At 41.8% G+C, this 144,179-nt stretch overlaps 1 protein-coding gene across 1 annotated transcript; it reads right to left on the bottom strand.

Annotated features, from left to right (window-relative positions):
• Positions 1 to 46,582: 46,582 nt before the first annotated feature.
• STARD3NL (STARD3 N-terminal like) lies at positions 46,583 to 138,591 on the bottom strand. Its single transcript, XM_089687074.1, has 10 exons — positions 138,446 to 138,591; positions 91,726 to 91,898; positions 83,235 to 83,520; positions 79,801 to 79,878; positions 75,896 to 75,973; positions 72,769 to 72,822; positions 72,570 to 72,687; positions 60,259 to 60,357; positions 55,587 to 55,649; positions 46,583 to 54,054 (listed from the first exon to the last, which is right to left on the bottom strand). Exons 3-9 carry the CDS (start codon positions 83,457 to 83,459, stop codon positions 55,597 to 55,599), a joined length of 705 nt encoding a protein of 234 aa, XP_089543200.1. The 5' UTR covers positions 83,460 to 83,520; positions 91,726 to 91,898; positions 138,446 to 138,591; the 3' UTR covers positions 46,583 to 54,054; positions 55,587 to 55,596.
• Positions 138,592 to 144,179: the final 5,588 nt, after the last annotated feature.

The raw sequence follows: 144,179 nt of genomic DNA, 5'->3' as shown, positions 1-144,179 counted from the left end.
TTCTATTACGTTTTTCTTGTAAAAAACTGCATAAATTTAAAAAAGCAACTAATGCGGTGTTACATAGTCAGGCTGGAAAAAGACACAAGTCCATCTTGTTCATTAAATAGAAAAACAATATAGTAATCCTCCATTTGTACAATCCAATACCCACAGTTGATCTAGAAGCCCCAATAAAGCATGATCTATTTGCTCCAGTGGAAAAAATCCTTCCTGATCCTCCAGGAGGCAATCATATATTCCCTGGATGAACAATCACTGGTGTTATCACCTACAAATGTTAGTATCCAGTAAATTTTGTGCATTTAGGAATGCTTCCAGCTTTCTTTTAATAATCTACTGAGCTGGTCAGAACTAGTTCTTCAGGAATTCTTTTCCACATTTTAGCAGCTCCTACTGTGAAGAAGCCTTTTCGTATTTGAAGGTTAAATCTCTTTTCCTCCAAAAGTAAAGACTGTCCCCTTGTCCTCTGTAATGACCTGAAAGTGAGTAACTCTACACCAAGTTCACTATATTTGCCACTTATGCATTTAAAAATGGTGATCATATCCCCTATTAATTTTTCCCAACATAACATTTACATACCTTGTGAACCCCCATATTCACCCCAAAATATAATCTACAAAGTCAGAAACTAAAATTAGATCACGTTATTGTGACTTTGCTGTAATTTGGGGGAATGGTAAAGCTCAAATTAAAGTATGCGTTTCAGTTCAGAAATTTATTCCACTTTCGATGCTACATTTTGATGAATGCAGCCAGGTAAAAAAATTGTATGCATAAATTGTTAGCGTAACATTGACATATGTGTCTGAGTCTGAGATTGCAAAAAATTTGAATGACATTGCATTCACTACAGATCCCAGCCACTTGTTAGTACTCCACCCAAATTACCAAACAATGCAAATACAAAATAAACAAAACAATATATAAATACAGTGTTAAATAAATGGGAATAGGCTGCTTCCTTTTTAAATATAAAACAACACATCAAATCCTCTCACATAAAGAAGCACACACAAACAATCTAATGGACACTAGGGGGTCGATTTGCCAAAACTGAAAAGTACAAAATCTGATGCCACTGTGCATGGTAGCCAATCCGCTTCTAACTTCAATTTGTTCAATTAAGCTTTGATTGAAAAAAAAAAAAACAACCCTGGAAGCTGATTGGTTTCTATGCAGAGCGGCACCAGTTTATTCACTGTCCAGTTTTAGCAAATCAACCCCCTGGAGTTTTTCCTCAACAAAATCAGTAACCATGCACTGTAGGAATAATTTTTCTTATAAGCTGCAAGCACATCATGAGATATTCTTCACAGCCAAACACTATATGAAAATTAAGTGCTGTGCTATAATTACACCACAAAGTAAATAAATATATAAAAGTGTCCAAATTAAAGTCCTTTTTAAAGTTGCAAAGAAGGAATTCAGTCTTCTATGTGAACACCACTCCGTATGGCCGCCACCAAGAAGAGAAGACTTATCTGCTTACCAAATGAATATGGCTCTCTAGTTTAAAGAGTCATAAAGTGCTTTAGAATTACATACAGATTCACACTTCCAGCCTCCAAGTGTCTCCCTCAATAAAAGTGGTTCTCCTTCTGGGGGGATATCATCACGAGTCTCACCTCCCGGTCAAGGATCTATGTGTGCAGGTACGTAGCAATTTTTCATCTTTGGGATCTAGGTGTTTGCATGAACTTTGTTTGGACCCTGATTTATGGATTTTCACTATTTATGTGGGCATAGGTTTATTTGAGATGGTTTATTGCATTCAATCTTCTGTTTCTACACTTTATCCAAAAAATAACATTGGTTCCACTTTGAGTAATACTTGGTGTTTATTAACCTCTCACTTATTGTCCATTTCTAGATCAACCAGTGAAAGAACCAAAAGTGGTCATCTTTAAATCTAGCATTGAAGATGTTATTAGAGAAGGGTTTGCAATTTATATATGTAGCCTGCAGAATTTCTTCCCTGGTGTGATCAGAGTGGTCTGGAATAAAGGTGGCAGCGAGAAAGAGGTGGAATCAGAACAAGATGTAATTGAACACAACACCGATAGCAACACATACTCAGTGAACAGCTGGATAAAAGTGATGGACTCTGACCAGGGTAAGATGTTTACATGCAAGTACAAACATGAAAAAAATGGAGATCACTGGAAAACAACATGTTTATCAGGACACGAGTACATTCAAGGTACGTATGTCAACCTATTATATATGTGAATCCCCAAAGTGCAAGTGTTGGTTTTACAATATGGTAACACTTGTCAATGTGGATCTTGTAAAATCCTAGTTCTCTGTCTGTCTCTGATGTAAATACTTTGAGTAGCTGATCAAGAAAAAGCATGCAAGTGAAGTTTAGGAAACTAACATTTTCAGGAGACTTCAGCAATGGCAGTTGACATACTGTATGCAGCCAATGCTAACCTCTCCTCCTAAAAACAATGGCTTCTGCCCACATGGCTGCATCATTCATTCATGGACTTCTGGGAATGAATGAACTGCAAGTCCCGACAGCCGTAGCGTCTGTGGGCTTGTAGTTTTCTATGAACTACTACTGTGGAGCACCGTGGTAGTTAATTGGAGCTTCCTGTCAAAATATCTGCTTGACTGTACATTCCATATGGCAAGCAGATATTATGACAGGTCTGCAGGAGACCTGCATGGCATTAACAATCTACTGATTGCTGGTGCAATGCTTTCCAGTCTCCTTTGGACAAAAATAATGAATGTATATTTTTTTTTCCTGCAAAAAAGTGTGCATTTATTATTTTTGTCCAAACGGCGAACTTATCCTTTAAAGAGTAGTAAATAATAATAGTAAATAAGAAGTTGCATTCAACCTAATCAACCAAAATATTTTTTTTTTACATTTTTCTCTCCATATTATATGGGTTTTTTAAAATGAACACAGGTTCACAATATTTACTGTCATTCAAAGTGAACATACACTTTTAAAGAGAAAATAAAAAATGTGCTAAGTGAACAGCCTCTACTCCTTCAGAAAAATCAACCGCACATCTTCCATGTACTGGAAGCAGTTACCTAAATGACTTACTGTAGCATCAAGCCACATAGGAGTATAAAAAGGCCAGCATTAAGCAGCTATGTAGATGATGGACTGCTTTATGCCAAAATTCAGCAAATGATTAAAATGTTACAAAACAGTTGGTTTCCAGTGCTGTAGGCATTTGGCAGCATGACTTTATAAAATAGAACTGATATCTGCAGTATCTCAGCTGGCTTATCTCCCCTAATAGTCTACAATTTTCACTTTACTGTGTTGTCAACTGGCTAAACACTGCTTTAAAGTGTCACTAAACCCACACCATAAAAAGCTATCAATAAATGCTGTATGAAATGGTGTTCATACTCACTCAGTCACTGAGATTCATTTTCTGTATTCTGCAAAAAACTTGGTTGATCCTGCTGCTCTCTATCTCCACCTTCTGTTCATGTCCCCAATTCAGCTAGGGATTTTTCAACTGTAGAGGCAACTCTGCACATGCTCAGTTTTCAGAGAGTTTCTATGCTGAGCATTTCCTATCACATTCAAGCAGCCCATGTGACTATAGAGTCACACATGTGGGAGTTTACACAGTAGCAAATGACAGTCTATTCTATTCTCTTCCTCCTCCTCCATGCCCACTAATCAGCTAAACACAATGGGGGTGATATATTACATGTAGGCTGATGGAGGCTTTGCCTCCATGTTATTCTAAGACACATATTCTAAGACACATGCTGGAGGGGTGTGGCACAGCCTGTGACTGGCAGGAATCCACCCACACCATGTTATTGTCACAAAATAATAAAGATTTATAAAGGAGCTCCTCCTGCTTATGTTTCCCTGCAGACAGGCTGGGAAAGAGCTGGATCATGTGATACTTTTATCAATTAGAAAAAAAAGCAATTTTTTTTAAATAAAATAATTACAGTGTCATCGTCCATATACATAAAGAAAGAATGTAAATTAAACAGTGTGTTTACTGTCACTTTAACATAATTGCTAGAGTGATAGAACAATATGTTGCTGGGTTAGTCATGAAGAAAGTACATTGTAACTTTTTAGCATAAGTTGAGTTATAATGACTCTGCTGCTGGATAAACACTGCTCAGGAAAGAATCCCCCAGCTATAATGATTTTCTGAGATCACATAAAACCTCGGTAGGCACTCGTTATGTTTTAATATGTTTTTTCTTTATTCTTCCAGGTATCGCACAATTAAAACGTATGAGATATCGAGCAGCACAAATTACCTATGCTATGTTACTCCTGAAGAGCTTTATGCATTGTCCTCTTCTGATTTTTATTATGTCCAAAGCCAAACCATGACTGTTCAAAAAAGCAAGCATCAACTACTCAACAATGGAAAAATGTTAATAAATTTTGATTCAAAGTAACACCTTGCCTTTAGAATTTACTTTTCTGAAATGGATACCAAAAAAACTGTTACCATTTAAATACCATTTTAAAAAAAACGCTAAAAGCTACTTAAAATATTTTGGCTTAGCCAACCTTATATTCATGATAGATTTAAAAAATATTAAGATCTAATGTAAAACCTGTGTCTGAAAAACAATAGGCAGATAAAGAAAATAGAAAATTGATTGCAAAATCATAACTTATCTACATAGCTGGAAGAATGGCAACTTTCAATATATTTTTACATTTAAAAATGCAGTTGGAAAAAAAAATAAAAGAACTTAGCACTAGTGTTAACAATTTGCTAAGCAGAAGTACTCATTGTCAAGCATGGGCTGCAAAAGCAAAGAATACCTTTTTGAACATATAAAAAGGAAAAACAACTGATGTAAGTCTAAAATTGCAATGTACAAAATTATTTTTCGCATATTAATTTGGGCAGCTGATTATAAAAAGGATTGTTTTTTAAGAGGCGTAAAGATAAACAACTAAGCTGGTAATAGCCCTCTTCTTTAGGTAATACTTAAATGGGGAATAGAGAGAAACAATAGTTTTTATTTTATTTAGGGTATAAGACAACTTAGAGTTGAGTGTGTATAAAAATATTCATATAAAGCTTAGGGCTAAAGCAGTTAGTGTGATTTATTTTCTTTTAGGGTCAAACTGCTTTGTAACTTAAAGTAAATGCAACCTTGTATGTTTTTTCCTATTTACTATATGAATTTTGTTTTCTCATGTTTACCGGCTGACTTTGCTGCAGTAAAACTGTTCTTTATTTCAATGTGTGTAATGGTTTTTTTTTGCCTTTGTTACTTTTTTGTTATTAACAATTATACATTTGAAAGATTATGAAAAAGTCCTTGCTCAATTATAGTAATTATAGTTTCTTTTTATTTATTTTTACAGTGATATTTTTCCCACTATTATACAGAGAACATAAAACCATTCGTATCTGTTCCTACTCCCAGAAAATTTTCAGCTTGCACATAACTGGATAATTAAATTCAGAACAACTTCACCTTATTCAGTGAGCTAAGTGAATTTTCATTTGGCAAAGTGAAATTCTGTTGGAATGGGACATCACGGCCATTTAACAAGGGCATCACATCCTTGTTGGCAACTTGAAAAAAATCTAAAAATGAAATAGACTTTTAAGGTGCCTAAAGAATACACATATATACACTTATAATGTAGGGGGATTTAATCCACAAAGTTTATTCATCCAAAAAATATACAACTTTATCAGAGGTACACATATGATTAAAAACTAACTGCATAGATGTGTCCCCTAAAAAGGTGTATACATTTTACACATAACAGACTGATATCCTGCTACAATATAAATTGTCCCTTATACCAGGAACTTGATAATTCATAATTCTTAATGGTTTGATAAATGTCTATGTGTGTTTCTCATAGTCCACCAACTATTTCTTCAGGAAAGAGAAGGGAGAAAGCACTATGCAGCACACACCTGTTCACAAAAAAAAAGTACCTACCTACAGGGTTCTGGATCATAATTTTAAAGCCTTGTACAACACGGGCCGAAAATTGACAGAAATCAGTTGGTTCGGCTGGAATCAGATGACTTTAGGCCCATGTGTACAACCATCTGTTCCACAGAAGCCAGTCTCACAACCAGCTTCTGTTGAATGGGCATGATGGAAAACCAGCATCCAACCCGAATCCGATCATCACTGGCAGCCTATGGCTGCCAGCCCTGATCAGTGTATTCTGGTGGGGGGAGTCCTCCTGTCAAAATAAAATAGCACAGCAGGGGAGATTGCCGCACTAACATTGCTTGTGTTAGTACAGTGATCTCTCAGTTTTTTTTTCCTTCAGTCCGCTGGGTTGAATGAAAAGAAACTTTCAATGTGTTTCCAGCTTTAGAATGTTACAACATGCAAAAAGTGCATTTATACATATAGACTAATATTAGATATGTCCATATGGGGCACATATCCGGACTGGTCTGCAGGCCAAATTAAGCACTGCACCAAACTGCCACTAAAACATTTTGCAAACTGAATCTTCACCTAGCTTAGAGAATAAGGTGAGGCTATGCTTACTTACAGGGTGAAAATCCTTTTTTAATTTTTTTTTCTTTGCATAAAATTGGGAATTCATCTACAAAAATGTTACCTTTGTAAATCAACCCCACCATCTGAGTATGTCAGATCCATGTGTATGTCCAGCCAAAACTCTTCACTCTAAGGTGTCCATTTATGACACAGAGAATAGCTGCAATTCAGGGGATCACAGTTATTCTCTGGTCATTCACAGTTTATGACACTCAGGAGATCAGTGGAGAACTGATCAGCTCTTCACATGAGATCTGTGTTCTCCCTCCAGATTCTCCAGCCCAGAGCTGGAGAATCGGAGGGACCGCAAACTAAGCAGAGATAATTTACCTCTGCTTAGTAAACTGATCTTTTACTGTAATCTCACGAGATTATAGTAAAATGAGCCATTTTCCAGCGTTTGGAGACCGTTCTCCCTTTGTTTGGAGAACTGCTTCATAAAAGGCATTCACAGGAGAACTGTGTTCTCCGAGAATGCCGGAGAACTGAGCAGCGAGCTATTACTGCTGGTTCATAAACGGACACCTAATTTTGGCCAGAGTGCAGAAGTTTTACAACCCAGTCAGGTGTGCACTGCTATCCCAGATTTTATTTTACACAGGAATTGAAAGAAAATCTCCAACAGCAACACGGGCAGAAATACAAATTTTATTTGAATAAAGTAGGGGATATATAGAATGCCTGTTGACTTTTTCTTGCTGCCTGTGTTACCTCAATATCTGATGGAATCATTGTCATTGTAACCTGTCTAACGGAGCCTCAAATAACAGTAAAAAACTGGCAGGGGTTCTAATCCTTCCCCACTTCATCCAACACAAGTGAAACGTTTTGGCTGGACATAGGTTTTAAATCATGTTGTGTATGCTTCATGGTGCACAACTACTAATGTGCAAAATATTGGTGATATAAAGAAAATCTCATGTGTCACATGTAAGTATGGTACTGGAAAACAGTTAAAGTGTTACTAAACCCAGGATCCTGCCTTCACTATATCTGGTCTCCCACAGTACACAGAACATGGAAGTGCAATTATTTTAGTAAATATAAACTGCTAAATACCTTTTCTCATCAGCAATTAGACTAGTCTTGTGACTTCTGACTATCAGTGTCTAGCCCAGCACATGTTAAAGCTTGTAGAAGGAGTTTTCATTTTGATCTAGGAGAATGCAGAACCCCTGACCTCTGTCTGGACAGTGCTGATTGGCCCTGTGCTGATCACATACACTCTCCCAAGAAAAAAAAACTCTCTACCAATACACACCAAACGTGCACAGTGTCTCCACACGATATGTCTTATCAGGAGATAAGAGGGGGACACTGGAAGAGAATCAGAGAAATCAGGATCAAACATCCTTTTTACACAATGCAGAGGATTATCCTCTTAGGTTCCACAGTGAGTATATCAAGCATGCTTTACTGCATATACAGACTGATTTCACTGTTGTGGGTTTAGTAACACTTTAAATAGGATTCCTGCATCAGGTTAAATTGGGCAGGTACTTGGGCACTGGCTTAAGACGGGTCCTGTGTCTCACTACAACCACTCAGTTGCATGTTGTTGGGAACATGCAACTTAATAAGAACCAAACTGGTTGGTTATAATTAGAGATGAGCGAAGAAATGAAAAATTCGATTCGGCTGATTCGGCGAATTCCAGTGTGAAATTCGATTCGATGCGAATTTCTCCGCTACGAAGATGACTTATTTAAAGGGTTTCTAGGCTTCAGAGAGCCTTTAAATTAGTGCAGAACACTGTACCTTTAATTTAAATGCCCTTGGAGATGAGGAAGGAGAAGGAGAAGGAGAAGGATGAGAAGAAGGAGAAGGAGAAGGATGAGAAGAAGGAGAAGGAGAAGGGTGAGAAGAAGGAGAAGGATGAGAAGAAGGAGAAGGATGAGAAGAAGGAGAAGGAGAAGGATGAGAAGAAGGAGAAGGAGAAGGATGAGAAGAAGGAGAAGGAGAAGGATGAGAAGAAGGAGAAGGATGAGAAGAAGGAGAAGGATGAGAAGAAGGAGAATGATGAGAAGAAGGAGAAGGATGATAAGAAGAAGGCTGAGAATAAGGAGAAGGATGAGAAGAAGGAGAAGGAGAAGGATGAGAAGAAGGAGAAGGATGAGAAGAAGGAGAAGGAGAAGGATGAGAAGAAAGAGAAGGATGAGAAGGAGAAGGATGAGAAGAAGAAGGATGAGAAGAAGAAGGATGAGAAGAAGGAAAAGGATGAGAAGAAGAAGGATGAGAAGAAGGAGAAGGATGAGAAGAAGGAGAATGATGAGAAGAAGGAGAAGGATGATAAGAAGGACAAGGAAGAGAAGAAGGAGAAGGAGAAGGATGAGAAGAAGGAGAAGGATGAGAAGAAGGAGAAGGATGAGAAGAAGGAGAAGGATGAGAAGAAGGAGAAGGATGAGAAGAAGGAGAAGGAGAAGGATGAGAAGAAGGAGAAGGATGAGAAGAAGAAGGATGAGAAGAAGGATGAGAAGAAGGAGGAGAAGGATGAGAAGAAGAAGGATGAGAAGAAGGAGAAGGATGAGAAGAAGGAGAAGGAAGAGAAGAAGGAGAAGGAGAAGGATGAGAAGGAGAAGGATGAGAAGAAGGAGAAGGATGAGAAGAAGGAGAAGGAGAAGGATGAGAAGAAGGAGAAGGATGAGAAGAAGAAGGATGAGAAGAAGGATGAGAAGGATGAGAAGAAGGAGAAGGATGAGAAGAAGGAGAATGATGAGAAGAAGGAGAAGAAGGAGAAGGATGAGAAGAAGGAGAAGGATGAGAAGAAGGAGAAGGATGAGAAGAAGGAGAAGGATGAGAAGAAGGAGAAGGAGAAGGATGAGAAGAAAAAGGATGAGGAGAAGGAGAAGGATGAGAAGAAGGAGAAGGAGAAGGATGAGAAGAAGGAGAAGGATGAGAAGAAGGAGAAGGATGAGAAGAAGGAGAAGGAGAAGGATGAGAAGAAGGAGAAGGAGAAGGATGAGAAGAAGGAGAAGGAGAAGGATGAGAAGAAGGAGAAGGATGAGAAGAAGGAGAAGGATGAGAAGGAGAAGGATGAGAAGGAGAAGGATGAGAAGAAGAAGGCTGAGAATAAGGAGAAGGATGAGAAGAAGGAGAAGGATGAGAAGAAGGAGAAGGATGAGAAGAAGGAGAAGGAGAAGGATGAGAAGAAAGAGAAGGATGAGAAGGAGAAGGATGAGAAGAAGAAGGATGAGAAGAAGAAGGATGAGAAGAAGGAAAAGGATGAGAAGAAGAAGGATGAGAAGAAGAAGAAGGATGAGAAGAAGGAGAATGATGAGAAGAAGGAGAAGGATGATAAGAAGGAGAAGGAAGAGAAGAAGGAGAAGGAGAAGGATGAGAAGAAGGAGAAGGATGAGAAGAAGGAGAAGGATGAGAAGAAGGAGAAGGATGAGAAGAAGGAGAAGGATGAGAAGAAGGAGAAGGAGAAGGATGAGAAGAAAAAGGATGAGGAGAAGGAGAAGGATGAGAAGAAGGAGAAGGAGAAGGATGAGAAGAAGGAGAAGGATGAGAAGAAGGAGAAGGATGAGAAGAAGGAGAAGGAGAAGGATGAGAAGAAGGAGAAGGAGAAGGATGAGAAGAAGGAGAAGGAGAAGGATGAGAAGAAGGAGAAGGATGAGAAGAAGGAGAAGGATGAGAAGGAGAAGGATGAGAAGGAGAAGGATGAGAAGAAGAAGGCTGAGAATAAGGAGAAGGATGAGAAGAAGGAGAAGGAGAAGGATGAGAAGAAGGAGAAGGATGAGAAGAAGGAGAAGGAGAAGGATGAGAAGAAAGAGAAGGATGAGAAGGAGAAGGATGAGAAGAAGAAGGATGAGAAGAAGAAGGATGAGAAGAAGGAAAAGGATGAGAAGAAGAAGGATGAGAAGAAGGAGAAGGATGAGAAGAAGGAGAATGATGAGAAGAAGGAGAAGGATGATAAGAAGGAGAAGGAAGAGAAGAAGGAGAAGGAGAAGGATGAGAAGAAGGAGAAGGATGAGAAGAAGGAGAAGGATGAGAAGAAGGAGAAGGATGAGAAGAAGGAGAAGGATGAGAAGAAGGAGAAGGAGAAGGATGAGAAGAAGGAGAAGGATGAGAAGAAGAAGGATGAGAAGAAGGATGAGAAGAAGGAGGAGAAGGATGAGAAGAAGAAGGATGAGAAGAAGGAGAAGGATGAGAAGAAGGAGAAGGAAGAGAAGAAGGAGAAGGAGAAGGATGAGAAGGAGAAGGATGAGAAGAAGGAGAAGGATGAGAAGAAGGAGAAGGATGAGAAGAAGGAGAAGGAGAAGGATGAGAAGAAGGAGAAGGATGAGAAGAAGAAGGATGAGAAGAAGGATGAGAAGGATGAGAAGAAGGAGAAGGATGAGAAGAAGGAGAATGATGAGAAGAAGGAGAAGAAGGAGAAGGATGAGAAGAAGGAGAAGGATGAGAAGAAGGAGAAGGATGAGAAGAAGGAGAAGGATGAGAAGAAGGAGAAGGAGAAGGATGAGAAGAAAAAGGATGAGGAGAAGGAGAAGGATGAGAAGGAGAAGGAGAAGGATGAGAAGGAGAAGGAGAAGGATGAGAAGAAGGAGAAGGAGAAGGATGAGAAGAAGGAGAAGGATGAGAAGAAGGAGAAGGTTGAGAAGGAGAAGGAGAAGGATGAGAAGGAGAAGGATGAGAAGAAGGAGAAGGAGAAGGATGAGAAGAAGGAGAAGGAGAAGGATGAGAAGAAGGAGAAGGATGAGAAGAAGGATGAGCAGAAGGAGAAGGATGAGAAGAAGGAGAAGGATGAGAAGAAGGAGAAGGATGAGAAGAAGGATGAGAAGAAGGATGAGAAGAAGGAGAAGGATGAGAAGAAGGACAGTTCTGTGACAGTTTCTGTCTATTTCTGACAGTTCTGGGACATTCACTCCATACAGCGGTTTCAACCGCTGTATGGAGGGAATGTCATGGAACTGTCAGAAATAGACTATTAATGACAGTTCTGGGACTGTCCTTCCATGCAGCGGTTGAAACATTGTATGTATTTGTTTCCATAAATGGATCCATTTATGGAAACAAATACATACAATGTTTCAACCGCTGCATGGAAGGACAGTCCCAGAACTGTCATTAATAGTCTATTTCTGACAGTTCCATGACATTCCCTCCATACAGCGGTTAAAACAGCTGTATGCAGTGAATGTCCCAGAACTGTCATAAATAGTCTATTTCTGATAGATCTGGGACATTCACTCCATACAGCTGTTTTAACCGCTGTATGGAGGGAATGTCATGGAACTGTCAGAAATAGACTATTAATGACAGTTCTGGGACTGTCCTTCCATGCAGCGGTTGAAACATTGTATGTATTTGTTTCCATAAATGGATCCATTTATGGAAACAAATACATACAATGTTTCAACCGCTGCATTGAAGGACAGTCCCAGAACTGTCATTAATAGTCTATTTCTGACAGTTCCATGACATTCCCTCCATACAGCGGTTAAAACAGCTGTATGCAGTGAATGTCCCAGAACTGTCATAAATAGTCTATTTCTGATAGATCTGGGACATTCACTGCATACAGCTGTTTTAACCGCTGTATGGAGGGAATGTCATGGAACTGTCAGAAATAGACTATTAATGACAGTTCTGGGACTGTCCTTCCATGCAGCGGTTGAAACATTGTATGTATTTGTTTCCATAAATGGATCCATTTATGGAAACAAATACATACAATGTTTCAACCGCTGCATGGAAGGACAGTCCCAGAACTGTCATTAATAGTCTATTTCTGACAGTTCCATGACATTCCCTCCATACAGCGGTTAAAACAGCTGTATGCAGTGAATGTCCCAGAACTGTCATAAATAGTCTATTTCTGATAGATCTGGGACATTCACTGCATACAGCTGTTTTAACCGCTGTATGGAGGGAATGTCATGGAACTGTCAGAAATAGACTATTAATGACAGTTCCGGGACTGTCCTTCCATGCAGCGGTTGAAACATTGTATGTATTTGTTTCCATAAATGGATCCATTTATGGAAACAAATACATACAATGTTTCAACCGCTGCATGGAAGGACAGTCCCAGAACTGTCATTAATAGTCTATTTCTGACAGTTCCATGACATTCCCTCCATACAGCGGTTAAAACAGCTGTATGCAGTGAATGTCCCAGAACTGTCATAAATAGTCTATTTCTGATAGATCTGGGACATTCACTGCATACAGCTGTTTTAACCGCTGTATGGAGGGAATGTCATGGAACTGTCAGAAATAGACTATTAATGACAGTTCCGGGACTGTCCTTCCATGCAGCGGTTGAAACATTGTATGTATTTGTTTCCATAAATGGATCCATTTATGGAAACAAATACATACAATGTTTCAACCGCTGCATGGAAGGACAGTCCCAGAACTGTCATTAATAGTCTATTTCTGACAGTTCCATGACATTCCCTCCATACAGCGGTTAAAACAGCTGTATGCAGTGAATGTCCCAGAACTGTCATAAATAGTCTATTTCTGATAGATCTGGGACATTCACTCCATACAGCTGTTTTAACCGCTGTATGGAGGGAATGTCATGGAACTGTCAGAAATAGACTATTAATGACAGTTCTGGGACTGTCCTTCCATGCAGCGGTTGAAACATTGTATGTATTTGTTTCCATAAATGGATCCATTTATGGAAACAAATACATACAATGTTTCAACCGCTGCATTGAAGGACAGTCCCAGAACTGTCATTAATAGTCTATTTCTGACAGTTCCATGACATTCCCTCCATACAGCGGTTAAAACAGCTGTATGCAGTGAATGTCCCAGAACTGTCATAAATAGTCTATTTCTGATAGATCTGGGACATTCACTGCATACAGCTGTTTTAACCGCTGTATGGAGGGAATGTCATGGAACTGTCAGAAATAGACTATTAATGACAGTTCTGGGACTGTCCTTCCATGCAGCGGTTGAAACATTGTATGTATTTGTTTCCATAAATGGATCCATTTATGGAAACAAATACATACAATGTTTCAACCGCTGCATTGAAGGACAGTCCCAGAACTGTCATTAATAGTCTATTTCTGACAGTTCCATGACATTCCCTCCATACAGCGGTTAAAACAGCTGTATGCAGTGAATGTCCCAGAACTGTCATAAATAGTCTATTTCTGATAGATCTGGGACATTCACTCCATACAGCTGTTTTAACCGCTGTATGGAGGGAATGTCATGGAACTGTCAGAAATAGACTATTAATGACAGTTGTGGGACTGTCCTTCCATACAGCGGTTGAAACATTGTATGTATTTGTTTCCATAAATGGATCCATTTATGGAAACAAATACATACAATGTTTCAACCGCTGCATGGAAGGACAGTCCCAGAACTGTCATTAATAGTCTATTTCTGACAGTTCCATGACATTCCCTCCATACAGCGGTTAAAACAGCTGTATGGAGTGAATGTCCCAGATCTATCAGAAATAGACTATTTATGACAGTTCTGGGACATTCACTGCATACAGCTGTTTTAACCGCTGTATGGAGGGAATGTCATGGAACTGTCAGAAATAGACTATTAATGACAGTTCTGGGACTGTCCTTCCATGCAGCGGTTGAAACATTGTATGTATTTGTTTCCATAAATGGATCCATTTATGGAAACAAATACATACAATGTTTCAACCGCTGCATTGAAGGACAGTCCCAGAACTGTCATTAATAGTCTATTTCTGACAGTTCCATGACATTCCCTCCATACAGCGGTTAAAACAGCTGTATGCAGTGAATGTCCCAGAACTGTCATAAATAGTCTATTTCTGACAGTTCTGGGACATTCACTCCATACAGCGGTTTCCGGCAAAAAGTGTATGTGCAGAGTTCCTCTATTCTGCAGATACACTTAGAGGAGCTCTGCAGATACACTTAGAGGAGCTCTGCACATACACTTTTTTCCGGTTTGGAATTATTCTTATTTTCATCCTACTTCTTCTTCTTCTTCTTCATCCTCATCCTCATCCTCTTCTTCTTCTGAGGATGAGGATGAAGAAGAAGAAGAAGAAGAAGAAGAAGTAGGATGAAAATAAGATTAATTCCAAGCCGGCAAAAAGTGTATGTGCAGAGCTCCTCTAAGTGTATCTGCAGAGCTCCTCTAAGTGTATCTGCAGAATAGAGGAACTCTGCACATACACTTTTTGCCGGCTTGGAATTATTCTTCTTTTCATCCTACTTCTTCTTCTTCTTCTTCTTCATCCTCATCCTCAGAAGAAGAGGATGAGGATGAGGATGAGGATGAGGAAGAAGAAGAAGAATGAAAAGAAGAATAATTCCAAGCCGGCAAAAAGTGTATGTGCAGAGTTCCTCTATTTCTGACAGTTCTCTCACAGCTTCTTCACATGTACAGCGGTTGAAATATCTGTATCCTAAATGGAAACTAATAGATACAAATTGTATCTATTAGTTTCCATTTAGGATACAGATGTTTCAACCGCTGTACATGTGAAGAAGCTGTGAGAGAACTGTCAGAAATAGAGGAACTCTGCACATACACTTTTTGCCGGCTTGGAATTATTCTTCTTTTCATCCTACTTCTTCTTCTTCTTCTTCTTCTTCTTCTTCTTCTTCATCCTCATCCTCATCCTCTTCTTCTGAGGATGAAGAAGAAGAAGAAGTAGGATGAAAAGAAGAATAATTCCAAGCCGGCAAAAAGTGTATGTGCAGAGTTCCTCTATTTCTGACAGTTCTCTCACAACTTCTTCACATGTACAGTGGTTGAAACATCTGTATCCTAAATGTAAACTAATAGATACAATGTTTCAACCGCTAAACATGTGTTCCTTCTGTCAGAGAACTGTCAGAAATAGCGGAGCTCACTGCAGGGACACTTTTGCCGGCTGATCGGGAAATGTTCGATTCGCGCACCCGAAGTAGGCAAAATTTCGGTTTCGACACGAATCGAATATTTCCTGAAATTCGACTCGAATTCCGGTTCGCCTAGTTCGATTCGCTCATCTCTAGTTATAATAATTAAAAAAATCAATAATTTAAAGCTGAAGCTTAATCAGCTTATATTTGCCTTCCTTGGTTCGTTCTTTCCTCTCACATTCTAATAAAACTTGTAAATAAAATGTTTAATTTTTCCTTACATAAATTATTTTACACGTAGAGATGTCATCACTGGATCTCTGTGCTTCTCTATGTAATGCAGACAGCCAGGGGCGGACTGACAACTCATGGGGCCCCCGGGCAATGGGGGATCATGGGACCCCTGTGTCCTTGCCCAAACTCAAAATAGCCTATGAAAAAGGTACCAGGGGCATCTCCCACCTCCCAAGGGCCCTCAGTCCTAATGCAAGCTGTGCCCTGGCTCAAAGTTGCCTTGATGGATAGATGTCAAGCTAGAGGAGTTGGCATTCCCAAGCAGGCTGCCATTGCATGCAGATAACCCTAGGCAGTGCCCATATGTGATGCTGAGCCTCCACGATTGAAAATCCTGAAATCCAATGAATGAAAGGGGTGGGCCAGCAACAGTAAAACTGGGGATGAAAGTCTAAAATTGCAATGTACAAAATTATTTTTTGCATATTAATTTGGGCAGCTGATTATAAAAAGGATTGTTTTTTAAGAGGCGTAAAGATAAACAACTAAGCTGGTAATAGCCCTCTTCTTTAGGTAATACTTAAATGGGGAATAGAGAGAAACAATAGTTTTTATTTTATTTAGGGTATAAGACAACTTAGAGTTGAGTGTGTATAAAAATATTCATATAAAGCTTAGGGCTAAAGCAGTTATTGTGATTTATTTTATTTTATGGTCAAACTGCTTTGTAACTTAAATAAAGTAAATGCAACCTTGTATATTTTTTCCTATTTACTATATGAATTTTGTTTTCTCATGTTTACCTGCTGACTTTTCTGCAGTAAAACTGTTCTTTATTTCAATATGTGTAATGTTTTTTTTTTTTTTGCCTTTGTTACTTTTTTTGTTATTAACAATTATACATTTGAAAGATTATGAAAAAGTCCTTGCTGAATTATAGTAATTATAGGTTGTTTTATTTATTTTTACAGTGATATTTTTCCCACTATTTTACAGAGAACATAAAACCATTTGTATCTGTTCCTACCCCCAGAAAATTTTCAGCTTGCACATAACCGGATAATTGAATTCAGAACAACTTCACCTTATTCAGTGAGCTAAGTGAATTTTCATTTGGCAAAGTGAAATTCTGTTGGAATGGGACATCATGGCCATTTAACAAGGGCATCACATCCTTGTTGGCAACTTGAAAAAAAAATGAAATATATGGACTTTTAAGGTGCCTAAGAAATACACATACATACATTTAAATTGTAGGGGGATTTAATCCACAAAGTTTATTCATCCAAAAAATATAAAACTTTATCAGAGGTACACATATGATTAAAAACTAACTGCATAGATGTGTCCCCTAAAAAGGTGTATACATTTTACACATAACAGACTGATATCCTGCTACAATATAAATTGTCCCTTATACCAGTAACTTGATAATTCATAATTCTTAATAAGTATGGTTTGATAAATGTCTCTGTGTGTTTCTCATCGTCCACCAACTACTTCTTCAGGAAAGAGAAGGGAGAAAGCACTATGCAGCACACACCTGTTCACAAAAAAAAAGTACCTACCTACAGGGTTCTGGATCATAATTTTAAAGCCTTGTACAACACGGGCCGAAAATTGACAGAAATCAGTTGGAAATCGCTAGATCTTATTGGGCGCCCTCCAGCCATAAAATGAGGCGTTTTATCTGACTTACTGCAGCTTCTAATGCACATTGTGAGAAGCTCACAGTGTGCACTAAAGTCAAAATAAGTGATTTCAGTACAACTGTACAGGACTGAAAGTAAAGCTGGAGCTCAGCTTTAAAAAAGTGTTACTTATATCTGTTCCTTAGAATAATTATTTGAAGATATTACATTAAACTAGTGTTTTTCCTTGGTTATATTTAGATATAGACACACAAAGAGCAATATAAAACATTGATTACAAAACAGGTCAAATTAAAAAAAAAGTAATATTACAATAATTTGGAATTGTACATATCTTATCTCAAATGTTTTTAATAGAAATGTGAATAAAAAAAACAGTTAGACCACAAAATGCTGGCAATGCTTATTCTTCAACCATCTTTTTAAAGGTGATAATAAAATTCTAATTGATTTATATCAGAAACAGGATGCAGCAATATGTTGGTAAGATGCGTTCATCAATCTACTGTAACCACAAACAGCAGTTTTCCAGAAGATGTAAAACATTCCAGTACAATAAGCACAGAATACCTTTGTATGTATAAACCACAGGCTCTCAACTGTCTACCCAGAGAACCTGCATTTCCAAAAAGCAGGCTGGTTTCCAGAAAATAATATCTGCCATTTCTCTCTAGCTGTAGCCTCTACATATCCCACACAGCTCACAGAAAGAGATCCCACCTAACTTCTTTCAAATTTAAAAAAATGTATATCTACTCCACTGCTAACGCTTCATTTACGTAAAGTGAACATGACCTGGCAAAAAGGTTTCTAAGAGAGCAATAATACTGCAACACCCTGTGGTGTCTACAGATACCTGTGTCTTCTTGAAATGCCCTGTCTTCAGAAAATAAAAATGGTGTACATGTCTATAGTAGTGTTCAGAATGCAAGTGTACAATCCAAAGGCACCTGCCTGATGAAGGACTCCTGCGAGACTCCAAAACGTTGCCTTGCTGTAACTAGGTGATCGTTCATTAAAACTTTTGGACCCATATTAGTGATCCTCCGTGTGCTGGTGACATTCTTTCTTATAGTAGTGTTCAGGGTTCTCAGTGTACATAGAAGTAGTGTGACATGAAGAGCAATGACCCCGTCCTGGAAAGAATTAGTGTTCTAGATAATTGCCCACAAATCTAACCCGCAAAGCCAAAAACACTGCAGGATGCGCATGGAATAATGCACACCTAACTACTATAAAGCAGTAATGACATACACTGGAAGTCATGTTCATAGACAGCTGGTTCATAATATTACAGGTGAGTAGGTATATGGCCTACCAGCCTTATGGTACAGGGTATGAATGGGACTTACACTGGTCTGTGGTGTGCTTAACCTTCATCAGAGAGGTTTCACCTTTTGTCGAAATTCGGGTACTTCATTATATCAGTACAAGACTGCTTGCCATTGGCACAGAGCAGGACGCGGTGAAAAAATACAGGGGTTATTCCTAACTTTAGTTTTTTTTTAACTTTTGGATAGAATAAGGATACAGATACAATTAGGTTATGAGGTAGGTAGGGTTAAGTGATATGTAATCAGGGTTCTTTTTAGGCGTTTGGACCTAAGGGGGGGGGGACTAAGTGTCAAAGTGTATGTAAAACCTTGCAATGAATTTGGTCCCATTTTTCTTTGCATTACAGAACAACAAGGACCATTGGCTGGGGGAATATGAGGCATAGCAACCAAAAGACGGATGACATATTCAGTAAAGATAGGAAATCAGAAACAAGGGCATGTAAAGAATTTTTTTCCTGGAGTTCTGCTTTGACATTGTAGACAAGTCAGTGAGTATCACAGGTGGTGTCCTTAAGCACATATAACCATATGTGCTCAAGGACGTCACCCAGGTTGTCAGGCGCTGTGCTGATATTCTAGCAGCGGCAAAGAACTGATATTTGTGATGGGAGTAGTGGTAGGAGAGGATTGTCGTGGCAAGGGTTGTCCTGTTGTTGGGTCATTGAGATCAATGTTGCATCTATATCATTAGACAAAATGACTGGCACTGGATTCACATCATGTGGCACTGTTTATTTATTTGTATTAATGGAGTTTTTATACATTCTCTACGTTTTTTTTATTATTTAACTGTTTTGTAGATGAGTAACAAAAAGTACTAGGTACTCCTTTTTCATTTAGATAGAGGTTGAGCTAGATATCTAGGGGCCCCCATTATTTTAAAGGAGACTTTAAGTTTGACTAAACTCTGATAGGCCTCCCCTGCAGATCCCCATATCCACTGGGACAGTCCTTGTCCCCATCAACATGGAGATGATATGCCTTACAGAGGGGAGGGTTTGCACCTCCCCCCATAAGGTACCCTCCCAATCTTGAGGTCATGTGGTCTGCTATGGTTCAAGAGGCACAATCAGAATGAAGCTGGCTGGGAATTTTCATTTACAACCAATAGCACTTTTTCACTAAATGTCACTTTTGAAGGAGTATATTTTGCTGGTGGGCATCTTCACATGCAGTATGAAGGCTGCTTGTATGAACGGTTTCTATGGAGACAGAATCAAAAATGTATACTGTACTTTGTATGTAAGAGAGGAGAGGCACATACTTACTGTACAGGTGAAACTTGAAAAATTAGAATATCGTGCAAAAGTTCATTTATTTCAGTAATGCAACTTAAAAGGTGAAACTGATATATGAGATAGACTCATTACATGCAAAGCAAGATAGTTCAAGCCGTGATTTGTCATAATTGTGATGATTATGGCTTACAGCTCATGAAAACCCCAAATCCACAATCTCAGAAAATTAGGCATTTGAGGGCTTGAAAGACCAATTGAGAGCTGTCAAAAGCACACTGGCAACTGTAACAGGCCTTGCATATACACCGTGTTCCAAATTATTATGCAAATTCTATTCAAGTGTCACAAAGATGAAATATTTTGTTTTTCAGTGTAACTCATGGATGGCATTGTGTGTCAGGGCTCTTTTGATCACTGAAAACAATCTCAGACACCTGTGATAATTAGATTGGCCGGTGAGCCCAATTTACGGAAAAACTACTAAAGGAGGGTGTTCCACATTATTAAGCAAAGCACCATTTTCAAGCAATATGGGGAAGAAAAAGGATCTCTCTGCGGCCGAAAAGAGTGAAATAGTTCAATGCCTTAGGCGAGGTATGAAAACATTAGATATTTCACGAAAACTTAAGCGTGATCATCGCACTATTAAGAGATTTGTGGCTGATTCAGTGCACAGACAGGTTGGTGCAGATAAAGGCACATTGAGGAAGATTTCTGCCAGATCCATGCATCGGATCAAAAGAGCAGCTGCTAAAATACCATTACATAGCAGCAAACAGATATTTGAAACTGCTGGTGGCTCTGGAGTCCCACGGACATCAAAGTGTAGAGTCCTCCAGAGTCTTCCTACTGTGCATAAACCTCCTACTCGGCCACCAATAACCAGTGCTCACAAGCAGAAATGGCTGCACTGGGCAGAAAAATACATGAAGACTAATTTTCATACAGTCCTGTTCACTGATGAGTGCCGTGCAACCATGGATGGTCCCGATGGATGGAGTAGTGGATGGTTGGTGGACGGCCACCCTGTTCCAACAAAGCTGCGACGTCAGCAAGGCGGTGGTGGAGTCATGTTTTGGGCCAGAATCATGGGAACAGAGCTGGTCGGCTCCTTTAGTGTCCCTGAAGGTGTAAAAATGACCTCTGCAAAGTATGTGGAGTTTATGACTGACCACTTTCTTCCCTGGTACAGAAAGAAGAACTATGCTTTCCTTAACAAAATCATCTTCATGCATGACAATGCACCATCTCATGCTGCAAAGAATACCTCTGCATCAATGGCTGCTATGGGGATAAAAGGAGAAAGAGTCATGATGTGGCCTCCATCCTCCCCTGACCTCAATCCTATTGAAAACCTTTGGAGCATCATCAAGCAAAAGATCTATGAGGGTGGGAGGCAGTTTACATCCAAACAGCAGCTCTGGGAGGCTATTCTGACATCTTGTAAACAAATTCAAGCAGAAACTGTCCAAAAACTCACAATTTCAATGGATGCAAGACTTGTGAAGCTGCTATCAAATAAGGGGTCCTATGTTACAATGTAACGTGACCTGTTAAAATGTTTAAAAAGTTAAAATTTTGCTAAAAGTTTGATTGAAATAGCTTTTGATTTCAGTAAATATGCTGCAAACACAACAAATGACAATTTTCAGTTCTTTACAACCTATAAAGAGTTTTGAAACTTACTGTGCGTAATAATTTGGAACGGTGCATTGTAAGTTTTGTACGTTTAAAAAAACTCCTGTTATCATTAGGAGGTTTGTTCAATAAAATGTGAATTGTACTCTTAATAGTTGATAACATGAGAATTATGCTGACTGTTATTTACATCAATTATTTAGGTAAAAGAGAAAAATATAATTTGCATAATAATTTGGAACACGGTGTAGAATATAAAGCACATGCACTAGTAGACAGAATGAAAATAAAAACACTGCAGAAAACAATATTCATTTCATTACGGATTTAAAAGTAAAATGTACATTACTATTTATTGAACATTTCTAACTTGAGCTATCTTTTGAGAAACAGTCAAGTCAATGTGTTTAGTTATACCTTCTTAGACATACCTGTACAAAGTTTTATACATACTGCAGTTTGGTCTGTGTTTGTTTGTTGTATTTTTTTTCCCCTTAACCTGATTTGCTGAAATCTCTGGATCTGACTGCTTGCTTGTTCTGGCCCTGCTAGGACTCTGCCTGTCCTGATGTTGGTTTCTTCTTTATTCCTTTACATTCTTTTGTTTTGACCCTTGGCTCTGGTCATCTTCCTCAATGACCTCAGGCAATTCTTCTTAACTACTCATCCACACCTTTTGCACAGACTTTTCCCACCCTGATAAGACTTTGACTCAACAGACTACCTCACATTTCCTAGCCTGCCCTTAGTGAAGAATAAACTCCACCAGAGCTGGCATTGCTGACTTCCCATTCTGCATGTGGTAGTTGCCTGGCCTTAACCAGTTAGAGCCAGTTAACATACATGTACGTGATCAGGTATTTCCAGGTAGGGGATGCATGCGCCCACCACCCCAGCTGTGCTGTCATTCGCTACAGCACAAGCTGATCAGCGGGTCCCCACCAATGATTTATGGCCAGGCCCACTGACCAGCCAAGCAAATGACAGAAGAGAGGCCTGAGTTGATTAACAACATAGGGTTCTCTATGAGTGTAGGGAGTGTAGCCTGAGCTTCTACCTCACTGATAACAACCTTCTTGACCCTTTACAGTCTGGCTTTTGCTCACTCCACTCCACTGAAACTGCCCTAATAAAACTCACTAATGATCTACTAACTGCTAAAACCAATGGCCACTACTCCATACTCTTACTACTTGACTTCTATGCGGCTTTTGATACTGTTGACCATCCCCTCCTCAAAAAAAAACTCCACTCTCTTGGCCTTTGAGGCTCTGCTCTCTCCTGGTTCTCCTCCTACCTATTGCAGCGCTCCTTCAGCATTACCTATAACTCTGGCTCCTCCTCTCCACTCCCTATTTCTGTATTGGTCCCTCAAGGTTCTGTCCTTGGACCCCTACTCTTCTCCATCTACACCTCCTCCTTTGGTCAGTTGATAAACTCCAATGGCTTTAAGTACAATCTCTATGCTGGTGACACACAAATCTATCTTTCTACCCCTCACCCCTTCAGTCTCCTCTTGCATTACTAACCTACTAAGTGACATATCAGCATGGATGTCACTCCACTTCCTCAACCTCAGTCTTTCCAAAACTGAGCTTTTAGCATTCCCTCCAGCCCGTGCCCCCTCCCCTGACTTCTCCATCAAGATCAATAACACAACCATCAGTCCCTTCCCTCATGCCAGGGTGCTAGGTGTAATCCTAGACTCCCATCTGTCCTTTCAGCACCAAATCCAATTGCTGTCCAAATTTTGTAGACTGTACCTCTGCAACATCTCCAAGATACGCCCGTTCCTAACCTCGGAAACCACTAAGCAACTTATTCACTCCCTTGTTATCTCTTGCCTTGACTATTGGAACTTCCTCCTCATTGGCCTACCTATCTCTACAGGGAAGCCTATCCTGCCCTCAGCTAATAATGGAATCTTCTACTCCTCCTACCAGTCCATCCCCCACAGTTACTACCTTTTGTACCACTAGCCACTCCCTCTTAGATTGTAAGCTCCAAGGAGCAGGGCCCTCCTAACCCTCTTGTATTGAACTATATTGTTGCTGTATTGTCTCCCGTTATATTGTAAAGTGCTGAGCAAACTGTTAATAATAATGTGGCTGTTTTTTTTCTCTCTGTAAAGCAGGGTAAAAAAACAGTCAAATTGCTTATTAAAAGCAGCACACAGTACACACTTTCCATTTGGTAGGCACACAGTTAACCCTTTGATTTCCCCTAGATGTTAACCCCTTCCCAGCCAGTGTCAGGTCCACCATCGGGGGGGACCCCCAGTATTCTATAGGGGGCCCAGGCACACAGGGGAGCAGGAGGATCAGTGAAGTGAGGAAGGCAATAGCAGAAGGATGCCTTGTGTGTGCCTGCAGCAGCTGAAAGCCACTTTTTCCCCTTCTCCCTCCTGCTAGCTTTCAGCTGCTGGAGGGAGAGACACAGACATGGGCAGATGGAAGGGGTGCTGGAGTGGGCTGTGCCCACCCATACTTCAGTTCTGTCCCCCTCCAGGCCAACCCTTCCTTGGATGTTGTGTCCGTTGAGTGGCCGTTGAGCTCCTTCCCTCACCCCCACCCACACTCAGATCCAGGACAAGGGGACGGCAGCCTGGAGGCTGGAGCAGTGAGAGGAGAAGTGGCAGAGAGGAAAGATACAGGAGGAGGTATGCTGTGTTGTGCTCTCTGGGCTCCCCCAACCTGTCAGAACAGCATTGGTACAGCACCAGATCGCTCTTAGATTGCATTGGACTGTACACAAAATTTGATTAGTGCCTCTTATCTCCTCCTATTTGGGAAAGGGCAGTAATCAAATTGTGTGTGTGTGTGTACAGTCCAATATGATCTAAGGGCGGTCCTGTCTCATGTGCTGTACCAGTGCTGCTCTAACAGGAGGTGAGAGCCCAGAAAGCACAACACAGCACACCTCCTCCTGGCTTTGTACTGGTTTCCTCCTGTAAATTGAGGGGGGAGGTAAGGTTTCGAGCTTACTGCTTACGGGCAAATTGTACATAGAGGGGGGAATAATAGTTTGTGCTTGGGATGTTTGTGGAGGAGGGCTGATGGGTAGCTATCTGTGCTTGGAAAAGTAGTGGGAATTTGGTGGGGTGGAGAGATAAGAGGAATGGGGGGGGGGGGTATGTGCTAGAAGGAGGGTTTGGGGTATTTTAGCTGGGAGGAAGGATTGGGGGGGACTTGAGCCAGGAGGAGGGATTGGGGGGGAATTGTGCTGGAAGGGGGGGGTGTGTGCTGGGAGGGGGGATTGAGAAAAGAAGATTTGTGCTAGGATGGAAACTTTGAGGAACAAGAAGATGTGTGCTGGGGGGCAATTTTTTGGGGAGGCTGAGGGGGATTTCTGCTAGGAGGGGGAATTGGGGTGGGATTTAGGCCTGGAGGTGGGAATGGGGGCCAAAGATTTGTGCAGGGAGGGGGGATTTGAACTGGGAGGAGGAAGAATATTTGCATTTTTTTGGCTTGCAGATGGAATTTATGCTTACTGGGTGAGTGTGCTGATTAGTGTTTTTATTTTTTAGGGTGAGCCATTTATGCTGAGCCAGGATGCTCACACATGGATGACGAGTGATCTTCACCCTGGAAGCATTTTATTGAAAATATTGTTTTGATATTCTCACGGAGAAGGGGGGCTGTCAGATAGGCTGTATGGGGAATACAATTATTTTTTAAATGTCTGAAGTAAAATTGTAACATGCCCAATTCCTTTAAATAACATACCTGGGGGTCGGGGGTATCCCCCTTTCCTCTTTCCTGCCTATGAAGGGTGCATCTCTGTGTGCATCTAAAGAAAGTGTGATGACTATTTATTAAGAAAAATGATATTATCCCAAATAGGGAATTCTAAGCTGACTGTGATGGGTTAATATCCTTGGTTGATTTCAGGTGACCTTCTAGGAAGCTACCATAAACAATGAGTGGAAGAGACATGTTTAAAATACAATATGGTTAAACCACTATTTGAATTTTTCAAACACAGTACCGTAATTGACAATCCTGGGACTAAAACCTTATTGACTCTAGTTCTCTCAAAACCTTGGAAATGTGTGATCCCCAAACAAAACCTCTGAGCTATCACAATCAGCTATTGAATTCTCGAGGTTAAAATCCAGTCCAGTAAATAACAACTCTCAGGGATGCTTAAAATTTCTGTTTACCCTAATTACCCAACAATGGATAGAAGCTTCCTATGTCATATATCCTTGAACTGTGCGCTCAGCTCATGAGAAAAAAAAAACGTGGTTCATTTAAGATTACAAAAAAAAAAAGTGTGGCAACTGAAATATTATCAAAGGTATATACCCACACACCAAAATCTATTCAACAAAGTTGGCTACTGCATACCACTCAACTGAAGATCATGAAGTTATAAAATATAAGATGGTTTGTGAGCTGGGTAATTTATATATTTCCAAAGGAAATCAGCCATCCCAATACAGCTCATATCAGAAAAATGAGACACCACATATATTCACATATTTCTATGGTCCTTATCCAAGAGTTAGTGGAGAAATCATTTATACCTGAATAGGACCCATATATTTTATCCATAAAGACATACTGTTTATATCAGAGTCATCATTAAGATCACCAGTTCATTTGTGATACCTGACTGTCCCCGGTGGACAGGTATGGAACTTTTATAGGTACGCAAATTTCTTAACTGTCCAATCAACAAGCCCGTTGGGAGGTCCTTCGGAACAAAGGACTTGTATGGTATAAAATGACACACACCTCAAATTGAAAAAAACTTCTATGAACTACAACTTCTAAGAACTACTTCTTCTTAAATAACTACTTCTGGAGTACTTCACTAAATCACTTTTAAAAATCACTTCTTGATCACTTCTGAGCTACTTCTGAAACAACTTCTTAACTACTCTACTACTACTATATACTGCACTATACTCACTTGTTTCCCGCTACCTGCGGCCATCTTGCTGAGAACTTCCAGCTGCCATTTTGTTTTTGAAGGCCATTTTGAAGGAAAAGATTTTTGCCAGAGACACTGATGCTCATTTAAATTCTGGTGCCTGACTGACCAGAAACATTTTCTTTTTCCAACTGCATCCCACTGGGAGGCCTCAAAAATCGAGATTCTGGGAGTGGTGAGGCTGTGCCAAAATACTGAAATTTTCTTTTATATTTAAACTTAAGATTTATAACATTTTATTGTGTGGTTAGGAGTGTACTAAGGTTATCTGTATAATTATTACTATAACTTTTTGGGTATTGGTACTGAGATCATATACTGCATACTAACTGATTTGTAGTGTTTTTGTGGTGCTAATTATCAGAGATACTTTCTTATTTCCCTACGGCCGTGGGAAATTGGAAATAATATCTGAAGCACCATAGGTTGCAACTAACCACTCAAAATTTTGTTTTAAGTCATTTGATAACCATATCTTGTATGGTACTATAGAGATAAGCATACTATATCTTTGATTGAATATATTTGAATATATTCATTACCAGTATTTTGCATTTGTATTAATATATATATAAATATTTGTACATAAATAAATGTATTTATTTATTTATCAAAAAGGCAAAATTTTTGTATATGGTAATGAAATCATATTGGTGAAAAGAACTCAAGGAATATTATTAAGTGGTGATCAAATTATTAGGGTGTCCAAATTATTGGTTTATTTGCCGTATTTTAATGGCTGGAGGCACTGCAATATTTTGTTCAAGGGAGTTGACACCGTCCTGTTTATTTAGAATAAATTTTATCATAAACCACCACAAAAGTGCTGCAGCAACACTGACATTTAGACAGAAAAAGGTTAAACATTGGTGGCAAATGACGTCATCGACAGCTTCTTTTATAAAATAAACAGCACACACAATCCACCAATGGTCTATGTCTTTTGGGGCTCATTTGGTGGAGGGGTCCGTTTGCTTTTTTTTTCTCTTTAAAGAAGCTGGCAATGATTCTCATTTGCACTGTAAACAGTATCCATTTTTCTTTATAAGTCGCCCACACACATACCAGATCCTTTGAGTCTAGCATGGATTTTAAGGGAATACTCTACCTAAAAAAAAAACATTTGGAAACTCAAGCACTGCTCGAGGGCCCAGGGTCAGCAGGGGGCCCCATGAGATGCCCCTGGTACCTTTTTCATAGGCTTTTTTCAGTTTGGGCAAGGACACAGGGGCCCCATGATCCCCTATTGCCCGGGGACCCCCTGAGTTGTCAGTTCGCCCCTGCTCCACACACACACAAAAGTGTGCGGTCCCATTAATAATCCATACCATAATCCGAGCATGCACCCTGGCCAGCCTTGGGTATGGACTAGCATACACCTCCACCCTTCCCTCCTGAACTATACCAAGCTACGTGCCCTTGACATGGAGAGAAGTGCCTTGCTCAGGGGACTCTCCAGGAAAAGCACTTTGTCCCCATGACATACCCACAACCCTGGCCCAGTGGTTTTGGGGGTCTAAAAGCAGGGGGGACAGCCCACACATATGTAAGAGGCTCAGGCATCCCGAGTGGCCTTGATATTCTGAGCAGGGGTGGACTGTGCTGGGGACAGGGGGCAATAAGGCAACAAAGCTCCACAGTAACTGCACAGGCCTGCTCCCTCACTTTCTTCCCTCTCATCTCTTTGTCTGAGAATTGGGTCACATGATGGACAGCCCCACCCACTAATTGCTGGACTCAGGAGCAGAGAAGGAAATACCTGCTGTCAGCCTGAGGTACCTGGAAGGGGGCTAGAGGTTCCATGTGACCAGGGGTAAGGGTGCAGTCATTGTGGAGTAGACAGAGTTTGGGGAAAGTTTTTTTATAAACTTTAGAAGTTGATGGAAGCTCTGTGTTTACATGGAGGAACTACACCCTGGAATACACAGAGGAAGAACAACGGCTGAGAGGGGTTATAGACTGGGGTGGGGGGAATACAAGGGTAAAGGAGGGTAGATTGGGGGAGTGTAAAGGTAAAGGTGGTATAGATGGGGGGTAAAATTAATGGGGAGATAGATTGGGGGGATGCAAGGGTAAATAGGGATACACTGGGGAGGGGTAAGAGAAAAAGGGGATAGATTTGGGGGGGATGTAAGGGTAAGGGGGATAGATTAGGGGTATGTAATGGCAAAGGGGGGTTGTAAGAGTAACATGGTATGGCGGAAATGAGACTAGTAGGAAAGAACTACATGCTGTAGCGGATGTATGGCAGGTATTTGGGAGATTTTAACCATCTCCTGCATCATGTCTGCAGCCTCTAAACATCTCCTTTATCATGTGTGCAGTTTGCAACCATCTCTTGTATCCAGCGGCGGACTGACCATTTGGAAACTTGGGCACTGCCCGAGGGCCCGGGGTCAGTAGGGGGCCCCATGAGATGCCCCTGGTACCTTTTTCATAGGCTTTTTTGAGTTTGGGCAAGGACACAGGGGCCCCATGATCCCCTTTTGCCCGGGGGCCCCATGAGTTGTCAGTCCGCCCCTGCTTGTATCATGTCCACAGTCTCCAACCATCTCCAGTATCATGTCTACAATCGCTAACCATCTCCGATATCATGTCCGCAGCCACTAACTATCTCCAGAATCATGTCCTCAGTCTCTAACCATCTCTTACTGTATATCATGTACGCAACCTCTGACCATCTTTTATATCATGCCCACAGTCTCTGACCATCTCTTATATTATGTTCACAGTCTGACCATCTCTTGTATCATGTCCACAATCTCTGATTATCTCATGTCTGCAGTCTATGAGGGGGAGCTTGGAGAGGAGTCAAGAGCACTGCCAGGATGAGGGTCATGGAAGGAATCAGATGTGTATGGACTGTTGAGAGGAGATTAGAGGATGAAACTAGAGCTGCCAATCTGGAGCCCAGAGAGGACCATCTGAGGGGAGAAGGTCAGTGACAGTGCCACAAAGCTAGTTTGAGGGAGGGTCACTGATGTAAGGAGTGAAAACAGTTTATTAGTTTTTTTGTGTTGGTTTTAGGAATCAATTAGTTTTTCTCTGCAGCTTGGTCTCTTAATGTGGTTTAGTACTTACATTTTTAGTACTTGCTCCAGTAGCCAAATATTTTTTCTTCAGCATCCTGAATTTCCTGTACTTTTTGCATATTTTCTTTTTGATGCAATTGATAAATGTTTACTTTATATATCAGTTTTCTTTGCTGGATATTTTACTATTATTTGTATATTTTAACATTCTTTAATTCAATCAAGATTACTGAAGTTCACGTGACAAGCTTGTAGTTATTATGTATGCGATGTTCTAGATTTTGTGTTATGTATTCAGATTGCACATCTAGACCTAATTTTTTAACATTGTGACCTTGTTTTTTTATCGTGCTCCTGTAGTCCTGAAGAAGGGGGAGTGGTGTTGCTCCTGAAATACATTGAATGTTATGACTTTTATACCAACAATTAAAATGATCTTGGTCTCTTTTACCTGGTTATGGGCTGGTGCTCCTGTCTGTATTTCTATGGTTTAAGCTAGGGGTGAAAATTATTATTATTATACAGGATTTATATAGCACCAACAGTTTGCACAGTGCTTTACAAAATGAAGGTAGACATTACAGTTACAATACAAGGAAACAGAGGAAACAGAGGGCCCTGCTCGTTAGAGTTTACAATCTAGGAGATTGGATCAATTCACTTTGTGCTTAGTAGTCTGATAAATGCTATTTTTTAATATTTTAAATAAATATTCGCCCAGGGAAGGGAATAATGGACTCCACTCTTGCCAATCACTGGTACAGTGGATTTTCCGTAAATTATCCATATCTAGTTAGACCTTTGGGTTTCACACCTCATATATACTGTATATCTTTATTTGGGATTTCCTGAACTAGAAGACCACACATAGGAAGTGGTTTTAATACATTTCAAAGAACAAACTGTTGAATTTCAGTTGTAGTACAAAGAGAAACCTTTCCAAACACCATGCTGCACCTTTACCTTTTGATCCTGATTCCATTTACAGCATGTATGTATTTATAGAACACAGACATATCTATTTTCATATACGCCATATTCCTACATTTTATACCTATTTCTTTTTATCCTTTCTTGCTAGATGGAAACAATGATATTAAGCAAATCCATCTATCTCATACTAAGGCTGGAGGGAAGTTTTTAAAAGTTCGAATTGAATGCAGTGCGCAGGAAGGTTCCAATCTTTTTTGGTATTCCCAGAAACCAAATGAAGCCTTGAAGAGGATTATCTCTGTTGTTGGTGAGAAGAATGTCTTTGATGAAGGGCTTTTACTTGAAAAGTTTTCGGCTCATGTAATGCAAATGAAAGGCAAAAATGTGAAATATCAACTTGATATAAATAATATCACATATGACGATGCAGCCAATTACTTCTGCGCAAAAGGAGCCTCGTTTAGAATTTCTCATCAGGTGTTCAGCTCTGGTGCCAAACTCATTGTAACAAGTAAGTACTCCTTATCCTTCCTTTCCAACAGACTAAGGGCTCTATCACACAGGCGTTGAATTCTGTAGCAACCTATAGCATCTACAGCATTAATGAGCATTTTGGTTGCATTGCACAGGCGTTCATGTTGCACCAGGCAACGCTCCTCAAACATCCTGTGAGATGTTTTTTTTTTTATTTTCTACAAGGCTAAAATGGGAAATTATCACTTTCGATGCTTTGCAATAGCCACCATCTGCTACCTATTTTAACAATTTTCAGTGGCATTGATAGGTAGTCAGGAAGCAGTAAAAATGCAACCCAACCACCTATTTTCAATGTCTGTGTGATAGAGCCCTTTCGCTTTTTAAGTACCAACATCTTGTAGCAATATGGTATCCAGGCCATTAGAATTCCCACAGTTTCCACTGTACAATAATGAAATACTCAGAGTCCAGTTACAATCAGGGGCGGACTGACAACTCATGGGGCCACTGGGCAACAGGGGATCATGGGGCCCCTGTGTCCTTGCCCAAACTCAAAAAAGCCTATGAAAAAGGTACCAGGGGCATCTCATGGGGTCCCCTACTGACCCCAGGCCCTCGGGCAGTGCCCGAGTTTCCAAATGATCAGTCTGCCCCTGGTTACAACTCAGCAGTTGGTGTGTGGCACTGTCTGGCAGGATCAGCACAGTTGATGTGCCCAACTCAGTGCATCGCATTGTTCATTTAAAAAAAAACAAAAAAAAACACTTTATTAAGTTTGATCGTTTTTTGTGGTATGTAAAACTTGTATGTTGGTTTTCCAATCCCTGGATCAGAAACAATATGCACAAAAAGTGTAACTATTGTTGTTTTAGAGCAGTATCCCTTCCCTGGGGAAGAATCTGCACTAAAGTATTTGAAACGCATTGGATGTAGGCTGAATGCACTTGTAGTCCCTCAAATGAGGTTGCAAGATGAATATCAGCTTCAAGAGATATTGCTAATTTTGCTATGCAATAATTATTAATATTGTCAAGCAAGTATGCTTTCAAGACTTGTTATATTCTATAGGGGAAATATGTACTGATGTGTTAAATAAAATGTCAAATCTTCTTTTAAAAAATTGTCTGACATATATTTTAAGGTTGCCTTAAAAATCCTACCAAATATAAGGTATAAATCTCTCCGTTAGAAAAATAGGGATGATGGCAACTACACCCTAGGTTACACCGGATAACTCTTTTATCTAGGTTTATTTTACCTTGTCATGCGGTGGAACTATGCTGGAATAGCCACCCAACAAAATTTCACCGCATCTGGTGTGAATATACCCATTGAATAATTATTGAATCACGATTGTAATAGACTTGTGTTTTCCATATATAAAAGTATGTTGCTATGGATTTTAGGCTCACATTCACAACATCTGAGTTTTGGAATTTTTTGCTGCATTCCATAATATATTATTATTAGTATATTTAAGCAGGTCATAGACCAGTCAACAAACGAATGATATTTGTGAAAAGTTTGTTTTTGGCATCAGCAGTGTGCTAGCTGTGACACGCTATTTTTGTGCCACAAGCGAAGGAGCCTGATCTAACATGCTGCGTTTATTTTAGAAAATTGAAACAATTGATGGCACAATTGTATGAGCTATTTTCGTTTTTCGATTGACAGTAACTTTTGTTTTTCAACTCATTTATGGCCTGCTTTAGAGTTAGTTCACCTAAAACCGATAATTTAGAGTTCTGTTAATAGGAAAATTAATCATTTAAATAAAACTGAACCTTTTTTTTATTGTGAGATTGCAGGAACTGAGATTATATGATGGTGAAAGGACATTCATTTGATCTGCATTTAAAAGAACTGATCAATATATACACTCACTGACCACTTTATTAGGAACAACTTGCTAGTACCAGGTTGGACCCCCCTTTTGGTCCATATTGGCATGATAGCTTCACACAGTTGCTGCAGATTTGTCTGCTGCACATCCATAAAGGAAATCTCCCGTTTCACCACATCCCAAAGGTGCTGATTGAGATCAGGTGACTGTGGAGGCCATTGGGGTACAGTGAACTCATTGTCATGTTCTTTGAAACCAGTTTGAGATGATTGAGCTTTGTGACATGGTGCATTATCCCGCTGGAAGTAGACATCAGAAGATGGAAACACTGTAGTCGTAAAGGGATGGACATGGTCAGCAACAATACTCAGGTAGGCCATGGCATTTAAACAAAGCTAAATTGGTACTAAGGGCCCAAAGTGTACCAGAAAATATCCCCCACACCATTACACCACCACCACAATCTTGAACCATTGATGCAAGGCAGGATGGATCCATGTTTTCATATTGTTTGCGCTAAATTCTGACCCTATCATCTGAATGTCACAGGTGAAATCAAGACTCATCAGACCATGCAACGTTTTTCCATTCTTCTATTGTTGTTGTTCTATTGTTGTTTCCATTATTCAATTCCATTTTTAGTGAGCCTGTGAGAATTGTAGCCTTTGTTTCCTGTTCTCAGCTGACAGGAGTAGCACCCAGTGTGGTCTTCTGCTGCTGTAGCCCATCTGCTTCAAGGTTTGGCATGCTATGCATTCAGAGATGGTATTCTGCATACCTTAGTTGTAACAGGTGGTTATTTGAGTTAATGTTGCCCTTCTACTATCTCAAATCAGTCTGCCTATTCTCCTCTGACCTCTGACATCAACAAGTAATTTGTTTTTGACTATTCTCTGTAAACCCTAGAGATGGTTGTGCATGAAAATCCTAGTAGACTAGCAGTTTTCGAAATACTCAGACAGCCCGTCTGGCACCAACAACCATGCCACGTTCAAAGTTACTTAAATCCCCTTTCTTCCCCATTCTGATCCTCGGATTCAATATAAGCAAGTCATCATCACAACATCTAAATGCCTAGATGCACTGAGTTGCTGCCATGTGATTGGTTGATAAGCAATTTGTGTTAGCAAGCAATTGAACAGGTGTACCTAATAAAGTGTCCGGTGAGTGTATTGTAGCAATATTATTATAGGCTTCATTTATATAGGATCCACTGTAAAGCACAGTGTAGGCAGAAGCCCTGGGTGTCCCAATTTAGCCAAAGAGTTATGGGTGAATTTTTTAGGAGTAATTCTCATGCCTATTTAGCTGAATGACCCCTTACTAAAATGATATTAAAGGCAACTAAAAAAAAATAAATACCAAACATGTCATACTTACCTGCTTTGTGCAGTGGTTTTGCACAGAGAAGCCGCAACCCTCCTCTTCTCGGGTCTCTTGCTATAGGGGCACCCAAGCAGGCTTGCTCCCAGACCGCTGCTCTGCGTGTCCATTCAAACACAGAGCCATGGCTTGGCCATGCCCCTCTCGCTCCTCATTGACTCACTGGCTGTGATTGACAGCAGCGCGATCCAATGGCCACTCTGCTGTCCCAGCCAATGAAGAGGGAGAGTCCTCGGAGAGCTGAGGCTCTTGTGCACTTCACTGTATCATGATGGGGCTCAGGTAAGTATTGGCGGGGATGCTACACACAGAAGGCATGAAGTTTAAGGGCTGTCATCCCAATCCTTTTTCACAAACAGGTGATTCACTGGCCTGAAAAACAGCATGTTCATATTAGAAGTCATTCATGTTCCAGGCTACTGATTCACTGAATAAAAGGGGTGACAGACCTCAAGCTTGAATGTTATAAAAGAATGGCACCTCACTTATTTCTATTCTAATAAATTGCCTTTGAGATATAAAGTACAATTACAGCCACATAGAAAGCATTGCTAATCAGACTGATAACACAGGTCTGCAAAAAAATTTTTTTCAAGATCTGTTTTGGTTATTCCACATAATCTTTATGTTTTTTGGTGCACTGAATCCGAAAATGACCTCCATTTTGTCATAGGACATCACGTTTCCTGACAATTTAGGTAACTATGTTAAATAAGGCAATACCTCAAAATAAATGGAAATAGACTTATAAAATTAAAGTTTTATTACAATTTTTTCATGAAAATCCTTTTTTGAACTGAAATGAGCTCACCTACACACTAAACTCGATTATTCTTCCCTGTGAGGCTCCTATTGGTGCATTTACGCTTGTGAGTAGCATCTGGAATGTCTCTCTGAAGCATTCAACAGTAGTCTACCATCATTGTAATGCTCCATTTTCCCTGGTATCTCCTTTCCATCTCTTTAATGTCTTGGTGGAATCGTTCACCTTGTTCCTCACTCACAGCTCCCACATTTTCAGGAAAGTAGTCAAGGTGGGACTGGAGGAAATGCACTTTCAAACTCATCAGGCAACCTAAAGCTTGAAATGCTTTCAGCATTCATCCGACAATCTTTTTGTAGTGAGGATCTTTGTTATTGCCTAAACATTTCTGTACAACTTCTTTAAATGCAATCCACCCTTCTTTTTGAGGATATGTCATGGTATTGACAAACTCTTGATCAACTATAAGCCATGTAATGTCTGGTCCGACGAAAACACCTTCCTTCAATTTTGCCTCCGACAGGCCTGGAAACGTGGTGACCAAGTATTTGAAGCCTTCTCCATCTCTTGGAAGTGATTTTACGAATTGCTTCATCAATCCCAATTTTATGTGGAGAGGTGGTAGAAGAACTTTATGGGAAGGTACCAAAGTTTCTCCGAGGACATTTTTTTCACCAACTGTTAGCATCCTCGGCTGCCAACTCTTCTAGGTCCAGTGATTTTGTCAGTCTTGACTGTCCCATAGACACAGAAAACAAGGGTATTTGGTATACCCAGCTTGTTGCCCGAGCAGCATGCACAAGACCTTCAAGTCCCCACACACTTGCCAACCATGGTCTTCATATTTAAGTTTACGAAGCACCAATTCCAAGTTTTCATAGGTTTCCTTCAAGTGTACGGAGTGACCTACAGGTATGGAAGCGTAAAAACCACCGTTGTGGAGTAAAACTGCTTTGAGACTTCTTTTTGAAGAATCTATAAAAAGACGCCATTGCTCTGAATCATATTGTATTTTAAACTGACCCATCAGACCTTCGACATCGATGCAATATACCAACTTGTCTTCCTGGGCGAAGTAAGGAACGAACTCCTTTTCACGATGTCTGAACCATGTAGATGACACTCCTGGCAACAATAAATTCCTGCTTTTCAGCCTTGATCCGAGTAACTCAGCAGCATCTTTGGAAAAATCAAGTCTCTTACCAAATCATTCATCTCCTCCTGAGAAAACAATTTTGGTCTTGTATCATCTTCAAAGTCAGAACTTGATTCGTCATCTGGTTCAGGTATGACTTCACCATCATCGGAGCTAGGTATCTCTTCCAAGGTAGCAGGGGGCTTGGGTACTGATATATCTGTGCCATGGGGGATGGGACGAATTGCTGAGTGAAGACTGGGGTATGAAATGGAATGCTTCCATTTGGAATTAAACCCTTTCACATTGCATGAACAAAAGTAACAGTCGTCACTATGGTTCTTTTGCTCTCGCCATACCATAGGAATCCCATAATGGAAACATTTTTTCTTACCCTTGAACCAGTTTCGGAGGTCCTCAGCACACCGTTTGCACACTTTATGAGGCGCCCAAACGTTATCTTGATCTCCAATTTTTAGTCCAAAGTATGCAAAGTATACTTTTTTCACAAAGTATGTAATATTCTGTTGTTGCTTCAACACTGTATATTCACCACAGATGAAACAGAAACTGTCTGGCGAATTAATACACTTTCGTGGAGCCATAACATAACGGTTGAAGAATGACGAGCTAACATGAACTGCGATGAAAAAGTGTGAACAGCCTAGAACCAAGAACCTGATGATGACTCGTGCACAAGTGGGGATGCAGGAGAGAGCAGCTCTGTGTCTGTACACGAGATGTCACAGTGCTGGCCACGCCCCCCTGCACTGACCAGAGCTGCTGCTATCTGCCCTGTGTCTCCCCCTCACTGGATTCTTCAGGAAAGATTAACCCCTTCTACCATTAGAAGCACAGACTCAGGGCTGAGGCTTACACATACAGCATGCTGCTGAGTATCCCAGTAGTCAGACATGTCACTCAGAGCAGCACTTGTATTCACCCCCTTTGCCGGGGGGGAGAGGTAGAGATTGTTTACCTGCAAATAACAACAAAGGGCCAGAAGAGAACGAGGGAAATGAGGAAATAGAATTTTTTTTCCCTAAAACTTGCTTAGCTTATGTATATATTGCTGACCATCAGATTTACACTGCTATATTTCTTTTTACATAACTCGGACAACCCCTTTAAGTTTTTTTGGGCATTTTATATCTTAAATGCACTTATGTGAATTAATTAATAGTAATTTGGACTTTAAATTTGGTTAAAAGCCCATAATATAAAAAAAATACCAAACATTTTAAACATTTGATAAATTTGAAGACAGTTTTGCATTTTGTGGCAAATCATGACGTCTAGGAGTTTTTTCAATATTTTATTTGTTTTCAGCAAACCAAAATACATGGAAATTAGATGAAAATAATCAAACAGCTTTTTAGTCACAGACCTGTGTAATTGATAACGGGTCAGGGTATTGGAAGAATGGGCCATTCTAGACCTTTTTTGACTAATATTGGTTCAATGGCACCTCCAGGGCTTCAATAAAGATGGGGAGATATCATGTTAGACTTCCTTAAAAATATTAAAATGGATGTAAAGTCCACTTTTTAACTTTTACCTACAGGTAAGCCTATACCAAGGCTTACCTGTAGGTACAGTGAATATCTTCTAAACTTGCACTGTTTAGGAAATATTCACACAGCATGCAGCTGGAGATGTAATTGGCGCATGTACTCTGTACGTATCTTCTGAGCACCGTGTCATGGCTCCTGCCCAAATGTGTGGGAGCACCATCATCGTGGCCCCGGCCATCCATACAGCTGGAGTCTACAAACCCGGAAGGAAGATTGGGTGAAGATGGATACACCTGGAAGCCATGACAGCACTGTGCCGGGGGGCTCCGTGTCCAGATAAGTCTGTCATAATGTGCTAGTATGGGATGCATACTAGTACATTATGGGTTAAACCTGCAGGGGCCAGATTTCTTTTTATTATTATGTTTGTGGTGGTTTACTACCGATTTAATAATCATGAATCTTATACTTCAGATCTGTTTAAAACTCATGTTATAAATGTTGGAACTTGCTAAAAGAGGTTTGCTTGTAACTGAAAATGTTCTAAAAATCATTTCTATTCAGATGATTCACAGTCAGTGAAGCCTCCCACTGTAACCATCTTGAAGCTTTCCAAAGAAGATGTGGCCAGAACAGGAGAAGAGATATATGTGTGTTCCCTGCAGAACTTCTTCCCTGATGTGATCACAGTGACCTGGAATGAAGAAGGAAGTGAAGAAGAACTGGAGGCAGAGCAGGGGGATGCTATATTTGATGCTACCACTCAAACATATTCTGTGAACAGCTGGATTGCAGTAAAAAAAACTAATCTAAAGAAGACTTTTATATGCAATTACAAGCATGAAGGCATAAACTCTTCTCAATCATGGGCCAAAGCATCCACAAATTATTTCGGTGAGCATAACTCATCAGGATGACATAAAGCTGGATTTATAATATAAAACATTTCCACAATGATTACTTTAAATACTTAGCTACCCAGCATAGAACACAATTTATAATAGATATATAATATAGAGTGTATTTGAAAAAATGTTGCTATAAATTCATAATTATTTCTGATATGTAACCCCCTAGACTAGGGGCCACTTCATTTTTAACATAGTAAAGTTAGTTCACGTGTCTTCTATTAAAGTCTTCTGTTGCAACTGCTGCAGCCAGTTTTTCTGGCACATTTCTTTCTGGCAGAATATTCAGGTTTTGATTTTTTTTCTCCCCTACAGTTACAGAGATACTCCATGCTCAAGGACTGCCTCAGTCTTTGACAGTATAGTGAATGAAGAGCAACAAAAAAGAGGAGAGAAACTCTTTCTGCTTCTACCAGCAAACTCCCTGCTAATAGGGACTGATGTTAAATTTGCAGAAAATATCCAGGATTCAAATTAGCCTTAAAGTGATTCTAAAGGTTCTTTTTTTAATAATAAACATGTTATACTAACCTGCTCTGTGCAATGGTTTTGCACACAGCAGCTTCAAACCTCCTCTTCTAGGGTCCCCCACCAGCTCTACTGGCTCCTTCCCCTTGATCAGTGCCAATAGCAAGCCACTTACTATAGGGGCACTGGTGCTTGCTCGCTACCGAGCCCCGCTCTGTGAATCCATAAGAAACATAGAGCTGCAGCTCAGCCCCGCCCTGCTCTCTCTCCTCATTGCCTCACTGGCTGTGATTGACATCAATGGGAGCCAGTGGCTCCTGCTGCTGTGTCTCAGCCAGTGAGAAAGAGAGACCTGGGACAGCCAAGGCTCCTGTGCACATAGAATGCATGAAGGCAAAAACATCTTCAGACTTTACAACCACTTGAAGAGTCTTAAATGAATTAGCAGTGGGTGAATTTTGGCTTTCACACTTAAAACAGAACTAAACCTACTGATTTAATTAATTCCCAAAATAATGTTTACGGTAGAAACAATCAAATATTAAAACCTTAATCAAACATACCAATACTGTTGGGCATCTCCAGGTTATTATTTACAGTACATTCTGCCTACTAGTACATGTGCCATGCATGCTACATTCAAGGCATGCCTCCAGTGATAACAGCCACCGTTGCCAGCGTGCTTATGTCATCTCTCAACCAATCTTTCAGAACCTCAAATGATTGGTTTCATAATTGATATAAAGAAACAGCCAGCACTCCTTACACTAGATGTTAAAAGCAGAGGTCGTAGAAGCATATATTTTTCTTCCATTGCCTTCAACCACTAACTCACTCCCTGCCCAGGAGATCACCAATCACTTTCAAAAGATATTGATACAATTTGTAAAGAGATCTCCAATGTACAAATTCCTCCCCTACTTACCTCTCCATGTCCTCAGGTACAATCATTATTTCCCTCATTAAACCCTGCTACTAGAGACGAGGTTGCTAAACGTATCTCTAAAGTCCACCTAACCACCTACCCCTGGAACCTGTTCTTTCGCAATTGCTACAGTCATCCTCTAGCTCTGTCCTACACTCTCTAACTCACATCTTCAATCTCTCCCTCTCTTCTGGTATCTTCTCCAACTCTTTAAAACATGCACTAGTTACCCCCCATACCTAAATAGCCCTCATTGGACCCCTACCAATCTTAACAACCTAGGCCCCATCTCCTTGCTCCCCTTTTCTTTCAAATTCCATGGACATCTGCTCTATAACCAACTGAGTGACCATCTTACTGAAAATATCCCCTTGATCCCCTTCAGTCTGGATTTCACGCTCAACATTCCACAAAAATTGCTCTCCTAAAACTCTCAAATGATTTATTAACGGTTAAAACCAATGGATACTATTCTGTACTCCTACTCTTGGACCTCTCTGCTACCTCTGACACAGTGGACTACTCCACTTCTTTGGTCTCAGTGATTGTACTGTTCGCTGGCTCTCATCCTAACCATCCCACTGCATCTCCAGCATCACTTACAATTTTGCTTCTCTCCACTTCCTTTCTCTGTCAGGGTCCCCCAAGATTCTGTTCTTGGAACTCTCCTATTCTTGATCCACACCTCCTCCCTGGGTCAGTTGATAGCCTCACACGGCTTCCAATACCATTTCTACGCTGAAATCTATCTCTCTACTCCTCAGATCACTCCATCAGTCTGCAAAAGCATCACTAATTTACTAACAGACATATCAGTCTAGATGTCACGCCACTTCCTCAAACTCAGTCTATCCAAAACCGATCTCAGAATATTTCCTCCCCCATGTACCTCTTCCCCTGACTTTTCTGTTAAGCTCAATGGCACAATTATCAACCGGTCTCCACATGCCAGGTGTTATCCACCTTACCAACCATTTAGTGTCTGCTACTCCTCTCTGCCAATCTCTCGACTGACTTCTTCCACTCACCCAATGAATTAAATTCAAAATACTAACAACTTCTTACAAAGCCATCCACAACTCAGCACCCAGCTACATCAGTAACCTATCCTCAAAATACTAACAATATCATTCTCTTTGTTCCTTCCAAGACCTCCTGTTCTCTAGATCGCTTGTCATCTCCTGTCATGCTCACCCCCAGGAATTCTCTCGAGCCTTCCCCATCCTATGGAACTCTCTACCCCAATCTGCCCAACTATCTTCTACTCTGTCCACTTTTCGCTGAATCCCTAAAAAGCATTCTTTTCAGAGAAGCCTATCCTGTCCGCACCTATCAACTGTACAACTGTACATGGAACGCATTAAGGTAAAAAACCTTCTGCCTTTAATATACTTTAATATACTGTATTTGTTAGAAAGATACCTTCATGTGGCTTTGCACTGTGTATTTAGGTATGTTGCAGCTGCTATTTCCACTGGTCAAAATAGGCCTATTATTGCTTGAGGTAAAACAAATGTGTCTTTGCTGAAATTAACTCTTTTAACTGATATGAATCACATAATAGTAGATTGGGGTGCTGCTGCTATCTGTAAGCAAAGTTATTTGTAGAATAACCTGAGGCCCCTTTATAAGCCACATACAGCTTTAACAATTTCACTGAAGGACCCTGTTCATCACTTTTAATCTCAGGTGGCTGGACCTATTCTGCTATTTTTAATATAAATAAAATGTTATAAATTTTTATCATGATATACGATTTTTTTCTTAAAGTTTTGAGAGTTTGCAAAATATCCCCAAACTGTATTTTCTGAAAAGACAGGACTGGTTGAATAAATAGATAGTGCTGGCTGCGTGTAATGCATTGGTGTACGTTGCAAAAAAATTATAGTGCTGCTTGATGAAAACACACATGACGCTGCTAAAATTGCTGATTTTTTTTTTCAAATGAAATCCAATAAAAGCAGACTGTGATAAACTAAAAGCAGAGGTGATATCAAAAATACACTGCTAAAGTCTGCCATCCCAGAAAATCAAGCTGATTCTGTAACACCGTGTAGAGCTTTACAGTATCCCTTCCCCCTCACCTCTGTACATACAGAGCAAGCAGAGTGATGCTCTTATCGGTGTGCTGAGGACCCTCCACTGTCCATTGGGGGAGGAGGGCTATTTTTGACATAGCTGTGCTGGGGCTGCAGTACAGGTCCACCAGGCCATGCTGCCTAGCAGGAGTGCTTGGATCACAAAACTGACACACAAAAAAGATTTGCAAATCTTCTGGCAGGTAAAGCAGCAGCAATGTTTAGTTCAACTGTGTATTTTTCAGCTAGCTTAACCACTTCCCACCCGGCCCATGTACATAAACGGCCGGACGAGAGCAGTGCCGGAGCAGGTTGCCATTTATAAACGGCCCCCGCATTAACTGCCTGTGTGACCTCCCTGGGAGCGCGTGGCACCGCGATGTGTCTGGAGGACACAGCGGAACACCGATCACTGTACAAGACCTCTGTGTGAGGTCCCAATTCATGTGATCACTGATTGGCCAATCAGTGATCACATGAATAGTAGTAAGCAAGACGTCACTTCCTGACATCATTGCTTACTACTAGTGAAATCTTTGAATGATCACAGAGGTCACATGGTACAAGTCTATTCACAACAGCCTTGTACCATGTGACAAGCTGTGACCAATCACAGCTCTCACAGTATTTCTCAATGCAGCCAGAGAGGAGAAATGATTGTTTTTACAGCCTTTATGAGTGTAAAAGTAATCAGTGTAAAAAAACAAAAAAAAATCTTCATCAACCCCACAAGTAGTACAGTGTCACTATCAGGGGTGGACTGACAACTCATGGGGTCCCTGGGCAATAGGGGATCATGGGGCCCCTGTGTCCTTGCCAACACTCAACCTCCCCCTAAAAAGCCCCTGGGCCCTTGGGCAGTTCCCGCGTTTCTGAATGGTCAGTCCGCTCCTGGTCACTATGGTGACACTGTACTGCTGGGGTGACGGTGTGCTAAAAAAATAAATAAATAAAAGTAAAAAAAATAAATAAAAATGTCAAACAAGTTTTAAAAAATTATCATTTTTGGTTATAAACTAATTTGGATTATTTTTTTTAACTAAAAAGATAGATGAATACATTTTGCCCAAGATTTATGAAGAAATATTATTTATTTGCAAAATTGTATAAGAAAAACACTTTTTTTCAAAATGTTTGGACTTTTTCATTTATATAGCAAAACAATAAAAATCCCAATGGTGAATAAATACCACCAAAAAAAAGTTTTATCTCTCTCAAAATATATGCTAAAAAAATTCATATGGGTACAGTGTTGCAATTGGCATTCAAAGTGTGATAGCACTGAAAGCTGAAAATTGGCCTGGACAGGAAGGAAGTGAAAGTGTCCGGACTGGAAGTGGTTAAAGATAATCTAAAATCTTATCCTTGACTGTAGAGATACTGGTAGCAAAAATCTAGTAAAGTAAAGCTTCAACAAAAATGTCCTAAAATAATATTCTTGAACCTTTTAATCTTATACTCCCTAAGACATACTGTAATACATTTCCACAGATTACCCTGAAGAAAATAATGGGTACAGAAGATGTTTTTACAAGCACAAGTCTACAGGTAATATCTTTTTTGCACATTGTTTTATTCAGCTCTCATTCTTTTACATTTTTGATGTGTTTCTTTCCCAAATACTAATCATTTGTAAGCTATCAAGGCATAGAAGTAATTCTATTGAACATAAGTATTGGGGGTGTAGTGCTGAGTGGTAAATAGGTTTATTGTCATGCTTGCTGAAAAAAAAAAAAGTTCTCTGCACAGCATCAATATACATTGCACATGTGAACTCCCTTCAGTTTCTGCTTGCAATGTGCTAAGTAGAAGGTTCTGTCTGCTATAGTCATATGATCAGTACCATGGTCATGTCGCTTTAGCAATTGTGTCATTCATCAGCACCAGGATCACTAAGAGGGTAAAGGAAGGCCCGAAGTAAGAAAAAAGAAGACCTGAACGAAGGGCCGGCATGACAGGGGTTAAAGGGGTTTGGGAGAGGCAGAGTCCCATTAGCATAAGGGGGAGTCAGGATAGTTAAAGAAGGAGTGGGCGGAGCTACGAGGGGTGGTCTTACAGGGTGTTTCAGTCTGGAGAAAGTTTTCACAGGGCAAACTTCCCACCCGCCCGTTGTTTTATAGTTTGTATGGGTGGTGGTTGTGCCATATTGGTGCTAAGGGATGTTTGGCGGGGTGCAAGGTCCTCGTTGGTTAAGGTGGGCACAAGAAAAGGCACTTTGTAGGAACCCGTCTGAGGTACGGCTTCCAGTTGTGCTGGTGGGGGTATCTGCAGTGGTTCTCCGAGTCGGTGATGTTGCGGCTGGAGGCCTAGTTAAGCAGGATGCAGGTATACATTTTTCTTGATGCCTATTGGGACCTTGCAGGAATGTATGTCTATACTGTGTGTTTCTGTTATTTAACCACCTCCCATCCAGCAGTTGTATATAAACGGCCGGACGGTGGCAGTGCAGGGTTGGGTGGCTGTTTATAAACGGCCTCCCCACCCCCTGCTTATGCATGCTCCCTGGAAGAGCACAGCACCGCGTTCTGGTGCCCGCTGTGTCCTCTGGACACAGTGGAACACCGATCATTGTACGGGACCTCTGTGCGAGGTCCCAATCATGTGATCACTGATTGGATGGTCATGCAACGCTGCACCCAAATTAAATTTCTGTCCTTTTTTTCCCCACAAATAGAGCTTTCTTTCAGTGGTATTTGATTGTCCATGCGTTTTTTCTTTGCGCTTGAAAAAAAAAAAAAGACCGACAATTTTGAGGAAAAAAACAATATTACTTTTTGCTATTAAACATGTCCAGTAAAAAAAAAATCTAATTTCATCATAAATTTAGGTCAAAATGTATTCTGCTACATGTCTTTGCTAAAAAAAAATCCTAATACATGTAAATTAATTGGTTTACGTGTAAGTTATAGCCTTTACAAATGGCGATATATACAGTATACTGGGATTTTTTTTTTTTTACTAGTAATGGCGGTGATCAGCGACTTATAGCGGGACTGCGGTGGGAATTTTGACACTGGGGGGAAGTGACTTGGTGTGACTGACATCCCCAGTGACATCAATACAATGATCACTGCTAATAAAAAGCACTGACACTGTACTAATGGCACTGGGCAGGAAGAGGTTAAAACGTGGGACGATCAAAGGGTTAACTGTGTGCTCGGTGTGTTTTACTGTGGGGCTGTGTGTGTGCGCTTCACTGTAAGCACACTGCTTTGCATGGCTGTGCTATGCACAGCCATGCAAAGCAGTGTGCAGGAGCTGACAGGGGAGAGAACTGTTTTGTTTACAATCAGTTCTCTACAGTTCTCCCCCCCCTCTGTTGGAGATGCTCAGTAATCACCAGGCGCCGGCGAGTAATTACCGGCTGGGACCCGGTGATTGACAGCCATGGCCACGAATGACAGCACAGGTAGGGTTTACAGGTAGAAGTCCAATATAACATGCTTTGCTGCTCATGCACCAGAATCCTTTTTGGCTTCCAAACATTGTGCAATTGTGAATACAATTTCAATTTGTTTTGAACAGGTAGTGGTTTGTTTACAATTATTTCACAAGTTAACAGTTCCTTTTTGAATTATAATTTTTTCAGGTGTTGTACTCATCAGTCCTTTGAGCTACCGAGCAGCATATCTCTCCTACTGTATATTACTTGTGAAGATCATCTTATTTTGGTCTGCCATGTTCTTCTTCAAGTACAAGATAAGGCCGTAAATACACAATGCATTAGTGTACATTCAGCATAAAGTATATGTTATCTGTTGCTTCTGTTCCATATATTTGTGGTTATGTCTGTATGTATTCAGTTATTCAAAGTACCTATAAAGCCAAATCTTTTTTTCATTTTGGATAGCATAAGGAATGATTAAAACCCCCAGTTCTTTTTGTGATCATGTGAGTCCTATTGGGGAGATTTCATTCAGCTTTCTGTTCTGCAAGTAGAAGAAGTGAGAAGAAATCTACTCAAAGTAACAAAAGCTCCTTATTAGACAGATGTCACCAGAACAAGGTGGTTCGAATCCCAACCATGTAACCACCTGCCTGAACTATGCATGCTCTCCCTGTGCCTGCATGGGTTTCCTCCCGGTACTCCAATTTCTTCCTGCACTCCAAAGACATGCTGGTAGGTTAATTGGCCCTAGTATGTGTATGTATGAAGGTAAGTTAGGGACCTTAGATTGTACGCCCTTGAGGGTTAGGGACTGATGTGAATGTACAATAGATAGTAAAGCGCTGCATAAATTGGTGCTAAATAATTACCTGTAATAAATACATAAACAAGAGTACCAGTTGGAATATTTTTCCCTCTATTTCTATTCTAGCAGCAACCCACAATTTTATTTTTTACCTCCCTTCTGTATGTTTTTGACCTCATTCCTAATTAAAACTGTCCTGCCAGTAAGAAAAGCTGGATAAAATCTATGGAGAAAGGGATATGTGTAAAGGCTACACATTTGCTGTAAATATACTAACCCATGTGTAGCTTTATGAATTATCCAGTCTAGACTCCTTTCCCAAAGTTCATATAAGTGCTTTATTTTTCCCAGATGATATTTACCAGACTGGCATCAGTGCAATCTCTTTTGTACCTAGTGATTATGAATCTGACCTTTCTAGCCCATCTTTTCAAGATATGCTACATGTAGAAAACAACTGCATAACTAATACGAGCAATCATTTGAATAGTATATGAACCTTTTCTTTCCATAAATATGAAGCATTAGAATTTAAAAATAAGGACTTGTAAAGACTTGTCAGTAAATTAAAAGCATTTTTATTAAGCAATAATTGGTGCTCTCTGATCTGTATATATACAAATATTTACAAAAGTACCCATAATTACAGATTACCAGTTATCTCATGTGGCATGAACATATACAGTATACGGTAAAAAAAAAAAAAGGGACTACAAACAGGGCTTATTCACACTAGTGTGCGGACCATTGGTTGTTCGAGCATAAGAGATGTACTACTTTTAAAATTCCACAGGGAGCAAGGCACTGAGAAAAATATAAAGACTTGTTTACAGTGCTGACATAGATGGCGTCATTGGCCCGAATCTGTTGGGAATTTAGTGCCTATTGGTATACTGCACTGGTGTCAAAGAACCCCTAAAGCAAAGTAGTGCCTTAGAAATGTAGGTTAAAGCAACATATTCACTTAAATACCCCTCTTCTCAGAACAACTTACCTTTCCTTCAGTCTGTTCAGCTGCTAGAACAGAAAAAAATTCCCAGTAATACTAGATGTACAAGAGTATTTGATTCACTCCCCTTCCTTTCATGTGACAACCCCGATGCTTGGTGATTGGCCCAGTGCTGTCACATGAGGATGGGGAGAGAGTCCTCAACTTTGTGTAAGCTCCACATAGAAACTCCAGTCTTAAGTTGGACTCCCTTACCTAACTTCTAGCAGATAAACATACTGACAGGGGAGTAAAATAAAAAGTAGTATGTGCAGTTGTGAAGGATGTATTAAAATTACACTGAAATAAATTGATGCTCAAACCAATAATAATGAAAAACATCAACTGTCAGGTAAATGCGGACTGCAATGCACTTGCAGGAAGGGTAAGAAATGCAGGGCAAGTACTGTACAGATACAGCAAGAAAAATTAGAAAAAATCCCTGTATAGTAATTATATTAAATAGCATTTGTTAACACACGTTCACAGTTAAACAAAAGTCCTCCCTTTAGAGGTCATTAAAAATCACCCGACCTAACAATAAATGTCAGTTGACACACACACATGCAAAACATATCTTCGTTCTTGTGGAGATCTACTGTAAAGGTCTTTCTTAGTAACTGTCTTGCAGACTAATTTTGTTTCAAACAATGTTGGAATTCCTCACAAATCCATGAATTCCTAACTAATATACAGTAAAAAGAAAGAATTCTTGATTGCCAGAGACTGAAAAGCAAAGCAATGAATGGATAGCAATTTGATATCTTTTCTGCAATTACAGTGGGGAAAATAATTATTTGATCCCCTGCAAATTTTGTAAGTTTGCCCACTTACAAAGAAATGAAAGGTCTATAATTGTTATCATGGGTATATTTGAAAGGATAGAGACAGAATTTCAACCAAAAATCGAGAAAAAAACACATGATACAAGTGTTATAAATTGATATCTCTTCTGCAATTACAGTGAGTAAAATAAGTATTTGATCCCCTACCAACCAACAATAATTCTGGCTCCCAGATTGGTTATGTGCTCATGTGGTACACAGATTAGTTCTGTCAATTTAAGAAGGTGCTCCTAACAACAACTAGTTATGTGTATAAAAGACACCTGTCCACAGAATCTCTTTCTTCCATTCAAACCTCACCACCATGGGCAAATGACCAAAGAGCTGTCAAAGGACGTCAGGGACAAGATTGTAGACCTACACAAGGCTGGAATGGGCTACAAGAAAATCAGCAAGAAGCTTGGTGAGAAGCAGACAACTGTTGGCATGATTATTCGCAAATGGGAAAATATACAAAATAACCATCAATCACCCTCGGTCTGGAAATCCATGCAAGATTTCGCCACATGGGGTAAGGATGATCATGAGAAAAGTGATGGATCAGCCTAGAACTGCATGGGAAGAGCTTGTGAATGACGTCAAGGCAGTTCGGACCACAGTCACCAAACAAACCATTGATAGCACAATATGCTGCCATGGATTGAAATCCTGCAGCGCCTGCAAGGTCCCCCTCCTCAAGAACGCACATGTATAGGCCCGTCTGAAGTTTGCCAACGAACATCTAAATGATTCAGAGAAAGATTGGGAGAAAGTGCTGTGGTCAGATGAGACCAAAATTTAGATTTTTGGCATTAACTTGCAGTTTTTGGAAGAAGAAAAATGCTGACTATGACCCTAAGAACATCATCCCTACAGTCAAGCACAGATGTGGAAACATTATGCTTTGAGGTAGTTTCCCTGCTAAAGGTACAGACCAACTTTGCCGCACTGAAGGGCCAATGCACGGGGCCATGTATTGTAAAATATTGGATGAGAACATTCTTCTCTCAGCCAGAACACTGAAGATGGGATGTGGATGGGCCTTCCAGCATGACAATGACCCAAAACTTTCCACCAAGGTAAAGGAGTGGCTCAAGAAGAAGCACATTAAGGTCATGGAGTAGCCTAGCCAGTCTCCAGACCTTAATCCTATAGAAAATTTATGGAGAGAACTGAGGCTTCGAGTTGCCAAGCGACAGCCAAGAAACCTTAAGGATTTAGAGAAGATCTGTAGAAAAGTGGACCAAAATCCCTCCTGAGATGCGTGCAAACCTGGTAACCAACTATTAGAAATGTCTTACCTCTGTGCTTGCCAACAATGGTTTCACCACAAATGAACTGCAATTCCATTTATAACATTTGTATCGTGTTTTTTCTGGATTTTTTTGTTGATATTCTGTCTCTATCATTTAAAATACATCTGTGATAAAAATTATAAACCCTTCATTTCTTTGCAAGTGGACAAACTTACAAACCCTGCAGGGATTAAATAATTCTTTTTCCCACTGTATTAGCAAACGTTAGTTTCATTATTATTTATTTAACGTGAAAATTAAACCTTGAGGGTCTATTTTGCAAACAAGGCATCCGCCTTATGGAGAAACTGTATGTGAGATTCATTATATAAGCTTGTATGAAACAGCTAAACCCCTGGGAAAATTGTCAACATGGTGGGATGACATTCTATATATGACTAATCTCAACACATCATTACCATGGTACTATGACCATGTCTAAATACCGGTATACAAGTATTAGCTGTCAAGCTGCAGATATACATTGGGAGTGGGAAGTCACAGAACGAAGACTTCATAAGTCAAGCCTCCAAGGTAAAACATCTGCAGGGTGATTATATATTACACTTAGACATTCTTCATAGACCTTTATATTAAAACTATAAACAGATCTATCTCTGATTGCTAAAATATATAACTGTATATACAGAATTAAGACATTGAATAAATATACATCTTAAATAGGAACTATTTTATGTTTTGTCTTTGAGACCTACATTTTCAGAGAATTAAGAGGAACTTCCAAAACTGAAAGGACACTGTATATAGTAGGGCACATATGTATTCTGGAATACACACATAAATGTACAAAGAGAGGTGCAGCAAGCCATACCAAAACACATTCTGAAATTTTGATTGCATTGCATTTTACAAACTATAAAAAACTGCACAACTTAATTTATATGCTTTAGCAAGCATATTCACCAAACAGCTCTAGTATATGGTGTAGATGTAATTGGTACATTTAAATAGCTAGTCTACCTATAACACTTGTTTTACCAGGCAGAATTATAAGCCCCCCCCAGTTTCTATCCCCGGTTCCAGGCTTTTGTTGCAGCTATTACATAAAATGTAACAAGGATAATATAGCTAACTACAGACCTAAGACAGGGCTTCCAGACTTGGCATATAAGGAGTTTTGTACTAAATATTGTTCCAGACACTAATGATTTTTTGCTACTAAGAAGTTCTAATCTTGCAAAAAAAACAAACACATGGGACAATGTGATAAATGTTGCTTCCAGGTTCTGGAAACGCCTCGTGGGTGTGTATTGTGTGCAATTGTGTATCTTACATATACATTCAAAGGATGGAGAATAGGTAAAAAATCCAGGTCCTTGGACGGCTTTTTATAACAGCAGTCTCTCGCTGGGATTAAATAATTAAATGGGACCTGTCCTTGAAAAAAATATGTAGGCTGCTATCACTGAACTTCTTCAGAAAATGCAAGTTGCCTGGTGGTCGCCTGTGGCCTGGCTCTTGAGAACTCCTGATATGTATATTTGTTTTGGGTCAGTGATACAGAAAATATTTCAGCCAGATGGTCAATAAATGAGAGTCAAGCAATTAGCATTTGTAGAAGGCAATGGCAGCCTCCCTATTTCTCTCACAACAGGTTTTGAATAAAGAAAATATTTTTTTTAAGATGAAGAAAGGAGTGCTAGCTTATATTTAACTCCTCCAGCAACAAGAGCGGAGAGGAGCAAGCTCGAGATACTGAGACTCAAGCCATTATTGCCGATCCATTACCAAAATATCAGCTTTGGGTAACTTAACTCCTGAAATGGTAACTGTACTTTTGGTCACAAATGCAAGGCTGTGGAAGACATCTGATATGCTGTCGAACAATAAATATAAATGGGCACATTTTAAAAAGAAAGTGTTTTTTTCAACGGCTTGCCTGTGTGCCACAGCAGTGCTTACCTCCTTCAACGTTGCTTATGGTAACAGAAGTGACGGGCAGCAAACTTTGAAAGGAAAAGGATAGGGATTGGTCTGTGGCTACATTGTCCATATGTTGCCATCTATAGACAGTGTTGTAGACACTGGACACTCACAAGAAGGCTTTTATTGTGAAAACGTGCCCACTTACAGTTACAGTTGGCAGCATGCAGGCTTTCTTTTGCAGCCCTGCTGCTTTCATTGCCTAAGTCAAAAATTGAAAATGAAACTGAAAACAAACATAATGCAAAACAAAGCTTACACTGATTATAAGCATTTTGTGAATATCGACCTAAGGTTTTAAAGATTTCCTGTTCTTCAGAGCACTGATAATTTTTGGTATAGGCCAACCACTTTTGCTACAGGAATTTTTATTTGGTTCTATTCATAAGGTCACATTTGCAGACAATGAATCATAACACATAGAGATTAGGAAAATACAAAATTGACAGCGACTTTGAGGGGAAGGCGGGGCAGATCTGAGCCGCAACAATCAGGGTAAGCATAGGCACCTGAAGATGTCTAGAACTTTGAGTTGACAAGGTTACATTAAAGCAGGCATGGACACATCTCACCCAGAACTATAAGCCAGCTTTGAAAACCTAGGAGCCAGCCCTACACAACCTGCATATAACTACTGTATACAAGAAACTTAAACATCAGATAAAAGGAAAAGGTTTGTACAGTTCATTTTGGCTAAAATGCCAGGGCTATTATCCAGTGAAGCCAGCTCTGCGTGAGAATATAGCAGCTAATGTGACTGTATTGATACTGCATGAGAAAAACTGAGCCTTCGTCACACTTCCTTTTTTTCGTACACATTGGCATGATTTAGCTCAGTCTAACTCAAGCAACACTGGTTATCAATACAATCACATTAGCTGCTACATTCTCATGCAGTGCTGACTTACCAATAGTCCTGGCAATTCAGTACCCACCTCCCCACCAGCATTGCTCTCAATGATCCAGTGAGGGCCACCGTTGGAAACCATGGGACCCAGTAAAGCCTACCAAACAGGTTCCTATCTGCCCAAAGGCAGGCCCTGCTGGGACCCTCCATTATGGAGCCCGGGTCTGATAGAGTACTTCCTGCACCCACCTATCCGGGCCCTGGCTGAGGTCATACCTTCCCAAGAACCAGCAGGCTACAGACTAGGCCATCTATTAGCTGGGGCATTTTCTTTCCAATTTGGGTTCCTAGAGGATCATCTTGCACTGTAGCACTTGCTTGGTTTGCAAAGAGGTCTCTGGCCATAAATGGTCAGCAGCAGGTAGTTCCGTAGACGGGTGGGTATTATGTGATGTGGGCTGGCACTGTGTAGAGCTAGTGGCTTTGGGGAGCCCTAAAAACACATTTGCTGGGGAAGGGTTGATGCTCTGCAGCCATTTGGGGTGATGGGCTCTGCACACTGTTAGTAGTGGGCCCCCCAACAGAGTATCACTGCTCATTGCCAAATATTGCTGATGCAAAGGAACAAGAAGTCCTAAGAGTGAGCAGTCATCTGAGTCTGATTTCAAAGCAGTGTCCAGGACACATGTCCCCTGGGCCCAGTATCAGTCCTGTCTGGAGGAGATGTGCCTCTTACGGAATTCTGCCTTTATACAGCCGAAGTAACAGGAACCCCACCCACATGCAGCCCCTGCTGGTCCCAAGCCTCCCTGCTGACCTGTTGAGAACAAAGCCTGCTACAGGAGTATTCCCTGTGCCCCTTAATCTATGGCCCTGGACTCGGTCAACAGAGTTTTTTCTGTTTTCATGGTGATTGGCGATTACCCAGTCCTGCTTTAAAAGCACATAAAGCACATGAAATTAAGTGAAACCCATGTTTGGACATGCTCCCTTGTTGTATGCATGTCACCCAAAACCTCTTAGCTGTCCAGGCAGGTAATAAAATTACTTTAAATCACTGACCTAATCAGATCAGTTAAGATCAGCTATTGCATGTGCTAAAATGATACGATGTTAATGAGTATACTTTAAACCTTGAGTGTTGGCAGCTCAACTGCACTTAATTCCAGATAATTGTTAAATGTTTTCCAGGACAGTAAAAGATCTATAGGACTTCTACGCTGTGTCAGTTAGCTTTATACTCCCTAACCTGCCTAGTTATTGCAGTTTAAACAGTTTGCACCTCCAGAAGAAATTGAGTAGTGTATGGCCAGGGATAGAAATCAGAGTAAACCATGCTTGCACAAACCTTGGTAGTGTGTTTAAGCATGAATTCAATAAATAAAAAATGGTTTTGAAAAAAATCAGATGAAATTAGAATATTTTAAAATAGGTTTGAGAGAATACATAAAGAAATGTATCATAAATACAGCAGCTATGTAAATGGAGGTTTACTAAAAGGAAATAGTGATGCAAACCAGTCTTGAATCTTGGTTAGTGGGAAAGCCCTTGTGGACACTGCACCATCTATAAAAAATCTGCGAAACACAAGTGATAATAACTGCCAAGCGCAGCAGACACTATAGCTACCAAATATTCACATTATGCCAATCTCAACTGAGCTCACAAGCAGTAAACATGTAGACAAAGTAGTATAAAAATCTCCATTCCATAGCTGCATGTCACAAAACAATCTGTTTTTATGGACGGCATGGGAGCCAGCATTATAATAAACACAAAGGCACAGGAATATCAGACAGTAGATACCAGCAGAGAATTCGATCTTCCGTTCCACTGAACTATTTCCTTCCGGAAAACAGTGACAGCACAAAACGGCTAGTGTCATTACAGTGCCAACAGTCAAAGTATGCAGCAGAGTTGTCTTTGATGAAGATGGCTAATTGCAGCCCATGCCTACTTCAGTGTTAAAGGTGGCCACTTTAGCAGCCATTTTGGCTTTCAGAACAGCAGCATCTGTGATGTGTAATCAGCTGGATGACTACATCTCATTTTTCCATCTGCAAATAGTGCTCTGCTAGATGGGCTGATGAGGATTGCAGTTGCCCCGATTTCATTCATGCCATAAAAACATATCCCTGAGAGAAAAGAAAGAGAACTTAATTCATACATGTTTTACATAACACACCAAACAATCACTTAACAATATATCAAAAATCAGATTTTCTTATTTCTCAGCTAACTCAAATTTATTCAATAAAAGGAGCAAAGTGTGTTTTGAACTGGTTTGACTTCAATAAACTGTGTACTGTTTACTGTGAGTCACATCAAGGAAGGGCAACAGAGTTCAATACTGGACTATGCCATAGGTAGAGTATAGAAAAAAAATGGAAAAGGGCTGTGTACGTTTCTCTTTTTTCCAGACCTAAACATGAGGGATCAAAGGTAGCCTGATGTAAACAGACAAAACTCCGCCATCACTGATTTGCCACAGCTCACTGTCAAAATGTGGGAAAAAAAAAATCAACAACATGGATGTCACAAAACTGTTATCTGTTCCATTCGGCTCTGATTCAGTAGAGGATCTGTTTACAGATTCCCTGTTGAATGGAGTGGAGCAGCTCTGTGTGAAAGAACCCTAACTCCCTACAAGTTCACCTCCATATTACCAGACCATTTGGTTAAATGCTGGTGCAACTGTGATCACCCAGGAACTCTACCCCACACATGGTGGTCCTGCCCTATTATCACCAGGTTCTGGGTAATAATCAGTCCTTTTCTCATATTAGTAACTCGTACACGGATGTCTCTCTCACCGTACATGGCTCTCCTAGAAGTAGGCATCCAGGCCTTGCCTCATCATTTACAGTCATTTCTAGCTGTACCCTCATTGCTGCCAGACTAGCCGTTACGTGATGCTGGAAAACCACACAACCGCCTAATCTACAAGATGTTATTCATATTCTCAACGACCATCTCCTGCTGGAATTCTCATATGCTAAAACCCACCACACAGCTTCCAAATGCTGTGACCAATGGGCCTTATGGTTGGCAAACAACAGGAGGGTTCCACTTTCCTAATTTCACCTCACTTTTTACTCCTGTGTTTCCCTTCTTCTTCAGGACCTAAAACCCCATTACGACTAAAATATATTCCAAGTTTTTAGGGATCCTCATCTTTATTGTTTTACTACTCTAGATCCAAAGTAGGATGCATTATGACATTATAATTCAAAATAAAAGATGAATGGTAAAAAAAAAAAATATCAGCAACAAAACTCCTGTATGTAAGCTCCTACAGCCAGCCTAAAGTAAAGCTCACACACTTGGACATGATGGAAAAACACAGCAAGTAAAAAGTACCTTTGAAGATTGTGTTCCTGGGTGCCCCAGGAGACCATAAATGTCAGCAGCTCTAAGCTCCATGTCAAAGCTCTGGTCCACTGCAATATCTGGGCCTCTTATTGGGGCAATGAGACACACTCTATTCAGAAATCAGTAAGAGAGATTACTGTATATGCATGTTCATTTTCTTACTGTAGCTTTAACTGGTAAAGTGTGTGAGAATTGTACTTAGATGATGCAGGTTAAGCTAGTTTTATCAAATGTCATGTAGATGGTTTAGTAGGCGCTACCAATGTTATCAGGAAATAAAGATTACAATAGTTACCTTGATGCTCTTACACCAAAAGCTTTTCACTGTCTTGTTTCTCAGTGGCTTCTTCATCAGATTCTGTTAACATAAACAAGCTTGAGTGCAATGGACATTTTTTTAACCAAAAGCAATTAAGTAACATAAATGTGCCCTTACAGGCAGATATTAACCGCTTGATGACCGCACACTGTAGTTTTACTGCTCCAGTGGGGGCCAGCTGCGCAGAATCACGTATATACAAGTATATAAACTGATTGTTTTTTCTGAGTAGGGAATGCACGCGCCCACCAACCTGGCTGTGCTGTCACTGGCTCCAGCACTTGCCGATCAGGGGGTCCCGGCCAATGATTCACGGTCGGGACCCGCCGATCAGCGGAGCAGATGACTGGAGAGAGATCTGTATTGGTTAACAACACAGATCTCTCTACTGACAGCGGGAATGTGCTGTTTTTGTCTCTATGCAAAGCAGGGAATGAAAACCATCAGCACACAGTAAATTCATGAACACTTGCTAGGCACACAGTTAACCCTTTGAATGCCCCAGATGTTAACTCCTTTCTATCCAGTGTCATTAATACAGTGACAGTGCATATTATTAGCACTGATCACTGTATTAGTGTCACTGAAGATGTCAGAGTCAGTTAGTTCACACTGGAGGAGGGGTGTTATTTACTAAACCTGGAGAGTGCAAAATCTTGTACAACTCTGCATAGAAAGCAATCAGCTTCCAGGTTTTATTGCCAAAGCATAACTGAACAAGCTGAAGTTAGAAGCGCATTGGTACCATGCACAGCTGTACCAGATTCTGAGTGCTCCAGTTTTAGTAAATCTCCCTCAGTGTCAGTTAGTGTCAGATTGCCCGTCGCACTCATGTCGGTCTCATCACACTCCCGATATAAGTAGCTTATCGCCGCCATTACTACATGCAAACCAATTATTTTACACTTATAGGGATATTTTTACCAAAGAAATTTAGCAGAATACATTAGGTCTAAATTTATGAAGACAAATAAAAAAGGAACCTCTGCTCTAACCTTAATACGTGAAAAAAAACCAGAAATATTTTGTTTTGCAGCTAATCACTGTTGTTCGTTCAAACATCAATAGAAATCAATATAAAAAGTGCAGTGCAACTGCTAATATGTGTACCACTAAATAAAAAGTTACTAAATTATATAGCCTGATAAATATGTGTGACATCCAACACAACCCGTATATATAACAATAAATGCATATAAACGCATGTAAATCAAAATGGCAATAAACAAACTTATAATAAATACCACCGATCTCTTGTGTAATTCCCCTTGTCAAGAATGGTACTTTGAATCTCAAATTCCTATATAAACTTCAGTGTATGTAAACGCATGCACAGGCAATGTCATGTGACGTCATCATGCCCAGAAGTGTGAGTTTGGCCACCTTAGACACTATATGCATCCTTAAGGGGGCAATGATATTGTTGGAAGCATATTTTAAACAAGAGGTTTATCTGGTGCACTGAATGTTACAAGTGCACTACTTTTGTGAGTGTTCTTAATCTTTTTAATGAAAGCCAATTAGTTGTTCTGATACTGCACCATGAGATTCTTTTTGCTTTATATTTTGCATTGATCTGTTTGCAGTCCAGCGGTCTTATCATGACACTTACCTGTCATAAGTTGATTGGAGGAAGAGTACCACGTACTGTACACAGAGTGTTGGGAAAGTGTGATTTGACCTTACCTTTTGTATGGGTGAACCCTTGAGGTAAGCAGCAGCCTTGAGAGGTATTGGTTCACTGTGGTGGAGCACATTAGAAGGTTTATATGAAGAACGCATGATATATGCATGCCATCATGCATGATTTGTTTTGAAGAAAGGAATTTGCACAAGAAAGTTCTGGGACTGTAATGAGTTTCACATATGTTTACAATATTTTTATGTGCATGCGTTTAAATACGCTTTTTCAGTACATATGAAGTTCATATAGGGATTTGAGCTCCAAAGTACTGTTCTTCACAAGAGATTGGTTGTATTCATTACAAGTTTATTTATTTATTGGCATTTTGATTTACATGTGTTTATATGCATTTATTGTTTTATATATAAAAGGTTGCGTTGGATGTCACACATTTATCCAGTTATATAATTTTGCACATTTTTATTTAATGGTGCACATATTAGCAGTTGCGCTGCTCTTTTTGATATTGACTACATTTATGAAGAAATTGTATTTTAAAAATTTTTTCATTGGATATGTTTTATAGCAAAAAGTAAAAAATATTGTTTTATTTTCCAAATTTTTGGTATTTTTTCGTTTATGTAATAGAAAATAAAAAACCTAGTGGTGATCAAATACCCCTAAAAGAGCTCTATCTGTCTGAAAAAAAATTATATAAATATCATTTGTGCACAGCATTGCATGACCGTGCAATTGTCAGTAAAACTGCCGTATACCAAGAAATGGCCTAGTCGTGAAGGGGGTAAGATTCTCAGAAGATCAAGTAGTTAAAAATCAAAACCTGCAGCTGGGAACAGGTGTGTTTAGGTTGATTTTATGCATAAGAAATGAATGCACAAAGAATATATTTACTGACATTTATTATTTTAAGCTAGTCACTAGAGGGAGCCATTTCACTAAAATTGTGAACTTTCTTCAACACTCATCATGTAGAAATGTAAAATCTAAAACAATGTTGTTCTAGAACCTCTAAATCAGGGGTATTGAATTAAAATTCAAGGAGGTCCAGTCACTAAAATTCTCTTCTGGCCGAGGTTCGAATAGGGTGTGCCCATCAGTGTGCCCCCTTACATTAGGTGTCGCCATCAGAGTGCAACTTTACATCATGTATTCCCATCACATCAGGTGTGCCCATCAGAGTGCCCCTTTACATCAGGTATCCCCATCACAGTACCACCTTACATCAGGTATTCCCGCCAGAGTGCCCCCTTATACTCAAAGTACCCCTTTCCATCATATTTCCCCATCAGAGTGCCCCTTTACATCACATGTGCTAAATCAGACTGCCCCTTTCCATCAAATGTGCCCATCAGAGTGCCCTTTTCCACAGTATGTGCTGATTTGTGCCCCTTAACATAACATGTGCCCATCAGAGTGCCCCTTAACTTAAAAGATGCCCATTAGAGTGCTCCTTAACATAAAATGTGCCTTTCAGAGTGCCCCTTAACATAAAATGTGCCCATCAGAGTGCCCCTTAACATAAAATGGGCCCGTCAGAGTGCCCCTTAACATAAAAATAAGGGGCATGCTGAAGGGCACATTTTATATTAAGGGACACTCTGATGGGCTCATTTATTCTAAGGGGCACTCTGATGGGCACATTTATATTAAGGGGCACTCTGATGGGCACATTTATATTAAGGGGCACTCTGATGGGCACATTTATATTAAGGGGCACTCTGATGGGCACATTTATATTAAGGGGCACTCTGATGGGCACATTTATATTAAGGGGCACTCTGATGGGCTCATTTATATTAAGGGGCACTCTGATGGGCTCATTTATATTAAGGGGCACTCTGATGGGCACATTTATATTAAGGGGCACTCTGATGGGCACATTTATATTAAAGGGCACTCTGATGGGCACATTTATATTAAGGGGCACTCTGATGGGCACATTTATATTAAGGGGCACTCTGATGGGCACATTCTATATTGTGCCCATCAGAGTGCACCTTAACATTAAATTTACCCATCAGAGTGACCCTGTAAGACTACACTTTACCTTGAGGGCAGACAGGAGCTGTGCCGGGATGCTTGCTGAAGGATCAGCTGCGTGCTTGTATACAGGCAGGGAGCGGGAGCCGGAGAGACAGTGAGCTGCAAGGATCGGGGGGCACATGTGATGTCCTGTTGCCGTGACGACCGCCCTGCTCAGCGGCGGATCTGTCATTGTGGGCTAGTGGTCCAGAAAGGAGTGCTGCTGGGGCCATTCTTGGACCGCGGCCGCCATTTAGTGACCGCTGGACTATGGTATGTGTAGTGTGCATAGAGCAGCTAAAAAGCACTGTTTGTTGCAAACAAACTGAGCAGAGGGGGAAAAGGAGAGGTTCAGGGGCTTACAGAGAGCATTACAGAGAGGAAAACACAATAAGAAACCATTTCATGAAAAATAGATTACAGGGCAATTACAGTCAGGTCCATAAATATTGGCACAGCACTAATGAGGCGGCACGGATAGGCAGCACTGATAGGCGGTACTGATGATGGGTACTGATAGCACTGACTGGCGGCAGTGATGTGCTGCCTATCAGTGCCCATCACTGCTGCCTCATCAACACACATCAGTGAAGGAGAAAAATTACCTGTTTACAAAATTTTATAATAGAAACAAAGAAACTTTTTTTGAAAAAAATGTTTTGCACTTTTTTTGGTAGGTGGTGGGTTGGGGACTTTTGCATGACCACCCCCCACCTTTCATTCTGTGCTTGGTATTATCAGACCTGTTCAGATTTCAAAGCAGTGTTGCGTTTTCTACTAATAAATTCAAAACGCAATATAGATTCTGACAGATTCTTACAGAACTGATAGAAAAACTCAATATCATCAAAAAAGCAATATCAGCAGTACAAACCTGATATCAGAGACAGCTCATAAGTCTCTACATTACATTTATGTACCAGGGTTGATCAAGCAACAGAAATCAGAAAATATGTAAATTCAGATGTATATATCCAGTACCTGCAGGAGATTCAGGGGGTGAATAGAACTGTCCATCTGATATTGGTCCAGGTCGCAAAAGAGGGGCTCGCTCACAAACACTTTGTATCATTAAGCGTCCTGAAAATAAACAAATTCAGAATGTTAAATTGTCTCTATTGTGATCACTGGCCATGTCACATGTTTGTTTTAGCTTGTAGATTGCATTAGTGTGCGGTAATTAGCAGGCATTAAAAGCACCCACGTTCACCCCACTACCACCATAGTTTCAGTAAGAGCCAGGCATTCCATTTGTCTCCCCCAAAAAATACTACAATGAGAGGCAGGTCTAAAATGGGGTGTTGTATTTGGCAGTGGTAGGGGCCAAGCAGAGCGACTGAACCAATACAATCACAGTACACCCAGCAGATAGTTGACTGGCAGACAAAACCGTCCTCCCAGATGTGGAGTAGCCAGTTGTCTGCCAGCATTTCTAATGAGCCCTCTTCTGCCTTCTCTTTCCAGATTCTGTCTGTGAAGGTCATGTGTTCTGTACAACTTCAACACATCCCCCAAACCTGTCATTTAAAGGATTTGTGTGTTTCCAATGTAGACCTCATAGCAGCATGAAAAACCCCTCTCCCTGTACTTTTTTTTTTTTATTTATTTTGCTTGGTGAATATACCCCCCATAGCGGTGTCCAGCTTCCAATAGCTCTTTTTTCTTTTTAATAATTTATTAGCCTCAAATAGCCAGGAAAATAGCTATAATATAAACATAAATTATTATTATACAGGATTTATACCAACAGTTTATGCAGCGCTTTACAACAGGGCTTAAAATTTCAAGTCCTGAGCTACTAGCCAGGCCCTAAGAGTTACTCGCCACCAACAAACACACACACACACAGAGACACCTGTTACCTGTACACACACACACAGACATACACACACAGAAACATGTACACACGCACATACAGATACATGTATACACACACAGGCATGTACAGACACGCATACACACAGATACATGTACATACACAGAAATACACAGACACATGTACAAAGACACATGTACATACACACAGACACATGTACATACATACACACACACATACAGACACATGTACACACACGCAGACACATGTACAGATACACACATGTACATACACACAGACAAATGTACAATTGTACATGCCTACACAAACACACATGTACACGTACACCCCCCCCCCATAAAAAGTTGCAGTACTTCGTTGTTCACTCACGGAGCCGGGTACTGCACTCTAGGGGGAGGCAGAGAGCACAGCACACACTCCTTGCTTTGCATTCACTGTGCTCAGCTATTGAGCAGTCTGACGGCTCCCAGTGTCAATGACAGGTCCAGCCTGAGCGCCGAGCCTGCTCAACAAGACGGCCCTGGGGGACACACTCGCCCCACCTTAATTTACACGGAAATTTCAAGCCCTGTTTTACAATATAAAGGGAGACAGTGCACTTACAATACAGTTCAATACAGAAGGAATAGGAGGGCCCTGCTCATGGAGCCTACAATCTAAATAAATACACATATATAAAACACACAATATTTTAAGTCTTTTTTTAAGTCTTTTATGTTGTTGGCATATGTGAATGTCAATTAGTAACTGCACTTCAAGTAAGGACATGTTCAGTTAACTAAGAGCGATTTATACCATTGCATAGTGGTAATGTACATTAAATGCAATGGTGTGCTAAAGTTTCATTGATTTTGAATGGAACATCAATGCACCACCAATGTGTGCTGCAACACATGTAGTGGTAAATAAAACAGCAGTGGGCACCAGACTGTAGTAGTATAACACCATGCATATGGTATGGTTAACAAAAGAGCCAGAAGGGCTCTGAAAAGAGTAATCACACCCAACTGCTTCTGGTTCCACCGGCGTTGGCATCACATTCCGTTACGTGTCCCTGTGCATTCCAGCGTGGTTCCTAGGACTTCCTGGTTCACTTCACAGTGGCAGACTACCCAGCTGGTGTCGACAGTAGTGTGCCTATCCCTTACGGAGTGGGAGGACACTCTAGAAGTTGCCCATTTTTATATCACGAAACAGTGAATTGTCATTTGTCTTTTATAACACAGCTGTGTTATACTACTACACTTAGTCTGGTGCCGTCTGCTGTTTTATTTGTATTCTTCTAGAGATCACTTCAGTCTCAAGAGGAGCAGCCACTGGTGTGTATAGACCATTACAGAGAATTTATGGACTGTTTATTAAAAGGATTTGTAAGACTACTAATAAGCTACTATATGTGAGCAGCCTATATGGTTTTGTACATTGTATACTCTGTTAGTAGTGGCAGTGATGTGCTGTTCCATCATTGCGCCACTTAGTTTAACACAATGTAGTACACTATATGTGTGGTGTCCTGTGTGTTACATCGCAAAAAAAAAATAAAGCGAGCATTGAGGTGCTATCTTGTCCTGCGTTGAGGTGCATTGCTGCACTTTCCTTTTGAAAGGGCTGTCAAAACAGTGTTCTACAATGCAGGTAAATGCTTGTGTGGTGGTGCATGATGGTGTCAGTGGGTCCATATTCTCATTGCAGTCTAACACACAGGTGTTACAATGACTGATGTACTGTGCATTGCATTATGCAGGCCATAGATGGGTCGAAAATCGGTCGATTTTTCGGCCGAAAATAAAATCGGCCAATTTTCGGATCGTTAGCGGGTTAATAGGTCGGCCGTTTTTTGGTATTTTGGCAGATTTTTTTTATCGGTAAAGGTGGAAAAAGATCGGCCGATTTTGCCAATCGGCCGATTTTCACGTCAATTATGGGCAAATCGGCCGATCTTTTACCGATAAAAAATCTGCGCATGAGCAGTGACCTGCAAGAGGAAGACAAAAAGAAGAAAGAAGAAGAAGAGGATGAAGAAGAGGAAGAAGAGGATAAGGAAGAAGAAGAGGAGGAGGAAGAAGAAGAGGAGGAGGAAGAAGAAGAGGAGGAGGATGAAGGAGAAGAGGAAGCAGAAGAAGTAGAAGAAGAAGAGGATGAAGAAGAGGATGAAGAGGAAGCAGAAGAAGTAGAAGAAGAGGATGAAGAAGGAGAGGAAGAAGAGGATTAAGAAGAAGAGGATGAAGAAGAAGAGGATGAAGAAGAAGGGGATGAAGCAGAAGAAGAAGAAGGGGATGAAGTAGAAGAAGAAGAGGAAGAAGAAGAAGAAGAAGAAGAGGATGAAGAAGAAAAGAAGACGAAGAGGATGAAGAAGAAGATGAAGGGGATGAAGAAGGAGGATGAAAAAAAATAGGATGAAGAAGATGAAGGAGGATGAAGAAGAAGAGGATGAAGAAGAAGAGGATGAAGGAGGATGAAGAAGAAGAAGGAGAGGATGAAGAAGAAGAAGAAGAGGAAGAAGAAGAAGGAGGATGATGAAGAAGAAGAAGAAGAGGATGAAGAAGAAGAAGGAGGATGAAGAAGAAGAGGATGAAGAAGAAGAAGAAGAAGGAGGATGAAGAAGAAGAAAAAGAAGAGGAGGATGAAGGAGGATGAAGAAGAGGATGAAGAAGAAGAAGAAGAAGAGGATGAAGAAGAAGAAGAAGAGGAAGAAGAAGAAGGAGGATGAAGAAGAAGAAGAAGAAGAGGAAGAAGAAGAAGAAGAAGGAGGATGATGAAGAAGAAGAAGAGGATGAAGAAGAAGAAGAGGATGAAGAAGAGGATGAAGAAGAAGAAGAAGAGGATGAAGAAGAAGAAGAGGATGAAGAAGAAGAGGAAGAGGATGAAGAAGAGAATGAAGAAGAAGAGGAAGAAGAAGAAGAGGAAGAGAAGAAGGAGAAGGGGATGAAGAACAAGAAGATGAAGAAGAAGATGAAGAAGAAGAGGATGAAGAAGAAGAAGAAGAAGAGGATGAAGAAGATGAAGAAGAGGATGAAGAAGAGAATGAAGAAGAAGAAGATGAAGAAGAGGATGAAGAAGAAGAAGAGGAGGAAGAAGAAGAGGAGGAAGAAGAAGAGGCAGAAGAGGAAGAAGAAGAAGAAGAGGATGAAGAAGAAGAGGATGAAGAAGAAAAAGATGAAGAAGAAGATGAAGAAGAGGATGAAGAAGGGGATGAAGAAGAAGAAGAGGATAAAGAAGATGAAGAAGAAGAATTTCAGTCTGGCAAAAAGTGTCCCTGCAGAGAGCGCCGCTATTTCTTTGACAGTTCCTTGACATTTATAACGGCTGCAACAATGTATCTGTTTCCGAATAAAAACATCTGTATGCACCCAAATGGATACAAATAGATACAATGTTGCAGCCGCTATAAATGTCAAAGAAATAGCGGAGCTCTCTGCAGAGACACTTTTTGCCGGCTGTAGACGGGATGAAAATCGGCCGATTTTTTTTTACCGTTTCTGGTAACGTTGGCCGATTGAACGACCGATTTTTCATTTTTTAAAGAAAAATCGGCCGGTTTTCTCCCCATCTATGGCCTGCATTAGAGTCTGAATGATTCAGTAGATGAACAGGAAGGAGATGGGGAATGGTCTCTCTACCAGTCTGAGTGCTGCTGCACAGGGGAAAACAGGAGGCTGCCAACAAGAAAGATCCAGGTACTAATGCCAGTTCTGTGCAATAATACATTTTAAAATAAATGCATAACTGGATTAAATAGTGCTTTTACATCTGCATGGAGATTAATTAACTGCATGCCATCTGCTGCAAACAAATATATTCTAGCTTTCTGCAGAGATATCTCCATCATGTGTCCTACTTTGAAGATTTAAATGCAAATCAGGTCAATCCTGTATTAAGTAATTCTTTAATTTATTCAACTTTTGCTGTTCTTACTTAAATGTACATGATGGGGAATAACTAAGAATACCTTCACTAAAACTTTATAAAAAGCTATGCTGTTCTCAATTTAGTAAAAAAAAAAATGTTTTAAACCCCTTTAATTTTTTTTGCCATCTGATGTTTCTTTAAAGAGGATCTTCAGTCTAGCCCCCCAAAAATTAAAAGTCAGCAGCTTCAAATGTTGTAGCTCCTGACTTTCGATAAAAAGGACATTTAGCCCCGGTTCACACTGGTGCGGCTTTGAAATCGCGCTACTTCAGTACGATTTAAAAGCCGCATATCAGTGTGATTTGCACTGTCGATTCCATTACGGCTTCATACAACACAAGTCTATGCAAGTCACTACGAATTCGGCAAAAAGTAGTGCAGGAACGTTCTTCATAATCGCTGAGACATGAGTCAAATATGAATGGTTCCATTGCCAGCAATAGGGTGAAACTTGTCATGAGATTGGAAATTGTCAAATCACATGACAAGCTGCACTGATGATAACTTGGGCTTAGAAATTGATTTACTAAAACTTTTCTTTTTTCCCATCTTTCTTCTGGTTCTCTTTTTATTTTTGCTTTTAAGGTTTTTTGTTTTTGTCTTTTCCTTCCCCCCTTTTTTGTTTGTGCTTTATGTTTTATCGTCTCTCGTGTGTCTTCATGGCGCACAGGGGCCGCGACCCCCGTACTCTGGGGTTGGTGGCCTATGGGACCGGGTTCTAGGATGGCGCAGTTGTTCCACCAGAGAGGGGTTTGGTCCGCACTCTCTGGCCGCTCCTCTTCCTGTGTCTGTCTCTCGTGTGGCGTCATCTCGCCGACTCCGTCGGGGTGACGCCGTGCGCCTCGCGGGCAGGGAGGGGCTGCTACGTGTGTGGATAGGTCTGCACTAATTTACCTCAGTTCTTACAGATGCTCATTGGAGCATTTCCAAGCCTTCCTGGGGGGTATAAAAATACCCTTTTGAAAGCCTGTATACCGCTTATGGTGCCATGATGACAACGTACCTCAGCAGACCTGGTATGTTACGTACAGACATTTTTAATATATTAGTTGGTTTATATGCCCCCCTCTTGGATATCTTTATCTGTTATAGGCATACAATCCTAGAGAGATCTTTCCCTCTGGGGACTTTTTGATGCCAAGTTACCATCAATTTACTCCAAGTATCCCTGGTCACTTCTTGCACCCCCAGTAAACGCTCCCAGTTCCAATCAACTTGGCTTTTTATTGATTTGGTGGTACATATTTACTATTACAATTTTTGCATTTTATTGTTTGTTTATACAGTACCATCCCAATAATATTGGTGACCAGACAGACTTTTTATCCACTCCTGGGTGGCTGTGGCCGGGCCCCTCCAGGAGACGACCGGGCGGCGGTTGTTTTTTTCCTGTTTTCTCTCTTCCCTTTTTCTACTTCTGTTGTCAGAGCAACATGGAATTATTGGCCGCATTCACGTAATTAATGATTTTAACCCATTGGCGGTTCTTCCTATGCTCTTCGTCCCTGTATGGGGCCATGTAAGTATAGAATTGTGTCCTATTTGATTGCAATTGTATTGTTTGTATTGATGTAAGATCTGAAATATATATTTATATGTCTATTGTAGGTGTCATGCCTTTTGAGCACTTCTGAAGAAGAGATTGCGATCGGTCTCGAAACGCGTCAAGTGCAAATATACGCATGACTCATCTTTACATCTTTACTGTAAAATCACTTCTGGTGATACTGCCATATTTTGTAATTGTAATTATATGTCTTTTATAAGATTGTATAAATAAAAAAATGGTTCTCTTTTAAATCTTTGTTAGGTTACTATTTGTTCTAACTCGTGCGTAAAAAAATCCCACCAATAAGAGGGCTTCTCCATTGTTAATTGGGGCTTAGGAGTTGATTTACTAAAACTAGAGAGCGCAAAATCTGGTGCAGCTATATATCTTAGGCAATAAGCTTCTAACTTCAGCTTGTTCAGTTAAGCTTTGACAGAAAAACCTAGAAGCTGGTTTCTGTGTAGAGCTGCACCAGATTTTACGCTCTTCATTTCTCGTAAATCAGCCCCTTCCTGTACCTGACCAAGAATCCAGTGCTGTCCTCACCCATGCCGGTTCTTCAACAGCCTTCGAGTCCCCAGCACTAAGGAAAGCCAGCTGTAACCTGTGATGTGCCCCAGGAGGTTTCAGGCAAAGGGGGGGGAGGTTGTTGGGGCAAACTAGGCAATCTGAGTGGAAGTGGAAGCAGGTACCTGTCAGGAATAGGTACCCACTCCCTCCCCCTCCCCAAAAAATTATGTGTCCAAAAGTTGTATGATGGGGGGGCAGAAAATTAGAACTTCCACTATTGACTGAAGTTTTGCTTTAACTTTCTGTCTTGGGGAATAAAGGGTAATGGGAAGAAGGTAAACATGGTGGTAACTCAAAATTTTGGATTTCCCATCACTTTCAGTTCTGGGGACAATGGAAACCATTACAAATACAGAGGGTGATTCTTCCTAATGACACTATTCTTCCATGCTGACACTAGCTAAATGCTTGTAAGATATTACCATTTATATTTAGATTAGGATAAAAGAAGCACATGCATTGCACAGACTCAGCTCAGCTATTCTAGATGAGGGTAGAGAATCAATCCATGTTATTTACAAAATACAGCTGAAATAACCCTAAGGGCAAACAGGTAAAACCCTAGAGAGTAATATATTTCTATGTTACACAGCCTACATTAGCAACAACAACAAACACAAGATCTGAACCCAGGGACAAATCTAAAAATGAAGGATGGAAACATTCATAATTCATAGTGGTCTGTTACAAAGACTGTGAAGATGAGAATATCTCATGACTTTCTTAGGTCGATACAGCATTTAAAGTAGAATTTTGGTTTATTCCAAACATATACACGTAATGAAGAATAATTTCAGTAATAGAGTATTATTACATTATTACATTACATTACATTGAGTTTATATAGCGCCAAAGGGTTTGCTCAGCGCTGTACAATAGAGGGGGGGACAATACATGAAACATTACAGCAACTACAAACAGCACACGAGGCGTTATAGGGCCCTACTCTTTCGAGCTTACAGTCTAGGAGGGAGGGGGTAGTGGTACAGGAGGAAGTGGCTGTGGGGGATGGAGTGGTAGGAGGAATGAAGGAGAGCAGCAGTTAGGTGAGGGTGGGGTAGGCTTCCCTGAAGAGGTGGGTTTTCAGGGAGCGCCTGAAGGTGAGGAGGGAAGGTGACAGTCTGATGGATTGGGGTAGTGAGTTCCAGAGGATGGGGGAGGACCTGGAGAAGTCTTGCAGACGTGCGTGTGAGGAGGAGACCAGGGAGCAAGATAGAAGGAGGTCCTGTGAAGAGCGAAGGGTACGGGTAGGGTGGTACTTGGGAATCAGGTTGGTGAGGTAGTTAGGGGCAGTGTTGTGAATGTCTTTGTAGGTCAGAGTGAGTAGTTTGAATTTGATGCGTTGGGCGATAGGGAGCCAGTGGAGGGAGAGGCAGAGGGGGGTGGCAGAGGTGGAGCGGGTGGTGAGGTGGATGAGTCTAGCCGCTGAGTTGAGGATGGTCTGAAGCGGGGAGAGCCTGCACTGGGGTAGGCCGGTGAGGAGGGAGTTGCAGTAGTCAAGGCGTGAGATAATCAGGGAGTGCACAAGTAGTTTAGTGGTGTCTGGGGTAAGGAAGGAGCGTATTTTGGCGATATTGCGGAGGTGGAGTCTGCATGTGTTTGTGAGTGATTTGACATGAGGTTGGAAGGAGAGGTTAGAGTCCAGAATGACTCCAAGGACTTTGGCTTGCGGGGCGGGATTGATGGTGGTGATGTTAGTAGTGATGGATAGGATGGGGGGGGGCGCGGGCAGGAGGGAAAACGAGAAGCTCGGTTTTGGAGAGGTTGAGTTTGAGGAAATGGAGCGACATCCAGTCAGAGATGTCGTTTAGGAGGTGAGTGATGCGGGCGGAGAAAGTGGAGGTGAGGTGAGGGGTGGAGAGGTAAATTTGAGTGTCATCAGCATAGAGATGGTAGTTGAAGCCGTGGGAGTGTATGAGTTTGCCAAGGGAGGAGGTGTAGATGGAGAAGAGAAGGGGTCCAAGGACAGAGCCCTGGGGGACCCCAACAGAGAGGGGGAGTGAGGGGGAGGTGGCACCATTGTAGGTAATAGGTAATTTTAACAAGTTTGCTCTGTAACATAAAAAGGATTGAAGGAAGGGAGAGGTGCCAGGCCATCAATTGTGTAGCTTATTGTGTTTATTAGGAAGACATCAATATACAATTAAATTCACTCACAAAAGTTCGAGGTAACGGGCATCTTGTGAGAGGAGGTGAAGCCACTGTGAGCAAGTTATCATGCTGCAGATATGTGCAAACGAACGAAAACCATCCCCTATACATGATCCAATCTGATCTGGTAGGATTACCTTCTAATGATAGCAAAGGTAGCGCTGAGTGAATGTGCTTTTTTTCCAACCTTTTTTCTGACATTGACGAGTCCCTTTTCACACTTCCTGCAATCTAGTGATGACGTTGCAACTCATTCAGACAAACATCTCTGTTGTCTTACCCTTTGGGTCAGCCGTAATTTCTAGGGTTTCAGCGCAAAGCAATCATGCAGCCTCAGGCTGGGCTTGTATGTTGACTTTTGCTTTTCAATCAACAATAGATCACATATAGCCCTGCCCAGTCCAACCCACTGAAGTATGCCTAGACCCGACAAGTCCTGCCCAGCAAATCATGCCTAGTCAACGCAGATTACCAAATGGAATTGTGCGATATGTAATACAGGCAGCAGGAAGTAAATGGTGTTCTAGTGCAAATGCAAAGCTAAAACATAGTCCATTTTTACATTTGTAATTGGATAGGAGAAATTGTTGATGTAAACTTTTAGCAAACAATGACATATGGAGACTCCAGTCGCTTACATAATTTGACTCGCTCTACCTTTAGTTGCACTTTAAAGCAGTTTCTCTCATCTGCTTTGCATTCCTTTAATTCCTGATTTCTCGTCTAAACATAGGAATCCCCCCACTGCCTTCTGGGATGTCCACTACACACATTGCTGGAGGCAGCTTCAGTACAGGGCACATATGCACTGTGAATTCCCGCATGTTTGCAGACATGCCACAGGTTTCTTCAAGGTATTTGAGAAAAAGCAGAGACCTGTGGCATGTCTGCCTATGGGCAAGATCCCCCACACATTTGCACACATGCTGCAGGTCTCTATTAGAGCCTACATAACTGAAAGCAGCAGCATGTCCGCACACCTGTGGGAATCCCCACATATGAACAGACTTGCTACAGGTTTCTTCCACAACCTTGAATAGCTCCCATAGAATGACCTCAAGCAGGCCATTGGTGTGTATGTCTCTGACCAAACAATCAGAAACAGACATCGTGAGGCCCACCTGAGGGCCCGTCGTCCTCTAGTGGGCTCTGTGCTCACTGCCCAGCACCATAGAGCTCCATTGGCATTTGCCATTGAATGCCAGATTTCGCAGGTCTGCCACTGGGGCCCTGTGTTTTTCATATATTAGAGCAGGTTCACTCTGAGCACATGTGACAGAGGTGAAAGGGTGTGGAGAAGCTGTGGAGAACGTCTGACTGTAACATCGTTCAGCATGATCGTTTTGGTGGTGGGTCAATGATGGTCTGCGGAGGCATATTCATGGAGGGACGCACAGACCTCTACAGGCTAGACAATGGCAACCTGACTGCCATTAGGTATCAGGATGAAATCTTTGCACCCATTGTCAGACCCTACGCTGGTGCAATGGGTCCTGGGTTCCTCCTTGTGCATGACAATGCCCGGCTTTATGTGGCAAGAGTATGCAGGCAGTTCCTGGAGGCAGAAGGAATTGATACCATTGAATGGCCCCCACGCTCGCCTGACCTAAAGCCAATAGAACACCTCTGGGATATCATGTTTTGGTCCATCCGACGCTGCCAGGTTGCACCTCAGATTGTTCAGGAGCTCAGTGATGCCCTGGTCCAGATCTGGGAGGAAATACCCCAGGACACCATCCGTCGTCTCATTGGGAGCATGCCTTGACATTGTCAGGCATGCATACAAGCACGTGGGGGCCATACAAACTGCTGAGTACCATTTTGAGTTGCCGCAATGAAATTTTTGCAAAATGGACTAGCCTGCTGCATCATTTTTACACTTTTGATTTTCGGGGTGTCTTTGAATTCAGTCCTCTGTATGTTGATAATGTTCATTTCCATAAAACAATGGGGCATCCTTACATTCCTAACACATTACCCAGTCTATATCAGTATAGATATCCAGCATGATATTTTTCCCTTGAGATCTGATGTATTTTCAACGTGTTCCTTTTATTTTTTTGAGCAGTGTACATGTTAAAACTTCATAATAAGTGCAGCTTGCCCGTCTAAGTCTTATATCCCATCCATAGATGAAATTGGGTTTTTATATCATAAATACTTGATTTAATAGTGAGCAGATTCAGCCTGGGTTCACATATATGTAGTAAAGTATATCACATGTGATTCGCACAGGAACCGCACCACATTCCTGTGCAAATCACATGCGATTTGTGTGCGGTGCGATTGGAGCCATACATTTTGTATGGCTCTAATTGCACCGCACCCGCACCAAAAAGGTGCAGGACCCTTTTTTAGGTCCGCACTAGAATAGGATCGCATGGATATTCACACCTATGCGATCCGATTCTGCACATCGCACGGCGTTTTGCGGACCGGTTTTTGGGGTGTTGTTAACTTAACTCACACATCCGCAGCGATTATGATGCAGTGCGTAATTCGCACTGAAATCGCTGTGAATTCCGCACCGCATCAGTGTGAACCTGGGCTAAAAGTATAACTAAATTCCCAGCGCAATTTGCTGACATATATATGATATAAATATGAAGTGTGATTTCAATGAAAATAGTGAGCACAATTTACATACAATAGTTAGGTACTGGAAAAGGAGCTGAACTGCTCAAAGTTCTGTCCAGAAACCAAAACTGTTTTCTTACAGCCATCTATAGTTATACTGTGCACAATGGATTTAATTGATTGATTCAAGCATTATCATATTTATAAGATGCAAACTGAACAATGACATTAGTTATGATACTTCAGGTATTCAAATAGTACATTTTAAGTATTCATGATAGGCCAATTGTGTACTATAAGACTTCGAAAGACTGGCAGGTGGCAGTTATGATGTTTTAACATATATTTTATTGGTTTGGTTTACATGCAATAAAGTTGTTTTAGTATGCATATGGTATTCTCCCTGCATTTCTGGGGGGAGAGTCCAGTGGTGGAATAATTTGTTTTAGAGCATGCCTCCCCATCAGGAGAACACAATGCTCCAAAAGAAGGAATCCCCCAACAACACTAGCTGTGTTGCTGGGGGAATCAAGGATTTTCTTTCCAGTAACCTGTGGTTGCAGGAAACAAAATCGAATCATCTATGGCTAGCTTTACCCTTGGTCTCCTAAGCTCATGCAGAGTTTAGGTCCTTGAAGGCACAATAGTTGTGTGTACACAAACTATATTCTACACTCTCAACAACAAATAATGACTTACGGTTTTCCATTTCTGCTTCTTGGGGTAAAACTTTAAAATCCAGAAACCAGACTTCTATCCAAGCCAAGATAAAGGACACGATAGGAAGTACATATCCAAAAGCACCTTGGTAAAATAACTGGGAAAACAAAAAGGCATTCTCAATCATTTACTATACAGTAGGATGAAATCATTTAATTGATTAATCTTTTAACATTACCTTAGATAAAATTACTTTTACTATCAGGAAGGCACAAGTTGTTGCGGTTGTTAACTAAAAAAAAAAAAACAACATTTTGAAAATGTGAAAGCATTGTAAATAAGCAAATAATTCAGCTAATTTTTCTAGCACAGAATTTAAAAGAGAAAATCCATGTTATTCTTTACATTAGGCAACATTTTCACCTGCTCTTTAAATAATGCCCCTCTTAATATATACTGCTCAAAAAATTAAAGGAACACTTTTTAATCACAGTATAGCATCAAGTCAATGAAACTCCTGGGATATTGATCTGGTCAGTTAAGTAGCAGAGGGGGTTCGTAATCAGTTTCAGCTGCTTTGGTGTTAATGAAATTAACAAGTGCACTAGATGGGCAACAATGAGGTGACACCCAAAACAGGAATGGCTTTACAGGTGGAGGCACTGACATTTTTTCCCTATTCATCTCTTCTGTTTTTCATTAGTTTTGCATTTGGCTAGGGTCAGTGTCACTACTGGTAGCATGAGACAATACCTGGACCCTACAGAGGCTGCACAGGCAGTCCAACTCCTCCAGGATGGCACATCAATACATGTCATTGTGAGAAGGTTTGCTGTGTCTCCCAGCACAGTCTCAAAAACATGGAGGAGATTCCAGGAGACAGGCAGTTACTTTAGGAGAGCTGGACAGGGCCATAGAAGGTCCTTAAGGCGGAGTTCCACTCGACCTATCAAAAAAGAAAAGTCAGCAGCTACAAAAACTGTAGCTGCTGACTTTGAAAAAACAGCCACTTACACCTAGGCGATCAGACCAGAAGTGAGAGCAGGTATGTGTCAAATTCGGGTACCCACTCCCCAAAGGTGCCAATCCTTAATGAGGAGCTGGGGAGCAGTCCTTAAAGCGGAACTTCCCCTTTTGGGTGGAGCTCCGCTTTAACCCATCAGCAGGACCAGTATCTGTTCCTTTGTGCAAGGAGGAACAGGATGAGCACTGCCAGAGCCCTACAAAATGACCTCCAGCAGGCCACTGGTGTGAATGTCTCTGACCAAACAATCAGAAACAGACTTCATGAGGGTGGCCTGAGGGTGCAACGTCCTCTATTGGGCCCTGGGCTCACTGCCCGGCACCATAGAGCTTGGCTGGCATTTGCCACTGAACACCAGAATTGGCAGCCACTGGCACCCTGTGCTTTTCAAAGACGTGAAAGGGTCTGGAGAAGCCATTATGGTGCCTGTAACATCGTTCAGCATGGCTGTTTTGGTGGTGGGTCAGTGATGGTCTGGGGAGGCATATCCATGGAGGGACACAGAGACCTCTATGATCTAGACAATGGCACAATGACTGCCATTAGGTATCGGGATGAAATCCTTGGATCCATTGTTAGACCCTACGCTGGTGCAGTGGGTCCTGGGTTCCTCCCAGTGCACGACAATGACGGCCTCATGTGGTAAGAGAATGTGGCAGTTCCTGCAGGATGCAGGAATTGTAACCATTGAATGACACCAACGCCATGTCCCCTGACCTAAATCCAATAGAACACCCCTGGGATATGTTTCGTTCCATCCGACGCCGCCAGGTTGCACCTCAGACTGTCCAGAAGCTCAGTGATGCCCTATTGCAGACCTGGGAGGAAATACCCCAGGACACCATCCATCATCTCATTAGGAGCATGCCCCAACGATTTCAGGCATGCATACAAGCACATGGGGCCATACAAACTACTGAGCACCAGTAGAATATCCAGTATGATATTTTTTCCCATTGAGATCTGATGTGTTTTCAAAGTGTACCTTAATTTTTTTTGAGCAGTGTATATGCTTTCTTCCATCTTCTCCCCTAATAAACTCTAAGACCACGCTCACATGGCAGCCGTCGGCAGTAAGAATAGGCAATAAAGCCACAGTTTTACCTCCCAGTCGCAAATTACCATGGCCACTAGCCATATTAGTACACACTGCCGCAGCTACGCCACAAGTGAACGAGGCTCAGCTGCAACTGCAATGCTGTGGGCTTTTAAGGGTTAAAATAGGCATTGAGGAGTTTACCACCTTTGAGCCACCTGTGAAATGCTTCTGGATCACTTTTTAGAGGGGCAGCCATGACTGTAGCTTTTGAAAATAAGCCCTATGGGGAAATTTGGAGTGGAAATTAATCAATAGAATAGAAAATGGGTACTTCAGCTAATTTAAGTTGGCAAACTGTAGATGAACAATGCTATGAAAACATTAACCAAAGTTAGAAATATAAACTAGGAGCACACACCTAGTTCTGAGACCACGACATAGATGAGCATGGTTCCAGATAGTGCTATCACCATGAAATCCAACCATGGTAATCACCAGAAATTGGTTTATCAACTTTTCTTGCCTGCAGGTGGCACTGTGCCTCTTTCTCTGTGAACCTACTGTGCACAGAGAAAAAGCTACAGTGTTAGAAAGCATTACATTGTGTAAAAATTAATTACATTATTCTAAATAGTAGAAAAAGCTTACTTCAAAATGTATTGTAAATGCTACTATAAAATGTCCTATTTTTTTTCGATTTGTTAATTTATTTAAAAAATGTCAGCAGTGTATTGATTAAAACAATAAAAAACCCAACATAGCCTTAAAAAGTGTAAGCGTCCTTTCACATGGAGTGGACCAGTTTAGCAGATCTGCTGGCTCAGTGGGGAGTTCTCCGCTGAACAAGCAGATGACAGGTCTGTGCCTGCTCTGCTGCTGCAGAGCGGACACAGAGCAGCTCGCTCTCCTCAATGGGCGGTAGGATGAAAATGGACCACCTGTCCGTTTTAATCAAACCCAATGGACGAGAGGGGACTTGGATCCCCTTTCATTCCTTTTTTTCGGGTCGGTTCGGATTGGATGTTGGCAGTGTAAATACACCCGCAATCCATAGAGAAGAACAGAGGTTCTGTTCGGTCTGCCTGAAAAACGGGCAGGCGGACCCGATCGAACATCAGTGTGAAAGGGCCCTAAAAAGTCATGCAAGTGTTAGTAAAAAGTTGTAAAATCTTTTAGCAAAATGCTAAAATCAAAATATGCAAGGTCGGTGTGTGTATTATGTATTACAGTAAGTATAAGCAAATAAAAATTTAGCTTGTTTACACATCAGAATATTTGAGAAGCATTGAAAGAGACACTCACTGCTACTGCCCACCAGTGGCGTAGTTTGCAAATTGCATATGCAGCAACAAGCACAATAAATCGAAAGAATGACAGCAACTGTAAAAAAGAAAGCAAAGAGCTTGAGGTTAAAAAAAAAAAATTTTTTACAGAATAATAAAGTATATGTACACCCAACTACAAAAATCACATATAAATTTTAACATATGTAAATGTCATTTCAGACGTCATTTTGAATGTTGTCAAATCTGTGGCTTAGATTAAAGTATTTGTAAACCCTCACCGTGTGAAACAACCAATTCAGTTTAAAATAGAAATCAAAGGTAGAACATTTGTGGATATAAAAAACATCATAAATACTTTTTACGTCTTTTCTATAAGTGATCACATACCCTCTGCTGTCAGCTGCATAAGGAGCTCAGGGAATAGAAACAGCAGCTGACAGCAGAGGGTATGTGATCACTTATAAAAAAGACGAAAAATGTATTTATAATGTTTTATAATGAACTCAGCCTGCTCCCCTCCAATGATCAGACTTGTGTCTTCCCAGTGAATGGCTGTGCATGTCAGCACAAGTCTGATCATTGGAGGAGAGCAGGCTGAGTTCCCAGCATAGCTAGACAGCTGACCACACTGTGCTCTCATGCCTAGTGTGGTCAATCTTTAATAGAAAAACAGAGGGACTGGCAGGAACAGCAGGGATTTCACACAAAGGAATCAGTACATGGTACAACAGACACAAATCAGGAATATGAAATGTTGGGTTTACATTTTCATTAAAATAATATCTGGTGATCTTGCCATGAATGTCCTTGTCCAGGTACTTTCTGTTATGCGGTGACAAAGCTCTATCCCAAATGTTTTCATGAACTGTCATCCTGTCACACACTCTCCCTATGGAGACTATAGGTGGCAAGCCCACACATGTGCCACTCTTATCACCATCAGGAAACCTGCCCTGAGATATCATATGCAGCAGTTGATGGAGTGCATGTGTATACACTTGTAGCTGCAGAAAAAGGCTGGAGGAGATCAGCAGTGATGATATGTAGAAAAGGATGAATAAGGTCAAAACAGTGTTCTCTTTAAAAATAGCCATTGTTTATGCCACACAATGCTTTAATAAACTAAATGTTATTTAGTTACTTTACCTGTACATTAAGGGGGAACTGAGATGCCCAGCAAGTACTCCTTTTTTGAAGCACTACTATACAATTTACCAAATAGGAATTGTATTTATTCTCTGTGTTTTACACACTTGATGAACCTTATTTTCAGGCAATACTGTATGGTAATAGACTGTATAATTTTAAATCTGTAAGTGTGCTTTAAACCTGAAATTTGGGCACATATAAAACCACTACTTAATCTAGTTACGCGTTCGTTATTCTTATCAAAAGGCACGGAAGTTTCACAAGCATCTAGCATAAGAAACTGAAACTGTCAACATGTCAGGCAGTTCCACGACTAGGACTGTATTGCCTAAAGGAGAACTCCAGACGTATTTTTTCTGTTCCATTTTCTAATTGCCTCTGGTGCTTGGTAGAAAAATGTTCTGCTCTTTATTTTCCCCCTCCCTACTGTGTGCCTCCAAACTTTCACTGGAGGGCATTACAGCAGGCACACTTTCAAACTACAGATACCCAGTCTACCAGATGATCCAGTGACTGTCTTAAGATGGTCATATATGGATCAAAATTTGGTTCAGCTGAATTGGCTGAAAATTGCTTCAAAGGGGGCCCTGTCGACACCGCCTAGCTTGACAAAAGTGAGTTTTCAATAGAATATTGTCAAAGGAGCCAGGCAAAAATGTCTCTGCTTTATAGTGCTTGCATTCATTCGGATGCAGGTACTGTCCAGTTATTCTAACAGTCATGAATCTTAGCTGTCAGAACACAATAGCCTGCACTGAAGATTCATCCACTTAAGATGTTCAGTCGGGGCAACTAACTAATTTTGGTTGTTCAACCCACAGGGCTTAACATGTATGGCCAGTTTAAGACAAGTCCCTTAGGCTTTGGGGGTGTCAATCATTGCTGCCGTGTCCTATGTGGTGCATAGACTTTCACAGAACCTGTTTCATCTGCATGAGAAAGAGTTACTACATAGCCTGGCCCCTTCATGTACAGACTGAATCCTATGACTCAGGAACTGAAGCTAAGGCTGGCCATACGTGGCTCAGTTTTTTTTCATTTAGCCAGCACGCTGAATGAAAAAAAAAAAAAAAAAAAAAAGCTTCCCTTATCCACAAATTCCAAGTGGATGCAGGAATCCCCCACTCCCCAGCTGTGTCAGTGCATTCTGACAGTGGAGGAGTCAGCTGGACTGCTCCACTGTTAGGGTGTCTTTGAATACAGTCCTCTGTAGGTTGATAATTTTCATTTCCATCAAACGATGGGGCATCCTTACATTCCTAACACATTACCCAGTCCATATCAGTATACAGTATCTCACAAAAGTGAGTACACCCCATATCTTTTCATGTGACAACACTGAAGAAATGACACTTTGCTACAAGTAGAAAAAAATGCTGGCAACAAAAGGGAGTGAACCCCAAGTGAAAATGTCCAAATTGGGTCCAAAGTGTCAATATTTAGTGTGGCCACCATTAATTTCCAGCACTGCCTTAACCCTCTTGGGCATGGAGTTCTCCAGAGCTTCACAGGTTGCCACTGGAGTCCTCTTCCACTCCTCCATGATGACATCACAGAGCTGGTGGATGATAGAGACCTTGCACTCCTCCACCTTCCATTTGAGTATGCCCCACAGATGCTCAATAGGGTTTAGGTCTGGAGACATGCTTGGCCATTCCATCACCTTTACCCTCAGCTTCTTTAGCAAGGCAGTGGTCGTTTTGGAGGTGTGTTTGGGGTCGTTATCATGTTGGAATACTGCCCTGCGCCCAGTTTTCGAAGGGAGGGGATCATGCTCTGCTTCAGTATGTCACAGTACATGTTAGCATACATGGTCCCCTCAACGAACTGTAGCTCCCCAGTGCCGGCAGCACTCATGCAGCCCCAGACCAAGACACTCCCACCATCATGCTTGACTGTAGGCAAGACACACTTGTCTTTGTCCTCCTCACCTGGTTGCTGCCACACACGCTTGACACCATCTGAACCAAATAAGTTTATCTTGGTCTCATCAGACCACAGGACATGGTTCTAGTAATCCATGCATCTTCTTTAGAAGTGGTTTCCTTCTGGGATGACAGCCATGCAGACCAATTTGATGCAGTGTACATTGTATGGTCTGAGCACTGACAAGCTGACCACCCACCCCTTCAACCTCTGCAGCAATGCTGGCAGCACTCATACATCTATTTCCCAAAGACAACCTCTGGACATGACGTCGAGCACGTGCACTCTGTATGGTCTTGGCCACCATGCTGCAGCTCAGTTTCAGGGTCTTGGCAATCTTCTTATAGCCTAGGTCATCTTTATGTAGAGCAACAATTCTTTTTTTCAGATCCTCAGAAAATACTTGAAAATGCCATGAGGTGCCATGTTGAACTTCCAGTGACCAGTATGAGAGAGTGAGAGAGATAACACGAAATTTAACACACCTGCTCCCCATTCACACCTGAGACCTTGTAACACTAATGAGTCACATGACACCGGGGAGAGAAAATGGCTAACTGGGCCCAATTTGGACATTTTCACTTAGGGGTGTACTCACTTTTGTTGGCAGCAGTTTAGACATCAATGGCTGTGTGTTGAGTAATTTTGAGGGGACAGCAAATTTACACTGTTATATGTACAAGCTGTACACTCACTACTTTACATTGTAGCAAAGTGTCATTTCTTCAGTGTTGTCACATGAAAATATATAATAAAATATTTACAAAAATGTGAGGGGGAGAGAGAGAGAGAGAGAGAGAGAGAGACAGACAGACAAACACACAGAGCCTATATATATATACTTACAAATATGTCAAAAAATGAATAGTAGTAGTCATATTGTAAAACTTCTTTCTGCAAGGCCTCAATAATATTAGTTTTTGCCTAAGAAACAAAAAATATATGGTTTACTTGGCATTAACTCTCACCAAAAAAAACTCCAATACTACATACTTTAATATACAAACAATTTCTAACTGATACAATAATACTCTATTACTAACTTGCCTCGAGAATGGCTTTTTAGAGCATCAAAAAACTCTTTTGGTCCAAGTTAGCACCTTGCAGGTTTTTCTTTTGTTTAAAACATCACTACAAAGGCCTGTAAAAGATCCTATATCTATACCCCAAACTGTTCTTTTTAGTTGTGAATAGAATAGAGATAGTTTAGAACCCCAGTTAGGTGTTACTGCTTTCCTGAGCTCTATTAGAGCTTTCCCCTCACTTACTGTTTTGTGGACAAACTAATACCAGATAGGCAGCGAGAGTAAATCTGCAACAAGGAAACAGACAACAACAAATGGTTGACAGAGGTTTTAGCATTCCTCTAATTAAAGCAGTAGTAAAGTTTTGTTGCTAAAAGAAGAAATGGGCCACTCTGCAGGTTTAAAAGAGAAATACAGCCAAAGCTTGTTTTGCAAATCTTTGCATTCTGCACTCTTGTGACCTCAGCTGACAGCTTGCTAAAGTCCTTTGTCGGCTGACCTCACTCAGCTCATTCAGGCTGGGGAAGATCACAAGCGTATGGTGGGGAACCACCCAGGAGCGTGGACCAGCACTTGGCTCAGCCTCTCATCGAGCCTCTGAGAGCCTGAGACAGCCGCTCCAACCCCCCTCTACAGCCCAGTGCTCCAGTGAGTGCTGGGGGGGCAGACAGTATACAGTATTTGCTGTACAGGCAGGCTACATATGTAATAAATATGGCATTTTTGTATGTGTTTGTCATAAAAACACTAGGAAGCTGCCATGGGCTGTCAGTTTTAGCATGGAGCTCAGCAGTCCATGTCTTCATTAGTCTGGACACATCCACTGCAAAGTACTCCATTCAACAACATTCACGGTTCGTATTTTTGAGTAGCTATTTTTCTATCTCAGCTATACTGAATAGGAGGAGAGTACTGCACCAAAAATTGCATTTTTTTAATTTGGACTATTAAGCTGAATATGGTGACTATACATTTTATATACAGATTGTAAAATCTCCTTAAGATTTACCAAGTCTACTGTGAGGGCCTCCAGAAGGCAATTTGATTCTTTTTTTACTACTAGGTAGGTTTTTGAATTACAGTTTTTGGTAGCTCAAAAGGAGACTGTACTAAACTTTTCAGGAGAATGGTTATATGGAAATCATGAACACAACCATTTCATGGATTTCTTTTTGCAGTCTTCATGTATAAAACATCACAGCATGATGAATGCAGAACAGATGCTTACAAAAGTCTGCATTACATCATTTATACTATGATGTGCAAAAGAAACCCACTGGGGAGGCTAGGAACCAGACATAACAGGAATGCTTTGGGTTGTGAGCAGGGAACCAGAGAACCTGTTTGAAAAGCTTTGAATGAATATTAATTAAATGGTCTGTGTTGTGCAAATTAATTTATTTTTCTTACTTGTTTGCATCTAGAATGTTGATTTCACTTACAGTAATACATTATACCATACCAATGATCTTTGTGAAATATATTGCTATGCATTTGAAAATATTATTACATAACTCGTACAATCCTCCAAATGACACAGATAACTAATCTTTTTTAAATAATGCAGTATTTTGTATATAAATCCATTTTCAAGACTTATACTGCAGCTGTAGCTAGGCCTCCCATTACCATCATTCTACATCCTTGCTTAATCTACATCAGGGTTTTGCGTAAAATTCCCATGGGTTACGCAAAGATAAAACCATAAACTGAAAACAGCTGATGGGTAGATCGCATCACCACAATTCCCCCGCATGCAGATTGGCACAGGGAAGCAACAAATGTCTCCAGTGTCCCCTCCTGTCCATCCCAGGTGCTTGTATGTGACATCACATGGGATGGATGAGAGATGAAGGCCAGCGGGGAACAGCATGCCACAACAGGACTCTTATCACAGCAGCTTCCCCACATAGCTCTGCATAAGTTTGTGACTGAACCGCTTTTAGATTGCTGCCTCCCAGTACTGTACCTCGCTGCTGCACCCCATGTAAGGTGCCCTGCTACTACCCCCTGTACCCTGCCTTGCTGCTCCCAGAGCTCTGCCCTGCTGACCCCCTGAGCTCTGCCCTGTTGCTCCCTGAGCTCTGCCCTGCTGACCCCGAGCTCTGTCCTGCTGAATCTCTGTGCTGTGCCCTGATGTGACCCTCTGTATCCCTCCCGGCTGAACTCCTGTACACTGTTTTTCTCACGTTCAATTTAGATCGGAGCATCTGTAAAGAAAAAAAGCAAGCACAAGTCTCATATTAAATAGGAAAGTTGTATTATTTTCTCTAATATTTAATGCTGTTTCTAAAAATAGTTGTTGCTATATCAACAGCTCGCTGATCACACCAATGTTCTGTGAGCTGTAGATCTGAACATTATTTAAGGGGTTCCTCGAGATCTCAAACCTTTTGCCACGGGTTCCTCCAAGGTAAACAAAGTTGAGAAACCCTGGTCTACATCCTCCATTATGCACCTATTTCATTGCAAACCTACAGTGACCTGGTGATTTTCATATGCTATTAGACAATTCTGATGATGTAAGGAGATTCTAACTAACTTTTAAGAGGTATCGAACTTAAAAAAAACTAAGTGCCTAGGAAAAATAGTTTTAGGGTCATTCATGAATATACACATTGCTCCCACAGCCATATAAAATGTTAGTTATTTCAGTTTGTAATGACATTTCAGACTGCTATGTTTTTGATTATACGGTCTTGATCAGAAATGTCAGTAAAAAAGGTATTTTTCCTAAATAAAAGTGCTACAGATCCTAGACAGTGTCCACTGCCAATGGTACAAGCAAACATAGATTAAGATCCAAAATGTCAGCAGTAGCAGAAACTAGATCTAATCATATTGCTCTCTAGTGCTTTATCGCTGCTGCACAACGGTCTTACAGTTGGTTTTCTTAGGAAAGTAGCCTCAGCTTTAGCAGACATGGCTGTCCCTTGCCAGCATCTTTGTGTGGAAGCAAGAGTCACTCTGTACAGGTGCAACACACCCACTGCTGAGACAGACCTAGAGCTCTGCAATTGGCAAAGCTCTCTGCAGACTGACACAGAACAGAAGAGGGTGTATGCCAGACCCCTGCAAAGAGACAGAGAGGCTTTTTTGCACAGAATTTGACTGCTTTCTCAAGAAAAACAAACTATTAGACTGTGCACGCCTTTCGTTGTCCTGCACCAGGAATAATTAGCTTAGCTGATTTGAACTGAAAGTTCATTTGGGCTTTAAAGAACACATGGACAAAGCATAAATAAAAAAACTCACATTTAGTTCTATGATCCACAGCAGAGTGACAAACAAGACATCAAAGGTGGCAAAGAGGCAGAAGGTTCTTCTGACATCAGATATACTTTTCTTCCCTGAGCTCTCATAGGATTCAAGCCTGGCCACAAACTCAGCACTGGTAATGGAATGGGCGTCATGAACAGAGCTGCGTGAACCCCAAATACTGTTCTGAGAGTGGTCGGTGTCACCTGTCTGCAGGTTCATCTTGAGCGTGATGAGAATGACAACGTCCTGCTCCTAGCATCACTTAAATGGGTCTGCATCTCTGAAAATAAAATACACAAATCAACCACATTGCATGCACTAGCATTTTGCGCATTCTTCAATCTCATAATTTTAAAGGATATGTTCACCTTTGTGAACATGTTACAACCATATTTAGGAGAAATATGAAAATCAGGTAGCGCTAGAAATTTTTTTTTAGAAATTATTTTATGCAGAACTGTATACCTTTAAAATCTAATGTGTTTTGAGGATCAAAGGGTCATCAAAGGAAATAATTTTCATGTGTGAGAAAATCTGCGTGAGAGTTACGTGTACATGTTTGGGCCCTGATTGCATGGACATGATAGTTAAACTGTATGTTTTCTGTTTGCTTATATAATGTTATCTTTATCTTTCTTCTGCTTTAAAGGATAAGTTCACCTTTCCACAAAACATAATAAATGCATATTTTTTTGCAGGTAAAAAAACTAGCATTTATTATTTTTTGTGTTAAGAGCCTCTAAAGCATTGTACGAGCAATCAGCAGATCGCTGATACCATGCAGGTCTCCTGCAGACTGTCAATGCATCTGCCTGCTCGTACATCCAGTGCGAGCAAGCCGATACTTCTGACAGGAGGAATCAATGAACTACCTTGGTGCTCACATTGCCATGATAATTCTTTGAGGACTACAAGCCAATAGCCGCAAAGGCTGTCGGGACCTGTAGTTCATTCATTCAGAGGACTGTGCATGAATGACGTGGCAAGGCGGGGGCGGGGCCCCACTCAGCCCCTCTGTTTTTGAAAAGTGACAGCTAGTATGGGGAACTTCTCCCCATACTTCTCTCATAGGGAGAGAGGGGCAGCAGGGCAGCAGGAGGCAGCTTCAAAATTGGGAACATGTTACATGTTCCACCCTAAAACGTGTGGAACGTGTAACATGTTCCCAATGGTGAACTTATCCTTGAATTTTTAAAATATTCACTGGGTCAAAACTGTTTTATGAGCCACACACAGACGTATTTCTTCCTCCATGCACCCCTGAAAGCTTTCAAGATTTAAAAAAAATAAAACATTAATGTGTCTCTGGCTGTGTTCCACTTGATAAGTTACATTTCCTTACGTAATTTTGCAAATACATACTTCAAGATGTGTTTATGGTCCCTTGGTCTGTCATTAAATATTGTAAATTACATTTTTGAATTTAATAAATTCGAAGGGTCATAAACTTTTTCTGAAACAATGGTAGGTGAGGTCCTCAGCAGAGATAACATGGCCCCTAGCCCTCTTAATTAGGCCCACTGTCTTGTTTTTTATCAGAGTTTGACATGCCTGCTCTAAGAATTAATTCAATAGAAAAAAAATCAAACTAGGGTCATTGGTTTGAATCCCAACCATGGCACCACCTGCCCGGAGTTTGCATGTTCTTCCTGTGCCTGCAAGGGTTTCCTTCATGTACTCCGGTTTCCTCCCACACTCCAAAGACATGCTGGTAGGTTAATTGGTTCCTGTCTAAATTTGCCCTAGTATGTGTATGTATGAATGTAAGTTAGGGACCTTAGATTGTACACCCCTGAGGGTTAGGGACTGATGTAAATGTACAATATATATGTAAAGCGCTGTGTAAATTGACAGCGCTATATAAATACCTGTGATAAATAAAATAAATTAAATAAGTGTGTGTAAGGTCTTATGACAATCATTCTAAAGTTCGGACTGCCAGCACCGCAATCAGTCCCTGATGGAGAGATATGTCCTTCATCCCCTTTAAGACCCTGTTCACATACAGTGCAGTGACCTGCGCTTTACTGCACTAGAAGAACACAAGTCACAACTAAGACACACAGAAAACAACAGATTTTTGTGTGTCCTAGTCACACTGCAATGCACCCTAGTGAGCTGCGATAAAATGAAAACATGCTGCACTTTATCGAAGCACACAGGATGGAATTGAATGGCACTGTACAACAACGCAACCCACTGTGCTGTTACACAGTGATATGAATCAAGTGCCACTTTTGTGCACTTGAAATAAAGTTCATACAAAAAAAAAAGAAAGAAAAAAGGGGAGCTGTGTGATGTGCTGAAACACGCATCTCACAGTCCCCCTAACACCAACGCACTACGGTCGGAACACAACTGCAATTTAGTGTGCAGCAGCTGTCTGGGGCACCATGAACAGGCCCTAAGACTGGATACCACCTTCTGCAATCTGGGGGCAAAGAGGAAGTGGTGTAGGAGAGAGACCCTGAGTCCAGAGCTGCACCAGAAATGGCCCACCCACCTCTCCTCAGGGCTTCTGTGGCCTCTAGTCCATTATGGTGCCTCCATCAGTTGGGACCTGTTCCACTCTGCAGCATCGATCCTCCCCACTACACTCTCCATGGAGCACTGAAAGCGCTACTGCAGCCCTTCCTGAACTGCAGCATACAGATGAGCCACTGGACTGTAGCCTAGTTCTACAACCCAAAGTGCATTCAAAACCTCTGAGGGTTCAGGAAATCCAGTGTTACAAGCACACCCCAAACAGGCTCAAAGTTAACACTGGACACCACTGCAACATGGGCAGCACAGTGGCTAAATGTTTAGCACTTCCGCCTCGCAGTACTAGGGTCGTTGGTTCAAATCCCAGCCACGGCACCTCCTGCCTGGAGTTTGCATGTTCTCCCTGTGCCTGCGTGGGTTTCCTCTGGGTACTTCGGTTTCCTCCCACACTCCAAAGACATGCTGGTAGGTTAATTGGCTCCTGTCTAAATTGGCCCTAGTATGTGTATGTATGAATGTGAGTTAGGGACCTTAGATTGTACGCCCCTTGAGGGTTAGGGACTGATGTGAATGTACAAAATATATATATGTAAAGCGCTGTTTAAAATTGACGGCGCTATACAAGTACCTGAAATAAATAAAATAAACATGGTACACCCCAAACAGCCCTCACCCCAGCCTCCCAGCGCCCACCATCATTTTACTGACACAGTGGCAAATTCCCCTCCCACTTTAAGCTGCACCCACTCTTAGAGTTTGGCCACGCCCCTGCTATGCCCTCAGCCCCACTCCAACTGAGGGGTACAATTTATGCATGCATTCTTTAGCGCACCTTATGAGAATGAAAGGGAATTAAGTGGAGCATTATTTGGTTATTCAATGCACCCTACAACCTGGAAACACGCTGTAATCAGTAAAGCATTGTCAGTGTAAGGTTTGCATGATAGGTTCATGGATCGAGGTTTCTTTGCACACATATATCCTTGTGCTCGTATGGTTCCCCAATACAAACATATCCTAGTGATCTATCCATGTTGCTGTTTCTTTCATTGTTAATAGGAACTGATGTCTGGAGGCTATGCCCAAAATAAGGCAGGTAGAGGGAAAAGGACTAGTCAATAGCACTGCCTATGGTCTTCCTGCAGCTGATGATTACTTATCATTCCTTGTTCTGCACTGTGCCTCTGTGTGAAGGCAGCCATCTTAGTAGAGGCAGGGCTTTCCTTCCAAATATCAGAGCCTACAAGCAAGTAAAACAGTGAGTGGCACTGCAGTGACATCAACAAATCTTACTCTAAGGCTTCATGCCCACTGGGGCTCTTCTAAACACTTTTCTCCTGCAAGGGAAAAGGAGCTGCAAAAACGTGCCTATGCTGTGTCTTTTCAAAAGCATTAAGGAGCGTCAGACGCTTGGGCATTTATTCATTTAATTGGCCAGAATATTAATTTATTCTGGCAACTGAAATGAAAAAAGCGCTCAAGCGCCAAACGCGCCTAGCATTAACACGCGTTTACAGGCGTCAAGCATTTTTCTTTTCTTACAAAATACTTCTCTCGAACGCACACCTGATTGTTTTTTTCTCTGTCTCTTAACTCCTGTAAACACCTACAGTTGTGACCAAAATTATTCAACCCCCACTGAAATTGAGTGTTTTGGCCAGTTTGACATTGCTTTTGATCATTCAGTCATCTTGCTTACATTTACATTAAAGAGGCACTTGTAGGTCAGACAAATATAACATAACAGTTATAATGAAATAACCACAAATGTCTTTTCTGTGCTCACAGCATTATCAGTTTTATTCAACCCCCAAGTGACATTCAATCTTAGTACTTAGTACAGCATCCTTTTACAGTTATAACAGCTTTTAAACGTGAAGCATAGCTTGACACAAGTGTCTTGCAGCGATCTACGGGTATCTTCGCCCATTCTTCATGGGCAAAGGCCTCCAGTTCAGTCACATTCTTAGGCTTGCGCACTGCAACTGCTTTCTTTAAGTCCCACCAGAGGTTCTCAATCGGATTTAAGTCTGGTGACTGCGATGGCCACTCCAAAATGTTCCAGCCTTTCCTCTGCAACCATGCTCTAGTGGACTTGGAGGTATGCTTGGGATCATTGTCCTGTTGAAAGGTCCAACGTCTCCCAAGCCTCAGGTGTGTGACGGACTGCATCACGTTTCCATCCAATATCTCCTGGTACTGAAGAGAATTCATGGTACCTTGCACACGCTGAAGCTTCCCTGTACCTGCAGAAGCAAAACAGCCCCAAAGCATGATTGACCCTCCACCATGCTTCACAGTAGGCAAGGTGTTCTTTTCATCATAGGCCTTGTTCTTCCTCCTCCAAACATAGCGTTGATCCATGGGCCCAAACAGTTCTAATTTTGTTTCATCAGTCCACAGAACACTATCCCACAACTTTTGTGGTTTGTCCACATGGCTTTTGGCATACTGCAGTCGACTCTTCTTATTCTTTGGAGACAGCAAGGGGGTACGCCTGGGAGTTCTGGCACGGAGGCCTTCATTACGCAGTGTGCGTCTTATTGTCTGGGCTGAAACTTCTGTACCCACATCTGACAAATCTTTTCTCAGTTCCTCAGCAGTCACACGGGGACTTCTCTCCACTCTACGCTTCAGGTAGCGCACAGCAGTCGAAGTCAGCATCTTCTTTCTGCCACGACCAGGTAGCGTTTCAACAGTGCCCTTTGCCTTGAATTTGCGAATGATGCTTCCTAAGGTGTCTCTTGGTATGTTTAACATCTTTGCAATCTTCTTATAGCCATTGCCCTTCCTGTGAAGAGAAATCACCTCTTCTCTTGTCTTCCTGGACCATTCTCTTGCCTTCACCATGTTTGTAACCACACCAGTAAATGTCTAGAAGGAGCTGAGTATCACAGTCATTTTAAAGCTGCCTAATTGGTGCTTATTATGCTTGATTGCTGCTCGGTGACATCCACAGGTGTTTTCAATACCTGATGGAAAGCACCTGTATGAACCTCTGTTCTTCAGAGTGGTAGTCTTTAAGGGGTTGAATAATTGTGGCAATGAAGAAACCACATAAGAACCATTTACTACTGTATTACATAAACAATTGATGTCATTTTAGTTGCATTTGGGTAGTTACAACGTCCTTGTAGGATTTGATTCTGAATACAATTCCAAATGTACACTATAGTCCCTAAACCCCTTTACAGCATTGGGGGTTGAATAATTTTGGTCACAACTGTATGTGTGCATGGATACATAGGCTAACATAGAGGGGAGTTTAGAGTCAGAGGAGAGAAAACAAAAAAAAGCTAAAAACGCTTGTAAAAGAAGCATTATTGAGCTCAAGCATGCACAAGGCCTAAAACTTCTGGGACATTCAGAGGCAGCAATACCTTAGATTTCACACTGCAGAAATATAGACACAGGAGTGACCAGGCACACTTACATGCCAGACAGTGCACTGCTAGTTTTCAAGAGGAATTCTAGATAAAAGGGTACATTTTCAGGCACAATTAACATTTTCCCTTCAACATAGGAAGTCTTCAATTTTTGAGTTCAGATCCAATATAATAAATAAGGTCCAGAAAATCCAAAGTTATTCTAACATGGCACAGCTTCCCCATGTCAGAACTGCCTTCCTTTATGCCACACCTTTAAACTTAGTAACATACATCCCTACAGGACTTTGTTTCTGGCGGAACTTACCAGAACGGGGTTCTGGTGCGTCTGCCAGAGACAGTGAGGGAGCAAAGTACTCCGTATTGCTTATCTGGGCGGGTGAAGAGTGAGCTGGCAGCTGCAACAACTCACATAGTTATGGCTGCAGCTTGAGAGAGCAGAGCCTCTCCCTGCAGACCAGATGCTCCTTTTGCCACCAGCCATAGCTCAGCTGTGAGGAAGAGCTGCAGTCAGTGCAGGTAGCCTGTCCTGACTGACTGCTCAGTGTTCACTGTGGAGAAAAGTTGTTAGACAGTTTTTTTTGGTAAATTGATGGACAATGTTGCTGGAAAGGGCTGTGTGTGTCTCTTTGCTCTATAGAGATAAGTCTCTTCGCTGGATTGGGCCATCTCTTTGCTGAAAATATGGGCATGTTTCTTTGATGGATTGGGACATCTCTTTGTTGAATATATGGGGATGTCTCTTTGCTGGATTGGGCCATCTGTTTGCTGAATATATGGGGATGTCTCTTTGCTGGATTGGGCTATCTGTTTGCTGAATATATGGGGATGTTTCTTTGCTGGATTGGGCCTTCTCTTTGCTGAATATATGGGGATGGCTCTTTTGCCGGATTGGGCCTTCTGGTTGCTGAATTTATGGTTCTGTCTCTTTGCTGTATATATAGACCTTGTCTCTTTGCTAGACTGGGCTGTCTTCTTGCTGGATATATGGGCCTCGTCTCTTTCAGGGATATATGGGCCTCGTCTCTTTCAGGGATATATGGGCCTCGTCTCTTTCAGGGATATATGGGCCTCGTGTCTTTCAGGGATATATGGGCCTCGTGTCTTTCAGGGATATATGGGCCTCGTGTCTTTCAGGGATATATGGGCCTCGTGTCTTTCAGGGATATATGGGCCTCGTCTCTTTCATGGATATATGGGCCTCGTCTCTTTCATGGATATATGGGCCTCGTCTCTTTCATGGATATATGGGCCTCGTCTCTTTCATGGATATATGGGCCTCGTCTCTTTCATGGATATATGGGCCTTGTCTCTTTCATGGATATATGGGCCTCGTCTCTTTCATGGATATATGGGCCTCGTCTCTTTCATGGATATATGGGCCTCGTCTCCTTGCTGGATATATGGGCCTCGTCTCTTTGCTGGATATATGGGCCTAGTCTCTTTGCTGGATATATGGGCCTCGTCTCTTTGCTGGATATATGGGCCTCGTCTCTTTGCTGGATATATGGGCCTCGTCTCTTTGCTGGATATATGGGCCTCGTCTCTTTGCTGGATATATGGGCCTCGTCTCTTTGCTGGATATATGGGCCTCGTCTCTTTGCTGGATATATGGGCCTCGTCTCTTTGCTGGATAAATGGGCCTCGTCTCTTTGCTGGATATATGGGCCTCGTCTCTTTGCTGGATATATGGGCCTCGTCTCTTTGCTGGATGTATGAGCCTCGTCTCTTTGCTGGATGTATGAGCCTCGTCTCTTTGCTGGATGTATGAGCCTCGTCTCTTTGCTGGATGTATGGGCCTCGTCTCCATGCTGGATATATGGGCCTCGTCTCCATGCTGGATATATGGGCCTCGTCTCCATGCTGGATATATGGGCCTCGTCTCCATGCTGGATATATGGGCCTCGTCTCCATGCTGGATATATGGGCCTCGTCTCCATGCTGGATATATGGGCCTCGTCTCCATGCTGGATATATGGGCCTCGTCTCCATGCTGGATATATGGGCCTCGTCTCCATGCTGGATATATGGGCCTGTCTCTTTGCTGGATATGGAGGGGATGTCAGTTTGCTAGATACATGACAATGATGTTGAAATTATTTGGAAGTGCCTCTGAGCTTACTTTGATAAGTGTTGGATATTTCTAATGTTTTGGACATTTTACTGCATTGCTTTTTATTAACAAATTCCATACAAATTACTTGTATAGCCCCCCAAATTATACTTGGCTCCCTATTCTCTAAAGCGGGCAGTTCTAGGGGTGGGGTGGGTTGGGGGCAGAAACAAGTGTGATCTTTGTGAGTTCCTGCACCTTTACTCTGAGGAAAAAAAACCCTGCATCCCTATATAACTGCACACTGAAGAGTACAACTGTATTATAACTTTCAGTGTAGGCCAAAATCGATCTTGTGCATTGTAAATACACATACAATGCTGCAAATCACAAGGGAATTTTTGAATTGAAACCTCTTACTTTGCATCTCAGTTTGGGAATTTATTTCTAGACCACAATGCTGCTAACCAGAAAAAATGCATCAAAAACCCCTAATATAATTCAGTAGCTCCAAGTGCTGAGAAATACAATGTTGTGTATGCATGGGGACTACAATACTCACACTGTACAACTGTGTGTCAGTCAGAACTATTCATCTCACTTCCTTCTGTGACTCCATAAATTGTGGAAACAAAAGTATTTTCTCATAGATCACATGCTGCTTGGCTCTGTCCCAGGCACTTCACTTTCCCCTTGTGATTGTGTTGTAGATAAAGGTTGTATCATCCAACTGAACTGCAATAAGGAGGAAGAAAAAAAAATACAAGTGGTTTTACACAGCTATAAATACTTTTGCTGTTATTCATAAACAAGTCGACGGGTAAAGATATTTATGTCAGGTGCTCTTTACAAGGAAGTAAATTTGATAATCTTGCTTTATACAATTTGCAGAATGGACTTTGTCATGAGCTCAGAAGAGGATACATCTAAAGTGATTTCAGCAAGTAAAAAAGAAAAAAACTTGTCACCTGATTAATCGAGACGTATATTTTCTAAATTCCTTGTGCTCGTGTGTGCCTTAGTTCTCAGTCACTCAATGTTTGTAATTATGCATATTCACATTTTAACGTTTGGTCCCTTGTACACTCTATGTTTCGGTGCAATCAAGTGTTTCTGCCCCATAGACTTCAATTGGAATGCCTGACACAACACGCGCTTTTTACATGCATTTTGAGGTCTAAAAAATACCTCTCCTCCTCTAGAACTGCTCTCCTCCCCTTGCCCTGCCCAGCCCAGGACACATTTACAAGAAATGCTTAAAAAAATATTTTAAAAGAACACCCCCCCCCCCACAAAAAAAAGCCTCAAAATGACCAGGAAAAAGCTCTGTTACGGTGTAAATAAAGGACTTGTGTAGCTAGGAAGCAGAAGCACGCTTTCAGGTGCATTGAAGGCCAGTTTAAGAGGCTTTGGAGCTCCTTCACAGGCACTTCTGTCCTCCATCTGATTCACTTCTGGCTTCCTAAGCTGCATGTGTATTCCCAATGACCTGTAAGGGCACAGAAGCAGTTCAACTGCAAACAAATGTCTATTAACACAAGCCCTTTATGTACCACAAGACTGGCTGCAGACAAATACATATTTTCTGGCAGGTACCAGTAAAAGCTGTGAAAATGTGGAATAGACTCTCTCAAGAGCTGGTTGTGGCCAGTGCAGTAGATTGATTTAAATAAGGCCTGGATCCTTTCCTAAATGCACACAATAAAACTGTAAACTAATACCTATAGGCAAAGATGATCCAGGGAATATCCAATTTCCTCTTGGGGGATCATGAAGGACTTTTTTTTCCTCCACTGCAGAAAATTGGATCATGCTTTATTGGGGTTTTTCGTCTTCCTCTGGATCAACTGTGGGTATAGAATTGTGTATATGGAGGCTTTCTATTTGTATGTGTTTTTTTTTCTTCTATGGGTTGAACTGGATGGACTTTTTTTCAACCAGACTACCTATGTAACAGCAAATTTCTGTATTTCAACTGTGCATTTACCTTTATAAGAAAAGGTTTGGAAACATCCAGGATCTTGCCAGATTAGCACAACGCCTATTTCTTTTTAGAGCTGCTATTCATCAAAGTCGCTAGGACTCAGACTTGAGGGGGGGGGTAGTGCCCCATCGTTGGTGTCAGTGGGGGGGGGAATAGTGCCCCATCGTTGGTGTCAGTGGGGGGGGGAATAGTGCCCCATCGTTGGTGTCAGTGGGGGGGGGGAATAGTGCCCCATCGTTGGTGTCAGTGGGGGGGGAACAGTGCCCCATCGTTGGTGTCAGTGGGGGGAGGAATAGTGCCCCATCGTTGGTATCAGTGGGGGGAGGAATAGTGCCCCATCGTTGGTGTCAATGGGGGGAGGAATAGTGCCCCATAGTTGGTGTCAGTGGGGGGAGGAATAGTGCCCCATCGTTGGTGTCAGTGGGGGGAGGAATAGTGCCCCATCGTTGGTGTCAGTGGGGGGAGGAATAGTGCCCCATCGTTGGTGTCAGTGGGGGGAGGAATAGTGCCCCATCGTTGGTGTCAGTGGGGGGAGGAATAGTGCCCCATCGTTGGTGTCAGTGGGGGGAGGAATAGTGCCCCATCGTTGGTGTCAGTGGGGGGAGGAATAGTGCCCCATCGTTGGTGTCAGTGGGGGGAGGAATAGTGCCCCATCGTTGGTGTCAGTGGGGGGAGGAATAGTGCCCCATCGTTGGTGTCAGTGGGGGGAGGAATAGTGCCCCATCGTTGGTGTCAGTGGGGGGAGGAATAGTGCCCCATCGTTGGTGTCAGTGGGGGGAGGAATAGTGCCACATCGTTGGTGTCAGTGGGGGGAGGAATAGTGCCTCATCGTTGGTGTCAGTGGGGGGAGGAATAGTGCCCCATCGTTGGTGTCAGTGGGAAGAATAGTGCCCCATCATTGGTATTCGTGACACCGTCAAGACATAATGTTTAAAGTTAGAGACGATTTACATAGATCAATCAACTGCCTCAGTAAACTCAGTTACTGAGGCAGTTGCTGGATCGATGTAAAAGTCCCAATCAATTTAGGGGGTTCCCTTTTTCATGTTCAACTCCATACTTCGGGGATGGTGGCTATCTATCAGGAAACGTTCTCTCCTTTTGACTGTCTAACCATGTACTGTAAGTGCCTTGAGGCGGTACCTATACTGTATTTTTGTCTGATTTTCTATACATGCTTATTGTTTAAGTTTGTTCATTATTTCTAGATGCGTTGCTAGCCCCAGAGGAAGCGACTCCAGTTGTGAAACATGTTGGGTGTTTTTCACACAGCTTGGACATTCCCCATTCACCATCTTCATCTAACCTCTCTTAGTTGCTATGGTTGGTTGGTGGGGGGAGACATGCTGTGTTTCAAGTCTGCAATGCAATTTTAAATATATACAAGATATGTTTTAGATAGGACATGTTAGTAAAGCAACATTTCTGAGTTTATGTGCCTAAAAAGTCCATTAGATATTTTTGCCTCAAATATTCTTCAATTGGGACGTGGCACTGTGTTACTCTAAGGGTGTGACCTCCTACCACCTGATGGTCACCCCATCTCTTCCTTTCCTCTTCTGAAAGCAATAAAGTTAAATGAAATACATTTGTTTTTAAGCTGAAAAATTATAAAAGTATTTAAAAAAATTAAAAGCAACTCCAACACCCTGCACATACCCACAAAAGCTAAATGGTGCACAGGCTGTCCAAGTACGATTGTGCCACATGGGTTATATGTCGCTGTGGACATCGGAGTGAGAAAATAATTCTAGGTCCCTCATTTGGGATTAGATTGTGTTTGTGTGCAAAAAGAATATTAATGTAGTAAAAAAAATTCAGATAAAATTACATATTTGCTATACATGGTTGGTATAAAGAAATTCATACAAATAGGTGCATATTATACATGAAATATAAGATTGGTATGAATTGAAATAAAATGTTTTAATTAATAATATAATGTATAAATTAATCATTTGTTTAGTTATATGCGGAGTGCTATTTAACAGTGGATTCTGATCTAATAAAAGCGTAAAGGTATTCGTGGATGCAAATGGTCTATGTCAATTTGTTCCCAATGTGACAGATAGGGGGCTTTATGTAATTGCAATAACAAATTATTGTAGCCTAGAGGTTGCAGGAACTGAGCACATAAACAGTAAGAGTTGTGAGAAAAATAGAATTGGCTAGGACTGCAGAGTATAGCTAGTCATATACTGAAAGATTTTATAAATTCTTGATGGATGAATCTGCTGCTGCAGCCTTGTATTCTGGCAGTCAGCTGTCAAAATACACAATCAGTGCCTGCATCTGATATCAGGCACTGTTCAGCTGGTGCGAGCTGAAATTTGCTCACTGTATAGGCAGATATTATTTAAGAAGTTGTGCTGGAAACTGAGTTATCAAGAGGGAGTAGACTTTGTGCCAAGACATAAGGAAATTTGTCCTTTATTCCCCAGGCGTGTTCCATACCTTTGGGCTATGCGTTCCACAGGGTGGGTGGAGGAAGAGAGGAAAACAAAACAGATTCAAAGTGTGTGGTGACAGGCAGAAGGGGCGGAATAACCTGAAACCTGAAACTAAGGATCTGAATGATAGAAGCAGTGGAAGACATGGTCAGTGAGGAGCTATACCTGAGGAAAGGGGAATAGAAAGCAGTCAGAAGTTGCTTATGAGGAAAGAACTTAAAAAAATATAACTGAAGCAAAAAAAGTTCCAGTATACTAACCAGCTAGCCAGCAAACAAGAAAAAAAAAACACTAAGAATTTGCATTAAAAGATAAGCGCGCTTTATAGAAGTACATTTATCCTGTTTGCCCCTTTAACCACCTCCCGTCCGGCCGTTGTATATAAACGGCCGGACAGTGGCACTGCAGGGTCGGGTGGCCATTTATAAATGGCCTCCCCGCACACTTCTTGTGCGCGCACCCTGGGAGCGCGCAGAATCGCGATCCGGTGCCCGCTGTGTCCCCCACACACAGTGAAACACCGATCGTCGGACGGGACCTCTGTACAAGTTCCCAATTATGTGATCACTGATTGGCCAATCAGTGATCACATGCAAAGTAGTAAGCAAGATGTCACTTGTGACATCATTGCTTACTACGTGTGAAATCTGTGAATGATCACAGAGGTCACATGGTACAAGGCTATTCACAACAGTGACAATGTTCCATGTACCATGTGACAAGCTGTAACCAATCACAGCTCACTCAGTAGTTCTCAATGGAGACAGAGAGAAAGAGAAATGATTGCTTTTACATCCTATATGGGTGTAAAAGCAATCAGTGTAAAAAAAAAAAAAAAAATCTTCATCATCCCCCACAAGTAGTACAGTGTCACCATGGTGACACTGTACTACTTGTGGGGGATGATGAAGCTAGGGTGACATTATGTAAAAAAAAAAACAATATAAAAAAATAAAGTAGAAATTTAAACAAAATGTTTCAAATTATAATTTAGGTTATAAACTAATTTGGCTTATTTTTTTTACTAAAAAGATAACGGAATATTTATATAAATAAAATTTATAAGAATAATATTTATTTGCAAAATTTTATAAGAAAAACACTTTTTTCAAAATTTTTGGACTTTTTATTTACATAGCAAAAAAATAAAAATCCCAGCGGTGAATAAATACCACCAAAATAAGCTTTATCTGTCTAAAAAAAAATGGTAAAAAATTCATATGGGTACAGTGTTGCATGACCACGAAATTGTCATTCAAAGTGTGATATCGCTGAAAACAGAAAATTGCCCTGGACAGGAAGGGGGTAAAAGTGTCTGGAAAGGAAGTGGTTAAGCTGACCAAACAGATCTCACCCCCTCCTCCAGGGATGCATTCTACAGCCTCCAATGACTGTTTATACCCTGCGCCGCAAAACCACTGTCTCTGTGCTGCCTAAAAAAAGAAAAAAAAAAAAAAAGGTATTTTTTGCTAGAAAATTACTTGGAACACCCAAACAGTGTATATATGTATATATATATAAAATTTTATTTAATTTTTTTTCCCCAGACACCAAACATGTCATGTTTTAAAATTGCACACGCCCGTGGAACATCGACAAACTACGGTACGTTAAATGATCCATAGGTGACTCTTTAAAAGTTACCACTTTAGATTTACACAGGAGGCTGGTGCTAGAATTATTACTCTCACTCTGCGGTGATGCCTCACATGTGCGGTGTGATCGCTGTTTACATATGCATGCGCTCACCTTTGAGCGCGAGCACAGGTAGGGGGGGACAGGGGAGTTTTAAATATTTTTATTGTATTAATTTATTTTTTACACTGTACCTTTCCATTATCTTCTGCTACACAAGCCAGCAAACAAAGGAACTGAAACAGGTAGTGAATACTTGTTGCTTCTGGCTTCTGACATCACACAAGAGGAGGAGCAAGATGAGTTCCTCTCACTGTGTTTGGATGCCAATGTAAAAGCAGCTTCTTAGCCACCAGGATTACTTTTACATTCGAGGGAATCACTGGCCCTTAAAAAATATCTCTGTCATCGCCGTAGCTGCAGTGAGGACTGATTAATCACCCTTCCATTACAGTGATGTACTGGTACTTTACTGGACTTCAATTGATTAAAAACAGCGGTTGTAGCCACACTGCTTTGCCAAGGCCCCTCTGTATAGTGTGGTCCTAACACTACTCTATAAGAGTCTCCAGGATGGAGCATATATAGCAATGGATAAATTAAAGCCCAACTCCAGGAAATTTTTAAATTGTCTTTTGCAGTGGGGATGCTCCTGCACTACAAGGGTAATGGCTCTTTTTGTCTAGAAGAGAGGAGAAACGGTAACTTACTTGAGCCTCCGCTCTCGCACGATCCGATGATGAACTGTCCCTCGGCATTCTTACATCCAGTGCAGGGCTGTGGACCCTGCTATTGTCTTGATGATATCAGGACCCTAGACCAGTTGACATGGGGGTGTAGATGCTGTGGGGAAGAGTGGAGGTAGAGTAAGTAAATCTCCTTTTACTATTCCCCACACTGCAAGGGATAATTTTTAGTTTCCTGGAGTTGGGCTTTAAGGGCAGGATTGCCTGAAGGCAATGTATACTAACCCCATCAGCAGAAAGCAAAGTTCAACTAAAATTAAATAGAAAATATTAATATCCGATAGCAACCAGATTTTGGATTTGCATGTTTAATCTTATCAACTCAGGGACGGGTGTAAATATTCGTAGATCTCTGGAGATGGCTCTTTTTCATAAATTTCAGGATAATGTTTCCAGGAAGTCTCATAAATTGATCACCTATATGTTGTCGGCAGCGAGAATTATTATAGCTAGACATTGGAAGCCATCGGTTATCCCTTTGACTATGCTAAGAATAAATTGAATTGGAATATAATTAACGACAAGCTCACCTGTATTCTACATAATAATACTAAAAAGTTTGACAAAACATGGGACCCGTGGATTCAATACATTTCTGTGCCTTACTGTACCTCATATTGACCCTCACCTCTGCTCTCTCCTTTGCTTTCCCTACTCTCTTTTCTCTATTCCACATTATTCTCTCTTCTGTTTGTTTGGGTGGGTTACACCCAGTCCCTATTTGTGTTGCAATATGTGTCCTGCCTCGAAAGCCAATTACTTTGTGACAAACTTTGTTATTTGGGGTGTTCTATACGTTTCATATGTGACAGGACATTGTTCATTTGTATTACTTGTCATCTGTAAAATTATTCAACAAAAATATTGGAATATAAATTGAAAATATTAGGTAGATGTAGGAAGTACCAGTCTACCTATGTATATGTAAAGAGATGCATAGTCATACGTTTATTAAGGAATGCTCACAATAATAAAATATGAAAAATTATTAATTATTTTATTTAAGAAAAATGAATTGAAATTATATGCAACTTTTTTTTTTAGCTCACCTACACTGCTCAAAAACATAAAAGGAACAGTTTGAAAACACATCAGATCTCAATGGGGAAATTTCATGCTGGACATCTATACTGATATGTACTGGACAATGTGTTAGAACATAAGGATGCCCCATCGTTTGGAAATGAAAATTATCAACCTACAGAGGACTGAATTCAAAAGACACCCTGAAAATCAAAGTGAAAAAATGATGCAGCAGGCTAGTCCATTTTGCTGAAATTTCATTGCAGCAACTCAAAATGATAGTTTGTATGGCCCCACATGCTTGTATGCATGCCTGACAACAACGGGGCATACTTCTAACAAGACTACGGATGGTGTCCTGGGGTATTTCCTCCCAGATCTGGACCAGGGCATCACTGAGCTCCTGGACAGTCTGAGGTGCAACCTGGTGGCGTCTGATGGACCAAAACATGACATTCCAGGGGTGTTCGATGGGATTTAGGTCAGGCGGGCGTGGGGGGGCCATTCAATGGTATCAATTCCTTCATCCTCCAGGAACTGCCAACATACTCTCGCCACATGAGGCCGGGCATTGTGCACCAGGAGGAACCCAGGACCCACTGCATCAGCGTAGGATCTGACAATGGGCCCAAAGATTTCATCCCGATACCTAAATGGCAGTCAAGGTGCCATTGTCTAGACCAGGGGTAGGCAATCTGCGGCTCTCCAGCTGTTGCAGGACTACAAGTTCCATCATGCCTCTGCAAGTCATAGCTGTAACTGTCAGTTTTGTAATGTTGCAATACATCATGGGAAATGTAGTTCCATAACAGCTAGAGAGCCGCAGGTTGCCTACCCCTGGTCTAGACTGTAGAGGTCTGTGCGTCTCCCCATGGATATGCCTCCCCAGACCATCACTGACCCACCACCAAAACGGTTATGCTGAACAATGTTACAGGCAGCATAACGTTCTCCACGGCTTCTCCAGACCCTTTCACATCTGTCACATGTGCTCAGGGTGAACCTGCTCTCCTCTGTGAAAAGCACAGAGCGCCAGTGGCAGACCTGCCAATTGAGCTCTATCGTGCCAGGCAGTGAGCACAGGGCCCACTAGAGGACATTGGGCCATTAGGCCACCCTCATGAACTCTGTTTCTGATTGTTTGGTCAGAGACATTCACACCAGTGGCCTGATGGAGGTCATTTTGCAGGACTCTGGCAGTGCTCATCCTGTTCCTCCTTGCACAAAGGAGGAGACACCGGTCCTGCTGCTGGGGTAAGGACCTTCTACGGCCCTGTCCAGCTCTCCTAGAGTAACTGCCTGTTTCCTAGACACAGCAAACCTTCTGGCAATGGCACGTATTGATGTGCCATCCTGGAGGAGTTGGACTGCCTGTGCAACCTCTGTAGGCTCCAGGTCCTGCCTCATGCTACTAGTAGAAACACTGACCCTAGCCAAATGCAAAACTAGTGAAAAACAGTCAGAAAAGATGAGTAGGGGAAAAAAATGTCAGTGAGATCAACCTGTAAAGACATTACACTCACACAGTAGTGTCCTCTACTCTCCCGCACAATAATGTCCTCTGCCCCTGCACATTACTATTCTCTGTCCCTCCAACACAAACAACACATGGTACTGCCCTCTGCTCTGCCACATGATAATGTCTTCTGCCCCCCAGCAGTACTGTCCCCACCACAGTACTGTCCTCTGTCCCTCCCACACATAGTAGTGTCCTCTGCCTCTCCATAGTAGTGTCCTACCCCCCCCCCCCACCCAAAGCAGTACTGTAGTCCCCTCTGCCTCCCATAGCAGTGTCCTCTGCCATCCCTTCCAGTTGTGTCCTCTACGCCCCCCATCCCCACCCCACTCCACAGCAGTGTTCTCCCTCTCCACCACCCCCTTTACAGTAATGTCCTCTGCAATGACACCCCCCAGAGTAGTGTCCTCTGCCCTCCCCCAAAGAAGTGTTCTCTGTCCCCCACAAGTAGTGCCATTTGCCCCCTTCACAACACAGCTGTGTGTAGCTAGCTCTCTCCTGCATTACACCGGCTGTACAAAGTAGAGTGAGAGGCAGCACAATGCTGGATGGAGGGTGGGAGCTGCCAGAGTTAACTTTTCATGTTAACAAGCTGGTGATTGGTTGCTAGGACTGCCTAGCAACCAATCACCTGCTGATTAACTTACAAAGTTAACTAAAGCAGCTCCTGTGCTCGCACCCTCCATCCAGCACTGTTTTGCTTCTCACTCTGCTCTGCTATTAAAAGGAGAGCAGCACAAACTGGAGGGAAGCATCAGCACAGCCCTGTTCGTGATCTACCTGTCAGCTTCCCTCGATTGACAGATAGATCAGAATTGACGGGTTGCCAACCCTGGCTCTAAATGACACATATGATACATAACATGGCATAAATGAAGTCAGGTATTTTTAAACACACAGAAGAATTTATTACTCATTTAGAAAGAGGAAACATTTTGAATGAAACACAAATTTGCTGTTTCATTCAGAGGTGAAAAAAAAACAAACCAAAAAACCATAAAAGCCCTAGGTCACGGCACAGTCACATGGAGAAGACAATACATAAATAAGGTGGTGGCTGATCCACACTTCCTCAAATATGTACAGGTTACTGCTGAGTTCATTACTTTTTCCCAACTTGTGCAATAAATATGGTTCGATCAATATGCAAGCTGAAAAATAATCCAATATTGTTTTTTAGGATTCATAGTTCTAAATCCCCTACCATCAAAAAAAGTTTGTCTGTGATATACATATCAGTCAAACTAAAGCAGCCCATAGAATATTCCATTTTTTCTTTCAGCCAGTGGGTTCAAAGTAGATGGGGAAATTACTCCTGTTGTGCCATTGTGTTCGTGGTATCTGCCGTCAGAATACAATGATCAGAGCTGCCAGCTATAGCCTGTGGCGCTGATCAAGTGGCATTATCCCCTGTTGGTTGACTTCTGTAAACCACTGTCCCCAAACACGGATCAAAATTCAGCCAGTCCCTACTGAACCAGCCAAATTTCGATCCATGTACGGCGATCCCAAAAGTGAATATGTTCATACAAAGTCAACCAGAGAATTGCAATAGATATATCAAATAACGTCACTCATAAATCAGCTAATGAGCTAATCCAATCAGCGTATTGGTTACAGTAGAAGTTACAGAAGTCAATGTGGTAAAAGACAGCAGTTTGTAAAGTACATGTGAATCGAATGCTATCTGCTCAAACACCGTGTATCACAAACCAATATTAAAATATTGTTTTCATTCTTTTTTTTTAATCCTTTGTTGCATTTCGGCAAGTTTGATCTTCTGCAACCTCTTTCCAGCCGCTTCTCATCGACATGCAAGCGCTCCAGCATCTGCTGCAGGTTATTTCTCAGTGTAGGTTTCGAATACAGGAGAGCAATTAACAGACTCTTCCATGCCTAACATCTGTTTCTTATTAAAAAAAAATATTTGCAGACACTTCCAAAATTTAGCAACACAATAATTTCTTAGGGAAACTACTTTGGGCTGAGTGAAGCTATGTTATCTGCATGGAGGTTGTATGTTTACCTTACACATACAGTACTTTGCAAAAGTTTTATGAAAAATATATATTTTAATTGTTTATTTTTATCAACTTACAAAATGCAAAGCTATTAAACAGAAGAAAAATCTAAATCAAATCAATATTTGGTGTGACTACCCTTTGGCTTCAAATCAGCATCAATTCTTACACTTGCACAAAGTCAGGTGTTTGATTAACCAATTATACCAAGCAGGTGCTAATGATCATCAATTTCATATATAGGGTGAAACACCATCATTAACTGAAAAAGAAAGAGCTTTGTAGAAAGCTTAAAATTGGGTGAGCCAAACTGCTACTAAGGTAAGGTTGTGGAACACAGGTTCATGTTACAGGCCGGACACCATGGCAAGACTGAGTACAGCAACAAGACACAATGTAGTTATACTGCATCAGCAAGGTCTCTGCCAGACAAAGATTACAAAGCAGACTGGGGTTTAAAATGTGCTGTCCATGCTCTTCTGAAGACGCACAAAGAAACGGGTAATGTTGAGGACCATAGACACAGTGGTCAGCCAAGGAAACAATGCTGCAGATGAAAAAAACATCATGCTTACTTTCCCTTCAACATCAGATCTCCAATAGTGCCATCAGCACAGAACTGGTGGAAACCAGTGCGACCTAGGTATACCCATCTACTGTCCAAAGAAATCATGAAAGAATTGTGGCCAAAAAAGCCATAATTCCGATGTGGAAACAAGGCTAAGTGACTCAAGTATGCACACAAACATAGGAACTGGGGTGTAGAAAAAATGGTTTTCTGAAGGGCTGGCGAGAGGTACAATAATGAGTGTCTGCAGGCAACAGTGAAGCATGGTGGAGGTTACTTGCAAGTCTGGGGCTCCATTTCTTCAAGTGAAGTTAGAGATTTGGTCAGGACCAATGGTGTCCTCAATGCTGAGAAATACAGGGTGATACCTATCTATCATGTCATACCATCAGGGAGGTGTGTGATTAGCCCCAAATTTATTCTGTAGCAGGACAACAACCCCAAACATACAGCCAAAGTCATAAAGAAGAGCAAGGAGTCCGGGAAGTGATGGTTTGGCTCCCACAGAGCCCTGATCTCAACATCATTGTGTCTGTCTGGGATTACATGAAGTGACAAAAGGATCTGAGGCAGCCTACATCCACACAAGATCTGTGGTTAGTTCTAAAAGATGTTTGGAACAACCTACCTGCCAAGTTCCTGCATACCTAGAAGAAATGCTGTTTTGAGGCAAAGGGTGGTCATACCAAATATTTATTTGATTTGGATTTCTCTTCTGTTCATTTACTTTCCTTTTTTTAATTCATAAAAATAAACTATTAGCACTTGCTGTTCATGGAGGGCTTGCATGTTGTGTAATAATTGTGGATATTCATGCCAAGCATGATTGTTCTCATCACAAGGCAAACATTTGGTTTCAGCCAGCACTGAACATCTATCAAATTCTACTTAGACCTGGACATACACTAGTAAGTTTTCGAACAAACGTTCATAAGAACACATCAGAGTCAGTAAACCTGGGCTTTGTGGAAAATGTTGGTCTACCCTGAGGAGGGTTAGGCCCTCTTTGAAGCAGGTTCCACCAGTTGAAGATGTTCATTCTCTCCCTGCGGACATCCCGACTCCCCCGCCCTTTTTTTTCTTCTCCTTTTCCCTTTTCTATGTCCACTCTTTAACTTTTGCTCCTTTTCCCCTCTTTTTACTAATAACATTCTATAACCCGGATGGTGCTTCTTTATGTTTTACATATGCACCTTGTTTTTTTATTTGCTATTATTTGTTTTATATTGCCTTTATTGAATGGGATCCATCTCTGGTTTTCATTGGGTTCTATATTATTGCAACGGTTCCGTCACACCTGTATGTGTGTTAGATTTCATGCTGCTATGATGTACTAAGCCTACTTATTTGTTGTTTATGATTGCACTCTGTACCATGATGTATTCTACTTTTATATTATTATCTGGAAGTACTGGATGCCGCCTTTTCGGTAAATAAGAAAAAAAAAAAAGTTACATCAGTACATTTGTTGACATGATGCATGTCGTTCAAAAATACTTTAAAAAGTTTGCTTTTAACATTTGGTTTTAGGGTGATTGAATTTTCCTTAACACAAACCATTCAGTGCTGCTCCTTCGAATTTTGTCATCACTGAGGTTGAAAACGAACATCGTCATGACCACAATTAACAAATCGATGTAAACTTTCTAACAAAATTCTGCAAGTGTATGGCCAGCTTAACCCCTCACATATGCCCTCATAGCTGTCTTCTGCTGTGATCATTATGTTTTCCAGACATGCGTAACACGTATGGTTCTATCAAAGTGTCATCTGCCTGCTGCCTCTTGCCATGTGCAGACTGCATATACACAGAATTTCTTTCCCTGCAATGATTGTTTGGAAGATCTAATAGAAACAATGGCTAAAAAACAAGAGAAGGAATATAGCGACTCATGTGACATTTTTTTTTAGATCAGGATACAGCGGTAAAGAGTAAGATGTTCTGTGTGACTGTTGTGACTTCACTCGGGAGATTTCTTTTCACTTCTTGTCCCCATGACAGGAAATGAGAGGAAGTGGGTTAACCTCCCTGGAGGTATTCCCGAGTGTAAAGTTTCAGCACCAAAAGCGGTAACCCCGAGCTACACTCGGGAATACCCTGCAGCGCTGCTCCGGGATCCCTTCTGCACTTACATTGTCCTGCGCTCCCGCGATGTCCCCCCTGCAGCGTCCCTAGCCATCTCCTCCGGCCGATGCCGGCATCTGTCTTCCATTCCCTGTGACATCGGGACGTACGGGGAACGGAACTAGCGGGAAATTTAAAAATTTTAAAAGTGACATTCACTGAATACACTAAAATCTGATAGTAAAACATTAATGTATCAAACCATTTCACATACATTTTGTCCCTAGTGCTTTGTCCTGTGCCCTGTCTGCATTTTTACTGTTCTTTCTGCCTTAAAACTGAGAAATGTCCATGTGCATCCAAAAGTGTCCCTTTAGGTCAAAAGCAGTTTTAGACCAGCTAGAGAACAGCGATAGTAAATTAGAACTACTTGTAGAATTGAGTGATAATGATTTTTGGGGAAATTCTTCATCAGACATTGAAAAAGATTGTGCGACTTTGCTCAGTGATGTGCGAACTTGGTGCTATATTTCAAATTTCAGTGTTTTTGGTTTGATTATATTATTGAATTAAAATTATATTATTATTTATGATTATTTATTACATTATAATTTATGATTTCGTGTTTCAAATTTTAACATACCTGGAATGTTTACTAGACTCTTGTTCAGACAGATTTCAGTGAGTTATTCCTAAAAATTACAGGCCTACAATAAAAAAAACTACATATTTCAATGCAAAAAATGTAGCGCTTTGAGCACAGAAATACTGACATAATCAGACCGCTAGGGAGGTTAACGGGACAGGAAAATTCAGTCAGCAATAAAATTCCGACAGTCCCAGCCCTTCCTCACACTATCTAGAAATAAAACATGTTTTGACTGTAGCAATGGTTTAATACCAGGCTCACATTTAAATGGAGAGCAAACCCAGCAAAAATGAATTCAGTATCCTGCAGCAGCAGGAAAAGTTTTACAATTCAGCTTTAATATTATTAGATCAACGTAAACATTTTTGGCATTGACCCAAACAGACCAAAAATGTATCTTATTTATTGTACCCCGAATGCCAACATTTCCAATCTCTACTGTTTCCTGTTTTCGGAAGTTTAGTGCAAACTGCTGGCCAATGAATATGTTCCCATGACAGTCTCTGCAGTTTGGCTCTGAACAACACGTGTGTATAAAGACTAAAAAGAGCCTCTAAAATAGTCCTAAAAGTCATATAAGCGGAACTCCATAGCACACGAGCGCTAGACCTATGCACTTAGCTTACTGATTTTCTGTATAATCTTTTTATGGTAGGGTTTATGGAAAGCATAATGTTCTCTCTGATATATCTTAACATTTGTGTCTAGGGGACCAGGTAAAGAAGTTTTACTTACTGGATTCTCTGCTCCTGTAGGCTGCTATACCTGTCCCTGCATCCTCCTCTCCCCTGCACTCTAGCAGTCAGATGACAACATCAAGACTGATGCAGGGACCAATGCTCTGCACTGGACATGAGGAAGCAAAGGGATGGTCCACTACTGGAAAACGGGGGAATGTCGTTTAATGAAGGGGTGGAGGATGGGAAGTGCTTTTACCATCCTCTAAATATAATCGAGCAGTTAACACTTGCGGTGCAGGCACAGTCCCATTGCAAGAGAGGACTTTTACTTTTCCTGGAGTGTGGCTTTAAGACTTCCAGTGTCTCTCAATGGAAAAGAACACTTGGCAAGGACAGAACCATTTAGGCAAACACTGGGAGGAGATTATACCTTACATTGGAGGTACTCCTAATTTTGTTTTCTGCTTATTCATGCACAGTCTAAAAGGTAGAACTGCTGTTGTGACCTACAGCTTACAAAGGGATTCTTCTCTTTGCTGTATTGAGTAAACAATGCCGTTCACCCATGACATAGGAGGGAATGCCTAAAAAGAACTGCTGCAATACTCTGAAAGGGGGACCAAAAATTCCCCTGAAGTTGCAGTAAAGTCACTTTTTATATTTTTGCCTACAGGTAAGCTTATAATAAAGCTTAGCTGTAGGTAAAATGAAAACCTCCTAAACGTTCACTGATAAGGAGATATCCTACGGAGCAGCAACCTCTGAGAATACGGATTCATGTGCTCTGGAAGAACAGTATACCGTATGCGATGCATACTAGCACATTATATTACCTTGTAGCAGGAAACTTTTTTTTTTTCCCCAAATGAGTTCACTACCACTTTAAATCCACTAGGAGTTCTATCAATCTGATTGATTTATTTTAGATTAAAGCAGGGGTCTCCACACTTTTCAAACAAAGGGCTAGTTTATGGTCCTTCAGACTTTAAGAGGGTCGGAGTGTGGCCAGTGGGGGGTAGAAAATGTTTCAGGCCCAGTGAGAATAAACATAACCTCAGGGATGGTGGTCAGTAAGAGGAAGAGTAATGCCCCATCATTGGTATTAATGAGAGGAATAGTACCGCATAAGTGTTATCTGTGGAAGAAATAGTGCCCTATTATGGTGTCAGTGAGAGGGATACTGCTTCATATCGTTGGGGTGAATAGTGCCCCAAGGGCTGGCTAAAGACTAGCAAAAGGCCACATGCGGCCCTCGGGCTGCAGTTTGGAGACCCCTGGTTTTAAGTTAACATAAAAATAAAATAAAAAAAATAAATGCCCATTTCTTTGCAGGTAAAAAAAAAGTGAATTTACAGTTTATTTTCTGGAGCCTGGAAAGCATTGCACCAGTGATCAGCAGATCACTGGTGCCATGCAGGACTCCTGCAGACCTGTCAGTGTATCTGTTTGCTCCTACCTCGTACGGGCGATCAGATACACTGTGACAGGAAGAATAAATGAACTACCACAACACTCCACAGCACCATGTTAGTTCATTGAGAACTACAAGCCGACAGCTGCAAAGGTTGGACTTGTTGTTCATTCATTCACAGAACTCCTAGATTGTAAGCTCGAAAGAGCAGGGCCCTTGATCCCCTCATGTTTTGCATTGTATTGGTATTCTTCTGTCACATGTTCTGTCCCCCTTTGTAATGTACAGCGCTGAGCGAACTATTGGCGCTTTATAAATACTGTATAATAATAATAATAATAACTCTGTTTGAGAACCGTGTGGTTTTCAAATGGTAACGCGTAGTACAGGGAACGTCTCCCCTTACTGTTGTCACAGGGAGAGAGGACAGGGAGAGGAGGCTGCATAATGATAACATATTACATGTTCCACCCCAAAAATTGTTGGAACATATAATGTGTTCCCAAAGATGAACTTATCCTTTGAGCCTCAGTTCACACTCATGCGGTGCGGAATTTGCAGCGTTTTCTGTGCGAATTCCGCACCGCATCAGAATCGCACCCCATTTATGCGAACCACTTCGAAAGTGTATATTAAGTTAACAACACCCCGAAATCGGTCCGCAAAACGTGGTGTGATGTGCAGAATCAGATTGCATAGATGTGAATACCCATGTGCTCTGATTCTAGTGCGGACCAAAAAAAGGGTCCTGCACGCTTTTGGTGCGGTGCAATTAGAGTCATACAAACTGTATGGCTCCAATCGCACCGCACACAAATCGCATGTGAAAATCGCATGCAATGTACTGCACCGCATATGTGTGAACCCGGGCTGAATCCAAAGTTTATTCAAATACAAATCAGTACAAGTTGACATAACTTAGTATGAATCCAATGTGTCCCTTTTGCTGCACAAGTTGAAATCTTCCTTCTCTGATCTCCACTACCGATGCCACTGTAATGTTCTGGTGCAGTGTGAGTTTATAGAGCTTGTGGATTGTGGATATGCCTGACCTTTCTGCCCACTGTCCCCATTCACAAAAGCTGTACTATGTACCTGTACCACTACTGTACGGGCGGGTGAATGAAAGTTCTGCCTCCTCCATTCCTAGATCACATTTCATTCACAGAAATAGGTTACGTGTTGTGACACTGCACAGCTATTTATACTGGCTACTGCTATTCATACTGCATACACTATATTGCCAAAAGTATTGGGACACTCCTCTAAATAATTGGATTCAGGTGTTCCAATCACCCCCATGGCCACAGGTGTAAGTGTGGTATCATAACAGGTTGCCACCTGTGCAATAAGTCCATCTGTGAAATTTCCTTGCTACTAAATATTTCACAGTCAACTGTTAATGGTATTATCACAAAGTGGAAGCAAATGAGAACAGCAGCAACTCAGCCATGAAGTGGTAGGCCACGTAAAATGACAGAGCAGGTTCAGTGAATGCTGAAGTGCACAGTGCACAGAAGTTGTCAACTGTCTACAGAGTCAATAGTTAAAGACCTTCAAACTTGCTGTGGCTTTCAGATTAGCACAACAGTGCATAGAGAGCTTCATGGAATGGGTTTCCACGGCCGGGCAGCTGCATCCAAGCCTTACATCACCAAGTGCAATGTGTTGGATGCAGTGGTGTAAAGCATGCCACCACCGGACTCTAGAGCAGTGGAAACATGTTCCCTGGAGTGACGAATCAGGCTTCTCTGTCTGGCAATCCGATGGATGTGTCTGGGTTCGGAGGTTGCCAGGAGAACAGTAGTTGCCTGAATGCATTGTGCCAAGTGTAAAGTTTGGTGTGGGGGGGGGGGGTCGTTTTTCAGGGGTTGCGCTGGCCCCTTAGTTCCAGTGAAGGGAACTCTGAAGGCGTCAGCATACCAAGACATTTTGGACAATTTCATGCTCCCAACTTTGTGGGAACAGTTTGGGGATGGCCCCTTCTTGTTCCAACATGACTGCGAACCAGTGCACAAAGCAAGGTCCATAAAGACATGGATGAGCGAGTTTGGGGTGGAGGAACTTGACTGGCCTGCACAGAGTCCTGACCTCAGCCTGATAGAACACCTTTGGGATGAACTAGAGCAGATACTTCAGTGCCTGACCTCACAAATGCACTTCTGGAAGAATGGTCAAACATTCCCATAGACACACTCCTAAACCTTGTGGACAGCCTTCCCAGAAGAGTTGAAGCTGTTATAGCTGCAAAGGGTGGGCCAACTCAATATTAAACCCCACGGACTAAGACTGGGATGCCATTAAAGTTTGTGTGCGTGTAAAGGCAGGCATCTCAATACTTTTGATAATATAGTGTATCTTAAAAGAATTTGAAAAAAAAAAATTTAAATCTATTTTAAAGTGGTTCTAAATGCTCAGTTTGTTTTTTATTTTACCCTACTGCACTATTTGCACTAAAAAAACACCTGGGTGCAGTTCCCCCAGAGCCTCCCCTTATACATACCTGAGCCCCATTTTGATCGAGCGATGTGCATGAGAGCAACGGCTCTCTGGATTCTCTCTCCTCATTGGCTCACACAGCAGCGGAAGTCATTAGCTCACACAGCAGCAGAAGTCATTGGCTCTTGCCAATCACAGCCAGTGAGCCAATGTGGAGAGAGCGGGGGTGGGGCACAGCCTTGTTTTGTGTGTGAATGGACATAGAGAGCACAGCTTGGGAGCGAGCCTGCCCGAGTGTCCCATAGCAAAAGACTTGCTATTGGGGGCACTTGGCAAGGGGTGGAGCCAGGACCAATGAAGAGGACCAGGGCTGCTCTGTGCAAAACCATTACACAGAGCAGGTAAGCATGACGTGTTTTTTATTTTAAAAAAAACAAAAAAAAACTTTCCTTTAGAATCACTTTAAGTCACAATGAAGAAAATAAATGCAAAAATAAAAAATATTATATAGTCCCTTCAAGAGGACCATGTAGTGCAGGTGCCCTTTTGAATGAAGATATGGTTTCTGCTGTAGTTTGTGAAGATGAGCTCTTGCTAATGCATTTGTTTTTCTATTTCTGTGTTGGTTTAAGTAGGGTTTTTGTCTGATCTAAGACGATGAGGTCTATTAAAGTTGAATTATGGCCTCCCATTAAAGTGATTCTAAAGTCTAAATGTTTTATACCTTAATGCATTATTAACCACTAGCCTACTGGGCACTTTTACCCCCTTCCTGCCCAGGCCAATTTTTCGGCTTTTAGCGCTGTCACACTTTGAAAGACAATTGCACCATCATGCAACACTATACCCATATGACATTTTTGTAATTTTTTTGCACAAATATAGTTTTTTTTTTTGGTGGTATTTAATCACCACTGGGTGTTTTATTTTTTTCACAGTAAACAAAAAAGAGAGAAAATTTTTTTTAAAAAAAGTTTTCTTTGTTTCTATTATACAATTTTGCAAACAGGTAATGTTTCACTAATGAGCAGCACTGATAGGCAGAACTGATGAGGGGTATTGATGAGGCGGCACTGATGATGCTGCACTGATATGCGGCAATGATGGGCACTGATAGGCAGCACTGAAGGGAACTAATAGGTTACACTGAAGGGCACTAACGGAACCAGATTGGCAGCACTGTTGGGAATTGATGGGAAGCACTGTTTGGCACTGATGGTAAGGACTGCTAGGCACTGATGGGCAGTACTGTTTGGCACTTTTGGGGATGCACCGATAATCAGTGCCCTAATTATCAGTACAGATGTCTGCTTTGACAGTTGCCGGTTACTGGCAGTACTTTCCTCACACTGTGAAAGTACTGCCGATACCTGGCAAGTGAATTTACATAGTGGTCAGCTATGACTGGACACAGCTGATCATGTGGGAAAAAGCACCTGTGATTGGCCTTTTACCATGTCATGTTATCAGCTGTATCCAAAGGACACAGCGATCACAGACAGCGCTGGGTGCACGCCACTGGGGGTGCCCTCCCAGAACTGGACTACCGTGCTGTAGCCGTTATTCGGTTATAGCGCGGTAGTAAAGTAGTTAAAAAATTCCCTACTATCTTTCCTATCCTCCCATTCCAAAACACTTACCTTAATCCTCTTTTCAATCCAGTGCTGTCCCAAACGCACTGAGAACAGAAGCAGCCACAGACTCCTGCTGCTGTCAGTCAAACCCTTTTGAGGAGTTAGTAGGGCATGGCTTAGTGGCGCTGTGTGTGTCTATGGGAGCATGCCCTCATAGGACACAGCTTGCTAAGTGAGCAAAAAGCGGGGGACCGCTAAAAAGGGGGTAAGGGACCACTCTATGCAACGTCGTTACAAAAAGCATAACCTCTTTTTTATTTTTAAGAAATTAAAAAAAAAGAGAATTTGTCCTGCAAAGCTTAAAAAGGAGTTCCGCCCCCTGCCCCTCCCAAAAAGTCAAAGTCAGCAGCTACAAATACTGTAGCTGCTGACTTTTAATATTAGGGCACTCACTTGTCCAGGGATTCAGCAGTGTCCTCACCCTGAGCCAATTCTTCAATCGGCTGTCGGGTGCTGGCTCACCATCTTGACTAAGGAAAACTGACCGTGAAGTTTTGTGGCTTCACAGCCGGTTTCCTACTGAAAATGCGTGAATTTGAGTGGTGTTACCGCTCCGAAAACGCCCCGCAACCGCGTCGCAACCGCACCACAAATGCCGGCCGGGCGTTTGCGGAGCGGCACCATAGACGAGAATAGGAGGCTTCAAAGCCTCCTGACTCGACCAGAGGCGTCCGTTTTGCCGCGACGCAACGCGACGCGACGCAAACGCTCCTGTTAGAACAGCACCATGTGCTGTAATGTGCAGAGTTGGCAGAGGCGTTTGGGAAGCGGTAAAAACGCTTCCCAAACGCCTCTCTGCCGCCTGCACACAAGGCTAGTGTGAACGTAGCCTTACTGTTTGATTATTACAAGATAAACAATTATGTAAATAGAGGTGCTGATGTTCAGTGCTGCTTACTCTTCAGCAAACAGGTGATATCACTATATAAATCTCGGCCTGGTTAAAAATCAGTGTACATAAGGTTCCTCATTTATTGTTGTTAGACTTTCAAGTAAACTCAAAAATCAAACATCCAGCAATCCAAACTAATTACCGGTATAAGTGATGTTTTTGCTCAAATGGCTGCAATCAAACAATCCGGTTACTGGCAAAAGCATAACTAAAATCACCTGGGATCATATCATATGTAGTTTCTGAATTAGACCCCTGCGTTGACTCACCATTAGTGACCCTTGACATATATATATATATATATACATACACACACATACACACACACTGTGTGTAAGACACATTAACAAAGACTACCAAAGCCAGTGATTAATATCTAGATAACTGCAGGAAAATTCAAAGAGGAACTGAACTCTGAAGCCATGCCAAGAAAAAAAAAAGAAAGGGAGAGGGTAGAGGATTAGTTACCAGTATTACCTGTGCTCTCTGTAAAGCTTTTTTCCGTATAAAAGGCAGCCATCTTGCTAGAGACAGTTTTGCCTCCTCATTTTGAAGCCTCCGGCAAGAACTGTGCTCAACACGATAGTGAAATCCGGACCTCACTCCAGAATTCCTGAGACAAGCAGTCACAGGCAGCAAAGCTTTAGATCTCACAGCACAGGTATACAGGTATGAAGCTGTAGGTACAGTAGTGCCTAGGCAATTTCACATACCAGGATGTGTAGTGCAGGGTTTCAGAAGTATTTCAAGTCCAAAGCTAAATCTTTTAGGGTACTGCTTAGGTACAAATAACGATTCTAGACGTTTACTAGAACACAACAAATATTCCCATTTTGTCTCCCTTACTGCCAGCCTGCCATTGCGATTCCCAGGTCTGCAGGGGAGCCCAGGAAGTATGGCGGTGGTGGTGGTGGGAGCACACTTCAGGGGGTCAGAGGAAGAGATTGGGTGGTTGTACACTTATAGCTCACAGCCAGCATCCTACTGCACAAGCGCAAGGTAGAGGGGTGTGGGGAGGTTTGTCCTGGAGTCTCTCGAACTAATGCAGGCCATAGACGGTTCGTTTTTCATCCGAAAAACGAAACATCGTTTGTTCTGTAATCCGATGTTGCCACCAATGATTTCGAAAATCGGCCGTTTTCCACGAATTTTCCAGCATAACCGATAAACGAAATGAGGAGGAACCGCGAAAATTGGCCGATGCCATTGCCCCACTAACAGTGCGAAAATGAGCCGATTATTCTTTTTGACAAAAATTCGGCTGATAAATGAACCATCTATGCCCTGCATAAGAGAATGTAAATAAAAACAGGGTAGATGGGGGAATCCTTTTCACTGTTTTATTGTATTCTGACTATGAGGAGCCTTCCACGCCATCAGAATAATGATCAGTGTTGCTGGCTATATCCAGTGGCACTAATCATTCAGGAAAAACCCACCAGGCTGGTTGTACACAAGTCAATTTATTGATCGACTTGTGTACAAACTGCATGCTCATACATAGATCGAAATACGTCCCTGCTGAATCAGCAAAATATCAATCCATGTGTGGCCAGCTTTATTCTACTTTTTATTCACCCCACCCTGCTGCTGTTCTTGCCTAGGCAAGCATGACATGTTCCAGTTCCTGGTGCCTCCTGGGAACTCCACATTCTACATGACACTGGAGGACAGATGTAGTGCTAGAGGAGGGCAGACTTGACTTGCATTATCAGGGACCTAGATGTTCAAACCTGCAAGAGACAGCCAGCTCCCAATGAAATCGGAAAGAAAAATGTCGACGTGGAACCGGGTATGCAGCAGGGAGCAGCCTAACAATGCTGGATTTGCTAGGCATATGAATATGTGATTTGGCTATAACCCAACAATCAAGGTAAAGGGGAATTTAAAAAAAATCACAAGTTCCTCTAACACATCTCAATGTTCCTAATAACAATGCAAATCTTTACTTTATGAGTTCAGTTCCACTTTAACATAAAGCCAAACTAGATTACTTCCCCAATAGTGAGAAGGTCAGCAATTAGAAAGTAACAGAGGTTCTTCAGCCAAAACAAAATGTAGTTTGATTAGAGTTTTTATGTAAATGTGTTCCACTACAAGCAATAATGTCTCATGATAAAACACTCCGTATGTAAAACCAGGAACAGCACTCCCATTGAATAAAAATGCAAGGTCAAATACCTGACATATTTGCTTCCCCTACTTCAATCATAAACAATATTTGTCTGCTGCTAAAACCTTCATATCTCTGAGTAACAAGACCATAACACAAGATCAAATATAACCCTTTTATTTTTAATTTCCAGTGTGTGATCATTCCCCACAATCCCAGCACTGTTGTGTTTTCTTTGATAACATCATACATTTATCTTTCAAAGAATTACACTGGAAATGCTCTTCCACACATTGTGACCTAGCATTGTGTAACCTATCTACTGATAAGATTTCTATAAAAGTGAATGTAACATATGCATCAGATCCCCACAGCAAACCCTTTATCGTATAGGTTAGCCTAGTGCTATGTATCCCTTGAGATGAGACTCCACGTGAATACACATTTTCCATGTAGTCAGTAACCCAATAACATACTATTGTTTGAATTCTAGTTTTACCAAAAGTCTTATCTTTAATATATCAATTACAACAAATGGGTAGTTGTTCAATAAATTACTATTTTTATCAAAAAAGGAAACAAGTAGTTTTGTAGTCAAATGAACGTGAACTGGACCAAAACATTACTTTGTTTGTTGCATTAAGCACTTGTCGTCCTGAGGATTTACCCCTCTTCCTGACCAGGCCATTTTTTGTAATACAGCACTGCGTTATTTTAACTGACAATTGTGCAGTCATGCAACGCTGCACCCAAATGAAATTTATGTGCTGTTTGTAGATAAAAACAAACTATACAGCTTAAAATTGATAAATGCCACTGCTACAGGTGCAGGTCATTTATGTACCTTCTGAAACCTGACTGGAATACTCCCAGGACATTGTCCTTGAGGCCTAATCATTACTGCTTACTTCCACCACCACAAGAGCGAGCTTTCAAATGCTGAGCTCAAAGCTGCTGCATCAGGGGAGGGACAGTGCATGGGAGGGAGTCTGAATCAGAGAAAGAGCTCTCTCCTTTGATTGTGGAGGCCTGTCCTACCAATGTCCTGGAAGTATTCCAATCAGGCTTCAGGAGGTACGTAAATGGTCTATACCTATAGCAGGGGCATTATTTAACATACACTTATATATACCTTAAACAGTGAAGCGCTAAATAAATCAATAAATATATATATTAAGGTGCCATCAGTGGATATAAGTGCTATAGTGTTAATAGTTCCTTGTAGGTCACTGGAACATTCCAACCAATAGTGTATAAAATTAGAAACCAAACTGAATGCTTAATATATCAGTGAAAAATACTAAATAAATATATAAATATATATAAACACACCAGTGATAAATATTCTAATACCTCCAATAAAATCCTTCTTCTCATTTACAAAAAAAGTGCTCATTAGTGAACAAATAATCAAAAGCTCAAAAAGTGAACAAGTGTATAAAAAACTTTTCTACGTGCATATGCAAAAAATATATATATAAATATTACATATATATATAAATAAATAAAGTCCATGCAGGTGTAGCTTGTGATAAAAAACAGTGATCTTCACTTCTAGTGCTCACACACAAATCCTCAAATGGCAGCAGTGCCTGCTCACCTCCCCGCACTGACCCTCAAGGGGCCAAAAGGCTACTTAATCTCCTCTATGGCCAAACTTTCTCCTTCGGTAGCTCAGCAGGGGATCACAGGGTCTCCACTTCTCCTCCACTCATACGTCATATAGGACATAAAACAGAGCTCCCATAGTATAATATCGTTTATTATAGGCCACTTCTATTACATATTGGTTGTACTCACAATTTTCTCCCTGGTTACAAAGACCTTCCACCTCATCCCATAGGTGTATCACATGAACACAGGGGAACACCAATATGGCCGCTCCGTTCAGACATGCGTCCCACGTGACCAGAAGTGACGTAGTTCTGAACCGGATATGGCGTACCGACGCGTTGCGTCACGTGCGTCGTGACTTCATCAGGGTTAACGCCCACCAGTGTCTGAATGCATTTAAATAGGATCAGCCTAATCTCTCTTCCCAATTAGAAGGCGGGCTCTCGGCGGCCATTTTCCCGAAGCCCGCTATCTTCATTATACTACACAGAGGGACATTATCATAATGTCCCCCTATGGGAAAAAAACCTTCGATCTATAACACTATTTATTACTGCAATTCTTATATCCCATTATTAACCGATAAATCTATGGAGTATCACTATATAGTTTAAATTCCCACAAACCACCCCATATTAAAAAATCTCTTTATTATATTAAAAAAACCTTTTTACACATAGTAATTATATTTAATAGACACCAATTAAAAATATATATATAAATTCTAAAACCCATATAAAAAAAAAAAAATATATATATATATATATGAATATATATATTATTACCACATCTATGGAATTACCCTTCTACCTATAGACCCATCCTGCATGTTAATATACCTTGTATTCCAATTAAATATTCCTCAAAAAAAACCTTAATATTAGAATAGGACCATTAATACTTTAACCATTAATACAAATCTCTACCATATACAGTTGTGGCCAAAATTATTCAACCCCCACTGAAATTGAGTGTTTTGGCCAGTTTGACATTGCTTTTGATCATTCAGTCATCTTGCTTACATTTACATTAAAGAGGCACTTGTAGGTCAGACAAATATAACATAACAGTTATAATGAAATAACCACAAATGTCTTTTCTGTGCTCACAGCATTATCAGTTTTATTCAACCCCCAAGTGACATTCAATCTTAGTACTTAGTACAGCATCCTTTTACAGTTATAACAGCTTTTAAACGTGAAGCATAGCTTGACACAAGTGTCTTGCAGCGATCTACGGGTATCTTCGCCCATTCTTCATGGGCAAAGGCCTCCAGTTCAGTCACATTCTTAGGCTTGCGCACTGCAACTGCTTTCTTTAAGTCCCACCAGAGGTTCTCAATCGGATTTAAGTCTGGTGACTGCGATGGCCACTCCAAAATGTTCCAGCCTTTCCTCTGCAACCATGCTCTAGTGGACTTGGAGGTATGCTTGGGATCATTGTCCTGTTGAAAGGTCCAACGTCTCCCAAGCCTCAGGTGTGTGACGGACTGCATCACGTTTCCATCCAATATCTCCTGGTACTGAAGAGAATTCATGGTACCTTGCACACGCTGAAGCTTCCCTGTACCTGCAGAAGCAAAACAGCCCCAAAGCATGATTGACCCTCCACCATGCTTCACAGTAGGCAAGGTGTTCTTTTCATCATAGGCCTTGTTCTTCCTCCTCCAAACATAGCGTTGATCCATGGGCCCAAACAGTTCTAATTTTGTTTCATCAGTCCACAGAACACTATCCCACAACTTTTGTGGTTTGTCCACATGGCTTTTGGCATACTGCAGTCGACTCTTCTTATTCTTTGGAGACAGCAAGGGGGTACGCCTGGGAGTTCTGGCACGGAGGCCTTCATTACGCAGTGTGCGTCTTATTGTCTGGGCTGAAACTTCTGTACCCACATCTGACAAATCTTTTCTCAGTTCCTCAGCAGTCACACGGGGACTTCTCTCCACTCTACGCTTCAGGTAGCGCACAGCAGTCGAAGTCAGCATCTTCTTTCTGCCACGACCAGGTAGCGTTTCAACAGTGCCCTTTGCCTTGAATTTGCGAATGATGCTTCCTAAGGTGTCTCTTGGTATGTTTAACATCTTTGCAATCTTCTTATAGCCATTGCCCTTCCTGTGAAGAGAAATCACCTCTTCTCTTGTCTTCCTGGACCATTCTCTTGCCTTCACCATGTTTGTAACCACACCAGTAAATGTCTAGAAGGAGCTGAGTATCACAGTCATTTTAAAGCTGCCTAATTGGTGCTTATTATGCTTGATTGCTGCTCGGTGACATCCACAGGTGTTTTCAATACCTGATGGAAAGCACCTGTATGAACCTCTGTTCTTCAGAGTGGTAGTCTTTAAGGGGTTGAATAATTGTGGCAATGAAGAAACCACATAAGAACCATTTACTACTGTATTACATAAACAATTGATGTCATTTTAGTTGCATTTGGGTAGTTACAACGTCCTTGTAGGATTTGATTCTGAATACAATTCCAAATGTACACTATAGTCCCTAAACCCCTTTACAGCATTGGGGGTTGAATAATTTTGGCCACAACTGTATAAGAACATCTTTTATATATATAGAAGGAATCCTATATAGGAATCCTATATAATCAATATGTACCACCATACCATACTCCATATAATGGATGGAAGCAGCAACCAAAGAAAGGAGGACCCTATTACAATAATAAAAATAATATTAAGAAAAATAATAATAACAATAAAGGGAAAAATGGAGGTAATGGTTGGAGACCTAATCCACAGTGGAACCAACCAAATAATTATCATAGACCAGAATACTATGGCCCCCCTAGGCCTGAGTATTACCAAAGACCGTATAATTATTACCCGGAAAGGAGCCCAAGATTCTATCCACAAGAAAGGTGGTATCCACCCAACGGAGAAGGTAGAAGCCCTTTTGAGATGTCTAACAGATATGAGGCATTAAGAAATGAACTGCCACCGAGAGATTTTTTAGACAGAGACAGGAGTCCGGAAGGAGTAAGATGGAAAAGCCCCCCAAGAGGAGGGGATGCAGGGCAGGGTGGAAACAGCAAAAGAAAAAGAGAATAATAGGGGAAGGCGTATTTAATTTGAGTGGATGTGATCTATCTAGAGAAGAGATTATGGCGTTAGATAAAGGCCTGAAATTTGCACCACCCAAAGCAGCCAATAAATTTGACACCTATGTTGATGTTCAAAAATTCATCCGTAAGTTAAATATAAAAAAATATTTTTTAGGACTACCAGGGGCAAAAAGCAATATAGCAAGCGGTTCGAGTAATGAGATTTTACATAGTCATTTAAAAAATAAGTCACTTTTTAACCCACAAATTTCTGGTAATCACCATATTGAGGTTTTTAAACGTATGATTAACAAAGATCTGGATAATCTTAAAATTCCAAAAATTTCAACTAATATTGGTATCCAAACAGGAATCAATAGCCTTTCCAAAAGAGATAATATAGTAATCAGACCGGCAGACAAGGGAGGGGGGATTGTGATTCTGTCGAAAGAGTACTATTTACAGGAATTGAATAAACAATTATCTGATAGTACTACATATAAAGTGATTCCAAAGGATCCGACATTAACATATAAGAAGAAATTGGTTAAACTTGTACAAGAAGGAGAAAATAGGAAAATTTTTAATAAAAAGGAGGCCAAATACCTAGTACCTGAATTATGTAGGATACCCATAATATATACAATTCCCAAGATACATAAAAATATGAAGGAACCTCCAGGAAGACCTATCGTAAATGGAATACAATCCATCCTGGCGAGATTAGGTCAATATGTGGATTTCTATTTACAACCTGCAGTTCGAAAGACCAGAGCCTATTTACGCGATACGAAGCATTTAATTCAACTACTGGATAAAATAGAGATAAACTCAGAGGTTATTCTAGCAAGTGCGGATGTAACTTCCCTATATACCATTATAGATCACGATGGAGCAGTGGAAGCAGCTGCTTGGGGCCTGAGACAATATACCAACATTGGATGGCCACAAAGAAGATATATATTAAAATGTTTAGAATTTGGCCTCCCAACAGAATTATTTCTGGCATGATGGGACCTTCTTTCAACAAATAAAAGGAGTTGCAATGGGGGCTAAGTATGCCCCCAGTGTGGCCAATTTGTATATGGCCCACTGGGAGGAAGAAGCGATCTATCGCCAAACCCCCGAGGAACTTATGCTATATTCTAGATATATAGATGACGTGATCATTATAAGGAAGGGAAACAGTGAGTCATTACTAGGGTTTCTGAATGGAATGAATACTAATAATAGAAATATAAATTTTACATGGACATATGATAACTGTCAGGTTAACTTCCTAGATTTGAATATTAGAATAGAAAGAGGAAGAATTATTACCAAAACGTTTTTTAAGGAAGTAGATAGGAATGGCTATATACCAGTAGACAGTTGTCATTTTCCCCCATGGCTGTATAATATCCCAAAGGGGCAACTGGTTAGGCTTAAAAGGAACTGTTCAAGCCAAGAAGATTATAAAAAACAAGCGGAATTGATGGGGAACAAATTCATAAATAAAGGGTACCCAAAACAAGAAATTGAAAGAAAGATTAATGAAGTCGGGAATCTGGAGAGGAACTCGTTAATATTGGACAAGAAGAAGGACGAGAATTTTGACAGTCAGATGGCCATTGTGCTAGATTTTAATGTTCACTATAAAAAAATAGAACAAATATTTAGGAGGCACTGGTCAATTTTGAAATCTGATCCTGTGTTGAACTCAATATTAGATGATTGTCCAAAATTTATTTATAGAAGAGCACCCACATTGAGGACGAGGCTAGTTAAGAGTGTGTTAGATCCACCTGGTAAGAAAAAATTAACTTTTTTGGACCAAATAGGTTTTTTCCCGTGCAGACATTGCTATGGATGCAGGGAAACAAGAGGAAAAAATGTGAGACGGAAAACCTTTAAATGTAATGTTGACGGAAAGGAGTATAAAATCAGGGATTTCATTACCTGTCGTACAGAAGGTGTGGTCTATGGTTTGGAGTGTGACTGTGGCTACCAATACATAGGCAGAACAAAAAGACCGCTCTGGAAACGTATTAGGGAACATGTTCAGAACATAAAAAATGGTTTCCCAAAACACAGTGTATCCAAACATTTTTTAAAAAAACATAATAAGGATCCTTCAGGTTTGAGGTTCTGGGGGATTCAAAAATATACTAAACACTGGAGAGGAAGCAATAAGATTAAATCTTTGAGCCAGGCGGAATCTCGATGGATTTTTACTATGCACACGCAGGCCCCTTTTGGACTCAATGTGGAATTTGATTTAAATTGTTTTATTAGTGACTTTTAAGTATCAAGTTTTTTAGGGAGCCCCTAGTGGCGGTAGTCTGTTTTGAATGGATATATATGTATAATTTTTATCGGAACATTTGATAATATAGACTTTGGGTCTATCGTTAGAATAGACGGGAGTACAAAGTAGTTTAGGTAAATATATATCCATTAGGTATCCATTTGAATTATTAACATGTTTTTAGTTTTTATTGATTTTTAATATATGAGATTTAATAAAAAGGATGAATAAAAGGTTTATGGATATAATATAAGGAATACTGTAAACTCAAGCCATGGGTGTATCAACATGATTCCTTCTATATATATAAAAGATGTTCTTATATATGGTAGAGATTTGTATTAATGGTTAAAGTATTAATGGTCCTATTCTAATATTAAGGTTTTTTTTGAGGAATATTTAATTGGAATACAAGGTATATTAACATGCAGGATGGGTCTATAGGTAGAAGGGTAATTCCATAGATGTGGTAATAATATATATATTCATATATATATATATATATATTTTTTTTTTATATGGGTTTTAGAATTTATATATATATTTTTAATTGGTGTCTATTAAATATAATTACTATGTGTAAAAAGGTTTTTTTAATATAATAAAGAGATTTTTTAATATGGGGTGGTTTGTGGGGTTTTAAACTATATAGTGATACGCCATAGATTTATCGGTTAATAATGGGATATAAGAATTGCAGTAATAAATAGTGTTATAGATCGAAGGTTTTATTCCCATAGGGGGACATTATGATAATGTCCCTCTGTGTAGTATAATGAAGATAGCGGGCTTCGGGAAAATGGCCGCCGAGAGCCCGCCTTCTAATTGTGAAGAGAGATTAGGCTGATCCTATTTAAATGCATTCAGACACTGGTGGGCGTTAACCCTGATGAAGTCACGACGCACGTGACGCAACGCGTCGGTACGCCATATCCGGTTCAGAACTACGTCACTTCCGGTCACGTGGGACGCATGTCCGAACGGAGCGGCCATATTGGTGTTCCCCTGTGTTCATGTGATACACCTATGGGATGAGGTGGAAGGTCTTTGTAACCAGGGAGAAAATTGTGAGTACAACCAATATGTAATAGAAGTGGCCTATAATAAACAATATTATACTATGGGAGCTCTGTTTTATGTCCTATATGACGTACGAGTGGAGGAGAAGTGGAGACCCTGTGATCCCCTGCTGAGCTACCGAAGGAGAAAGTTTGGCCATAGAGGAGATTAAGTAGCCTTTTGGCCCCTTGAGGGTCAGTGCGGGGAGGTGAGCAGGCACTGCTGCCATTTGAGGATTTGTGTGTGAGCACTAGAAGTGAAGATCACTGTTTTTTATCACAAGCTACACCTGCATGGACTTTATTTATTTATATATATATGTAATATTTATATATATATTTTTTGCATATGCACGTAGAAAAGTTTTTTATACACTTGTTCACTTTTTGAGCTTTTGATTATTTGTTCACTAATGAGCACTTTTTTTGTGAATGAGAAGAAGGATTTTATTGGAGGTATTAGAATATTTATCACTGGTGTGTTTATATATATTTATATATTTATTTAGTATTTTTCACTGATATATTAAGCATTCAGTTTGGTTTCTAATTTTATACACTATTGGTTGGAATGTTCCAGTGACCTACAAGGAACTATTAACACTATAGCACTTATATCCACTGATGGCACCTTAATATATATATTTATTGATTTATTTAGCGCTTCACTGTTTAAGGTATATATTATTGGTTACTGAATGGTTAAGTTTTAAGTGACAGCAGCTGTTTAGATAGGGATTGTGCCTATATTGAGCGCAGGAGGATACTCTAATATTTAACATACACTGTACACTTTTGGTTTTATCTACAGACACCCCTTACCTGCATAGGCAGTTTTTTGGCTAGTGTGAACTAACCCTTTAACTATTTAAAAAAGTATCTAAATTAAACAAACTTCACAACTACTTACTTTAAATGATTTGTTGCGGCCACTTTAAGGTTTTGGGTATTAGCCCGTTCCCTGCCTGCATTCTCACCTAGGATAGAGTGATATCTCCTTCACTCCTGAAGCCTCCTGGGATAATGCATGCCACATGTCCCAGGAGGCATCAGCTTCAAAAAAGCAGTCAAAAGAAGGCAGACCTGGTGGCATGTCATCAGAGCTGACATCCTGAACCAGGCTCTCAATGGTTGTAAAAAGGAAGATGGCAGTGAGGGACCCTATTCCAATCTTTCAAATGAAAAAAAAGCTGATTGTTGCGTTCAGGTGCTCTAGAGAACTACATGGCTTTGCTATGTCACAACTGATCTCCACTTAGGAGACTGCCAATATTACAAGAGACTTAAGCTCTGTACACACGGGTTGAGTATTGTCTGAAATCAGCTGGTACAGTAGATGCCCGCCGACAATCTGGCCCATGTGTACACATCCTTGTTTGATAGAAAGCGATCTTGTGGACAGCTTCTGTGGAACGAACATGCTGGAAGACCAACAGCCTATTGGCATCCGATCAGAATTTGTAGGCAATGGCTGTGAGTGCTGACTGGTGTGTTCTGGAGCCGGTGGCCCCCGTCAGAACACAATAGCTCAGCAGGAAGATCGCTGTGCTAACATTGCATTGTTAGTACAGAGACCCCCTCAGTATTTTTTTTTGTTCAGCCCAGAGTGTGTACCAGGTTTGAAATAGTAGTAAACCGCAAAAAATAAAACTAAAAAAATCTTCTCCCTGCAAGTTAACAGCATAATGTACTGGTATGCATCACTTACTAGCACATGAAAGACTTACCTGAAAACTAAGCCCTCCAGCGGAGCACTGTCACGGCTCTCCGGGGCATCCATCATCACCTGGTATTCCTTCCGGGTTCGTGGACTGCTGCTATTTGACTGGAAAATCCGCAATGACATCACTCCCACGTATACATGCAGGAGTTCCAGGCGCGGCACTGTTCTCTCCATGGACGGCACATCATCCATTCAGAGCACAGTGCGTATTTGCCGATGACATCAACTGCGCTGCTAAAGTAAATATCAACTAAAGAGTGAACGTTTAGGAGATATTTAATGTCCCTTATTGTAGGTTTACCTGTAAGTATAAATAAACAAACTGGACTTTACTACCACTTTAAGGCTTGCCATACATTGTATCATTTTTTGTATCATTTGAGGTCAAATCTAAACATTTTCAATTTGTATCCAATCAGGCAGGCTCTTGCAAAAAACAGTTTATGGTAAATCTAAAATAAAATTGGACAGAATTTGTACAAGAAAATTGCATAATGTATGCCAGCTTAAACTGTTACCAGAGACTGCTGATACAAGAAGCTGTCACGGTACATGAGGGAGCTCCCCCAAAAGGCAGTTCAATTATCAGTGACTGATACTCAACTTTTTTTTGTTTTAGTTTGCTTCATAGTTGTTATAACAGCCACACAGTCATGTGAAATCACTTGCTCAGCATTGCTCTGTTAGTCCACAGATAAGCATTCTTATGTTGCATACATGCCTTTGCACTGAGCGGACACCCCCGCACTCTATATAAGAGGGGGAAACAAACTGTCTGATGGCCAAAATATTTTTCTCCGGAGATCCTTCAGCCAGTAATACTAGCAGTACTAAACAGTACATGTCTGTACTAGAAAGGTGTGCAAGCCAATACACACCAATATCAACTGCATGAAATAGAAAAACTACTACTAGACATCAAAAAACAACCACAATAACAACAACGTATGTCATATACCCTCTGCAAAGTGTCTCAGATTGCTCTTCAGAGTGCGTTGCAAGTATAAACATGGCCTAGGAGTAAGGTATATAGCAGGGGAAGGAAACATTAAAGAGGTGGAGATCAACCTGAACAACATGGGAGAAGTCAAAGATCACCAGGCACAGTGCACCTCCTCACACTTGATTTAAACCTTTAATTACCGTTCTGCTATGTCGCAATCTTGTACATTGCACAGCAATCATGCGTTTAAATCTGGAGGTGAAGAGGCAACATATCGCCTCCTCACCACCTGTCAATCACACTCAGAACGCTTTTCAGAGCATTGCCTGCAGCACTTGTGAATGAGCTCTTAGCTGCATTCTGCAGTGGCACCCTTAGGCCTCGTTCACACCTACAGTTTAATAGTGGTTTTACCGCCCCCAATCCCTGAGGCAGCAGCCAAAGGTGTACACATGCAGCAGGAATTAAAATGAGACCACTCTGCAAGTACCCCAAACAACTTTATACTTCTGCGGGGTCCGAGGTGTTAAAGCAGGTGGTGAGAAAGCAACACAACACTGCCTGCTTTAACCCCTTGTTTGCTGCTCTGCACAAGGTTGCAGGGCATTTGAAGTGCAGTTTCATTCACTTGAATGGGTCATGCTTGGCAAGTGCTACACCCACCAAGCATGACAGGGTGTAAAACTCCTGCTGCGGCATGGGTACACCCAGGGGCGGACTGACAGCTCATGGGGCCCCCGGGCAATAGGGGATCATGGGGCCCCTGTGTCCTTGCCCAAACTCAAAAAAGTCTATGAAAAAGGTACCAGGGGCATCTCATGGGGCCCCCTACTGACCCCGGGCCCTCGGGCAGTGCCCGAGTTTCCAAATGGTCAGTCCGCCCCTGGGTACACCCCTGGCCATTGCAACTAAAGGGGGTGTGGTTGGGGGTGGTAAAACATGTCTTAACTATGGGGTTTTAACACCCCCCTAAACTGCAAATGTAAATGAACCCTTACTGTTCCGAGTCCCCTATAAGGCTGCTTTCACACTTATGTGCTGCGGTTTACCTATATCACAGGTGCAGTGAAGTGCATCTGCGACTTTCCGGGGTTAGCAAGGCCTTGTGATAGACTTCTATTATATCCTGCAGGTGTGGTGCACATTCTGAAAGCACACCAAAACTCCTGCATTCAGGAGTAAACCCACAGGAAAGATGCAGATACACTGCACTGCACCCACTGTGTGGGTAAATCGCAGCCATTGTGTGAAAACAGCCCTTTACTATTATGCCCAGTGTATTGCTTTACCCTGACCTGAAGATTTCTTCTTTCCTGCAGCTGGCACCATTCTGGAGACCTCCAACCAGGATAAGAAGTGGAGTGCAGTTGGTATCACTCCGCATGGGACAGGAGCCAGAACTACAGAGGAGGCATTGGCTTATGCGGCTCTTGCTCCCTACTACAGCTCCAACCTTACTAGTAGTCCCTCTGCATTGCACTCTGATGCTCTGGGACAGCGGGTCAGTAAGCCCAGACCGTGATCTACCAGTCACCTGGCCAGGATCTACAGGTTGCTGACCCCGATATATAGGATGTGTTTCAGCAGATTACAGTTGAAGGAGATAGGTGGAAAAACTGTTTCCTGAATTGCATTCTTTCAGAAGCAGTCACTGTTAGGGTACCCACACAGCTGCAGGTTCTGTGCTCTCTGAACACAGCAGCCAGCAGCTGTTTAGCATGGATGGAGGATTTGAGTGATTGCTCTTGTTCAGCCCCATGGGCTCTGGGCAAAAAAAAAAAAAAAACACATTCGCAAGTGCAGTGGCTGCTATGCATGCGCTGCATGGTTCAACTGCTTGTCTTGTGCTAGAGGAGAAAACAGTGGAGATATACTTACCTGACCCACCTATCCTCCCCGTACAAGACCAGTCCCTTAGGCTCCTACCCCCCCGCAGCCAAGCGGTCTTGTAAACGGACTGTTCCTAATGTCAGCACGCTCAATGCATGCTCCATAGACAGGCAAAGCCCCACTGCATGGCGAAATACATTTTTTTCCCGGAGTTCTGCTTTAAAATTTACAGCCAGCCTACAGGTCCCAAAAAAAAAAAAATCACGTTGGATACTCAACTGCAGAACTGAAACACAGTGAACTCAATTCCCTACACCTTTACACTTCATTTATTATAATGTATTGCATTGTGGCTTTCACAATCTTGTATTTTCTGTTCTCTTTAAAACTGACCAAAGACATCCCACTAGACCACAGACATGAGACATTAACAAGTGATCCAACTGACCTGTCAGCATGTGGAATACAACATGACTGATCCCGAGGAAAACCCCTAGGGGGGGTAATAGTAATTGTCATCAATCTTGTTGAAGACCAAATCTCTTGTTGAGGTATACATAGTATAAGGATACCAGCACATGGGTGCTTCAGACTGTAGAACTACCTATCAACATGTATTTGTAGCCTATACCAGGTTGGCTAAGCTGCAGTTATACAGTATTTGGTCAGCATAGGAGTTCATACCTAATAAAGAGAACCATTAAAATAACTTGATATTCCTAGTTTAATCAACAGAAGGACCATTGCATCCATATGTTGTGAGCTTGCGATATACAGGTCTGAAACCTTCTGTATTCTCTCCAGTAATCAAGTGACAAAAGTTCACCATTTTAATAGAAGAGGTGGAACATGTGGAGTGGCAGGTTGTGTAGGCTCTGAGGATCAATTATCTCAAAATAACCAATGCAACTTTACCGTGAATACAAAATGGAAAAGAAGATTTAAATTGGAACTTTAGTCAGAAAATTAAAGCAAAGCTCTAGTCAAAATTGGAAAAAAAAAAATGCTGCTACAAAAACTGTAGCTGATGACTTTTAAAACATGGACACTCACCTGTCCTACGATCCTGCGTTGTCCTCACCACAACCCCTTTCGCCAGCTGTCCTGTGTCCTGGGTGCCGCCATCTTCAGTGTGGGCACTTGGCTGTGACAGCTTGTGGTTTCACAGCCGGGTGACCACTGCGCATGAGTGAGTAGTGCTGTGCTTTGTGAATGGCCCCATAGTCTTCTGGGACCTTTCACGTGTCCCAGAAGACTATGGGGGGAGGGACAACTTCTGCTTCCAATCGCCTAGGTGATTGCAGAGGAAGTGGGAGCAGGTACCTGTCAAATTCGGGTACCCCCTCCCGCTCCCCAAAGGTTCCAATCCTTAAGGCTACGTTCACACTAGCTTTGTCAGCAGGCATCAGAAAGGCGTTTGGGAAGCGTTTTTAACGCTTCTCAAATGCCTATGAAAATTCTGCTCATGGCAGCACACAGTGCTGTTCACACTGAAGCGTTAGTGTTGCGTCGCGGCAAAACTGACGCTTCATGTCGAGTCAGGAGTTGAAGACTCCCATTCAAGTCTATGCTGCCGCTCCTCAAACACCTGGCAGGCGTTTGCGGGGCGGTTGTGGAGTGTTAATACCATTTAACTTCATTATAGGTGTTTGTGGTGCAGTGTTAATGCTTGGCAAATGCCTATCAAACGCCTCAAAACCGCGCATAGGGCAATTGGGGAGCATTTGAGGAGCGTTACAAATGCTTCCCAAACGCCTGTCACACGCTATAGGGGCGCTTGGCAAGAATTAGGAATAAAGTCAAGTGTGAACGAGTCCTAACAAGGAGTGGGAGACGAGGCCTTAAAGCGGCCACTTTAAGTCCTGCTAGATCACTTCAAGCTGGCCCATTCTTTAGGTATAGCTAAATAAAACATCCAAAATAAGTGCCTATACTACCTAAAATCCAGTAATACACCGTCTCACAATGCTCTGCACATGTTCAGCTGCTCTCTATTCTCCACTATGCTAAAAAGGTAGAGGCTGATCTGTTGACAGCTTAAAGATTTTGTTTAGAGGCTCTGGGCTTCAGCAAAATGGTAGACTCCAGCAAGAAAAACAAGGAGCAACGCTGGATGTAATTTACCGCACACATCAATTTTGGTAGCATAATTATAAATGTGGAATGTATGTTCCTTGCTACAGAACATTATTTTTTATCAAGTTGTAATGGGTAAAGTTCCGCTCGAATTATTCAGCGTAATCAAGATGTATGCAGTTTACAGAGTCCTGTATACTCTAGATGCTGTCGTCCACTAGGTTGGACATATGGAGCCAAGAGAAGGGATCACATTATACTAATGATAATCCAGGTCAATCAGATGTTTTCAAACTGGGTAAGCTTTCAACCTCTCTAAGCTTGACTCTATTTGCTACTGATTAAATGGAACTGTACTGATTTACTTGTAGTTTTCATTAAATCTACAAGCAAAATGTATTTTATAAACCTACATTCAGGGGGTCAAAAACAAGCCCCATGTATATGAGTAGCAGTGTAGACTTTAAAATAAAGAGTGCTGAGGATCAGGCATCTTGGGGTACCTGCAAAAACTTGTGCAAAGCTGGCCTTAGACATCTCAAATGTCAGCGGGTTCCAGTGAATCAAGAAATGCAAGCCTTGGGGGGCTCTGCTGGAACCACCCAGCTGGACAAACTTCGATTGAGACATTGGAGAAGCTGGATGGAAAGAAAGCTGCTCAAAGAGTGACTGCAGCCACTACCCAGGTATCCTAACAGCAGTGTGTGCTGGCTGTCAGAATACAATAAATGGAAGTGGGAGATTCCACCAACATTGCTGTCTAGCTGTTTACGTGTATGACCAACTAACATGTTCAAATGAATCCTTATGTATCCTAAACCCAAGTTGTACATGGGTCCTTGGCTTCTGACTCATCACTGAAAGGGTTGGAGCTAATTTTCACAAAGTTCCCACCTTGTCATTCAATTGATAGATGCCAGATTTTCAGTCAGCAATAAAGACTCTGGGATTTGAAAGTTGATTTTAACTGAATTCTGACTGGAGCCGAAGTCGAAGGACTGGATTAAAATTTAACAGAAGGGACCGGCCAAATTTCGATCCATCTATGGCTATTCCTGCTCAACAGAACTCAATCTAACAATTGACTTCTGTTGAATGGGACTGTTGGAGAATGTATTGGCTGCAGCCCTTGATCAGTGTATTCTGACAATGGAGGAGTCCTGCTGTCAAAATACAATGGCACAGTGGGTAGACTTCCTCCATCCACCTCACATGTGTGAACTGGGGAATCCATTAGTTGTTTCTTTTGTTTGGTTATTTTTTTCAATCAGCCTACTGGCTGATCGAAAACAATTGCGACATCTATGGCCAGGCTAACAAGTATTTTTAGCATCATAAGGTGCATGCATTTCAGAACTACTCTTACCTGGTTTTGGATCAGGCCAGGTTCCTTTCAATGAGCACAGAAAGTGGCAGAAGCAATACCCATTTCCCTTTTATAAATAAATATAAGTGAATATGGGGCTCATATAAGTGTCTTGGAAGCTAAAGAGGATCTAAATCCTCCTATCCTTTACAACCATGGAAGTCACCATCTTAGCCTCTGTTTACTCTGCAGTTGCCATGGTGCTGCACATGTGATCAGTTATGACACCAGCCATTTAAAGGCTTGAAGGTTTAACAGAGAGATAACATAGGCACACTAGTAACCGTAACAGTTATCATTCAAGGCAAGGTTTAAAGTGTTACTAAACCCACAACAGTAACATCTGTCTGTATCTGTAGTAAAGCATGCTTGGTATACGCACAACAGTAACATCTGTCTGTATACGCAGTAAAGCATGCTTGGTATACGCACAACAGTAACATCTGTCTGTATACGCAGTAAAGCATGCTTGGTATACGCACAACAGTAACATCTGTCTGTATATGCAGTAAAGCATGCTTGGTATACGCACAACAGTAACATCTGTCTGTATAGGCAGTAAAGCATGCTTGGTATACGCACAACAGTAACATCTGTCTGTATACGCAGTAAAGCATGCTTGGTATACGCACAACAGCAAGATCTGTCTGTATATGCAGTAAAGCATGCTTGGTATACTCACTGCAGAACCTAAGGGGTTAATCCTCCACATTATGTAAAAAATGTTTGATCCTCTCTTCTCTGATCTTCCCCTTCTTCCAGTGTCTCCTAAATATCTCCTGATAAAACAGAGGTTTGGGGGCAAGCTGTACATACTCAGTTTGGTGTGTATTGCTAGAGAGGGTTTTTTTTCCTTGGGAGAGTGCATGTGATCAGCACAGGGCCAATCAGCACTGTCCAGACAGAGGTCAGGGGTTCTGCAGCCTCCTGCAGGAGAAATAAAACGCCTCCTACAAGCTTTAACCAGTGCTCTGCTGGAGACTGATAGAAGTCACAAGACTGCTCTAAATGCTGATGAGAAAAGGTATTTAGCAGTTAATGTTTACTAATATAATTGGATTTGCATGTTCTGTGTACCATGGGAGACCAGATATAGTGGATGCAGGATCCTGGGTTTAGTAACACTTTAATAAAGTGGAACTTCACTCTCTCTCAATCAGCATGGACAATGTCTAATCCTTATGTTGCTAGCATTAGTAATTAGATAGGAAGGTATATTATATTTACTTGCGTTAAACTTTTTTTTACATTTCTTTGGTTCATTCCTGGTTTCCAGGCCTAGGCAAATTATGTCATACATCCCAGGAGTCTTTTGGAGGGGAGGAGGGGCTTTCGCAGCTAAGCACACGCTCCTGCATGCATGCCTGAGCTAAGGGAAAAGGGACTCCAGGAAGTAAATGCTACATGAATCATCTGCCTTTACTCAAAATGGCCACAGCCAGACGTGCCAGGGAGGTATTTTCTCAGCAGAATAAAGCATGGAGACATTGATTGATGGGGGAGTTTGCTTTGAATACTAAAAATGAATTAAAAGGTGTTTTTGTTTTGTGGTGCTAAGATTCAGTGTAGATCCGTTTTTCAGTGGAACTTCACGGCAGAATGTAAAAATGGGTGAACAGGCAGGAATTTGAATGCAGAAGAGACATGCTTTGTCTTTTCTGCATTAAAGCTACTTACCTGCCTGTCTGTCCCTGTACAGTGAGCTGCACAAGTGCAGCTCATTTTACAAATTTGGCAATGTTGAGCTGTCTGAACTCCGATGCGGGAGTGATGTCATCTCTCCCAGGCCAATGAAAGTGGCCAACAACCGATACCCAAAATCCAGCCACCTGAAGATGTCAGTGACGGGCAGGGATCTCCAGGATGCCACACTGCTGGACTGAAGGGAAGTACAGTTGTGCATTAAGCGGAGCTCCACTCAAAAGGGGAAGTTCCGCTTTAAGGCTTTGTCCCCCACTCCCCATTAAGGTTTGGTATCTTTGGGGAGGGGGTAACTGAATTTGACAGGTACCCACTCCCACTTCTCCTGCGAAAGCCTAGGTGATCGGAAGCAGAAGTTGCCCCCCCTCCCTCCCTGTAGTCTTCTGGGACATGTGACAGATCCCAGAAGACTACAGGACCACTCACAAAGCACTTCCCGTGCATGCGCAGTGGGCACTCGGTTGTGAAGCCGCAAGCTGTCACAGCCGGGTGCCCACACTGAAGATGCCAGCGACAGGGAGAGAAAACAGTCGGTGAAACCAGCGGTGGTGAAGACACAACGGGACCGAGGGACAGGTAAGTGTCTGTATTTTAAGAGTCAGCAGCTACAGTTTTTATATATTTTTTCAGGTGGAACTCCTCTTTAAGTTGGTGGGTTTACCTCCACTTCAATGAGACACTGACATTTCACCCATTCAGTGCAAAGTGTGTAAAGCTGCCTCCCCGACCCCCTGGACAAAATGTAATGAGCTGCACTGGTGCAGGAAGCTAAACTTCAGTGTTCTTAGTGATAGTAACAACCATTACCAGCACATGCAAACTCCAAGCAACTCTGAAAATACTCAATTCTGGGGCATACTGGGATCTGTGACAGGTTCCCTTTACTTTAGGGGCCCTAAGAAACATCTACTTACTTCCACACACTCACCAGTCCATAGCTTGCAACTTGCATAGAGTAGCGATCATCTGTCACCTAACCACAGTGTGTGTTCGGGGCCACAGATTCGCTCCTGCACAATTTGTCTACATTCACTTCAATAAGCTGCCTGTGCGAATCTTGAGGTGCAAAAACATAAGCCTCATTCACACAGTATGGATCCCAGGACCTGTGTGAATGAAGCTTTAGAAAAGCTAAATCCTGGAGTGCCGGTGTCCATGAAGCCTAACCGTTCCAAAAGGTGCTGCAATATTCAGTTCAGTGAAAGAAGTAAAGTCTATATCCTCTTATATTTTTTAATTTAAAGTGATATTAAACCCAAAATAAAAAATTTGATATAATGCAGCTTACAATCATTCGATGTAGTGGCTGCATTAGTTTTTTTTCCCCCTCCGTTTTCACCTGGTGGTCTGGCCAGTAATATATCTCCTGTATTATTGTGCCTCCATTTTGGATAAAGGAGCACAGGGTTCACCTTTGGACAGCATCTTTGTCATTCAGGAGGGGAAGGGACTGTTGGATCTACTAGCAGATTTAGATAAACTAACAAACTGAAGCCAAACTTTAGCTAACACTATTTATGCAGTTACAGAAACAGTTTTTGAATAAAGGTTTTACATGAATAAATAAAAGCTGATCATCTGTCAGGTTTTTCCCAACCCTCTAACTGTTACATTTGCAAGACAGCTTGTTGTTTGGAAAAAAAAACTACAGACTTACTGGCTGGATCACCAGGTGAAAAATAACGGAAACTAATGCAGCTATCACATCTAAGAATTGGTAAGCTGCGATTTTGTAAAAGTTTGCTTTTGGGTTTAAGACCGCTGTAAAGAAAGGGTTAAAGGTCAGTTTTAAGCTGGCCAATCACTGCTCAAATTCACAGGAATTGGCCAAAATTGAGCCTGCTACACCGCATGGCTCAACAAACCTTGAGAAAAATGGAAGGAGCTGGTGGAAAAAAGTGTGCCAAACAGTGACTGCAGCCAATGATATCCAGTCACTGTTTGGGTAGATAGACAGCCGTGGGTGCCAGCTGTCAGAATACAACAAATAACAGAGAGAGGGAAGGAGGCGCCACTAAGTGCAGTATGGTAAAAACTTTAATGACAAACAGTAGCAATGCACTCACAGGAGTAAATAAAGGTAAAGTATATCTGCATATCCAAAAGGGGGGAGGGGGGGGGGTCTCTCTTCTCCTTCTCGTAGGGAACCGCCAGTGAAAAAAAAAATGGTAGCACTGGAAGTGAAATTCAGGGAGCCTTCTAGAGGCCTGTAGAAGGAGCTAGAGGCTTTGAGTGCATAGCCTGTGATTACTGCTATGCCATTCTGGTCCTCTGTGTTTCTCCAGTGGCGTCACATCTGCCTGTGTTCTATGCTGGTCAGCAGGACGGCTTCCTGCTACACTTCAGATTGCCTCCCTGGACTTCACTTCCATCAGACTTTTTTCCACTGGTGGTTCCCTACGGGATGGAGAAGACAAACCCCCCTTCCGGATATGCAGATATGATTTACCTTTAATTCCCCCTTGAGTGCATTTCTACTGTTTGTCATTAAAGTTTTTACCATACTGCACTTAGTGGCGCCACCTTCCCTCTCTCCCTTGTACAGAACTGGCTCACTCTGCTGGATGGATGGTCTCTCTCTCTCTCTCTCTCTCTCTCTCTCTCTCTCTCTCTCTCTCTCTCTCTCTCTCTCTCTCTCTCTCTCTCTCTCTCTCTCTCTCTCTCTCTCTCTCTCTCTCTCTCTCACAATAAATGGCGGGGGGGATTCCTCCATCTATGTTATTTGGTGCGGATGGGGGGGTGAAGTGATTTGAGAAATCTTTACATGTATGGCCATGTGTGTAACCAGACACCAGTCAACGGCCTGATTCTTTTTTCTTTCTTTTTTTACTCCAGAGACAGACCAGACTGATAAGGCACCCATACACATGTAAACAAGCTACTCTGAACTCTGGATCCTGTCCAATAGGTATCCATCATTCATGTAGTGATAATATGCAGTTCAGGTATGTTCGGATCCTAGTCTGATCCCACCTGAGTGATCCCTCCTGTACTGGGCCAATCATCGGCACTCAGGGTATTCCCCACCCCAACAGTCAAATGTATACCAAGGGTGTGTATATGTGTGGCTGCGGCGTGGGAAATGTCTCGGCCACTTATGATTGGACCAGTACAGCGACAGCTTCCTGGCGGGATCAAGCTAGGATCTGAACATGCCTGAACTCATCCCTAATCTGGATTGACTGCCCTTATTCCCTAAGATTTATGTGGTCTTCTCCAACATCACCATCAAATATACCAGTAGACTGGTCTGCCCATAGCTAATGGTGGTCATACATGCAGGATTTTGTGATCAAGTTATGACCTATCATTGGTTACAATACTGAACAAAGCAAAACACTTGTGATATTGTTCTCTGCGACTATCATTCATAGGAGTATACGATCAATTAAATCGATTCTCTGACACACAGACACAGACATTTATTGGAACAATTGATACATTCCACTGTCGATCAATGTCAGGGTGTAGATCTAAAGCTCTATTAATGGATCAGGGCTGTGGATTAGTCATTTTATTTCATTTGATCAGATAGCCACATTCAATGATTATTACCTGTGTGATCAGCAGAAGAGGAGCACTGCATGTACAGATTGTACAAGAGACAGTACCACCCATAGTGACCCTTTATCACATTCTAACACAGGGTGCCCTATATTATCAGCTGTGTACACAATACATGCCCATGTACCTGGTGTTTGTTGTATCATACACCTCTCTATTGCCTGTCTGCATACCCCATGCTGCCTTGTCTGTACACCCGGTACTGTCTGCCTGTATATCTCGCGCTGCCTGTCTATATACCCTGTACTATCTGCCTGTATACCCCGTGCTGCCTGTCTGTACACCCAACGATGCCTGTCTGTATAAGCCGTGCTGCCTGTCTATGCCATGCTGTCTGTCTGTACACCCGCACTGTCTGTATACCACGTGTTGCCTGTCTGTATACTTGGCGCTGTCCGTATACCTGGTGCTGTCTGCCTGTATACCCGGTGCTGTCTGTATACCCTGTACTGTCTGCCTGTACACACCATGCTGCCTGTCTGTACACCCGATGCAATCTGTTTGTGTACCTGGCGCTGTCTGCATACTCGGTGCTGTCCGTATACCCGGTGCTGTCTGCTTGTATACTCAGGGCTATCTGTATACCCGGTGCTGTCTGCCTGCCTGCCTGTATACCCGGCACTGTCTGTCTGTATACCTGGTGCGGTCTTTATACCCAGTGCTGCCTGTCTGCATACCTGGCGCTGTCTGTCTGTATACTCGGTGCAATCTGTCTGTATACTTGGCGCTGTCCGCCTGTATACCTGGCGATGTCTGCCTGCTTGTATAGCCAGCGCTGTCTGTATACCCTGTACTATCTGTTTGTATACCCCGTGCTGCATGTCTGTACAGCTGCACTGTCTGTATACCACGAGCTGCCTGTCTGTATACCTGGCGCTATCTGTCTGTATACCTGCACTGTCTGTATACCACGAGCTGCCTGTCTGTATACCTGGCGCTGTCTGCATACCCGGTCCTGTCTGTCTGTACACCTGGTGCAATGTTTGTATACCTGGCGCTGTCTGTATACCCGGTGCTGTCCGTATACCTGGTGCTGTCTGCCTGTATACCAGGTGCTATCTGTATACCCGATGCTGTCTGCCTGCCTGTATACCCGGCATTGTCTGTCTGCCTGCCTGTATACCCGGTGCTGTCTGCCTGTCTGTATACCCGGTGCTATCTGTATACCGGGAGCTGTCAGTCTGTATACCTGGCACTGTATGTCTGTATGCCCTGTGCTGGCTGTCTGCATACCCGGTGATGCCTGTATACCCTGTGCTGGCTGTCTCTATACCCAGCGATGACTGTCTGTATACCCTGTGCTGCCTGTCTGCATACCCGGCGATGTTTTTCTGTATACCTGTCAATGACTGTCTGTATACCCGGCGATGCCTGTCTGCATACCTGGCAATGACTGTCTGCATACCACGTGCTGCCTGTCTGTACACCCGGAGCTGCCTGTTCATACCCGGTGCTGCCTGTCTGTATACCCGGTGCTGCCTGTTTGTATACCTGGTGCTGAGTGTTTATACACAGTGCTGCCTGTCTGTACACCCGGTGCTGACTGTTTATACACGGTGCTGAGTGTTTATACACAGTGCTGAGTGTCTGTACACCCGGTGCTGACTGTTTATACACGGTGCTGCCTGTCTGTACACCCGGTGCTGAGTGTTTATACCCGGTGCTGCCTGTCTGTACACTCGGTGCTGCGTGTTTATACCCGGAGCTACCTGTCTGTACACCCGGTGCTGAGTGTTTATACCCGGTGCTGCCTGTCTGTACACCCGGTGCTGCCTGTTTGTATACCTGGCAATGACTGTCTGCATACCACGTGCTGCCTGTCTGTACACCCAGAGCTGCCTGTTCATACCCGGTGCTGCCTGTCTGTACACCCGGTGCTGCCTGTCTGTATACCTGGTGATGCCTGTCTGTACACCCGGTGCTGAGTGTTTATACCCGGTGCTGCCTGTCTGTACACCCGGTGCTGAGTGTTTATACCCGGTGCTGCCTGTCTGTACACCCGCTGCTGAGTGTTTATACCCGGTGCTGCCTGTCTGTACACCCGCTGCTGAGTGTTTATACCCGGTGCTGCCTGTCTGTACACCCGGTGCTGTGTGTCTAGCACAGTCCCCTCCCAGCTGCTCCCTGTTGTTTTCTTCCTGCTCTCTCCGGCCCGTTATAGCACACACACATACACAGGGCCCATCATGTCCCCGGGTTGACGTCCCCCCCTCCTCCTCCTCCTCCGCTCATACCTGTGTCCTGTAGACGTGTGACAGCTCCTCCAGCACCTCGGTTTCCGTGCGGCCTGAACAGTCTCCTCCTGCTAGAACCCAGCACAGTGCAGGGTGGGAGAGCTGGGATCCGGCTACGAGGGAGAACAGCATCCCCCGCCTCCTTCTAGACGTGCCTTCTCCCCAGCAAACACTAGGGGGAGCAAGCGACTTCTTCAGTATGTCAGGCTTGGCAGCTGCTAGCTCCTGAGAGGTGATGGTGGGACTGTACACCCCGTAGGTCCTCCTAAAACAAATGAAAGAAATAGACACACAAACCAGGATGTGGGAGACATTAAGCCATGGCTTCTCTATTGGCTTGTAAAAATATAATGCACCTTGCACACTGGGTGCCAAACGGGCGACTGACAACTCATGGGGCCCCCGGGCAATAGGGGATCATGGGGCCCCTGTGTCCTTGCCCAAACTCAAAAAAGCCTATGAAAAAGGTACCAGGGGCATCTCATGGGGCTCCCTACTGACCCCGGGCCCTCGGACAGTGCCCGAGTTTCCAAATGGTCTGTCGCCCCTGGAGACAAAAACCCCTCTTCTAGCCCCTGTTCACACTGGAGCGACTTTTTTATGCCAAAACCGTATTGTCGATAATGGAACTGTTCAAATCAGTGCGACTCTCACTTTGCAGTGCTGCACCGATTTGAAAAAAGGCTCCTGCTCTATTTTTTGTGATTTCAGCTGCGACTTGCATAGGCGTCTGTGCAGATGTCTTACAAGTCACACCTAAAGTCACACCAGGGGTATCCCTAGGGTTGGTGTCACCCGGTGCGATAACACTTGGTGACACCCCCTCTGAAATCCCCGCAGGATGGATCGGTTCTGCGGATTGAGCATAATGGATCGGAGTCCAATCCATTATGCTCCCCAATCCGCAGATCGGATCCATCCTGCGGGGATTGTCGGCTCGCTTTACAACTTACCTTTTCGTGGAGCGGGTCCGGTGTTACCCCGTGCGGTAGGTGTCACCTGGTGCGGCGCGCACCCCCTACACCTGCCTCGGGACACCACTGAGTCACACCTGACATTGTGGAGTCGCACGATTTTAAAGTCGTGTTCAGTGTGAACTAGGGCTCAAGGGAGTTTGATTCTTTTTCTGCCTGTGAACGCCCCCCCAGTGTAAGTCAGAACAAACCCCCTCTAAGGGCTTGTTCACACTTGACTTCTTCCCAAACACCCCTATAGTGTTTGAAAGGCATTAGACAGGCATTTGAGGAGCATTTTTAACACTCTCCAAGCGCCCTATGCGCAGTTTTGAGGCGTTTCATATATAAACGCCTATAGGGCTCATTCACACTTGACTAATTTTTAACGCTTTCTAAACGCCGCTATAGCGTTTGACAGGCGTTAGACAGGCGTTTGGGAAGCATTTTTAACGCTCCCCAAACATCCTATGCGCATTTTTGAGGTGTTTGATAGGCGTTTGCCAAGCATTAAAACCGCACCACAAACGCCTACAATGACGTTTAATGATATTACCGCTTCGCAAACGCCTGCCAGGAGTTTGTGGAGCATCACCATAGACTTGAATGGGAGGCTTCAACTTCTGCTGACTCGACATGAGGCATCAATTTTGCTGCGACGCAACGCTATCGCTTCAGTGTGAACAGCACTGTGTGCTGCCATGTGTAGAATTTTCATGGGCGTTTGAGGAGCGTTAAAAACGCTTCCCAAATGCCTAACGCCTTCTAACAAAGCTAGTGTGAACTTAGCCATAATGAAGTTAATTGTATTAATGCCTCGCAAATGCCCTGCAAACACCTGACTGGCGTTTGAGGAGCGTCACCATAGACTTGAATGGCAGGCATTAACCACCTCCCATCCTGCCCATGTGTATAAACGGCCGGACGGTGGCACTGCAGGGTCAGGTGGCCATTTATAAACAGCCTCCCCGCACCTTGCTTGTGCGCGCTCCCTGGGAGCACGCAGCACCACAATCCGGTGCCCGCTGTGTCCTCCGGACACAGTGGAACACCGATCGTTGGACGGGACCTCTGTGTGAGGTCCCGATCATGTGATCACTGATTGGCCAATCAGTGATCACATGCAGAGTAGTAAGCAAGATGTCACTTGTGACATCATTGCTTACTATGTGTGAAATCTGTGAATGATGACATGGTACAAGGCTATTCACAACATCCTTGTACCATGTGACAAGCTGTGACCAATCACAGCTCACTCAGTAGTTCTCAATGGCTGCAAGCATGCAGCTAGATAGAAGGAGAAATGATTGCTTTTACATCCTTTATGGGTGTCAAAGCAATTAGTGTAAAAAAAAAAATCTTCGTCACCCCCCACAAGTAGTACAGTGTCACCATGGTGACACTGTACTGCTAGGGTGACAGTATGTGAAAATTTAATAATAATAATTTTTGGCTATAAACTAATTTGGGTTTTTTTTTACTAAACATATAACGGAATAAATTGTGGCCAAGATTTATGATGAAATACTATTTATTTGCAAAATTTTATAAGAAAAACACTTTTTTTCAAAATTTTTGGACTTTTAATTTACATAGCAAAAAAAATAAAAATCTCAGCGGTGAATAAGTAACACCAAAATTAAGCTTTATCTGTCTCAAAAAAATGCTAAAATATTAATGTGGGTAAAGTGTTGCATGACCGCGCAATTGTCATTCAAAGTGTGATAGCGCTGAAAGCTGAAAATTGGCCTAGACAGGAAGGGGTAAAAGTGTCCAGAATGGAAGTGGTTAAAAGGCTTCAACTCCTCCTGACTTGACAGGAGGTATCAATTTTGCAGCAACGCACCGCTAACGCTTCAGTGTGAACGGCACTGTGTGCCGCCATGTGTATAATTTTCATAGGCATTTGAGGAGCACTAAAAATGCCCCTCAAATGCCTGCAAAACGCCTGCATACAAAGCTAGTGTGAACTGAGCCTTAATGCTTCTAAATGTCCCTAAATGTTCGGCACATTTAGTGCTTGAGTGTTCATGCATTTCAATGGCCAGAATTAAATGAATAAACGGGCAGAATAAATTATTATTGTGGCAATGGAATGAGGGACTCTTCAAACACTTGACACACCTAAATGAAGCTTGAGTTGTGTTTTTTTATGCTGCCTTTCTCCTGTCAGGAGCAAAGATGTTCAGAAGAGCTGGGCAAATGCCCGTGTGCATGAGGCCTTGATATTAAAATGGAGCTCCAGTCATTGTTGTAAAAATTAAAGTCAACAACAACAAAAACTTTAGCTGCTGACTTTTAATAAACAGAGTCTTATCTGTCCCCGGATCCGGCAGTGTGCTGAGCCAAGGGGGTGTTGGGTACTGTCTTCAGTCCCAGGCACCGGCATCTTAGCTGTGGGCACCCGGCTGTGACAGCTTGCAGCTTCACAGCCGGGTGTCCATTACACATATGCAAGCCGCGCTGCGCACTGTGATTGGTCCTGCAGTCTTTTGGGACCTGTGCTGTGTCCCAGAAGACTGCAGGAAGGGAGGGGAGAAAGAGACTAGGTGATATGAGCGGAAGTGGGGTCAACATCAGGTACCCACTCCCCCCTCCCAAAAAGACTACCAAATGTCAAAAAGGAGGGGGGGGGGCAAGGCTTTAAAGTGGAACTTCCCCTTTTGGTTGGAGTTCCACTTTAACTGGATGTCCTCACAGAACCACGCCCCCTGTGCACCCCCCGGGGTACACAAAGGGCGTGATCTGTGATTGCTATGTCCTTTGGACACAGCTGATCACATGTCCAAATAAAGGACCAATCACAGCGGCCTTTTACCATATGATCAGCTGTTTCCACAACAGCTAATCACAGTGTAAGTAGAACAGTAATTGATACTGAGCGCTATTTGTATAGAACCAAATTAACCTCTTCCCGTCCGGACGGGAGCGCTGCCGATGCTGGTGGACGTTCTAAACGCCCCCCCCCGCATCCACTGCCTGTGCCCGCTTCCTGGGATCACGCGGCACCGCGATCAATGCCTACTGTGAACACAGATCGCTGTACGGGACCTCTGTGTGAGGTCCCGATTATGTGATCACTGATTGGCCAATCAGTGATCACATGAATAGTAGTAAGCAAGATGTCACTTCTGACATCATTGCTTACTACCAGGGGCCATTTGGAAACTCGGGCACTGCCCGAGGGCCTGGGGTCAGTAGGGGGCCCCATGAGATGCCCCTGGTACCTTTTTCATAGGCTTTTTTGAGTTTGGGCAAGGACACAGGGGCCCCATGATCCCGTATGGCCCAGGGGCCCCATGAGTTGTCAGTCCGCCCCTGCTTACTACTTGTGAAATCTGTGAATGATCACAGAGGTCACATGGTACAAAGCTATTCACAACAGCCTTGTACCATGTGACAAGCTGTGACCAATCACAGCTCGCACAATATTTCTCAATGGCTGCAAGAATGCAGTCCGAGAGAAGGAGAAATGATTGCTTTTACATGGGTATAAAAGCAATCAGTGTAAAAAAAGAAAAAGAAATCTTTATCACCCCCCACAAGTAGTACAGTGTCACTATGGCGACACTGTAGTGCTAGGGTGACAGTATGTTAAAAAAAAAAAACGATAAATAATAAATGTTTTGACAATTTATAATTTTTGGTTATAAATTAATTTGGGTTATTTTTTTTTTTTTACTAAAAAGGTAGATGAATAAATTTTGGCCTTGATTTATGAAGAAAGATTATTTATTTGCAAAATTTTGTAAGAAAAACACTTTTTTTTTCAAAATGTTTGGATTTTTCATATATATAGCAAAAAAATAAAAATCCCAATGGTGAATAAATACCACCAAAATAAAGTTTTATCTGTCTCAAAAAAATGCTAAAAATGTCATATGGGTACAGTGTTGCATGACCGCGCAATTGTCATTCAAAGTGTGGTAGCACTGAAAGCTGAAAATTGGCCTGGACTGGAAGGGGGTGAAAGTATCCAGACTTGAAGTGGTTAAAGTAGAGTTGCAGCCATTTTTGAGTTTATTAAAAGTCAGCAGCTACAAAAACTGTAGCTGGTGACTTTTAATAAACACACACTTACCTGTCCCAGGGTCCAGAGATGTACTCACCGACACAGTCCCTTGTCTCCTTCTGTCCTCCACGGCGCCGGCATCTCTACTGTGGGCACCAGGCTGTGACAGCTTGCGGCTTCACAGCCTGGTGCCCACTGCACATGCTTAAGTTGTGCCGCGCCTCCTGATTGGTTTGGCAGTCTCATGGGACCTGTGAAAGTTCCCAGGAGATTGTGGGAGCAAGGAGGGGGCCAAACTTCCAGTTCACGGCTCACTTTGCCGCGGCAAACTGAGCCGGAAGTGGGAGCGGGTACCTGTCAAACTAGGTACTCGCTCCCCCCCAAAAGATGCCAAATGTGGCAGTGGAGGGGGGAGAGGAGGCAAATAAGCGGAGCTTCCGCTTTTGAGTGCAACTCCGCTTTAATAGTGACCAATGAAGTATTAAACATTAGCAAGGATGATGACAATGTTATCCAGAGTAAAAAAAGAAGGATTTTATTATCCACTTAAATAGAATTAAAACCATTGTTCATAGTCATATATCCAATGTAAAGGAAGGAAAAAGTAGGTGGTATAGCCCAAATGTGTGAATCTGGTCAATAAAATCAGCTTACTGCTGAGGAAACAAGTACATCCGGACCAGGTGCAGGAGGTGGTGGAGAGGAATCTTGTGGGCTGCTCTGCTGGAAGATAAGTCGCCAACTGTGAGCAGGTACCACTCACAGAACA

This window comes from Staurois parvus, unplaced genomic scaffold (genome assembly GCF_062004578.1).
Source record: "Staurois parvus isolate SC_StPar_1 unplaced genomic scaffold, SC_StPar_1.0 ptg000020l, whole genome shotgun sequence".
In the NCBI taxonomy this organism is placed as follows: Eukaryota; Metazoa; Chordata; class Amphibia; order Anura; family Ranidae; genus Staurois; species Staurois parvus.
Note: the sequence above shows the minus strand (reverse complement) of the source record. Positions and strands in the feature narration are given on the sequence as shown.

Bases quoted from the DNA above. Each gene is read 5' to 3' on its own strand.
- STARD3NL (XM_089687074.1), bottom strand. From the start codon at position 83,459: ATGAACCTGCAGACAGGTGACACCGACCACTCTCAGAACAGTATTTGG. The intron at 79,879-83,234 runs GTGAGTTTTTTT...TTTGTTTCTTAG, and splicing joins TGTGGATCATAGAACTAAAT to GCAAAAACTAATATTATTGA. The intron at 72,688-72,768 runs GTAATGTTAAAA...TTGTTTTCCCAG, and splicing joins TAAAAGTAATTTTATCTAAG to TTATTTTACCAAGGTGCTTT.